Here is a 144,179-nt window from a genome sequence, read left to right as displayed (position 1 = left end):
CCCAGCTTGCTAGGGGTAAAGGGAAAATGACTGGGGAAGGCACTGGCAAACCACCCCTCAAACAAAGTCTGCCTAGTAAACGTCAGAATGTGACGTCACCCCATGGGTCAGGAATGACCTGGTGCTTGCACAGGGGACCTTTACTTTACCTTTTTATTACCTGATAAGGGTAATAATAAGAAGAGTTGGTTCTTATACCCTGCTTTTATCAACCTTTAAGGAGTCTCAAAGCAGCTTACACTGGCCTTCCTTTCCCCTCCCCACTATAGAAACCTTGTGTAGTAGGTGGGGCTGAGAGAGTTCAGAGACAACTGCGACTAGCCAGTTTGATTCTTCCTTAAATGTTAGAGAAAGTCAGCAAGCATATAAAAACCAACTCTTCTTCTTCTTCTTCTTCCTCTTCTTCTTCTTCTGCAAAAACAATTACAACAACAATAAAATTTATACTAAATTTCATCCCCCCACTAATGAACTTTTCACATACATAACTTCTAATTACCCTTACAAGGTGATATGAGCCCAGACAATCCCATCCCTCTGCTACTAAAACCCATTCACTGATCCCTCCCATGATTGGCTAAACCACCCAGTTCCTGGCGGGTTCCATTATCACCTTGTAAAAGATAATTGGAAATTATGTATATGAAAAGTAATTAGTAAAGGGGGAAATTAAATTTACCATAACTGGTATTATTGCTGTAATTATATTGTTATTTCAAGGCTATATCCTTCAAGCGACACCTTATATTGTAGTTACCATTTTGTGCAATCTGTTGGAATTTAATTTCTTTTGCGAGATGAATGAACTGGAAAAATCCAGCACCTTGGTAGTTTGGAGGAGAAATTTGTCTTGGATCAGTACAAAGGTTTGCAAGCCTGCACGGATTGTTTAATTGAACACAGGGGGGCTATCAGTTCCATGTATCTATTCTCTATTATAGGCATGCTTTCAGCTATGTGAAACATATTGTGTTGTTCTATATCAGGGATGGGGAACCTCAGCCCCGGGGCCATATGCGGCCCCCGAGGACATTTTCCTTGGCCCTTGGGAGCTCCGGGGCCAGGTGTGTGTGAGGGGGGGAGGCGTGGAGGCTGGGGCCTGGTTGAGTGGGGCTGGTGTGCGCGGGTGTGTGTGTGTGTAGGGGAAGGCTTTTCTTTCTTCCTCTTTTTCTGTCACTCTCCTTTCTCTCCCTCTCTCCCTCTTTTTCTGTCTCTTTGTCTGTCTCCCTCCGTACTTTTCTTTCTTTCTCCTCCTCCCTCCATTTCTTTCTCCCTTTCTCTCTCTTTCTCCCTCCCTCCCTTTTCCTTTCTCTGTTTTCCTTCCTTCCCTGTGGATCCACTGTGGGCTGTGCCCCCCTGGAGCCTCGTTTGCTCGGGCCCACTGCTGGCTGCCCTCCCGCCTGGGAGGGGGGAGGACGGGGGAGCAGGGGAGCCCTCCAGGCCTTCTCTGCATTGCCTCCCCTGGGGTTGCCAACCTCCAGGTGGTGGCTGGAGACTTGGCAACTCTAGCCTCCCCCCCGCCAGGAGATCTACACCTGGTTATGGCCCCCGAATGATGTTATAAATGTGCAAATGGCCCTTGGCAGGAAAAAGGTTCCCCACCCCTGTTCTATATGGCAGAGGTTTTTGAGATAAATTCCATTTAAATTAATTTGGCTTGCAAGCTTTGTTCTGAATTTAGCCACATACAACTAGGGTTGCCTGTCTCCAGGTGGGGGTTGAAGATCTTCTAGAATTACAACTGATCTCCCCTGGAGAAATGGCTGCTTTGGAAGACGGACTTTATGGCTCAGTTCAGTTTATTTACAGTCATTTGACCAGCAAATATCAGTACAAAATTACAATTTTAAAACCACAACTGAGGATTTCCATATCTTACTGGCTATATAACAGAACTTTGCCACTGAATAAGAGATAAAAGCATCTTTATCTTCTAATAAAAAATTAACAATAAAATAATTCGAATGGCTTACATTCTTAAACTTTCTGGTCAACGCAGGTAAAATCAGCTTATTTCTAACCTCCTGATAAAATGCACAGTGTAATAAAATATGTATAATTGTCTCAAATGAATTAAAATTACAGGGGCATAATCTGGCCTCTACAAGTATATGCTAAAATCTCCCGCTGAGCATAGCTGACGGAAGGGCATTACATCGGGCTCTTGAAATAGCCCATCGAAAACTAGAAAATGTAATAGTTGTTAAATAAGGAACACTAGACAAACCTTCCCAGCTCTTTAATGATGTCTTGGGAGAAGAATCAACTCATTTTGTAATTCAATATCTATGGTTGCTTAACCAGATTTTTTGCTCTGTTTAAACCCATTTCTAGTAGGTTGTCAGGAGCTAAGCCTATAGAGAGAAGTTTATTAATTATCCTTTCACTCCAAGAGAGTTTTGGGTTGGATGGTAGTAAATAGGGTATCAGTCCAATGGGCATTATATTCTGCTGTGGTCCTTTCCCTCCCCAAACCCCACCACCCCAGGATCCATCCCTAAAATCTCCAGGAATTTCCCAACCTGGAGATGGCCACCCTGCAAACAATCCCCACCGGCATAGTTTATAATATAGAAGACCCCCCAATTGTCCTTGGCACCTCTGTTATAAAATATCTCAAGTAGCAGAGCTGGTCAAGCGCTCTACTTGAGAACCATGGTCAGCGCAAGAAAACCTGATGGTCTGAGTAAGCAAAAAAGCACTTTTATATGTGACGTGCTGAGCAGGTTTCTTTCATAGCCACTCTCTATGAATCCAGGGTGCGTAGTGGTAAAAGCAATGGGCCAGCTGTGAAAAGTGGTCTTATATTGACAAGTGCCCAGCTTCTTTATCCCCCACTGGAATATAAATACCAGCTCAGCCCCAATGTATTTATGGATGATAATGAGCAAAACAAGACACGCAACAGATTTTGCCACACCATTCTAATAAGGATGCTTGCCCACAACATGAAGATCTTTGGACTATCATCCCCTTCCAGACTTGTGTATCAGTGTATTAAAATCTGATTCCAATTATGGGCAATGAGGAGATAGGGTCAGGTCTTACACCATAGATTTCCTTGGTGTCACCCCTAATGTCCAAACATCACTTCCAGAGTAAAACTGGAAGTGACATCATCACATCAGAGTGATGCTGTAGGATTCACCATAGTTTTAACCATAGAGTTTGGGGAGAATCCTAGAACGCCGGAAGTGATGTTGTGCATCAGTGTGACAATAAAATCGTCACATTTGTTCTGCCACCAGCCTTTCAACCTGTGAAAGTGGGGGGGAGGTAATGGGAGGTCTGCCACTGCACCCCTCAGTTGTTTCCCACAATTGAATCAGATTTCAATACATAGACACACAAGTCTGGAAGGCAATAATGGTCCATGCAACACAAAAAGCTATCTTGCATTAGGCAATTTTGATAGAGGTTTTTGTGGACTTGGCCAATCAAAAAATATTCCTATGTATAACGTGGACATGTGTAAACATTTGTTGCTACAAGAGCAAAGAGCTTCCAGTATTAGTTCCTCCATGTTGCCTCTTGGAATCCTTGTCTCAGAGCCTCAACATGTTCAGGTTTTGTTTATACAGCATGAAGAAAAATGCCAAGTTTTCTCCTTCCTGTGCCTGTTTTCCGTTCTATCAAACAGGATGTGATTATTTTTTTAAAAAAAAAAATCCTTTTTGTTTCATTTGTTATTGCATACATTCTTTTTTGGGATAGTTTCTCCATTGGCTTCAACACAGGCTGGTGGGAAACTCATACAAATGGGCCACAACTTCTTTGTTCCAAGCTTTCAGGGATTGTTTCCTGCCCTTGCAAGATGTAGTATTCCTACCTACAGAGGAGGAGAAGCAATCTTCTGCAACTCACGTGGACAGTTTGTCTGCAGGGCTTAGCTGCTTCAAAATGCCTGTCAGTGTTTACTCAGGTATGGAGCATATGCTGCTTAGTAGAACCCTGCAATTTCAGAATAGTAACAAATATAGATTGGTAGCATCGGAACTGGAAAGGTCTGTTATATGGTTTGAACTGCTGGCTACAATAGACGAGTGTAGAATGACTAAGGTTGCCAGGTCCCTCTTCACCACTGGCAGGAGATTTTTGGGATGGAGCCTGAGGAGGGCAGGGTTTGGAGAGGGGAGGGACTTCAATGCTATAGAGTCCAGTTGCCAAAGTGGCCATTTTCTCCAGGTGAACAGATCTCCATCAGCTGGAGATCAGTTGTAATAGCAGGAGATCACCAGCTAGTACCTGGAGGTTGCCAGGTCTTTCTTTGCCACTGGTAGGAGGTTTTGGGGGCAGAGCCTGAGGAGGGCAGGGTTTGAGGAGGGACTTCAATGCCATAGAGTCCAATTGCCAAAGTGGCCCTTTTCTCTGGGTGAACTGATCTCTATCAGCTGGAGATCAGTTGTAATAGTGGGAGATCTCCAACTAGTACATGGAGATGGCAACTCTATAATACATGGAGGTTGGCAACTCTAAGAATGACTCCTCATACAGCTAGGGCAAGTAGGGTAGCCAGTTCCAGGTTGGAAAATTCCTGGAGAATTGGGGGTGGAGCCTGGGAGGACAGGGATCTCAGTGAGGTACCATGGCACAGAGTCCATTCTCCAAAGCATCAATTTTCTCCAGGGAAATTGATCTTTGCAGTGTGGAAATGAGCTGTAATTCTGGGATATCCCCATGCCGCACCCGGAGGCTGGCATCCCTAGATGGTTCCTGGTCCCAGCCTGGGCTACAAGCCCATGGCCACAATATGGTTTGTTTATGACATTTCATTTAAAAAAGATTATTTTATTTTGTGACTCACAAGATCACATGGATGGGGTGGGATTGAGGAAAGGGCCCATGGCCCAGGGAAATGATACTTAAGCCCTGCATATAAGGTTGCTGACCGACCTCTTTAATAGAGGTTTAATATGCAAAAATATGTAATTCCAAGGCATGGAGCTTAGGGTTGCCAACCTCCAGGTAACTAATACAGCACACTTGCTCTATTCTTATTCCAAAAATAAACAAATTTTTGATCATAATCTTAGTCTGTTATTTATCAATAAGTTCAAAACACAACAGTGTTCACATTACACTTTCAATGATATATATTTATAAACCAAATAAAGCAAAACAAAATACAAGGAAAAGAACTTTTTTGGTTACTCTGTTATTTTTCTATGAGTTCAAAACACATCAGTGTTAAAGTCACACTACCAATTTCATATACATGTAAGATGAATAAACAAATTACAACCCAAAATAAACTTCTTGTTATTCCAATCTGTCCATTATAATTCTTATGGTTGAAGGTCCCGTCTTGAGATTCCACAATCTCAATTTGTCAGTTTCATTCATTCATGGATTACAAACGGCTCGTGTCAATTTCCTTTGTGGATTGTAAACCAGTGCTAAAAGCACTTTTTGCCCCCAAGCACGGGGATGCAACAAGGTTGCTAACTCTTAACTGATTCCTCCAAAACGTAGAAAAAAATTAACCTTATCCGGAAGGATACCAGGTGCAATAAGGACGTGTCCACCGGATATCAAACACGTTTCATTTTGCTTTCCTCAGCTTATTACTTGGTAGTAGAATTCTATAAACATAGATTATAAACATAAATTATAACAATTATAGGACAGGAGGTCTTAAGGAGAGGTGTATATACACCTTAAAAATAAGGTATGAGCTTAAACAACTATTATATATTTTTGTACTGTATGTATAAATGGCATAATGCAGAAAAAACAATCCTGTCCTATAATTGTTATAATTGATATTAAGGGGACAACTGGATGGACCAGTTTAATAGTTAGGATTGCCAGTTCTGGGTTGGGAAATACCTGAAGATTTTGGGGGGTGGAGCCCGGAAAGGGGAGAGTTTGGGGAGGGGAGGGACCTCAGCAGTGTATAATGCCATAGAGTTAACCCTCCAAAGCAGACATTTTCTCCTGATGAACTGATCTTGGTCATCTGGAGATCAACAGTAATGGTGGGAGATCTCCAGGTGCCACCTGGGAATTGGCAACCCTATTAATAGTTGGCAATACTATGTGCATGAGGGGATAGTATTAGCCTCCCCTTCCCTCCACGAGAACACCTCTGTGCTCAGCATGCAGCTGCCATGGATTCTCCAGGATGTTTGCATTAAGGTCTTCCAGTCACTCACATTAGAGTATTCAACAGCCTAACCTTGCCGAGGTCTCCAGCTGTGCATCTTTCAAGAATATCCCAGTTCAGAGCTCCTCTCACAAGATACAGGGTTATATCTTTTGAGACTTTCTCAGAAGGCCCGGTGGCCCATTCTCAATGCAGCTTCCCTCCTAACTAACGCTTTGTGCTCAGTGGTAAAGACAAAAGCTCAGCAGTGGCCTTTTCGTTGTTTGCCTCTGGAGAAAGCTGTCTGTTCACATTCACTCATGTAACTTCTCTTTCCTAAATAGAATAATAAATGTTATCTACCAGCTAGTTCTTCATCTGCAGAGGTAGGTATTTTGGGAACCACTCAGAAAGAAACTGAAGACGTCTGCTCCTTTGAGTAACACTTCATCCATAATGTAAGGATCAGGTACTTCTTTTATTTAACATGTACCATAAGAAATATATTTTTTTTTAAAGATGGGTACTTTAAGAGTAGGGGTCACTGGGGTAGGGTTGCCAGGTCCCTCTTTGCAACCGGCAGGAGATTTTGGGGGCGGAGCCTGAAGAGGCCGGGGTTTGGGGAGGGGAGGGACTTCAATGCCGTAGAGTTCAATTGCCAACGTGGCCATTTTTCTCCAGGTGATCTGATCTCTATCAGCTGATCTCTATCTTTATCAGCTGGAGATGAGTTGAATTAGCAGGAGATCTCCTGCCGCTACCTGGCAGTTGGCAACCCTACACTGGGGGTATGGGAGGGGAGGTAGTTGTGAATTTCCTGCATTGTGCAGGGGGTTGGACTAGATGACCCTGGTGGTACCTTCCAACTCGATTCTATGATTCTATTATTCTATGAACACACGTTCCCTGATACCTACTTCTGCCTCCAGGCACCTCAACAACATGGCATGATGTAGTGTATGAAAGACTGCAGATAAATACAAAAACAGCAGCAAAGAGGCTTGGCCTTTGTCTACACTCAGACGGAGGTCGTCAACTAAAGCTAGCAAAGCTGTCTCTGTCCCATAGCCTGGCCTGAAGCTAGACCGAAAAGGGTCTAGGGCAGATGAGTTATCCAAGAAGGTTTGGAGTTGGTTCGATCCTGCTCTTTCAGTCACTTTGCCCAGAAAGGGTATATCAGAGACTGGGCGATAATTGGCCACATCATTTTTTCTGTAGGGATGGTTTTTAAAGTAGCGGATGGATAACTGCCTCCTCTGCCGCTTTTGATGCCAAAGAGTTATCTTCCTGTACCCCAGCGCTGCCTTCCTGATTAAATTAGCAGCCCTGTGCAGCTGCTGTGACCTTTCAATAAAGCAGGTACTCTAGCGAGAGATAACTCCTATGCTGATAAAGTTGTTGTAGTTATTCTAAGCTTTGAAAAGAGATTACAACCAATGTTTTTGAATTAATTTCTATTTTATTTCTAATATGAATTTTTTTTTTCATTTTGAATATATTCAAGAACTGGTCCCCCCCTATCCCCCCCCCCCCGCACTCCTGAATTCTCTGTACCCTCCACTTCTTTCACAATCCAAATTGGCATCCCTGGGTACCATTTTGACTTTTCTCTCTTTTTTCTTTTTTTGCTTCAGGTACATCAATATCTAAACCTGGCTGTGCGTGAAAATGTATTCAGATGGAAGGCCACCAAGGAACACCAGGGTCGTGACGCAGAGGCAGGCAATGGCAAACCACCTCTTGCCTTGAAAACTCTACGGGGTTGCCTTAAGGCGGCTGTGACTTGACGGCACTTTCCACCAGCACCCCTTGCACCGAAAATAAAGTCTCAAAACAGTGAACCCCAGACTAATTTTATCTTAAAGGTGATGTTTGCCTTCTTTTCAGCAATCCTCTCGATCAACAATTATATCTCTAGAGAAGGTTCTGTCTCCATTCTCCCCATCTTCCAGCCACATGAACTGTTGCCCATGAGCTTAGCACTTATACGAAGTAAGAGTGGTCCATTTTTTTCCCCTGTTAATGGATGTTTGATGTTCTCCGGGCTTATTTTCTGAGATATTTGTATGCTGTACTTGTGCAATTCACATAATGCATTGTGCCGGAGGCACATTTTAACGCAGCATTTGTCACTGTACTTTGAATCGTTTGTCTCCAATGCCCTTTTCAGTTGTTCCATTTGGGAGTATCCAATCACAGGCACCAGGCATGGGCTACCCACAATCCTCCTGATATGCACAGTCGTGTAGCACATCCTGAAGGCAACAATACCTGTAGTGTCCTAGTCAGAGATAATGGCAACTGAGCATATTGGGAGGATTCCGGGTACTGCATGATCCTGGTAAACACGGTGAGAATGAAACAGGTTAAAGTTGTCATTAAAATCCATCGTCCCAAGCAACAGTATTACATCACAAACATCTAAAACAAGCAAACTAAATATTTTTGGGGACTGTGAGAAGGCATTGTTTAGAGGATAACCCAGGATTAAAGGTAAATCTTTACAAGTTCTTGCCTTAACATGTTAAAGAGGTCCAGGGTTTTTTTGTTTTTGGTTATAATTGCAGAGTAGGGGATGACCACCTGGAAGTTTTTCTACACAAATTCCATTGAGATGGTTGGAGGGGGTCCAGAGATGCTGGACTTCTCTTGCTTTGGAATTGCTCCTACTTTGGGAGACACAGCCAGCTTTTTTGGCTTGTCCTTAGCCAATCACCCACTTTATTAGAAACTCAGTCCCACATCACTTCTACCCATGATCCCCATGATCACTTCTACCCATGATCCCCATGATGAGTATAGGAGACCCCTTCTTCTTTTTTGAACCAGTGGAAAAGCTGGTTGGATCCAACCAACTGTCTACCCATGCCTGCTTTCATTTTAACACATCAATCTCCATCAAACAGTTTGTGAGTGCAGGCAGTAGAGTTTAACTATACATGCCTAATTCCTCCCCCCACTTCATCATAACATCTAGGCAAATACATCTATAGATAACCAAGTGTCAGTGCATTGTCATTCTTCTAAATCCACCTCCTATCTTTGGCATTCAGATTCAGGAGACAAAGCAATGCACAACAAAATGACATCTTATCACCCATCATGATTGCCTAGACCAGGGGTCTCCAATGTGGTGCCCATAGGTGCCATGGCACTCCATTCCTAAAAAGGTGGCATATCGCTAGGTAAGGACAAAGGGGGTGTTCCCAGCCTGAAAGAGCTTAGGAGGCTGCCTTAAGGTGGCTTCTCCCCTGGCCCAGCGCAAGAATTCCCCAGGAATGCCCCTGGGAGGATGGTGCATGGAAGTGCGCTTTCAGGACGCCTGTGTGAGGCTGTGCTGACGTCCCAGGGCCGCACAGCCACAGCAGCACCAGGAGACTGGCATCTGCCCCCCAACACTGGTGTCTGTGCCAGTCGCAGCGGCGGATGTGTCCCGGACGCCGGCGCAAGTGCTGTGGAAGCCAGCGCGGGCCCTTCCTGGCCTCCTAACGAGTTTCGGCCGCTCAGCTCAGGTCTGGGCCGTTAGCATCCTGAGATCAGCTTGTTTATACAAGCAACTTCTTTTGTTCCCTTTAACTGTTCAGGCATGCTTTGATGATCTGCTGTTCACTGAGCATAGAAAGGCATTTACTAAAACTCGCATGGACATTTTACAACTGTCAGTAGTGAAGGGCTGCTATAATAGGACTCCTTTTGATGAACGAGTTTGCTCTTGTGACCATAGAGCTACGGAAGATCTGGCCTGTGTTACTTTTCGGTGCTCAAGGTTTACAGTGGATCAAAAAAGATATCTTGGAAATATCTTATTATGCTTGTCAGGGAGATCAGATTTGAATAATATTTTAACACTATTGATGGATAACATTGCAAATGGAAAAGTTTATTGCCATGGTTGTTAAGACTAGTATAAAGTTAAGATCTCTTGATGTAAGTCCTACTGATTAATAGTTTTGTTATGGTAAGTATTTTTTGGTTATGTTGTAATTTATTGTTATGAATGATATTATGAAATTAATCTTTGTTATTACGGTTTGAATTTTACACTGTAGCTGGCAACATAGCTGTTTGTGCTGTGATTTTATGGTGCCGGCTATAACTTTGAGTCAATGCAATAAAGGTACTTGACTTGACTTAAAACAATCCAGTGCCGAGAGGGACTCCTCAAAGCTGTGAGAGCAGGGTCTTAAACCCCTCATGTGCTGGAAACCTGAAAGGTGGAAAAGTTGCTGGGCAAATTTAACAGCTATCTGAACACTTCATTCGTAGACATTTTTTGCTTGACTCCCCCTCCCCCCCACACACACACCCCATTTCATTCTGCTCAGAATATCTATTACTATGTCATCCCCTGCTTGCTGTCACAAAATTAAAATACCCCTTATGAGTTTTAATGGAGAAGTACCTGCCAGGGCTGAAGAGTTTTACAACTTAATGGCTTATTCTGAATTCCCTTTGAAATCTTCACTTTTTAGCTGTTCTGAACCGCTCATGGTTGCCGCTCTTCAAAACTATATGGATATTCGTTTCACATCCAAAGCACTTGCCTACTTCCTTCTGTACCTCACACCTGTACCTTTTTTATGGTTCCAGAGGCAGAAAAAGGAATCAAATATTCACCTTCACCGCATTTAAATATCGCTCAGCTTCTCTGTGATGGTGGGCACATTGCCTGAGGGTAGGGTTGCCAACTGCCAGGTAGCAGATCTCCTGCTAATTCAAATGATCTCCAGCCGATAGAGATCAGATCACCTGGAGAAAAATGGCCGCTTTGACAATTGAACTCTATGGCATTGAAGTCCCTTCCCCTCCTCAAACCCCGCCCTCCTCAGGCTCCGCCCCCAAAATCTCCCACCGGTGGCGAAGAGGGACCTGGCAACCCTACCTGAGGGCCAACTCCATGTGGTAATTTTGTCTAGCACCAGGACTCTTGTTAGAAATGAAATCACACGTTCTGTTTTTTAAAAGTGTTGATTCTATCCCTGAGGGTTTTGAGGAAACCTTGAAAAAGTAAATGGTTTTGTCCATCAGGAAAGAGGAGGCAGATCAAATAATCCTAATATGTATCTGCTTGGATCCTGTGGAGCATTTCTGTGGGCAGAAGCATTTCTGCCAGCAGAGGATGACTTTCTCGCCTTGCCTTCCCTCTGTGGCCCAAAATGCCTTCCAAAATGCTCTTGGGGGGCTGTCCCCCAGAAGCAGCATTTCAGAAGGGGTTTTGGACTGCAGTTGGAGGTGGAAAATGAGAAATTCTTTCCGTATGTGGAAATTTTTACACCCATGGAAGCATTCGTGTGGAGAGAGTTATTCCACAGCCTAATACAGCTTAGTGACATGTATCGTATCACTTCACCAAGCAAAGCCTGAATGGTTCCTCCAGACTAAGGAGGCTTCCTCTAGTGTTAGTGGCTCTTCTTGCCCATATTCACCCTTGTACAACCCTGGCTAGAATGAGGTCCCTGTTCAGCTATTAGCATTTTAAACATTTAGAGATATTCTAGTGTTTCCTCTGGTTTTACCCTTCGCTAGATTTGCTCCGCCACTGATGCTCAGAAATATTGGCAGAGCTGAAGCAAGCATACCATCCATCGCTGATGTCACTGAACTGTAAGAGGGTCATGATCGGAATAGATCAAGAATCCAGACGGTAAATTGTTACAGCGGCACAATATCCACCAAAATGTGGATGGTCCATTTTAATCTTGCATGCTGCTAATGCGGCGCCAGAGAATGGCCCCATCATGGAACTAACTTGGCTGCCATTAAGAAAGACATGTGTCCTCTCTCTGGGCACCCTGGCCTTGGTTATAACTGAGCCTGTGCGTTGTTACAGGGTTTACAATACAAGGTGAAAGACATCTGTAAAAGATTGCAAACCCCAGCCCCACGAAGTTGCCGGCACGACTTCTGCTCCCTCCCTCTTATTTTTCCATCTCAGTTTGAGACAATGTATGCCACCCACATCGTCCGCTTCTCTCACTGTATTCTGTTTAGCCTAACACTTGCTCAACTCTTCCCCATCACAGTTCTGCTTAAATTCATTATTTACGCATTGAGGAAGGAAAACAGCTTTGACCTGTTCACAAGGAACACGCTCTCCCTTGGCATTACTCTATTATCATTGTTTTAGAAGTTGCCCCAAAGAGGAATTCAGTAAAAGGAGAAAGGGATGATGTAGAAATGGGGGGTGAGGGTGAGGCTGTGGAAATAGTTTCCCAAGAAAGGTTCTCAGTTCAAAACAGAATCTGGCCTCTGAGATGTGTGAATGAAGGAAAATACAGAAAGCGTTTATAGCAGCTTCTTCCAGGCAAATTTTTAAAAAGGCATTTCAAAATGGCATGAAAAACTTAGCTTGCATATTCAGTACTATTATCCATAGGGTTGCCAATCTCCAGGTACTAGCTGGAGATCTCCTGCTATTACGACTGATCTCCAGCTGATAGAGATCAGTTCCCCTGGAGAAAGTGGCCGCTTTGGCAATTGGGCTCTATGGCATTGAAGTCCCTCCCCTCCCCAAACCCCGCTCTCCTCAGGCTCCCCCAAAAAACCTCCCGCCAGTGGCAAAGAGGGACCTGGCAACTGTAATCATCCACCATTATTTTATTACTCAGATTCAGAAGTTTATAAACTGCAGTGGAAAAAAATCCACTCCCTGCCCAAGTCAGTTGCTCTTCCTTATGAGCTGCCTCTCATGCTCATGACCATCACTTTCCATCTCTGCAACATGATCTATCAGACTCTACATTAGTGAAGACAGGAAGCAATGACTGAGACCAAAACACACTTGAAATGGAGCCTCGTGCTCTCTCTGTGCTGAATTGGAAGGGCATCCACTGTTGCTGTGTTCTGCAGATGGGTGGTACTTTTTTTTTTAATTTCATACTGGTTGTTTACAGTAGCCAGTCCCAGCTTTTATCAGTAAACGTGTGTGTGTTTGTTTCTCCAGATCTCTCATGAGCCCTCAGGACACTTGCTAACCATCGGCGATGCCTAAAATTCCATATTTGGCAATGCAATGGGAAGGATACATAATGGGACAACAATTTTTAATCATGGAGGGCCCCATTCCATGCTTGTGTGAAACTTGATCCAACATATACAAATCATTTCAAAGAAGAATGTTTTGGCCATGTTATTTTATGTTTCCCAAGCCTTGCACAGTTCTAGGTTGTAAAATGGCTATTCGACACACAAGAGGCAATGTCAGATGTTCTGTCAGATGTTGGCAAGCACAGAGCAAGGATTTAACTGCACGGGCTACTTGCACGCCAGGTTTATAATATGCATATCATGTGCATGAACATTTTTATTTGATCGACTGCTTGATGGTATGCCAATAAAGGTATTGAAATTGAAATTGAATGTGCATGAACATGCAGAAGCAATATTCAAACCCGCAATATATGATGCAGCCCTCATTTAGAAGGAACATATTGATGTGAATGCATGTGGACTAAATGAGGGCTGCATCATATATGATGGTTTTATTATTTATTTATTTATTTATTTATTTATTCATTCATTCATTCATTTATTTCTTTATTAGATTTTTAACCCGCCCTCTCTCAACCAAGGTTGGGCCCAGTGCGGCTTACACCAGTTAAAATACAGCGTCTCATCATAAATAAATATCATTAAAATCAATATACCTCTTACTAATTAAACAACTAAACTGAAGAGTCCAGTGGCACCTTTAAAATTGATACTGGTGGAAATGCGGAGATTGACTGATGCAAAGAAGGCAGAAGATAGGCAGATAGTGCAGTGGGAGCAGGGAGGCCAGTTGTGGTGGAACTGTCACTGCCCTCAACCATGGGCCTGGTGAAACATCTCTGTCTTACAGGCCCTGTGGAACTGAGCAGGGTCTCTGCTGGTAGAGAGTTCCACCAGGCTGGAGCCACAGACCAAAAAGCCCTGGTCCTAGTTGAGGACAGCTGGATAACTCTTGGGCCGAGGATCTCCAGTAGGTTGTTATTTGATGAGCATAATGCTCTTTGAGGGGTGTATCAGGAGAGGCGGTCCCATAGGTGCAAAGGTCCCAGACCATTTAGGGCTTTGAAAGTCGATACCAGAACCTTGAACCTGGTCCGGTACTCAACCTGAAGCCAGTGCAGCTGGTGGAGCACCAGTTGGATATGAGCTCCCCAAGGGATCCCTGTAAGGACCCTTGCCACTGCATCCTGGACCAGTTGGAGTTTCCAGAGCATTCTCAAGGGTAGCCCTGAGTAGAGTGAGTTGCAGTAATCCAGCCTGGAGGTGACTGTTGCATGGATCACTAGGTTGGGGCGGGACAAGTTGCTTAGCCTAGCAGAGGTGGAAGAATGCAGCTCTGGCTACATTAGTGACCTGTGCCTCCATTGATAAGGAGGCATCCAGCATCACACCCAGACTCCTAACGGTCGGTGCAGGTGTTAGTTGCACCCTGTCAACAGCCGGGAGCAGATGCCCTACCTCCGCCCCTCTCCAGCCCAGCCACAGGATCTCTGTCTTTGATGGAGGGGGCACATGTGAGGGGGCACATGTAGAGGGGGCACATGTAGAGGTTAAATAACATTGGGGAGAGAATTGCCCCCTGAGGGACCCCACACAACAGAGGATGTAGCGGTGAAATTCTCTCCCCTAGCACTGCCCTCTTTCCCCAGTCTTGGAGAAATGAGAACAAACATTGAAGGGCTGTCCCATATATCCAAATATCAGTGAGGTGGTGGGTCAACAGGTCATGGTTGACCATGTCGAATACTGCTGTAAGATCTAGCAATAACAGCAGCACCAACCCGCCTTGATCCAGCTGCCTGCAGAGATTGTCTGTGAGGGCAACCAGAGCTGGCTCCATCCCATGTCCAGGCCAGAAGTTGGACTGAAATGGTCCAGAGCTGATGTGTCCTCCAGGAAACCGTGGAACTGCTCCACTATCACTCTCTCAACTACCTTACCCAGGAATGACAGGTTAGACACTGGGTGATAGCTGGCAGGATCATTAGGATCCAAAAATTGTTTTTTTAAAACAGCGGTCGCACCACCACCTTCTTAAGTCTCCCTGGAAAGACCCTGTACTCAGGCAATTGGTGGGTTTCACAGTACAGAGGACCCTGTCAGCATCAGTCTGGGAAAGCTGGCTGACTTGATCCAACACTGGACCAGAAGATGACCAAGGGGCCTCCAGTTCACTAACTGCATCAACGTAGGCAGGGAGGTCCTGGCAGAGCAACAAGATTTTATCTGTGAAATAGCTCGCAAAAGCCTCACAGCTAATAGCTGAATTAGTAACATTTAGGGATCCCTCTAAAAAGGATAGGAGAGATCTAATTACCCTAAATGAAGTTGGGCATGAGCTGGCTTCTGCATGATCATGCACATGATATGCATATTATGCATCTGCGCTGCTGCCTCGGAAGTCCACATGGGTCTCAGAGGCAGCAGGTGGCGCAGCAGGTGAAAGCTGGGCTTGCCTCGGTTGAGCCCCGAGTTCAACTCTGCACCACCTGCCACCTCCAAGACTCACAAGGACTTTGGCAGCAGCTGGAATTTTTCAGATTTGAATTTAATAGACCCCCCAAAAATTCAAATATTAAAAAAAGCCGGTATGAGGATTCAGCTTTTTTGAAATTTTTGAAACTTTCCAGGTCTATTAAACCCAAAAAAACACCGGAAAAAATGATGCACACCTCTAATAACAACCCTGACCCCATTCATTCCCTTCTCATCTATGCAATCTTAATTGTGTGTGTGTGTAAGTGCTGTCAAGTCGCTGTCGACTTGTGGCCACCCTATGAATTAATGACCTCTAAAATGTCCTATAATTAACAGCCTTGCTCAGATCTTGCAAACTGAGGGCCGTGGCGTCCTTTATTGAGTCAACCATCTCAACGTTTTTTATCAGCTCATTCTCCTATTTTAGGAAGCCACATTTCAGAATTCTGCCTTGGATAATGATTGATGAATTGACAGTCGTTTTGACAGCTCCTTCATTTCTCTTGCAGTTTTTCACCTTCTCCCTGAAAGCTGTTTGGCTGCCCTGCCATGGTCCTGCTAAGATAAATGCAATTTGATTCACTCAATAAGCCTTTAGCCAGGAAACAGGGGACCTGGTGCGTAAAAAAACAGATGTTCATCAAATGCAGCAATAATTGACTTGCTTCCTTTTTTACTTAGGGCTTCTGATAAGATTCATTAGATGCAAAGCTGCTTTGTGTCCCTTCATTTGCTGGTGCTAATCTTTGCGGTGGATTGCCTCTTATCTGCATGGGATGGGAGAAGATGTTATTCTGACCTGCGACCCAGTATGGGCAGAAGAAACATGAGCCTGGCCTTAGGGATGTCTGTATTTGCTAATCCTCTGTGCTCTCTCTATTATTACTGGAGATAAGAAAACAAGCCAGCTGGCCTTATTGACCTTATTTTCTACTAATTCTACATACTGCAAAGCTCTTCTCTCGTAGTTCTCCTGGTCTGGGAGGAGGCAGAGTTTCCAGTAAGGGAAATCAGAAGAACCAGCTTCCAATCATCGACTCCTGATCTCCCCCCCCCTTAAAATTTCCCTGGCAAGAGTTTGTAAACCCACTCTCAGTTGGTCCCTCATCAGCTGGAAGTCAGCTTATGACGGCTGCAAGTAGCCCTTTCCTGGAAATACACACAAACAGGTTGCTAGTAGCTAAATAGCCTATTGATTAATTGACTACCTGATCACCACTGATGAATAGGAAGTGAGCTGAACTGGAAGGTGTTCTAGTGGCGCTAATTTTCATATCTTTAAAAAAAATGTAATTGTTTGTTACCGCTGTGGGTCAAGTTTTTTGCAGGCCCCCTTGAACAATTGTGGTTGGTGGCAAAGGCAGCATATACATATTTTCAACGATAAATAAATACATTGGGGGTTATTTGATGATGACATTGATGATTGAATCCCTGGAGTAAACCATTTTGGGTTTGACAAGGTTGGCCTGGTATAAAGCAGCTCTACGTTTCATACGCGGATTAATCACAAATAGAATCCAGAATGCAGTTAAGCAGGCAGGATGGGCTCTAAATTGTTTCTACTTAATTCTATAGAACAGAGAGATGGGCTGCAGTAGCTATAATACATACCTTATATTTTCATCTCTGAGAATGAGGTGTCACTTTTTACATGCTTCCGCGTGTGTGTGTGTTTAGGTGGGACCTGTGAGGCGGCAGTGGTGGATGGGCAAGCCTCTGTGCCCTGGGATGGTGCTTATCAGGGCTATGCAGAGAGCCTGTTTTTTCCTACAGAGTGGGGTGGCAGGGCGGGGGGTGTGGGGCCCACTCTCTCTGTACAGGGAGGGGGAAGAAGGGCTGAGCGTTTTTTCCCCAGTCGTTGGGGGGGTGTAAAGCCCCTCCGGGTGGTTTTTTCAGCTCGTGCCACCTCCAGCCAGGAGATTCCCAAACAAGTGGTATTTTTGGACTAGGAGGGGGTGGAGACACATTAGCAGCTTCCAACCCCTACAGACCAGGCAGCCTAAAGTCCTGGTTTTTTCTATGCCGAACCCACTAGCCATTTTTCCAGCCCCAAGACAGAGAAAGGGGTCTTGAGAGAGGCAGGCAGGCAGGCAAGCAGGCAGCAGGCAGGCAGGCAGGCTAAGCCTGATAGATTTTAAAACAGCCCCACCGTTTCCCAGCAAAAGAATGGCTGTGAATCCTCCCAACCTGCCCACAGCCAAAAAAGAGCTGCTTATCTCTGCCCAGGCTAGAGAGGAGAGAAGGACAGGTCTTATCTGTTCAGTACACACAAAAAGGTGTGGTCATGTTTCAACAACATCTTACCACACAGCAGAGAAGCGTAGCAAACGTTTAAAGTGGTGCTCTAGAGGTATTTTTTGTTTAGCAGACCAGAGCTGCTGCTTTTTCATTCAAACAGCCGCGGTAAAAGAGTCAGAGAGAGAGGGTGGCAGGAGCCAACAGGAGGGGGGGGGATGTTTTGGAAAAGCCTAGGATCTTTCAAGCCTATCCCGTGTGTCACAGTTAAGAAGGCGAATGACGACCCACGAGGCTCTGTTTGTTTCAGGTTTCTGCCCCGGCATTCCTATGTAGGGGTGTCAGTCAGATGGGACCTCTTACCAAAGCCTGCAGCTAAGCAGAGTGGAGTTTTTGGGGAGACAGTTAGGGGAGCAGCCCCGACAGCCAGATGTCTCATCTTTTTTTTTCCTAACCACCTCTGGAGAAACTTTCTGTTTTCTAGGGGAAAGAGGAGGTCACGCCCAGAGGCTGCAGACCTAGATAACAGGCACAGAGCGCTCGACAGCTCTGAGGCAGCGGGGGGGGGGCAGGGGAAAGAGGGGTGTGAAACCTTAGTGGAGATAGTGGGGTGAAACCTTCTATTTTCTAAGAGGGGCTGAATGACTCCCTCTTGCAAGGGTTGACTTTCTAGATCAGTGGTTCCCAACCTTTTTTTGACCAGGGACCACTAGGACTTTTTTGTTCGGGCCAGGGACCCCAAGGTTCAAAATAAAAATTCCAAGAATTTGAAAATAAACTTTAATCATAACTGTTAGTTAAACATTAAACTTAGAATAATATTTGAATATATATTTTATAATAGAGAACTTTTAATTGAAAATATTAATTTATTATGGGTTTATAACTTTGTTTCGTGGACCTTAATTTAGTTCTCGCGGACCCCTGGGGGTCCACAGACCCCTGGTTGGGAACCAGTGTTCTAGATCAACACGCCCAGTGTTATAAGCTTGACAGGGGTGGAGAAAAAAGCACAAGAGGGGTGGGGGAGCCTTCTATTTTTTTTCTAAGTGGCTGAAACAACACCCTAGACTAGAGCATGGCAGCAGCAGCGGGTGGGGGTGGGGGCTCAGACTCCTGCTGACTGAGCTGGCCCCTGCAGCTTTTTTTTTCTTTAGCCGTAGGCAGGAGGGCTCCTACACGTGAACAAAGCACACAAATACCCCCTCTGTTTCTGCCTCCATGGGTGGTTTTTTTTTAAAAAAAAAATAGAAGGCTTGCCCGTTCTCCAGATCAGAATCCACTGTTCTTAACCACTACACCATGCTGGCCCTTTATTTTATATGTCTTACCTATGTTGTCAGCTGCCTTAAAGAAGAAGCTGCCTAATGAATGTTTTAAATAGATAAATAATCTTGTGACAATCACACTTCCTCAACCTAACCTACTGTAGAAGGTATTTGTAATGATCAAATGGGGAAGGGAGAATCACATATGCCATCCTGAGCTCTTTGGGAGAGGGGGAGGAGCAAAATGTTCCAAGACAGATAAATGCACCTTCCTAGCTTCATGAAAAACATTACATTCCTAGCTTTAACAAAAGCCTGACACTACATATCCATTCAAAATCATTATAGTTAAATATGGTGGCTTGTACATTATGTTTGGCTTCCCATAGTTCTCGTTACAGAGATCTGGAAATGCATCAAGGGTGCCCCACTTTGTTTAGAATTAAGCAGATGGTTATGGCCCCTTGACTTTGGCAATACATCATGCGTTCCTCGTAAATCTAGGTCATCCCTCTTTTCCTTCTCAGTGTCTCTGGTTTTTCGTCTCCAAAAAATCTGGAATGCTTTTAAACAAAAAACAGACATTTCCCCTGTAGTAAGCATATCATTCCCTCCGGCTGCTAGCCACAGCAAGGCATAGAGCATTATCCTCTCACAAGAAGAAGCAGGGGAAAGAGTCCACCTGAAGGGTCCCGACAGGATTCAGAAACAGCCTCTTTGCTTTGGCAGGTTTTCATAGAAACTCTTCACATTCAGGTTATTTCTGCCCACTGTCGTCTCTCCTGGCAACAGTGACGGAGTAAAAAGCACCAGAAGCAATCCAAGAGGGCCTGACTCGATTTCTCCCTGCAGGGCCAGAAACAGCACAAAAAACAAAATAAAATCAAGTTTGCATATCCTGACTTTGAAACTCTTTTCTGTGGCCAATTTTGTATAAGGGTGCAGGAAGGAAGAGAGGACTGCTTCCTCCAGGGCAAGGAAATTCCAAGGGTTTTAGAGTAGACCGGAGAAGGGTTTACTTGATGCAGGTGTATAACTACACTTTTGTTGCCTTTAAAAACAGAGGGTCTTGGCTGCTGCCAGAGAGGATGAGGAGGTGAAAGGAAAGCCCCCCCCCCAGCTGCACTTTCTGAAGGAAACAACAAAAATATACTTTTTTTAATGGGAGAGATGTGTTTACTCCACCACGCTATTTTTGACTTACAATTTTTAAGTCACGCTTTATCTATTATATTTGTATCCTGCTTTTCCTCCAAGGAGTATTGCATAAATCAGTCTCTGTGTCAGGCTTATCCCATCTAGATCACTCTATCTACATGCAGAATCACACACATATCCCAGGATAATTATCTGGGACCATTGCTGGTCTGTTGTATACATGGATCCCTTGTCTACAATAGGAAAAGAAGGACAAGACAGACAGAGAGAGAGAGAGAGAGAGAAGTGCCACCAAGTTGCTTCTGACTTATGCTGTCCCTATGAAATATTGTCCTCCAAAACATCCTCTTGTTAACAGTCTTCTAATAATTTTGTGTACACATTGAACCATCAATGGCACTGCTGAGGACCTTTGAGTAATGCCTGTATGCCACATCAAAAGGTACGGTTTTCGGATCAGTCCGGATATTGAATGTCCTGATAAGGGATACTCAACCTGTACTAATCACAGAACACAACTTTTTGCAGCAATTTTTTTTCAGATTTATTGCATAGGGGCAGAATAGACACAGGTCATGCTATGGGTTAATCTCTCACACAAAATGAGTTTTCACCGGAGGAAGATTGGAAGATGTGTTAGTAATCCTTCAGGATTATTTATTGCCAAGAGTGAGTTAGTGGCCAGCATTTGGCTCTCGTTCTGAGATGCAACTCCTGATGTCACGGACTCTGCTCATGTCCCCAGAAAAACTCTAATAGCTCTATCAATAAGTGACAAACGGCCTGTGTCACCGTCCGCTGTGTGTCCCCACAGTTAATAAGCTGTAACACCTAGCTTTGGGATGCCAGAAGGACTGATATTAATGGGACTGTTGGAAACACAGGTTGAAGGTTTTATGAAGGCAAGCCATAATTTTTTACCTGTAGAATGCAGAAAAAAGACAGGAGCCATGGCCAGAGAAACAGATGGGTTTTCTTTTGAGGGCTGCATAGTTGGCATACCTTCCTGGAAGGAAAATGGCATTGCTACCAAATACAGGAGTTTTTTTACCTGAAGGCTAAATGGGCAGAAGGAGAAAATGAAAGAATGTGCATGTTTAGGGAGAATCATTTGCATTTCTAAAAAATATTAACCTTTTGTACTCAGAAAGAAAGACTAGGGACAATGCATGCATGCAACTGAGCAATATACGTATTGGTTATTGTAACATCAAAGTGAAAGAAAACTTGCAATAAACTAATTAAGAACATTAGAACATAAGAAAAGCCCTGTTGGATCAGACCAAGGCCCATCAAGTCCAGCAGTCTGCTCACACATTGTAACATCAAAGTGAAAGAAAACTTGCAATAAACTAATTAAGAACATAAGAATATAAGAACATAAGAAAAGCCCTGTTGGATCAGACCAAGGCCCATCAAGTTCAGCAGTCTGCTCACACAGTGGCCAACCAGGTGTCTCTAGGAAGCCCCCAAACAAGATGACTGCAGCAGCATTGTCCTGCCTGTGTTCCACAGCACCCAAGATAATAGGCATGCTCCTCTGATCCTGGAGAGAATAGGTATGCATCATGACTAGTATCCATTTTAACTAGTAGCCATAAATACCTCTTTCCTCCATGAACATGTCCACTCCCCTCTTAAAGCCTTCCAAGTTGGCAGCCATCACCACATTTTGGGGCAGGGAGTTCCACAATTTAACTATGCAGTGTGTTAAAAAAATACTTCCTTTTTAATTCCTATTATTTGCTGGAGAGCCAGAGTGGTGTAGTAGTTAGGAGCAGTGGACTCTAATCTGGTGAACCGGGTTGGTTTCCCCTCTCCTACACATAAAGCCTGCAGGGTGACCTTCGGCTAGTCATAGTTCTCTCAGAACTCTTTCAGCCCCACCTACCTCACAGGGTGTCTGTTGTGGGAAGAGGAAGGGAAGGAGATTGTAAACTGGTTTGGTAAACCAGTTTGTGTTTCCAACAGTCCCATTAAAAGGTAGAGAAAGTCAGCATATAAAAACCAACTCTTCTTCTTCTTCTTCTTCTTCTTCTTCTTCACCATAATGGGCTGATATTCTATATTCCAGTAACAAAGGTGCCTCGTCTTGCATAAATACCACAGATATTGTTGTTGCCTCTAGGCTTGCCAGGTCCCTCTTTGCCACTGGCAGGAAGTTTTTGGGACGCAGCCTGAGGAGGGTGGGGCTTGGAGAGGGGCTTCAATGCCATAGAGTCCAATTGCCAAAGCAGCCATTTTCTCCAGGTGAACTGATCTCTATCGGCTGGAGATCAGTTGTTATAGCAGGAGATCTTCAGCTAGTACTGGAGGTTGGCAACCCTAGTTGCCTTCAATATTTTGCATGTAAGATGATGGCCTCAATCTAGCTAGGCGGAAGCCATGTGCAAAAGGCAAAAGGTTTCTTCACACAGCAGCAGTCACATCTGTTCAGGGGGAGTGGTATGGAGATGAATAAGGCAATCCTATGTGGAGCTACTTGACTCCAAGCCTATTGATTTCACTGTTAGTTCTCTTCCTCTGGCTCTCCCCTGAGCAGCTGATCCATACAAATGGTGCCTTCTTGAAAAGACTTTTGTTTACCTGCTGTGCACACATATAGATGGCTCTTTAGGCCTTTTATGCATGGCTATTTCCCTTGTGGTCACTCCTCTGACAACTTTGGGTCTTGGTTTTGATTATGCATGCCTTTTCCGACTGTCAGAGCTCACCACACTCTCCCCCTCCATTACCCCGCATTTTGCCAGTGTTTGCAAATCCGAGATAAAATGGGTCCCTGAAAACACAGGCAAAATGCGTGGAAACGCGGGGGGTGGGGGAGTGAGGCAACCTCTGACAGTCAGAAACGGCATGCATAATCACAACAAAGACTCAAAGTCGTCAAAGGGGTGACAGCTAGGGAAACAGCCATGCATAAAAGGCCTTAGAGTCTTGATCCTACCTAATAATAATGCTTGCATGTTCAGTTCCACAAAACCTTTTGCGCAGCTTAACCAAAAGAAGAGAAGTTGATAATTGCCAGCTATCTTTTTCAATCATAGGTTATTTTTATTCATTTAGATTACACTGTGGCTGCATTATACATGATGATGGAATGTGTAATTTGACTCCAAAAAGCTGCCTTGGGAGATGCAATGTGGATCAGGGTCATGAATCTGAAAAGGAGAAGGTTAGCTTTTCCCCACTGGTGACATTTTTCTTGATTGAAAAAGGGCCACTTGATCTGTATAAAATGCCTGTGAGGTGGAGGGGGGGAGACAGGCACAATACAAATGCCTGTCTTTTTCTCTACTGCAATTTGCAGCAGTCTGGACAGGGACACTTCTGACCAGTAAAACAATGTGAATGAATGGAACGGGTAGCCTTCCTTTCCTCAGTGCAGAGGCACAAATCCAGATATAAGGGTTCCCAGAACTGGTTTGGGGAGCTCAACTACATACTAAAACCACTGCTTGCCAGATGGGGTGGTTGAATTTTTTGCAGAAAAATACCAGGAGACCGTTGGCATCTTAGGGCGAAAACGCATGGTCGCTTTAGCCTCCTTTATTCCCTACTTCAGCCAGGATTCAGCCAGGATCGAATGCACGTGTTTCGCTGAACATGCGTTCGATCCTGGCTGAATCCTGGCTGAAACAGGGGATAAAGGAGGCTAAAGCGACCATGCGTTTTCACCCTTAAAGACTAGCAAATTCTTATTCTAGCAAAAGATTTCAAGGACTAGACTCCACCAACAGATGACCATGCTAACTTATGCTAGAGTGATATCTTCCTAGTCAACTACTTGTCAGCATCCAAAATTATAATCAGTGAGATATGTTTTTAGAAAAACTGACAACCTAATCCTGCGTATCTTTAGTATGAAATAAATCCAGCCGTCTCCAGTGGAGCGTAGTCATATTTAGTCCATTTTTTGTTGAAGGCTTGTTGAAATCAGTGGAGCCAGTCATGACTAAGGCTGAGACAAAAAGTCAAAGACACTTTATTTGAATACTTCTCTACCTTATGTCCCCCCCACACACACACCTTTAGTGATCTTTCAAAGGGCACTGTGAACAGCAATAGAAGGAGGAGGAGGAACTGGTTTTTATATGCCAACTTTCTCTACCACTTAAGAAAGAATCAAACCAGCTTACAATCACCTTCCCTTCCCCACAACAGACACCCTGTGAGGTAGGTGAGGCTGAAAGAGCTCTAAGAGAGCTGTGACCAGCCCAAGGTCATCCAGCTGGCTTCATGTGGAGGAGCGGGGAAACTAACCTGGTTCACCAGATTAGAGTCTGCTGCTCATGTGGAGGCGTGGGGAATCCAACCCGGTTCTTCAGATTAGAGTCCACCGCTCCAAACCACCCCTCTAAACCACTACACCACGAAATGTTCTGCCAGGCCTATGGTGGAGGGCAGCAACGGTATGTGAGACAGCTGCCCTCCCCCCTCTTTCTCACTATGTGGTACCAAATTGATTCTGATTGGGGTATTAATTGCTTCCACAGACTTATCGCAAACCTGCACCCCCAAAATCTCCAAGTATTTCCCAACCTGCACCTGGCAACCCTACCTATTGATTTCAATTGGACACCCCCCATTAGGACTTTTATTTATTTATTTACTTCATTTATATCCTACTTTTCTCTCCAATGGGGACAATAAGTGGCTTATATCATTCATAGAATCATAGACCCATAGAATCATAGAATCATAGAGTTGGAAGGGACCACCAGGGTCATTTAGTCCAACCCCCTGCACAATGCAGGAATTTCATAACTACCTCCCCCCACACACACACACCCAGTGACCCCTACTCCATGCCCAGAAGATAGCCAAGATGCCCTCCCTCCCATAAACTGCCATTCTCCTCTCCTCCATTTTATCCTGTCAACATCCCTGTGAGGTAGGTTAGGCTGAGAGTGTGTGACTGGCCCAAGGTCATCCAGTGAGTTTCCATCACAAAATGGAGACTCAAAGCTGGGTCTTCCAAGTCTTACAGCCCATTCCTGAAAGGAATGGCCGCGCCGGGCGTTGGAAGCAAACTAGCGCCGTTGCCTCCTAAAGAGGTTTCGGCACAGCCAAAACTTCTGCCCGGGGCTAAAAACCCAGGCAACCCTCATAGGGTTGCACGGGAGATACGCCAGCAAAAAGCTGGCGTATCTTTGTAAAAAGAAAAAGGGGTGTTCCCGAGCTTTTTCTTTTTACAAAGCTGGCGTATCTTTGTAAAAAGAAAAAGGGGCGTTCCCCCCAGCCGGCGCCTTCATGCCCCGGTAACTCCTCCTGGGCCGCCAGAATGCCTCCCGGCTCACCGCTGCAGCCTGTGCTGGCGGCCACAGGCCGGCGGAAGGAGGCGGCACCCGGGGAGTGGTGGCGGGCCCTGCACACCAGAACTGGGGCCACTAACGCCGAAGTGCGTCTTCCGGGCGCCGGCGGTGTGGGCCCCTGCACTGGCGGAAACCGTAGTCGGCCTCCTAAGGGCTTTGGGCCCGATTTTCAGGAATGGGCACTTAGTCTGATACTCTAGCCACTACACCATGCTGCTTCTCTTTAGAAAGCCATCAATCACGTTTGTAAGTTCCCACTGAGCAAAAATTATGTAGAAAGTTAAATTCCCCCCCTCAAAAGGAATCCAGTGAAAAAAGCAATGGCCAAGTGTATCCCCTTCAAAGTAACAGAGTGTTTGCATATATAAAAAAACAAGTTTATTCTGTACAGAATGTAAAAAAAAAAAAATCACAGCAAACCCAGTTCACTGGTGCGAATTTACATCAGGCCTCCAAACACTATAAATTTTCCTTCTAGAAATATTAACATCTCAGCCATGATTTCTAACTTATTCCCAGCTGTGAGTCTCACGCCAGTGATTTCATGCCAAAAGCAGCTTCTTAGGGGATGTTTCAAGCGATGGGTGTGGACGTTTGTTGTAGAGTCATCGGCAGTGGGAGGGACTGCTTCAGTACTCTTCAGAAACCACCAGCCAAACATAAACTGGAATCACTCACAAGGAGACCACAGACTGGAAGTTCCCTGAGGACGTTGCTGGCTTGCTTTCTCCACACGCTACTGGGCTGTTTGCTGGAAAGGTATGTGCTACTGCTTCTGTTTGAAACCCTAAACTGACAGCTAACTTCTGAAGTTTGCCACAAGCGTTCCTAAAATCCTGACTTAATTATGAATGAAGTTATGAAGTAGGTTCTCCATTCCTTCTCTCCCCCCCACACTTTCAAAACTTTTGCTTTTTCACAGCTCTGTAAACACAGCTCTGACTGAGGAATACAATAAGTTAGATGGCACAATGCCAATTCATCTTTGCTGCTGACCCAATGGACTTGTGTACATGTGGCTGTTTTTTACGATGGTGCTCTGTATGCTGGCCTCATGGATCTTAAAGGAGCCTTCGATGCTATTCTTAGGGAAAGACTTTGGAGGAAGTTATCTAATTCCAGCATGGATAGAAGATTGTTCTGGCTCATACAGCAATTTCATACGAATCTTACAGCTCAGGTTCGCTGTGGTGACCAAGGGGAATTGACCAAGCCTTTTGACTTGGTCAGGGGGGTTAGACAAGGTTGCCTTCTTGCTATTATTTATTTTATATTTGAATGATTTCGCAGCGAATTTTCAAGAGGTTTGTCACCCACCAAAGCTAGCAAACCACAGTATTCCAATCTTGCTTTAATGCTGACGACGCAGTTCTTTTGTCTAGTACAAGAGTTGGATTGCAAAGATCATGACAATTTTTCTTCTCCTGAGTATTGCTTTAGGGAAGGTGTTCCAGTAAATCACCATAAATCAAAGATTATGATCTTCTCTAAAAAGAGAAAATTGCCCTCTTTCCATCGGATACTTGTTGATCAGGTTAAGGAGATGGTTTATCTTGGTATTCTCTTTTCTTATAATCTGAGCTGAAACTTCCACCAAAAGGCTGTATCTAATGAAATTGAACCTGGTGTTGGGGTAATCGTTAATTATTTTTATACCAAATGTGGAAAATATATCCCTGGAGCTATTCAAGCATTTAATCTAAAAAATATTCCAATTATTCTTTTTGGTGCTGTTTTTTTTGGGTAGCTGCTGATAATGAGTCTATCGATCATCCTTTGCTTCAGTTTTTACAGAGGCTGTTAAATGCCCCTCGGTGTGTCGCTGGTGTTGTCCTTTATTCCGAGTTTGGCCAAAATGTCTCTTGAAGTAAGGGCACGGTTGTTTGCCTTTAAGCTACTATTTAGGCTGTTTCTTTTAGCACTGAGGGATATCTAGTTGTTGTTGTTTTTGAGACATGACTTGTATAGATCCTCATGGCAAAAAAAGTCGATGAGAAATTGTCATTGATGGGCACATTGTAGGATATAATGAAACTCTTGGAAACTCAGTTCCTGGAAACTCAGAGGCCTTCTCTGAAATAAAAAAGTTGCTTGCCTGCTTATACCTATTTCTTGACAACCCCTAGTTTCTTAAGAGCTTTTTTTCTTGCTAGAGTGAATGCTAACCCTTTTATGGTTATGCAAGGTACATGATACATGAACCTACCATATTCGGGAAGGACCTGCCCACGTTCTTCTGGTTCTATTGATTCTCTAACACACATGCTTCTGGAATGTCATTTTAATGAGGATCTAAGATCAAGTTAATAGCTCCATGGCGCAGAGTGGTAAGCTGCAGTACTGCAGTCCAAGCTCTGCTCACAACCTGAGTTTGATCCCAACGGAAGTCGGGTTCAGGTAGCCGGCTCAAGGTCGACTCAGCCTTCCATCCTTCCGAGGTCGGTAAAATGAGTACCCAGCTTGCTGGGGGTAAAGGGAAGATGACTGGGGAAGGCACTGGCAAACCACTCTGTAAACAAAGTCTGCCTAGTAAACATCGGGATGTGACATCACCCCATGGGTCAGGAATGACCTGGTGCTTGCACTGGGGACCTTGACATTTACCTTTTAAAGATCAAGTTATATTATTCCTCTTCTAACAGATCTGACTAGTATCTCTGTGTCTGAGCTAATACCCTATTTATTAAGTGACAGCGATCCTAAAGTTACATTGGCAGTGGCAACATTTATCTCAGTCCTTATATCCCTTAAACAATAGATTTAGAATTATGCTGCTCAAGATTTATGAATCTTCTCAGGGAGAAAGGAAGGAAAGGAAGATAGTGAGAACAGTGATTCAAAAGCAGGTCTCATCAGAGATGAAGGAGTGTTAGAGGCGTTGGTCACCCAACTGCTAATAAATGTTTGGTTGTTGATAGCACTGGAGTATAGGGGAACAAATGTCTGTATGTTGAAGGCTGGCCCCATAGGTTAGCATAATTGTGTGGAAACCACTAGTCCAAATGCTGGATCAGGTGTCATGGGGTCAGGCCTCAAACAAACATGGGTTGTGTTAGCAGCTCCACCATCTTTGAGATGCCTGTGTGGTGTAGTTATTGGGGTGCTGAACTGGGAAGACCAGGCCTCAAATTCCCGCTCTGCCATGAAAGATCACTGGGGGATCTTTCACACATGCTGAATGATGCACTTTCAGTGCACTTTCAATCCACTTTAAGAATTGTTTGCAAGTGGATTCTGCTGTGTGAACCAGCTGCAAAGTGCATTGAAAGTGGATTGAAAGAGCATTATTCGGCATGTGTGAAAGCGCCCTGGGTGTCCTTAATGTAGTTGTTCTCTCTCTCTCAGCCTGACCTACAGTATAGAGCAGTTGTGGAAATAAAATGGAGAAGTGGAGAGCTATTTATGGCTCCTTTGAAAAAAAGGGGGGGACAAAAACAGGTGGACCGTTTTCTTTGTGTATATTTCTGGTTTAGAACATTGTATGCAATGTAATCTTTCACTGCATTGTTCGCTAATTTTGTAACATCAGTATTATACTATATTTTTAGTGCAAGGTTCCCTAATTTTGTTTGTAATTGTTGTTGACAATTAATCACTGCAATGGGGGTCATTGTTGGCTTTTTTGTGTCACTGTGTTCTTCTTGCTTTGTCATTAGTTGTGGTCCTCCTTGGGTCTCCATGAGGACGGTGGACTACAGTTCTGAAAGGTTTGGACTGTTGCTGTGGATAATAATGCAGGCGAAACAGTAGATTGCCACAGTCAAAATACAGCGGCATCAAGGGAGACACAGAATAGGGGATAGACTGAAACTGAACTCTTAGGGTCAAACTAGGTTTGATGGAAGAGACCGGTGAGAAGGATCTCACATGTTTTTGTTAAACTAATTTGCAGACACGCACACACACACACACACCACACCTGCTGTGGGGATCAGGGAAGGACAGGTTTGCCAGGTCGCAATTGCCCACCAATCCAGTGCCCAGCTTGGAAGTAGGGATCGCGTAGCCGCACCAGTGCAATCGTATCACTTCCAGTTTACACCTGGAAGCGCCGCATCACAACGGGCCTTTTACCACTCAAACTCCCTGCCTCAACTCCACCCCAAAAACCTCCCGCCAGAGCCGAGGGTGGACCTGGCAACCCTAGGGAAGGAGGACAGTGGCAGAGGGTATGTAGTATTTCTTCCCATTCCTTTTCAGTGGCCTGGACAAAGGCCTTTTATGCAGGGACATTTCCCCACAGTCGCCCCCGCTGACTGCTTCGGGGCTTCCATTTGATTATGCATGACTTTCCCGACAGTCAGAGGTCACCTCGCTCTCCCCGTGCATTTTTCCCATGTTTTCCAGATGCTGTTTTAGCTAGAATCTGGAAAATGCAGGCAAAATACACGGGGAGAGTGAGGTGACCTCTGACTATCGGAAAAGGCATGCATAATCAAAAGGAGGCCTTGAAGCAGTTGGCGGGGGTGACCACTGGGAAATGCCCCTGCATAAAAGGCTAAAGCTGCACTTAGCTCCATGGGATGGGGTGGGGGGGCATATGTATCCATCTCCCTCCCTCCCATCTCCTATGGAAGTAATTGTAGTTTCAGAGGGGCAATTTGCTGAAGAACCCTGGGAAGGAAGGATTATAAGGCTTGCCACAAAGACTCTTTCCAGATCTTGAAAGTAGGCTTTAAATTCACTGCTCATACCTTGTCTCACTTGGCTCTTATTCAATTGTCACCGGGTCACACAGCGGTCAGTCGGTCTTACAATGCTTGTGTAGCATTGTACTGTGCATACATAGTAGTGGAGGGGCTGTGGCTCAATGGTAGAGCATCTGTTTGACATGCAGAAGGTCCCACGTTCAATCCCCGGCATCTCCAGGTAAAGGGACTAGGCAAGTAGGTGATGTGAAAGACCTCTGCCTGAGACCCTGGAGAGACGCTGCCAGTCTGAGTAGACAATATTGACTTTGAGGGACCAAGGGTCTGATTCAGTAGATGGTTATCATATCACCTCTCAGTCGTCTCTTCTCCATGCTAAACACACCGAACTCCTTCAACCTTTCCTCATAGGATTTGGTCTCCAGACCCCTTACCATCTTCGTTGCCCTCTTCTGGACATGTTCCAGCTTGTCTACATCCTTCTTAAATTGTGGTGCTCAAAACTGAACACAGTACTCTAGGTGAGGTCTAATCAGTACTCTCGGTGAGGTCTGCTTGGACAGAGCAATTTCCTAATAATTAAAACCCTTGAGGAAATATTCTTTTGTCATAGGCTCCCTGCAGCTGTGCCACTTTAAGCCACCCCCCCTCCCCATTAATAGCAGTAAGGGACCAAACTTAAAACATCCCTTTAAAGGAAAAAAAAAAGCCAGGCACACGTTTCCCCCCATTCAAAGTGCTACTAACAGTGTGGGGGAGTGAAAACCATGAATGGGTGGAAGGATTAACCCCCTTGTCCTCTCACCACACAGTCCCAGTTTGAATCACGGCTGTAATTTCCTTTTTAAAAGACTGATAAGAGTCCAGTCATGGTCTAGTTTGACTCTCTGTACCAGGCTGTTTCTTCTGTTCCCTGGATGCCAATGTGAGTGCTGTAAAAGCATCAACTGGAGGAGATCCAAAAATGGTTTCTACCAGAGCCACCCCCAGTTATTTTTCTTGGCTCATGGCCCAGGTCCTCTTGGTTCCATTTTGCCCCTTCCCTTGTGAAAAAAACAACAAAGGATATGCAAATGGGTTTTCCTGTCCCATTGCACAGCTAGCCTCAAAACAACTGAGATTAGGGGAATGAGTTTGTAGGCTAAAATCTAGGGTTGCCAACCTCCAGCTGGCACCTGGAGATCTCCCACTATTACAATTGATCTTCAGTCAACCAAGATCACTTACTCTGGAGAAAATGGCTGCTTTGGAGGGTGGGTTCTATGGCACTATGCTGAGGTCCCTCCCCTTTCCAAACCCCACCCTACCCAGGCTCCACCCCCAAAATCTCCAGATATTTTCCAATCCAGAGCTAGCAACCCTAGTAAAATCTGTTACTTCTAAACAGCATCTTTCATTTCTTAGATTTAGGAAATCTATGCTTTTAGATTGTAGAGCCAGCATGGTGTAGTGGTTAAGAGTGGTGGTTTGGAGCGGTGGACTCTGAGCTGGAGAACCGAGTTTGATTCCCCACTCCTCCACATGAACGGCAGAGGCTAATCTGAGCCAAGATTACGCCTGTGCAAACCAAGGAATACGGTTTCCTATCAGATGTTAATTAAAGTAGAATGTGACCTTGTCCCCATTCATTCTGGCCAAAGGGGGTGTGTCTCTTTCATCTATGAGGCTCAGCCAACGTTTTGGAGAGACTTCACAGCAGAGAAAGTGCCACGTCTGGCATTTTTTGGCTTTAAGTGCACCGTATATGACTCTGGGCAGAAAACAGGACGTGAGTATTGTTGTTTTTCCCCCCTTCGCCGGCATCATTTCCCTAGCAGAAAGATGCCTGCTGCAAAAGGAAAACGTAACGTCCTCATCTCTCTGCGTGTCATCTACCTGGCCACTTTGTTCTATGTCTCCCAGGGGGGACCGGCTCTCTGCGCTTGCTTTTATCTCATGTGATTGCCCATCAAGAAACACTTCCTTAATTGTTTTGGGGGACAACGCTGCCAAGATGGGGGAAAAATGCATTAAGCGCCACTGGGAAAGGACAGGCTCCCCTCCAGTGACAGAGAATGAAACGGCAAATGCAAAAACGCTGGGCAGCCTCCTCTCCCCGTAAAGCTAATGGCAACAGCTTAGCTGGAGATGGTTCATAAGAGCAGCTAAGCAGGAAGCCTGGTTTGCTTTCTTTGTTTTACATTTGATTGCAAGCCGCCTCATGCAAAATTAGAGGCTAGGGATGAGAGATAGAGAAATAGAGAGATAGATGGGAGGGGAGCGGCTGTGGCTCAGTGGTAGAGCATCTGCTTGGCATGCAGAAGGTCTCAGGTTCAATCCCCAGTATCTCCAGTTAAGAACCAGGCAGAAGGTGATGTGAAAGACTTCTGGCTGAAACCCTGGAGAGCAGCTCCAAGTCTAAGTAGGCAATACTGACTTTGATGGATCAAGGGTCTGATTCAGTATAAGACAGCTTCATGTGTTCAGAATCCTACTCAGATCTATTGAGACAGACAGATAATGTGCAATTCAAAGCAGTGCAGAGTAATGGTTAAGAGTGTCAGACTAGTATCTGGGAGACATGGGTTCAAATCCCCATTTGTGCCATGGTAGCTTGCTGAGTAACCTTGGGCCAGTTACACTCTCTCAGCCTAACCTACCTCAAAGGGTTGTTGTGAGGATAAAATGGAGGAGAGGAGAATGATGCAAGTTGCTTTGAATTCCCATTGGGGAGAAAAGTGAGGCATAAACAAATAAATAAGGATAATAAAATGTGCAATTAAATAATACTGGCAACCACTCCCTCATCCACTTTTGTAACATTCAACCTGATGAAGTGTTCTGGAGCAATCGAAAGATGGCACACTTTTTTGTATCATTTTATTTGGTGCCAATTACATAGGTTACAGTAAGCCTGTAAAGCCTTCCTTACTGGGGTGGGGGAAATTCCTTACTTGTAGCAGGGGAGGGTACAACATTTCAAGGTTGGGCCAAATGCAGATATTGGCCACCTCTGCATTTAGTTACCCCATGTTTCTTTTAAGGATCTGGCCCACCTTCCAAAGCAGCCATTTTCTCCAGGGGAATTGATCTCTGTAGTGCGGAGATGAGCTACAAGTCCAGGTGATATCATTCTTCTCTGGCAGTCTTCAAGAAGTGGCTGGACAAACACTTGTCAGGGATGCTCTAGGTTGATCCTGCATTGAGCTAGGGATTGGACTAGATGGCCTGTATGGCCCCTTTCTACTCTAAGATTCTATGATCCCCAGGTCCCACCTGGAGTCTGGCATCCCTAAACTAGGGCTGTCAATTCGGTTCGTCCCGAACCAAAAAACAGCCAAATTTTCCCCAATTCGGCGGTTTCTACTTCCGATAGAACCAAAGTAAAAAAAGGCGAGAAAATGACGAGCCGAACTCGGCGAGTTCAGGCGGACGCCGAATAAATTCGTACAAATTCGGCGCCCCTGAAGGAGCATTCTCCCGCAGCCAATCGGTGGCCAAGCTGGGTCTTCTTCTGGCCAATCAGTCGCGGGTGAGTGCGTGAGCCCGGCCACTGCGTGGCCCAGGGAGAGAAAGAAAGAGTGTCTATGTGTGTGTGAGAGAGATACCCATGGGGGGTGTGCACATTTTTTTTGTTGGCTTGCCTTTCAGTCAGACCCCCGGGCCGGGGTAATGGTACGGCCCAACTGCCGAGGCAACCAGACCCCCGGGCCGGGGTAATGGTTATGGCCCAACTGCCGAGGCAACCACAACAGCCTTCTCCCAACTGCCGAGGCATCCAGACCCCCGGGCCAGGTTAATGGTAAGGTCCAACTGCCAAGACCCTTCTTGCAAATTTTGTAAAGATTGGGTCAGAGGGTCCCGAGATATGGGGCCCGGAAGGGGTCCCCCCAAAAAATCGCCCACCGGAATAAAGCCACTTAAAGCACATTGGCGGCATTCTGCAGCTCTGGGGGGGGGGGGCATTTTTGGAGGTAGAGGTCCCAAACTTTCAGAGTAGCTTGAGTGGATCCTTTTTGCAAGAACCCCCAAGCTTTGTAAAGATTGGGTCAGGGGGTCCCTGGGGTCTGGTTGCCTCGGCAGTTGGGCCGTACCATTACCCCGGCCCAGGGGTCTGACTGAAAGGCAAACTGACAAAAAAAAATGTGCACATCCCCCCCCCAAGGGGATCTGTCTCTCACACACCAGACGCTCTTTCTTTCTCTCCCTGGGCCACGCAGCAGCCGGGCTCACGCCCGGGACCCTCTGACCCAATCTTTACAAAGTTTGGGGGTTCTTGCAAGAAGGGTCCCCTCAAGCTACCCTGAAAGTTTGGGAGCTCTACCCCCAAAAATGCCCCCTGGAGCCGCAGAAAGCCACGAATGTGCTTTAAATGGCTTTATTCGGCCAAATTTATTCCCGAACTCCAAATCCCACGCCAAATTGCACAGATCCAAATCGGGGGAGTTCAGACTTTGGCATTTCCCGAATTAAAACGCGCCAAATTTAGCTGAATCCGAATTTTAATGATTTTTTTTTACACAGCCCTACCCTAAGCTACAATCCAGGTAGACCTGGAGCATGGGGGGGGTTATAACCACAATCCCACTCTCCCCACCACCACCACCATGTTTTCGACATTTCTTGAATGTAGGCATGTGTACAGGGTTGTAGACAGCAGCCAAAAAAAGGACAGAAAATTAATAATTGTTGAACAGAAACTCTACTGAGCAAAGTTGAGCCTTCCCCCAGCCTAAGGAAACGTCTTCCAACTTAAGAGGGTCTTCCTCAAATGAAAGAGCCACTTAAATTGGCAGGAAGACTCTTTAAGCTGGGGAAACTTCTTCCAACCTAAGATGGGATGTATGCTGAGAAACTAGTGGCAATAATCAACTGAGAATCAGAAGTAATTAAGAACTTTGTAGATAGTTTACAGTGCAGCCTTATGAATACTTTCCTGGGAGTAAGCCTAACTGAATAGATCTGAGTAGGATTCTGAATAAAACGGCTTAAGAGTACTCTGATAAACAGCCAGATATAATACCAAATAAGGAGAAAGATATTAAAATAGATTTGACACATTGTAATAGGACCATATAAAAGAAATTCATGGCACATTTTAGAAGGATCACCAGGAAAGAGACCTGGATGATCTCCATTAAGATATGAGGATAATATAAAATGGTTAGTGGAAAAGAATATGCTGGAAAGAGAACAGAAGAAGTGTGTAGCTATAGCAGCAAAGGGGACAAATCTGGTATTGATTTATTTACTTTACTTATACCCACGGCTCTCCCCAATGGGGACCTGAAGTGGTTTACAACATTCTCTCCAAGCTGGTAATCTAGGGTTAGGCTGAGAGTGTGTAACGGTCCCAAGGCCACTCAGCGAACCTCCATGGCAGACTAGGGATTTGAACCTGGGTCTCCCAGTTCCTAGTCCAACATTCTAGCTACTACACCATGCTGGCTCTCATTATAGTGGTTACTGTGTCAGAGAACTGGGGGGAAATCAGTTTCAGACCCCCTTCCCCTTAATCGAGAAGCTCACTGTGTAACCCTGAGCCAGTCATACTTTCTAAGTCTATGGCTGCATCCACACAACACTGGGTACTGTGGCGTGACATCACTTCCAGGAAAACCTGGATGTGACATCACGCTTCTCTGGTAATTGCCCCAAACGCCATGGTAAACTATAGAGTTTCTGGCAATTCCTAGAGTGGACTGTCACCACTTCCAGGGGACACTGGCTGGCAACTGGCCAATGGTCATTAAAAAAAAATTCTCTCCCACTGGGGGGAGGGAGTGTCCGGCAATACTAATTTGGGCTCTTTTTGGCTTCCCATAGATAATTTAAAATGTGTATCCGCATGCCTTACATCTGCAGCAGAGGAACCATATTATGCTCACGCAATGGCCAGTTGCCAGCCAGAACCATGCACCCTGTGTATAGAAACCTGTTTATGCGAGTTTGAAGCAGGGTACATGTCTTGACCTGTTCCCTTATTGATCTGAAGTCCTTATGTGTCAGTTTGTACTTCACACGTCTTTGCTTTACTTAAGTAATACACTGCATTTCCGCTTTGCAAATATGCATGAAATCCTGCTGCCGATGAGTGAATGGCAGAATAATTGCTTTAGTTCTCTTTCATGCATCCCAATGAACCGACTGCCAAAATTCTTTCATCAGCCTCACACGCTGACAAAATCTAGCCAAGGAGAGAAGCTCTTTCACCACGTGCCTGCCTGGCTGAAACGAGGCAGATATCCAGGTTTATCTCAGCACCTGCAAGAGGCCTGTGAATTTGTTGTGCCTCCAGGAATTTCCCACCCTCCTGATTCCACACCTCTCCTTCCTCAAATACATATCGGTGGTGGAAAACACCATCAAGTCACAGTCGACTTAGGGCAACCCGGTAGGGTTTGCAAGGCAAGAGCCAAGCCGAGAAGGTTTGCCATTGCCTGCCTCTGCTTAGCATAGCAATCCTATATAGGACCAAGGCAGCTCTGGTTGCCTTGCTTGATGATCTTCATTTACATCCAGACAAAGCATGCCAGTGCTGGTGATCCTTTTGGATCTATCAGCTGCCTTCGATACAGTTGACCATTTGGTCCCGATCGAGCGCTTTGCCTCCCTGGGGGCGAGGGGCACTGCCCTTGGACAGTTTTCCTTCTTCCCCCAGAGATGCTGTCAGAGGGTTGCTATCAGGAAGGAGAGGTCTTCCTGATGAGATCTGAATTGTGGGGTCCCATAGGGCTTGATCCTCTCTCCAATGTTATTTAATATATATAAGCACCCTCCTTCCGAGATCGTCAGGAGGTTTGGAGTTGAGTGCCATCCAATATAATGATGACATTCAGCTATTCCTCCTGCTGGATAAGAAGAAGAGTTGGTTTTTATATGCTGACTTTCTCCGTCACTTAAAGGAGAGTCAAACTGGTTTACAAACACCTTCCCTTTCCCTCTCCACAACAGACACCCTGTGTGGTAGGTGGGGCTGAGAGAGTGTGACTCGCCTAAGGCCACCCAACTGGCTTCGTGTGTAGGAATGGGGAAACCAACCCGGTTCATCAGATTAGTGTCTGTCGCTCATGTGGAGGAGGGGGGAATCAACCCCGGTTCTCCAGATCAGAGTCCACTGCTCTTAACCACTACCACTGGTAGCAAGGCTCTTGGCACTACCCCAGTGCCTAGATGCAGTTGTTGAATGGTTAAGGGGAAGCTGGCTAAAGGTGAGTCCATCCAAGACAGAGGTCATGTGGCTGGGAAAGACTGAGATGCTAGCCGGAGGGGCACTTCCAAGACTTGATCGTGTCCAGCTGACAGCTGTAGACTCAGTAGACAGTCTTGGGGTTTGGTTGGACTCTGTGCTATTGTTCGATAAACAAGTGTCCGTGGTAGCGCGGTTGTCATTTTTTCACCTATGCCAGGCTTGCCAACTGGCTCTCTATTTGTCTGGGTCAGACCTGGCCACATCGATCCATGCAATGGTCACCTCGAGAGTGGACCACAGCACTTTGCTTTACGTAGGGCTACCCTTGAAAACACTTCGGAGACTGCAAGTGGTTCAGAATGCGGCTGCCAGGCTGCTGACCAGAACATCAGGGGCAGTTCATATTACCGCAGTTTTATGGCAGCTGCACTGGATACCAATTAGTCTCCAGACCCATTGTTGTTTAGGACCCTCATGTCTATAGGACCACCTCTCCCATTAATACCCAGCGTGGTCTAGTGGTTAAGAGCGGTGGACTCTAATCTGGAGAACCTGGTTTGATTCCCCACTCCTCCACATGGAGCCTGCTGGGTGACCTTGGGCCAGTCACAGTTCTCTCAGAACTATCTCAGCCCCACCTACCTCACAAGGTTTTTGTTGTGGGGAGGGGAAGGGAAGATGATTGTAAGCTGCTTTGAGCCTCCTTAAAGGTAGAGAAAAGCGGGGTATAAAAACCAATCTTTCTTCTCATTCTTCTACCCCCTGTGCCTCTTTCGGTCATCCTCTCTTGCAAGTACCCAGCCCCAGGATGGTTTGGTTAGCAGCTACCAAGGGAAAGACATTCTCAGTTATGACCCCTACCCTGTGGAAAATATTCTCTGATGACACCCATATCCTGTGGGACTTGCTTAGTTTACAAAGGGCTTGCAAGGCCAAATTCTTCAGGCTGGCCTTTGGAGGTTAACCAGATGTTTTGAACTAGTTGATAGGGGTATGGTGCTGAGTCATATATTTTAATATATTTTACGTATTATACCCCCAGCATGGTGTAGTGGTTAGGAGCGGTGGTTTGGAGCGGTGGACTCTAATCTGGAGAACCAGGATTGATTCCCCATTCCTCCACATGAGCGGCGGACTCCAATCTGGTGAACTGGGTTGGTTTCCCCACTCCTGCACATGAAGCCAGCTGGGTGACCTTGGGCGAGTCACAGCTCTCTTAGAGCTCTTTCAACCCCACCTACCTCACAAGGTGTCTGTTGCGGGGTGGGGAAGGGAAGGTGATTGTAAGCCGATTTGATTCTTCCTTAAGTGTTAGAGAAAGTCAGCATATAAAAAACAACTATTTTTCTTCTTGTGTTGCTTTTAACATATTTATTATGATATTAAGTGTTGTAAGATGCTGCGAGATCCTTTGGGAGACTAAAAAGTCTAACAAATATATAAATAAACCCTGGACTTGGTGGTCTCCTTTGGGAGACTAAAAAGTCTAACAAATAAATAAATAAACCCTGTACTTGGTGGTCTCCCATCCAAGTACTCACCACGATCGATCCCGCTTAGTTTCCAAGAACTGACAAGATCAGGCTAGGCTGGGCCATCCAGGTCAGGGCCAAATGCATATTAGAAAACATTATTTTTAAAAAACTTCTGAAGTAATAATGCAGCAAAGAATTCAGGTAATAAAAAGGAAAACAAGACGGCAGGCACACAAACCGGAATGCTACGAGGAGCGAGGGGAACTGTCCGACTCGATAAAGCTCTCCAGAGCAGGCAAGCATTTTTCTGGCATGTTGTCAGAAAGGTGAGCCGCGTGGCCATTTGTGGGGCCATCTAATTGTATTGTACAAGGAACCCTGAGCCATAGTCATCGCTGGAGCACTTGCAAAACAGCCTCGTAAGACGACGCCAGTGGCATCTCTGCAGTTTATGGCTTGTTTCCTGTCTTGGACAAAACTGTTCTGCTTGTTAAAAAGAGGTCAGGAATTATTTGTATCAAATGAAACTGATGTTGCTTTCTATTAGGATCAAGGCAGTGAGTGCACCCCCCCCCTTACCTAGTTTGGGGCACAGGCTTTCTTTTTGTTTTTTTCTTGGAGGTTTCCGAGATGCCTTTTGTAAAGTAGTGAAGGGTGTGAGGTTCTGACTTAACAGGCTTTTAATAACCAGGTAGGAACATCTCAGCCTGATCTCATCAGATCTCAGAAGCTGAGCAGGGTCAGCCCTGGTTAGTATTTGGATGGGAGACCACCAAGGAATACCAGGGTTGCTGTGCAGAGGAAGGCACTGGCAAAACACCTCTGTTAATCTCTTGCCATGAAAACCCCAAAAGGGGTCGCCATAAATCGGCTGTGACTTGACGGCACTTTACACACACACACAAAGCCAATACAACATGTAGCTCACTACTGCCATGTAGTGCTGCCAACCTCCAGGTACTAGCTGGAGATCTCCTGCTATTACAACTAATCTCCTTTAGTTCGCCAAATTATTCATAAACACTGGCATTTGGTTGAGCACCTTCCAGGATGCTCTCTCCCACCTCGAATGGCTTATAAATGAACCAGATCCATCAGAGATATGTTAGTGCATACGTCTAAACAGGATAAGGTGCGCTCAAATTTACCAGCTGGCAATTACAAATGTGGATCTTGCCTGAGTTGCAAATATATGTTAACTGTTAAAGAAATCACTAACCCCAGTACAGGGAAAACCTTTTCTATACGCAGTTTTAACAACTGTGACTCTCACAATCTTATTTATTGCGTGATCTGTACGTGCCAACGCTGGTACATCGGTAAAACATCTAGACCTGTCAAATATCGTATCAGCGAGCACAGATCTAGATTGAGGAATCAGGTAATTGAGGCTCCTCTGACGTCACATTTTATGGAACATAATCACTCTGATGAAGATCTTTCCTTTTTTATCCTATGGCGTTTTGTCAGCACACACAATTATGATAAAATTGATTTGGATTTAGTCCTTAGACGACAGGAATCTAAATACATCCAGTTCTTTGATACACTATCTCCAAAAGGTCTAAATACTGCGCTTGATTTATCCTGCTATTTATAATACTCTATAGCTTGTCTCGTTGCTGTTATGATATTGGGACGCTGTAACTTTAAGCGGCTAGCTCTGTGTCAGTTTACCCATGTGATGTGGGAATATTTAAATGAGATGTTAACATGGCGTTTTTTGCCAACGCGGAAGCAATGTAATTTACAGCTAGCGTGTAAATATCTGATTTCTTTTTAAATGTAATAATTTAATGCGATGATTATTTTATATGCCGATATATTGCATAGTGTCTGTTTTGTTTATATAGTGGCCCCCTGAGGAAGGCTGTTTGTACAAGCCGAAACAGAAATAAAACATAAAAGGAAACCGGGCTTCTGTTGACTGTTCCATCACTCCTTACCTCTTGGAAAAGAAAAGGAAAGAAAGTTATGCTCCTAGTTACATTCTAGGACTCTTCCTTATAGTGTGGCCAATTGTTTTATTGTTGACATTATTCATGTCTGTACCAAAGTTTGGTTGTACTCTTATATGCTTATGGTAGCATAAAGAAGTAATTTTTGTTCTTTTGCAATTGTATGCTGTTCTTTGGTTTGCTCACCTAGCTGGAGATCTCCTGCTATTACAACTAATCTCCATCTGATAGAGATCAGTTCACCTGGAGAAAATGGCCACTTTGGCAATTGGACTCTATGGCATTGAAGTCCCTCCCATACCCAAACACCACGCTTCCCAGGCTTTACCCCAAAATCTCCAGGTATTTCCCAACCCGGAGCTCGCAACCCTACTACCATGTATCTCAGAAATTGCAGACTCATTCATTAAACTTCCCTAATCCTCTAAGTGCTGAGAGATGAGATCAGTCTCCGAAGTATGGTATTTGGTGTGTATTTTCTTGGAAGAACAGAGGATACTTTCTGCAGAGGAGGCTCGGGGTCTCTGTTTACAAGGGCTCCTGTTGTAGGTGCTCAGAAAAGTGACAGAGAACGTTCCACTCAAAGCCTGTTGATGGGCCATTGGTCTGATTCAGCTCGGCAGTGCCTGCGAGCTGATGCACACTTTGGAGGGCAGGCGCCCTTGCTGCGTGTCTGTCAACTAGCGCGCTGCACGATGCGGAAAGGGGAAATGCATGTTTGCAAAACAGACATGTGTGTCTCCCTCACACTTTATGGTGTGCCCCATATGGCTGTTGTGCCAACTGCGGCTCAGCCCTCACATTTCTTCTGCATTCATTAGCCTTCTTTCAGGTTGCACAGCCTGGTGCCCTGAATGTAGTTACGTTTGTTGGCTGGCCTTAGAGACAGATTCACAGTAATGTGCAGTGACTGTGCCAGCTGTCCTAATGAGAGCGCAGCATGCGCCATCCGAGCTGGGAATAGAGGAGTGCGAGGAGCCGGCCGAATTCATGACTCAAAGTGTCCCTGAGCCATCCTTTTGCCTTGCTGCAAGGGGGAAACCACCGGCAACCCTCTGAACCGGAAAGCAAAAGCACTCGCCGCAACCACACTGCCATGCTTTATTGCATCAAGATTATACTTATGTTGCCGTTCTCATCAGGAATTTCATCATCTAGCTGACTCAGGTCTGAGGCTAGCCAGGATGTGGAGAGGAAGCAGCCCCAGATTCTCAGGAATGTGGTTAGTAGTAGATGCAGCAATTGCACAACTCTCTGAGTTCGGGAAAGTGGTAGACAAAGGGCCCAGCCTCGTGTATTTTGATATTTCGACCCTACTTTCCCCAATGGGTACTCAAAGTGAATTACAACATCATTTTCCCCTCTTCCATTTTATCCTCACAACAACAATCTTGTGATGTAGGACAGGCTGAGAGGGTGCTACTGGCCCAAGGTCATCCAGCAAGCTTCCATGGCAGAGAGATGATTTGAACTGGGGTCTCCCAGATCTAGTCCAACACCCTAACCACTACGCTAAGCTTTCTATCTGACTGGACTAGGTGGGGCAATGTTGCTGGTGCTAGGGATAGGGCTCCCAAACTCCCAGTGAGTACAGGAGACCCATGCCATGAATTGCCAGCATGATGATGTCACTTCCATGGAAAACCCAGAAGTGGTGGTGGGTAGCTCTAGGAATCACTGCAAACTCTTTGGTTTTACATAGAATTTCTGGCAATTCCTACAGCTACCCACTGCTATTTTCGAGATTTCCCTGGAAGTTACATTGTCACACCAGCCACACTGCCCCCCCATATCCCCACCCCCAACCTCTTGCCAGGTGCCAGGCTTGGTCTGGCAATCCTAATTACAGATATTGGCCCATTCTCAAATCACCCAGCATTAAACTCACTCCTTGTTTTTATGCTCCCAGATCACTGTTAACATGCATGAGGTGTTTTTTGTAGCATTGCATGGTGTAGTCATAGATACTCACCCAATAACTTGCCCCACATTTCCTTCTGAGAGCCAGCATGGTGTAGTGATTAAAAGTGGTGGTTTGGAGCGGTGGACTCTGATCTGGAGAACCGGGTTTGATTCCCCACTCCTCCACATGAGCGGCAGATGCTAATCTGGTGAACTGGATTTGTTTTCCCACTCCTGCACATGAAGCCAGCTGCTTGACCTTGAGCACTCTCTCAGTGACCTTGACACTCTCTCAGCCCCACCTACCTCACAGGGTGTCTGTTGTGGGGAGGGAAGGGAAGGTGATTGTAAGATGGTTTGATTCTTCCTTAAGTGGTAGAGAAAGTCAGCATATAAGAACCAACTCTTCTTCTTCTGTACATTGCTTCCTCAAATCATCAACCAGAAGGGTTCCCAGATTGCCTGCTATGGTGGGAGACCTCTGGGCAACAAACCCCATTGCCCACCAGTGCCTCAAATGCCGATGGGAGAAAAATGGGGGTAAATGGGGTGCTCACGCCAGCATCAAATTTCTGTTTTAAGTCAGAAAATTACATTGTGCCATCGCTGGAGTGTTTCAGCTTCCACCTTCCCTCTTGGAAGTGAAAAAGTCTGCAGAGATGGAAGCTGAGTGACCACCATGATCGGCACAGTGATGTGTTCTTTGTTCCCTGTACAGCCTGAGGGAAAGTTCTGTGTAACTTAAAAGCATGCACCCCTGTATTTTGACCATGAGTTGTTTCAAATTTGAACTCTTTTGCTGAGGTGCTTCTTATGTGGGACCAATGCGGTTGGACTCTACAGAAGAAATCGAGTGAGTTCACAAATGCTCTTTTTTGCTGTCTTTCCAATGTAGCTCCCTGTCCTCTCCCCCACCCCAGCCCTTTCTGACAGTCAGGAAAGTGATGAGAATGACATGGAACAGAACATGAATGGACATGTATGTCCATGGAGGAGAGGGCTATCCATGGCTACTAGTCAAAATGGATACTAGTCATGATACATACCTATTCTCTCCAGGATCAGAGGAGCATGCCTATTAGGTGCTGTGGAACACAGGCAGGATGCTGCTGCAGTTGTCTTGTTTGTGGGCTTCCTAGAGGTACCTAGTTGGCCACTGTGTGAACTGTCTGCTGGACTTGATGGGCCTTGGTCTGATCCAGCATGGTTTTTCTTATGTTCTTAACACAGGATGTAGTTAAAGCTTGATGGGGGAACTGGCAAAAATGCTTCCCACATCTCTTATGTAAGCTCTTCTGCAATTTCCTCCAGGGAGTGCAGTTTTGCAGGTTTCTCCTTCTGACTGAAGCCTCCTACACTGCAACCCACACCATCCTGAGACTTTCAGAAACCTCTTTTTAGGATACTGCTTATGTGAAGGGAAGGCTGCAAAAACCCAAGCTGAAAACTCACTCTGCCCAGGATTCTTTAGGATCCATTCCTAAGACTGTGAGCCATTTTGTCATTGTTTCCTTTTGGGAAGGTCAAAGGACTTCAAAGGCAAGATAGGAAGCTGAAGCATAGGAAGCTGTTGCCTAGAAATGCAGCATATTTATAGTTGAGTTGAGCCACCAGAGACATCCACATGTACCTATGCTTCCTCCACTACAGAGATTTCAGAAACATTGTGAAGATGAATGGAACTTCCATATGGCTTGGCAACGCTTCTAAATAAGAAAAAGGTTCCCCTTAATTAGCCAGGCGACAGAGATCAGTTCACCTGGAGAAAGTGGCTGTTTTGGAAGGTGGTCTCTATGGCATTATACCACATTGAAGTCCTTCCCTTCCCCAAACCCTGCCCTCCTCTGGCTCCACCCCGAAAATCTCCAGGTATTTCCCAACCCAGAGCTGGCAGCCCTACGTCTGGGTAACATTCAGTCAAATCTCTATCCAACCCTTCCTTCAAGGATCTCAGGGAGATAAAGTTTCCCACTCCTGAATGGAAAATTCCTGGAGATTTGGGGATGCAGCCTGGAGAAGACAGAATTTGGGAAGAGAGCTTAGTAGAGATATGATGCCATAGACCCCACCCTCCAAAGCAGCCCTTTTCTCTCTGTAGTATGGAAATGGTTGTAATTCTGGGAGATCTCCAGGCTCCACCAGGAGGCTGGCAACCCGCCAACAAGGGCAGTGTACAATAGCTCTTTCCTCCTCCACTCTACTCTTACAGTAACTCTGTGAGGTAAGTTTAGGCTGGCCCAATGTCACCCAAAGAGCTTCAGCCCCGAGCAGAAATTTGAACTCAGGTGTCCCAGTTAACACCCTGTACCACATTGGCTCAGCCCATCCTCTGACTCCTCCCCATGGCAGTGAGCTCCTTCATGGAGGAATATATTGGTATAAAGAAGAGCTACTGGGAGGGGGGGCTCCTATCAGATGGCATGGGGTTTGAGGGGGGGTTATTCAAGAACTTATTCAAGCAGAAAAGAAACAGGCCTGCAGTAGCAGTGTCAAAGTCACAAATGGTCCCTTGGAACCGCTTCGAATGTATATCCAGACATTGGTATTTTGCTGGTCCCTTCTTCCTGTATACATACCTCTCCTTTCCTGCTGCAGCCTGCAATGGTCCTCCAAATCAGGCTCATAGGCTGGTTGGTGAAACCTTGGGAAGAGCATAGGGGGAGGGGCTTCAGTGTGTGTGTGTGTGTGTGTGTGTGTGTGTGTGTGTGTGTGTGTGTTAAGTGCCATCAAGTCGCTTCCGACTCATGGCAACCCTATGAATGAAAGTCCTCCAAAATGTCCTATCTTTGACAGCCTTGCTCAGATCTTGCAAATTGAGGGCTGTGGCTTCCTTTATTGAGTCAGTCCATCTCTTGTTGGGTCTTCCTCTTTTCCTGCTGCCCTCAACTTTTCCTAGCATGAATGTCTTTTCCAGTGACTCTTGTCTTCTCATAATGTGGCCAAAATATGACAGCCTCAGTTTAGTCATTTTAGCTTCTAGGGTCAGTTCAGGCTTGATTTGATCTATAACCCATTGATTTGTTTTTTTGGCAGTCCACAGTATCCGTAACACTCTCCTCCAACACCACATTTCAAAGGAATCTATTCTCTTCCTACCAGCTTTCTTCACTGTCCAGCTTTCACACCCATACATAGTAATAGGAAATACGATGGCATGAATTCATCTAGTCTTGGTGGCCAGTGACACATCCTTACACTTCAAAACCTTTTCTAGCTCCTTCATGGCTGCCGAGTCTCAATCTCCTTCTGATTTCTTGGCTGCAGTCTCCCTTTTGGTTGATGGTGGAGCCAAGGAATAGAAAGTCTTCAACAATTTCAATTTCCTCATTGTCAGCCTTAAAGTTGTGTAATTCTCCTGTAGTCATTACTTTTGTTTTCTTGATGTTCAGCTGTAGTCCTGCTTTGGCAATTTCTCTCTCTCTTCAGTAGGAGGAGAAAATTGGAAGGGTGGCCCATGGAAGCCCAAGTGCCATTGCTATGAGCAGAATAAGAAGTAGGCCGGAGTCTATACAATTGGCTTTTGGGGTAGGGTTGCCAGGTCCCTCTTTGCCACCGGCAAGAGGTTTTTGGGGCAGAGCCTGAGGAGGGCAGGGTTTGGGGAGGAAAGGGACTTCAATGCCATAAAGTCCAATTGCCAAAGCAGCCATTTTCTCCAGGTGAACTGATCTCTATCGGCTGGAGATCACTTGTAATAGCAGGAGATCTTCTGCTATTGCCTGGAGGTTGGCAACCCTATTTTAGGGTAATGCAGTCGGTACAATGATTTCTGAAAGAAACTTGCCTTTTAGCAAGATGTTGTGATCCATTTCACATCCTTAACTTTATTTCTTTCATGCATGGTGGCCTTGTGTCATTGTTTGGTTTATTTGGCTGCACTGCATGGAAATATTACTCCCATTTCCTTAGTAACCCTTTTTGTTGCCCGCAACAGGTGAGAAAGGACAGCTTCCTGCACTAACATTAAAGACATGATGTGCCACTTAATGCGCATTACAGCTGTCCTTGAACCATTTTTACTGATTCAACAGCTTCTCCTTCAATAGGTGTTTCCTAGTTTCGATCAGGATCATGTCTGCATCCATCAGGGCTTCATGTTAAAAACTAGTATATCTGAGAAAAAGGCTCTATCCTAGCCTGTTCAATGTGTTAGTTTTAATTTTTTTTTTAACATGCAGAACCAGCGTGGTGTAGTGGTTAAGATCAGTGGCTTGGAGTGGCATACGCTAATCTGGTGAACCACGTTGGTTTTCCCAATCCTACACATGAAACCAGCGGGTGATCTTGAGCTAGTCATGGCTCTCTTAGAGCTCTCCCAGCCCTACCTACCTCACAGGGTGTCTGTTGTGGGGAGGGGGAGGGAAGGTGATTGTAAACTGGTTTGATTCAGGGGGAATTAATAATGGCATCCCTCGCATGCAACATGAACCTGTAAAGTACATTATAATATGATTCTATCACCTCATTCTTCTGCTCAAGTAGACCAGAGACCTCAAACAGTCCTCTTCAATGAAGGGTAGGGTTTCCAGGTATCTCCTGGCCACTGTTAGGGGATAGGGGGGTAGGATTGCCAGATACAGGTTGGTAAATGCCAATAGATTTGCGTATGGAGCCTGAGGAAAACAGGGACTTCAGTGGAGTACAATGCCATAGAGCTCACCCTCCAAAGCATCAGTTTTCTCCAAGGGAACTGATCTCTGTAGTCTGGGGATGACCTGTAATTCTGTGGGATTCCTAGGTCCCAGCTAGAGGCTGGCATCCCTAATGGAAGCAGTTTGCACCTGTAAGTGCTGACCTGCCAACTGATGCAATATTGAGCTGTGTGAATCAGGGCCAAAAAAAATTATTACGACTGTACTTTGCCAGTAATGTATACAGTAGAATCGCCACATCTATAGCTTACCCCAATACCCCAGAGGGCAGGAAGTAGAAACAGGAAAACCAGGGATAAAAGTTTTCTTTGAGTTTTTTAACACACATCCCATGGCTCTGATCCATGGGGACCCCTCTGGCTAAGGCTTTTCTTCACTCGTCAGCAGGAATTGACTGATGGAACCTGGGATTTTTTTACCTACCAGTTTCCTGCAATCCGACCTCACCATGGTAGGGGGCTACTACCATTACTCCGGGATTTTATGAGGCAACAGCTTTCACATAGACAGTAAAAATCAGCTGCCTTCATTCATACACACACATGCACATGTTCCGTTTTGTTTTTCTTTCATCATACAACGGATCGTGATCCCAGCCATTCATTCTTCTTCATGCAGTTTAACCTCCTTGAGCAAACGTTCGGGTGCGCTTTTTCTGGAGTCCTTTGCCCCCCAGGGAAGCAAGCTGGGGTCCCTCCAGCCAAAAGGGCTGGGTGCACACTAGAGACATCAGGCTTCCCCTGGGGCAATTTTCTCCATGCCCACCTACCGAAGGCTAGAGGATTCTAAAAGCTAATCCCCTCCCAATTATGTTGGGGTGTTAAAAAAATAGGGAGGCAGCCTTGCATCTTCGCCCCACAAGTCTGGGTGCCATATGAAGTGCCTGGTTGTCTTATAGAGTCTAATAAAGACAACTAGGAGGAGGTTAAAAGCAACAGTTCTTTATTTAGCTAAACAGAGACCCTGGGGTGAAATAACCCACAAATAAGATGTGCAGAGTTACTCACCCGAGAAACAAAGGAAAGTCAGTATCATTTATGCATTCGCATGGGGCAGGCCCATGGCTGCTGACAAGCAGATTGATACACAAAAGCACCAATGCACATTAGGTGTCTACTTCACTCTAATTAGCATAACCTATAGATATTGGCCGAAGGCTGTCTCTAAGCAAGTTCTAGGTCTTGTGATCTTAGTAACTAGAAACCACATACCTAAAGATGAAGGTAATTCAGAGCTCTACTGGTGAAAGGCCATACCAAGCACAGAGAACATGATTTGTTGTTCATGGCTCCCGGATGCCAACTTCCCCAAAGCTTCCATGTGTGTGCATATAAATACATAGTATTTTATGCCACCCCTTATATCTGGGCATTACAGAATCAAACCACGTTCTCCAGATTAGAGTCCACCGCTCCAAACCGCCACTCTTTAACGACTACACTGTGCTGGCGCTCCACCACGCTTTAGTGGCCTGCCTTTTAAACTACAGCAACAGACATGTCAATCCCCACATTAAAAAACAGAAATAAAACATATAAAAACATATTTACACAACAAAAGCCTCATCTTAGTTTTGGTGGCATCTTTAACTTTCCCGTATTGTGCTGCATAGAGGTCTAATTTGTCCCTTTTCTTTTCCAGCACTGAAGCAGCAGCCACTATGGCGGAAGAGAGTACAGCCCTTGACAGTATTACGGCTCTCTGTGAGCTTGGGATAAATCAGTCTGTTGGGCTCAATGCAACAGGCAACAGTTCCACCTGCCCCTGGCCAAAGGAGTGGGAATGGCTCTTTACTATCCAGCCATATTTCCTCTGGTTTCTTGCTGCCTTGGGAGTGGTCGAAAATGTGTTTGTCCTCTTCATTTTCTGTCTGCACAAGAGCCGCTGCACGGTGGCGGAAATCTATTTGGCGAACTTAGCCATGGCTGACCTTTTGCTGCTCTGTGCATTGCCTTTTTGGGCGATTAACATGGCCAATAACTTTAAATGGCCATTTGGGACCTTCCTTTGCAAAGTCGTCAATAGCCTCGGCCATATGAACTTGTACTCTAGCATTTATTTCTTGGTGATGGTGAGCATCGACCGCTACCTGGCCTTGGTGAAAACTATGACTCTGGGTCGGATGCGCCGGCCGCTGTGTGCCAAATGGAACTGCCTCGTCATTTGGATTTCTGCGCTGCTCCTGTGTTCTCCTGCCCTGATATTCAGGTCGATCCAATGCGTGGTTGAGTTCAAGGTCATGGGTTGCATTTTGTCTTACCCACCTGGTAGTCACTGGCAAGTGATTACCAACATTCTACTGAACACGGTCGGCTTTTTGATGCCTCTCGGTGTCATTACCTTCTGCACAGGTCAAATAATCCAAGCCTTGCAAAACAATGACATTCGAAAGCTCAAGGCAGTTCAGACAGAGAAAAGAGCCACCACCTTGATCCTTGCCGTTCTTCTCCTGTTTATTATCTGCTGGCTTCCTTTCCAGATCACCACATTCCTCGACACGTTAATTGAAGTCAAAGTCATTTCTGATTGTGCCACCATAACAGACATACATGTGGCTACCCAAATTGCCACGTACTGTAGTTTCAGCAACAGTTGCCTTAACCCTATAGCATATGTCATTGTGGGAAAACATTTCCAAAAGAAATCCAAGGAGGTCTACCGTAACTTGTTCCTTAGGAGGCCTAGCCAAGCACCATCAGTCCAGATGGTGAGTTCCATGGATACTCTCAGAACTTCTATCTCAGTGGAGTGGCTACGAAAAAAATCTGTTTTTTCTATACCACGATAGCATAATTTGCTTGTTTCCATAGGAGAGGCAAATCCTTAAATGAAGTAAGTGGGCCATTTCACCTCCATCTATATGGTGCTCCAAATTTGAACAGAATGGAGTCATTTACAACTTAACCTTGGCATAGCTAGCATTGTACTAAAGTTTGTATAGGCCACTTATCTGTGCCAAGTAATGCTATGCTGGTAGGGATGCCAGCCTCCAGGTGGAGCCTGGGATCCCACAGAATTACAGCTCATGAGGAAAATTGATGCTTTAGAGGGTGGACTCTATGGTTCTAGTCCTCCCCAATCCCCACTCCAGAATCTCTAGGAGTATTCCAACCTGGAGCTGGCAACCCTATTCCTTCCCTTTGCTGGTGGCCAAGGAGAACCTGGCAGCCCTACATGTTGGTTGGAATAATTTTTTAATTATGAAGGAATCTTCTTGGGCATTTTTTCATTTGAGTATTACTGAAACTCAGGCACTCCAAACAGTTCTCATGAGCTCGTCCTTGGTGCTTACACTGCTTTTCTTGGTACCTTAACTACACAAGACTGTAGAACACCATAATATGTCTATATACATAACCTGCAGCACAAAGCCCCTGTTCAGATTTTAGTGAAGGGACAAATGCATATCATTTATTTCAATGGAGTATGAGAACATGTCCTTAAAGCAACCATGTTTCTTGTTGGAAGCAATAAATCCAGCTGTGGGTCATCATATAAAAACATTCAAATGATGGGAATGAATGTGTGTGTGTAAAGTGCCATCAAATCAGAGCCGACTTATGGCTACCCAGTAGGGTTTTCAAGGCTAGGGTCTACTGCCGTTTATGCGTGGGAGTTTTACCAGAGGTTCCTTGCTCATTGGACCCACACTTTCCTGTTGGGAGTCTATGCACCAGCAGTCTCCAAGCTAAAATCAGGAAGTGTTTGAATCCCTGCCCCTTGAAATGCTGCTTTGTAATTGGCTGTAGTGAGAGAAAAATCCCCCCTCCATATTACCACATAAAAAAGCATTTTAAGAGCATTTTAAGAACAAAAACAAAAAAACTGAGCTATTTAAAAGGAAGGGGGGAGAGAAACCCAATCCTTGTTTTTAAAAAGCCTTCTGCTCAGAAAGAACTCTGAGGAAACAGAGTTCCCCACCCCTTGGCATGCTGTTTTGTAATTGGTTGTCTGCTTGCTGTGAGAGAAACCAAGCTTCTGTGTCCCGCACTTTGCCTTATGCATGGGAATTTCACCTGGGCTGAGTTCAGGGGAGACGAAAGAATCGGGTTAATAGAGGGACTGGAAGCCCCAGGATTTGTGAGGCTGGCAGCGAAGTCATCTCTAATGGAGGAAAAACTCATGCATAACTCCAGGAACAACCAAGATATGAGTGAAAGTACCCATGCATTATCGATCTAACAGAGGTGGTTTGCCATTGTCTTTCGCGGCTTAATGACCCTGGTATTCCTTGATGGGCTCCCATCTAAGTACTAACCAGGGCCAACCCTGCTTAGCTTCTGAGATCTGACAAAATCCGGCTAGCCTGGGCCATCTAGGTCAGGGCCCATAGTTCACGTAAGGTTCCTTAAAAAACAAGTAATTTCTATCGGTGGTTTTGTGATCTCACTGTAGTAATGATGTAAATCTCTGTACTCACATGAATTGCAGAATGTAACACAACTTCTTTATTACAACTAAAACCAGACAAACACAGAAACTGAAAGCAAGAAAAGAGAACAGTTCAGGGGGTGGAGTTTTCCTCCAGCCCATAATCGTTAGACTTCTCAGGCCCCGCAGGTCCACTGTCAGGAGCTCTGCGAGGCCGCGGCAGATGTGTGGCAGACGTGCACCCCGCGCGATGTGCCTACTTCACTTCCAGGTCTACCCAGAAGTGACACAGATGCTCTAACGATCCCGGCCGAAACTATGGTAAACCCGGATGTGAGGCGGGCAGAACTGAGGCTCTTGTACTTTGGTCAAACTCGAATGGATTGTCACTGGAGAAGACAGCAGGGAATGAGGAAGAGCCAACATGACATGGATTGACTCAATAAAGGAAGCCACGGCCCTCAGTCTGCAAGGCTTTTACTGATAGGACATTCTGGAGGTCATTAATTCATAGGGTCGCCATAAATCCAAAGTGACTTGACAGCACTTAACACACACACACACACACACACACAATTAAGATTGCATAGATGAGAAGGGGATGAATGGGGTCAGGGAAGGAACCTCTTATTATAAATGTGTATATGGGCCCTGCAGAATAACATTGGGACCTGGGATTATGTATAATTCTGCCAGTCGATATTTTCCTTAAGACTAAGTCTCAAACTCTTGCACCATCGTAGGACTGAGCAACTGAAAGCATCATCTTGATATGTATCTTAGTTGATCTTGGTTGCCAAAAATAATAGTGTAGTACCATATCAAGTGTAGCACACAGAAATGCACACACGCCTTTATTCTACTCTGTTCAGAACTGGACACTTCAGAATTTCCATTAAATTCTTAAAAACATAGAAGAGACACAGTCACCCAAATTTGTTACTTCAGAGTACTACCATTTAAGGGTGCTTAAACAAAATCCAGTTTAGTTGGGTGACCTCTGAGGCTGCTTTTAAATCAAATCTCATTGCCAGTGAGGTACCTCTTCACACATTACGAAGTGCACAGGTTGGGTCCAGAGTCCACTTCCTGTATCCTGTGTAACAGTCACATGTGACTTTCAGGTTCTTCTCAGTTCCTGTGCACATGGTGCCCGATGTGGATTCTGAGTGTGGTGGTTTGTGAAGGGTCTTCTCCCATACCATTTTCCTGACCAGCAGTGGTCCTGTGGTTGTACTACCCCTCCAGGGTCATTTCAGGTCACAAATATGGTGGTGGGGGGAGGCCAAAGATGTTGCACTCACAATCCAAGCTGGGCACCTGGGCAGAGTTGCCAGCACTGGGTTGGTAAATACCTGGAGATTTTGGGAGGCAGAGCCTGGGGAGGATGGGGTTTGGGGAGGGGAGGGACCTCAGCTTGGTATAATGCTATAGAGGCCACCCTCCAAAGCAGCCATTTTCTCCAGGGGAACTGATCTCAGGGAAGTATACATGGTTCTCCTGTAAGCAGTCGGACCCTTCCACCCGCTAAGGGATGCCACGAAGGCACAGGAGCCAAAGACTGGCATAAGAGCAAGACACTGCTCCCCACAACATGGATGCCTCTCAGAGAGTTTTAAGATCCATCTTGTGGGTCAAGCCTGGGCAGGAAGGGGGTCTCCTGGCCCTAAGGTGTGCCTAGGTGGACAATGGGGCTAGCTAATCTCCATTGCATCACCCTAAGGTGATTTAATCAGCACTCTGAGCAGACCATTACTTTCCCAATCTGTACCCATCCCAGCAATGAATCAGTATTCAAGAGAATAGTCCAGGCATTCTCTTGGATCCTGATGACTCGTCAAGCATCTCCTATCGTTTTGTTGGGACTCTTGAAAAGCAATTAATTATTTGTCTCTGGCTTTCCTGCCAGCTTATCTCATACCACCTTAGGACCCATTTTGGGGTATAAATATTGGTCCTTTAGTCATTCATAGTGTGTGTGTGTGTGTGTGTGTGTGTGTGTGTGTGTGTGTGTGTGTGTGTGTGTGTGTCTTGGATCCATACACGCACCCTCACTGGCATGTGAGCTCTTTCCTTTGTTCCTGGAAACGCTGGGCGTTTTCCTCTTCAGCGCTGCTATCCCTGGATATCCCTTCAAGACTGGTAACTGTCCCCATCCCTGAAACCCTGTCCAACTTCCTCTCCTTTCTCTTCGTTAGCTCTTGTATGCTTTGTGTGCGTATGTTCATTGCTTAACATATAGTTCTTGTTTTACTATTTTTATTCCTTAATAAAACCAATTTAATTATACAACCGCCTGCTCATTTGAGAGTTTTCACATAGGTCTATGCTGGTATACATAGGTTATCAATCTTAGTTACCCTGTCTTGCTGTCTTTCTCCAGCTAATCCACCCAAACTAAAGTGGAGTCTGCCTGCTTAGGGTAACACTCCCTTGCTCCAATTTGCCCTCACAACAACACTAGCCCAGATAACCTAGCCAGCTTTGTGGCTGAGTGGGGATTTGAACCCTCGTCTCCCAAACGTAGCTCAACACTCTGAGTGCTGTACTACACATGCTGTAAAATGGATGACACTCCTGACCGAGCATTATACACGAGAGCATTGCTTGTAGCTACTGGGGCATCTCAGGTCTACTTTAAGTCTGGAAATGGAGACTTAAATCAGTTCAGAACATTAATTTCTCCAGAGAAGACACTTGTACAAAAATATATAATATATAAAAACATATATAATTGTATTATTGTCTCGTAAACTATGTTTTTTTATACAAAATAAAAATCTGTTATTTTAATCAGCATTCCAATGTGCTTTTTTTCTGTCTACAGTGGATTGCCGAGAACTAACCATTAGTTCAGTAGAAGCATAGACGTTTGCACTCATAAGGGCCCAGGGGCCATGACTGATTTGGTTAATTGAATAATCAAATCCAGAGGTTCTCAAACTTTCTGAGTCACGGAGCACTTTTCAGGAAAGAAATTCATCATGGAACCCTAATTTTCATTTAGCACCTATATACTAAACCGAATAACAGTAGTATTTTTCTTTCCAATCTCTTCATGGAGCACTAGAAGATGCTTCACGGAGCACCAAGTGCTCCACAGAGAACAGTTTGGGAACCTCTGGTCTAATCCATATGAAGGTGCTTCATACTGAATCAGATTAATGGTCCCTCAAGGTCAGCTCTGTCTGATCTGACCAGCAGCAGCTCTCCAGCATCTCAGGCGGAGTTCTGTCACATCACCTACTGCCTGATCCTTTCAAATGGAAATGTCAAGGATTAAACATGGGACATTCTGCATACAATGCAGATGCTCTACCGCTGAGCCACAGCCTGTAACATTCTATGGGGTAGGGTTGCCAGATCCCTCTTCGCCACCAGTGGGAGGTTTTTGGGGTGGAGCCTGAGGAGGGCAGGGTTTGGGAAGGGGAGGGAGGGACTTCAATGTCACAGAGTCCAATTGCCAAAGCGGCAATTTTCTCCAGGGGACTGATCAGCTGGAGATCAGTTGTAATAGCAGGAGATCTCCAGCTAGTACCTGGAGGTTGACAACCCTACTATGGGGTGAGATCCTACTTTGCGATTTGTGTGTGAATTCCTCCTAAATCCTCCCTAGTCTTGGAAGACAGAAGAAGATAGGAATATCTGATCCACCATTGGTGATGCAAGTTATATAATCAAATGCATTTCCCCCCATATTTCCTGTCCCCCATTTCAATAAAAAATTTAGCACAGCTGCCATTAATACAAATGGCAGCTGTTCCCAGAACATTCTCAGCTAGGAATGCCTTTTTTTCCGGGAGAGGCTGCAAATATTTTAAATTTAGACAAGTTGTTTTTATATAAATGTCTTCCAACCTGAAAAGTGACTCAGTGATGGAATTTAACTACGTCAAGCAAGGGAAAAGCACAGAGAATCTTATGACGGAGGTCTTCTGGTGGGCTAGGCTTACCTTATAGTGAGTCATGCTGTGGGATAAAAGGATAGACGGATGCCAAGATGCCAAGAAAACAGCCAGAATTATGCCACCATCTTTAAACTCTTCAGTGCAAGAATCATTCTGGAAATTGGCTTTGACCTCAGACAGATCCCTCAATTTTTGTTTTTGTTTTTGCGGTAACCATGTAGTAGAGCTTAAGCTTTGGATTCTGGAATGAGTTCTAGTATTTCACTGAGAAAGTAAACTTGAGACCTTTGGTTCTTGGGGAAAGCCCTAACCTCAAACATATGAATTTCATCTACATGCACAAAATGCATGTCTTAAACACAGCATTTGTTTTGAAATTTGTAGCTTCATAAAAGGTATATAAATAGGCTACCCGTTTGCCCAGCCATGGTGGACAATTGCCCATGCCCACCAATTAACCAGGTGGTTGGCTGGCAGAAGCAGGCTGGCTGAAGGGGGGGAAGCAATCCATGTGTGCGGCGTGATGACATCACTTCTGGGTTTACCCCAGAAGTGCCGTCATCTCAATGGGGATGCTCTAGTATTGTCCCCCAAAACTCTATAGTTTCCATATAGGGTTGCCAACCTCTAGGTACCAGCTGGCGATCTCCTGCTATTACAACTGATCTCCAGCTGACAGAGATCAGTTCCCCTGGAGAAAATGGTCACTTTGGCAATTGGACTCTATAACATTGAAGTTCCTCCCCTCCCCAAACCCCGCTCTCCTCAGGCTCCACCTCAAAAATCTTCAGGTATTTCCCAACCCGGAGCTGGCAACCCTATTTTTGCAGGGTTTTTGGAGGACAATGCTAGAGCCTCCAGAAGTGACGTCATTGTGCCACCTGCACACATGGATCGCCACTCCCCAGCCCCGCCTCCATGAAGCTCCCTCTGGTGGTGAAGGGAGACATGGCAATCCTACATATAAACCACACAATCCCTGCATAAAGATATGCTGATAGGGTCTGAACTGGCTGAATAAGAGGAAAGGAGTTCTTGGGGTTGTAGTGGCAGAGAAGGAAGGGAGGAGACACTACCACCTCCACTTGTGATGATTAGGGCTGCCAGGTCCCTCTTCGCCACCGGTGGGAGGTTTCTGGGTTGGAGCCTGAGGAGGGCGGGGTTGGGGGAGGGGAGGGGACGGACTTCAATGCCATAGAGTCCAATCGCCAAAGTGGCCATTTTCTCCAGGGGAACCGATCTCTATCAGCTGGAGATCAGTTGTAACAGCAGGAGATCTCCAGCTAGTACCTGGAGGTTGGCAACCCTAGTGATGATGCATGCCAAGAAAGGGAGGAGGCACGGACACTACCAAGAGAAAGAGGGAAGGATGCCATTTTTTTGCATGACAGGGAGGCCTCCCAAGGCACTGGAATGTTGGCAGCTGTCCAGTAATACCCACCCTAACCCTGGAATTTCTGTTCAGCCTTGACCATGTCTGTGTGCATTAGAGTTGCCAACTGTACAATGGGAAATCCCTGTTGATGTGGGGGTGGAGCCTGGGGAGGGCAGGGTTTGGGGTGGGGAGGGAACTCAGCAGGGCATAATGCCACAGGGTCCACTCCCCAGAGCAGCCGTTTTCTCTAAGGGAACTGATCTCTATCATCTGGAGACCTGTTGTAATTCCAGGACATCCCCAGGCCCCGCCTGGAGGTTGGCAACCCTAGCATGCATGCTAGCCTCTGTGTGTGTGTGTGTGTGTGTGTGTGTGTGTGTGTGTGTGTTAGTAAAGTGCTGTCAAGTTTGGGGTTTTCATGGCAAGAGACTGAAAGAGGTGGTTTGCCAGTGCCTTCCTCTGCACAGCAACCCTGGTATTCCTTGGTGGTCTCCCATCCAAATACTAACCAGGGCTGACCCTGCTTAGCGTCTGAGATCTGACGAGATCAGGCTAGCCTGGGCCATCCAGGTCAGGGCTACCACCAGTAAAATCTGGTGAAAGACGTTTGGCCTCGAGTTCATGGTCAACAGGCTTCTATTGCCCTCTGCAGGGATTATCTTTAATGGTGGCATCATTCACTCTCTCAAAGTTCAAGTAAAGCTGAATGCACAGAAGTCCTGTCAGTGCACACATACCAACTCCACTTTATATTCTTGATTTACTCCTGGCTTGGCTCCCTTCCATATGCTCTCATGCTTGAATTCCTTGCTCGGTGTGAAAACAGTCCAGTGATTTGGTATTCTGGTCAGTTTGGCTGCCTCGTTTTCTGTTTGCTCAGCTTTTGCAAGCTGCGATCTCAATCTGGGGTGACTGCTGATATTCAGACTAAAGGATAAGAGTGTAGTACAGTTCTGGGTGGTGCTGCCAACCTCCAGGTGGGGCCTGGAGATCTTCCAGCATTACAACTGATCTCCAGACTACAGAGATCAGTTCCCCTGGAGGAAATGGCTGCTTTGGATAATGGATAAGGTTGCCAACCTCCAGGTGGTGGCTGGAGATCTCCCACCATGATACCTGATCTCCAGCCAATAGAGATCAGTTCACCTGGAAAAAATGGCTGCTTTGGAAGGTTGACTGTATGGCATTATACCCTGCTGAGGTCCCTCCCCTTCCAGAAAGTTCACCCTCCCATGCTCCACTCTCAAATCTTCAGGTATTTCCAATACCCAAAGTTGGCAACCCTAGCTGGTGCTTCCTAGTTTTAGCAGTGGGGCTGCAGCAGCTGACCTGGTGCTTGCTGCAGGAGGTCAGGAAGTATGGGGAAATGAACGGTCAAAAATATCCTCTTTACCCAGAAGATAGTTTCAAAGAGGGTATCCGTCTGCTGTAGAACAGCTAGGTATGTATCTGTTAGCACCTTAGAGACCAACATGATTTTCAGGGTATGAGCTTTCGAGAGCTTTGAAGGGAGCTTTTTGACTCTTACAAGCTCATACCCTGAAAATCTTGTTGGTCTCTAAGGTTCTATGGGACCTCTTTACCTAGTAGCATCTTAGAGAGCAACAAGATTTTCTGGAAATAAGTTTTCGAGAGTCAGAGAGCTCCCTTCATCAGATCTGCCTTTGTTAGACAACGGGAGTTTTGACTATTGAAAGCACATACCTTGAAAATCTTGTCGGTTTCTATGGTGCTCCTGGACTTGAATCCAGCTCTTCTACTGCAGACCGACATGGCTACATTCTGAAACTATCTTCTTTACCCAGCTTCTCTCTCCTCCCTCTCCCCCTAATCTAGAGCAGTTGGAGGGAGACGTTGAACTCCTGCGCTGTGAAAATCCCCCATGATCTCTATTAACCTGCCTGTCATAGTAATGGTATGGTGTAGTGATTAGAGTGTCCGTCTAGGATCTAGGCCAGTGGTTCTCAACCTTTTTCGAGTCGCAACCCCCTTTTACAATTGCCAAGTAACCTGCGACCCTCATCACATTTGCATAAATTTGCATAAATGACATTTTCAATAGGATAAAGAAAACACATTTGTTTTTTTTGTTTTTTTGGCAGTCCAGAGTATCCATATATATAATTACTTTAAATTTTAAAGTTTAAAACAAACAAACAAACGGTACTACCACCTGTTGCGCAGCGGCTGTGACTGTGTGGCGCAGCAACCTTTCCTGGCACGGAGGAAAGAGTGCCTCTAAGCATGCACTGCGTTCCTTGTCCTCCCCTCTCTCCCCAAAAACTCTTCCAAGCAGGCCGGGGCTCTCGCGAGGAAACCCCCTCTCTTGTGACTGGGACACTGCTTGTGCACAGAACTGCAGTTATCCCTCAAAGCGGAGTTACGTTTAATCACCTCACGAGAGTGAAGGGCCAGGAAAGAGCCGAGGGCCGCTTATCCCGCTCGGACTTTTCGTGCCTTTTTCTCCCCTCCGCCAGTCACCGCTCCTTCTGCGCCTCACCGAACCTGTGTGCTCGAGGGGGAAATCCCGAACTGCGCATGTACCTCGACTCTCTCCCCCTTGGCCTTGCCAGAGCGGAACTGATGACTCAGGGCAGAAAAGCAAAGCCACACTACAGACGTGCGCACTTGGATTCCAGGCTGAAGCTCCCGCCCCACCCGAGCGCGGCTAAAAGTAAAAACAACGTGGCTGTAGCAGCCTCAAGGGGGACCGCCCTCTTCTCCTCCGAGACCTGAACTGGCCGAGCCAGGGGAGCTTCCTTGGCCTCCCACACATCCTGCCGCATCATCCGCCCAGCGCAGCTGCGACCGCGCCCAGGGCTGGCCCGCCCGCCTCTCAGCTGGGCAGCGGGGCTACAGCTGGTGTGCGGTGGCCCGCCGCCGCATCTCTGCAGCCCGGCTCCTTCTGGCTGTCGGTCGGCCAGTTCCTCACCTCTCTGCTTGGGGTCTTCCCTGCCCTCGCAGACGGATCAGGGTTACAGGGCGTCTGGGTTAGTCCTGGACAGCCCGGGATGGGGGCTGTCCCAGGACAGTGGTGGCGACCCCCCAGAAAACACTTCGCGACCCCCTTGGGGGTCCCGACCCCCAGGTTGAGAACCACTGATCTAGGCGGTCTGGGTTCCAAAACGTGTTGGGTGACCTCGCACTGGTCACTCTCCATCTGGCTAACTTACTTCACAGGGTTGTTATGAGAATAAAATGGGGGGAGGAGAACTATGTGTGCCGCCTTGGACTCTTTGAAGGAAGGGGGGATGAAGAGATATCAACTGGGGTCCCGTTCCCAGGATGGTGATGGAAAGTGCCGTCAAGTTGCAACTGCCTTCTGGCAACCCTAGGGTTTTCAAGGCAGGCGATGAACAGAGGTGGTTTCCCATTGCCTGCCTCCTGGTATAACGCCTGCCAAAATCTACCCTGAAAAGTGGTAGTTTTGCTATGTCTTTTCTTTCTGAATGTTGAGTCACAGCAATGGAAATAGACTCCTGGTAGGCAGGCCATTCTAAAACAAGAGGGTTCACTGAGCTTGGGAGGAAATGAAAAACAGACAACGGACGTTTAAGTAGCTACAATGTCTTTTGCAGCTTGCTCATGGAAAATCTGGTTGGAAGGAGGTGACAAATGGAAGCAGAAAACTCTTCTGACGTGATACTCCAGTGAGTCACCTGTGAGCAACAATCTGTTGTTCTCTGTGAAAGTGAAAAATAAAACCATATACTCATTCACTTTCTTAAGAAACGTAAAGGGATTGCAAAACACAAACAAGGTATGTTTTAATGAGGTGGATAATGTGTGATTCTCTAGCTCCTCACATTCATCTATATTTGGATCTGAAAATCAGCTCTCCTGCCAGACTTCTAAATATCCTTTCTCCGTAAGGAATGGGTGAATACCTCAAACTATATTCAGAGCTATGTATAAATATTTCCCTTTTAATCCAGATTAATTCAGAATAAATATAAAACAATTGTAGGGGATGTGTTCAGAGCAGGCTACTCCAGATGGACAGAAGCAGAAAACTATTTTAGGGCTGCCAACTCTTGGATGGGAAATTCCTGGAGATTTGTGGGTGGACCCAAGTGAGGGCAGGGTTTGGGGAGAAGAGGAACCTCAGCAGTGTATAATGCCGGATGCCATTTATGCATGGGAGGTTTTGCTTTGGATTTGCCACTCTTTAGATCAGAGGTTGGGAACGTCAGGCCCAGGGGCCATTTAAGGCCCGCGAAGTCATTTGGTCTGGCCCTTTGTGGGTCCTGGCAGATCTCTAGCTCAGAAGGATCTAAGACTGGTGATCCACCCCCTCCCGCGGACAGGAATTGCCTCTATTCAAGGCGGATGTGAGTTTGTTTAGCTGAGAAAAATAACCTTCCCCCCCCCCCTTGCAGAAGAGTCGTTAGCTATGGAGCTGCTAGTGGCGACAATGGAGGGGTTAAAGGGGGCAGGGGCAGAATGCACGGCAGCGGGGGGGGGAGTTCTTCACCAGTGTGTCCTCATTTCACCCTTGCCAGCGGGGGTAGCAAGAGCCGGCTGTAGAATCTGGCCCCTACCATGCAGAGCAGGAGCAACTCTGGCATGTGGCTGGATGGCTATGTCCGGCTGGTGCAACAGACCATCCTGTGCCACCAGGTGGGCGAGTGCACCACCGGTTGGATGCCTGCGTGCTTCTGGGGCAGCTGCCTGCTTGGGGCTTGGTCGGCTAATTTTTAAGTTGATAATTTTGTATGGCTCACGAATGATGTTATAAATATCCAAATGGCCCTTGGCTGAAAAAAGGTTCCCCACCCCTGCTTTAGATGCACATTTTCCCCATCCAAATTCTCAAAACTCAACAATAAGCCCCCATGCAGAGTTCTGAGAATTTGGATGGGGAAAATGTGCATCTAGAGAGCGGCAAATCCAAGGCAAAACCTTCCATGCATAAATGACCATAGAGTCCACCCTCCAAAGCAGCTATTTTCTCCAGCAGAACTGATCTCTGTTGTCTGGAAATCAGTTGTAATTCCAGATCTCCACCCCCACCTGAGGTTGGCAACTCTACTCTTGAAATGCTAACCTGACCTAATTGTGTACAAAGCAGTGAGGGGTTGTTTGTGATCTAAAAACCAAAAGGAGCCTAAAAGCATAAGTTGCTGAACCCTTCTTGTCCTCAGCACTTACCGTCCTCAAACAGACCCAGGATACGATTTCTCATTTTCATTTTTAATGTTTATCGTTGCTGTAATTACTGCTGATAAATGAACAAGCCTGCATTGACGTTTGATTAACTTAAGTCGACCCGTTCCATCTCTCTTTAAAATGCAAATCTGCTCCTTTCAACTTTCAGTCTGTTTGCTGTTTGTTTGTTCCATTTCCTTTGTCACTTCTGTCACTTCACAGCAGAAGCCTCAAATCTTCCCCCCACTGCCCCTGCCAGTACACTCCACAGAGGGAATGAACAAGTTTATATTTTTCCTTACCCAAACAAATGGCTCTAGATTTAACAGTATTTGGTTCAGAGTTGCCTAAATAGCCACCAAAAAAAAAAGGGTTTCGTTTTTATGTATCAATTTCATCTAAAATAGTTATGAGCCCGCCTTTCTCTTGAGCATTTCAGGAAGACTCCATGATTGGCTTGTTGATCAGGTCGGTCTTTTTTACCCTTCCACACTGCGGAAACTTTAACTCAAGGGGATAGGGTTGCCAGGTCACCCCTGGCCACCAGCGGGGATGGTAGGTTGGAAAACTCCTAGCGATTTGGGGATGGAGCCTGGGGAGGGCAGGGACCTCAGTGGGGTACAAGGCCAGAGCCCACCCCTCTAAAGCATCTCTTTTCTCCAGGGGAACTGAACTCTGTAGTCTGGAGATGAGCTGTAACTCCAGGGGATCCCCAGGTCCACCTGGAGCCTGGCACCCCTACAAGGAGAGGAGCCAATGAAATCCAAGGCCGGAGGTGGTTCCAGGGGGAGTTCTTTCTGTGGCGCAGGATTCAGCTGATATGTAATGATCATCAGATAAACTTTTTGTGTGTCTTGAATCCAGCGTATGGTGGACTCCATTTTGAAATGATTTAAACCAAGGGACTCTCTTGAAGCTGAGTTCTATACTATTGGCCATAAAATCTACAGCATTGATCCTCCACTGTGACACCCATGGGCCCTGTGATGCTCACCAGTGGGTTTCCTGGTGCTCAATTGCGTTTTCCTTAAATCATCTCTTCTCCAAAGCAAAGAGCCTACTATGGCTTTCCTCTACTTCATTGGAATAGTAGGTGGTTTAGAAGTAGGGCTGCTAAGCCTCTGGTGAGGGTGGGGGATCTCCCACAACCATATCCCACTTTAAAAAATGCAGCCTTGTTTATGTACTTCTTACTGGATGTGACAAAGGGTGGCTCTAGGAATTGCTGGAAAGTCATCACAGCCATTTTATGATTAATTAGAACCCTATTGAAGTCAATTTGTTGTGGCACCTATTGTGTGTAAAGTGCCGTCAAGTCGCAGCCGACTTATGGGGACCCCTTATGGGGTTTTCAAGGCAAGAGACTAACAGAGGTGGTTTGCCAGGGCCTTCCTCTGCCCTAGCAACCCTGGTATTCCTTGGTGGTCTCCCATCCAAATACTAACCAGGGCTGACCCTGCTTAGCTTCTGAGATCAGGCTAGCCTGGGCCATCCAGGTCAGGGCTGTGGCACCTATTACCGGTTCTTAAAATTTCAAAAGTGGCCACAGGGCTATTTCCCACATAGATGTTGTGCTTTGCCTTGGCTTCCTACCTGCAATGCTTAGGAACCGTTGATCTAAATCTGTATAGTATAGGAAGCCTGCATTGTGATACTCTGCTTATAATGCCATGCAAATTCTTGTTTCCTTACAGAAATTCCTTTTTAATTATAATTCTGTGCCTGGGATCTTTTGCACTTTGTTCTCCCACATTCCACATGGGTTATTACATTGGGTTTATATATCAATATATCTAATGCTTAATGAGGCAAAATCCATGGATAGTTAAATCCAGAGACTGGAGGCATGGACAGATCTTTCTGCAGCCTGAGAAAAGCCCCAGGCTTGCAAATAAATCTGAAATCTTAAAAAAGACAAATAATAGAAGCAGCACCTGTAGCTTTAAGAGACAAATGCCCTCTGTGACTGTTGTTAGGCAACCACAACATGATTTGCCAGCTGAAGCCTTGGTTTCTGTCAGTAAAAGGCAGTGGGAGGGGGCTGAGCCTTTTCAATGATACTAGATTTGTGTACACCAGCAGAGTCTCTGCCATGGAGCAGAGACAGTGTATTTTATGCTCCAGTCCATTTTTATTATAATACAACTTGGAGAGCAATCATGAAACCCAGTATGGCAAGAATGAAAAACCGCCTCAAAAGATTTCTTTATTGTTTAGGTTTGCTATTATGGCTAGATAAAATTGGCTGCTTGAAAAAATGCCGTTGATGCAGAGAAAAAACAGTCAGGAAGTGATAGGCATCAGCCGTTGTGAGGAATTTTGTATCTTTTTTCCGGTGGGGAAGACAAAAAAAATGTATGCTAAATTGGCAAAATAATTGACCTTTGAATACAGAAGCAGAGATCTTTCTTTGTAGGATTTGAAAAGCCAAGGGTAGCAGAGCATTAAATGAAGATTACTTAAATCAAAGGCGAGAAACTCCAAAAGATCAGAGGTCAGGCTGTCAAAATGTCACTGACCCTGAGAAGAACCACCAGCCCTGTAACTGAAGACCAAGTGCAATCTTGCAAATTCTAAACATTCATGTAGCTGCCTTATACCTAGTCAGACCACTGGTCTATCAAAGTCAGTACTGATTGGATTTGGTGGCACTTCTCCGGAGTGTCAGGCAGAGATCTTTCATATCACCTACTGCCTGACCTAACTAGAAATGCCAGGAATCTAATTCATGGTTTTTTTTAATGATGGGTACAGATGGAAAGCATCAAAGGAGCCAAAGGGGCAAATCTTTGTGCACTCAGGAAGGGTAGAATAGAAATGTGCCGGAACAAACTTTGTTAGTAGCTAATGTGCTACGTGACTTTTGTTTTATTTTGCCTCAACAGACTAACCTGTCTCCCAGGCTTAGCCTGGCTATTTAACTTACAGGGGAATTGCCCAATGGGGCAATGCTTAGGGTTGCCAACTTCCAGGTACTTGCTGGAGATCTCCTGCTATTACAACTGATCTCTAGCCAATAGAGATCGGTTCTCCTGAAGAAAATGGCCGCTTTGGCAATTGGGCTCTATGGCATTGAAGTCCCTCCCTTCCCCAAACCCCGCCCTCCTCAGGCTCTGCCCCAAAAACCTCCGGCTGGTGGTGAAGAGGGACCTGGCAATGCTCTAGAGGGCAATTGGTGGTAGGGTAAGGTTGCCAGGTGGGTGGTTTCAGTGGGCAATTGCCCGCCAATCCACCGGGCTTCTGTGGAGCAGGGATTGCACATGTACAAGTGCAATCGCCCCAGCCCCCCCCCCAACACCTCCCACCAATGGAGAGGGGGGACCTGGCAATCCTAGCTGGTGGCCAGGAGCAAGAGGAGCCAAGCCCCAGCAACTCTGTCAGTTCCTCTGGAGCCATCTGGTTTAGACCTTCCATCAGCAATTGATGTCAATTGTCTCTTGCACTGTGCTGCTGGTTTAAGGAAGTTGGCCATGAGTGTGCTAATGCCCATTGCTTGCCCTACTGAACTGAGTGGCCTGTCACCCCTCGCTTGTAGCGCCAGAGGGGTCACTCAGCTTGGCTTGCTCCAGGGCACTTTTCCCAGTCCGCTCCTGGTGGATCCTCCTCTGATATAGTTAGGCGGACATACTTTACTGACAGTGTAATTTCAATGGAAATACCAATAGTTATAGCCGTACTTGAGCAGTTATTATATGACCCACTTCTCCATGTTAGTATTCAGGATGTCTGGGAAGTTTAATTCTCAATAGCCTCTTATAAACAGGAACTGGTCATAGATCATTAGACACTGTGTTGACAATAGATACAAAGGGGAAAAGACACCCCCCCCCGCTTAGTCTGATTAAAGAGCCCCTGGCTTTGTCTTCTCACAGCAGCGTTGGCAGTTTATTTGAAGTAAACAAGTATGAGAATCACAATACAAACTAGCATTATGTGTGACCTGGTTGTTTCGGGTAGGAAAAGGTTACAGTCTTTAAAAGGAAGCCATCGCTGTGATGGCATTTCCAGATAAGACTGCAACCTGGGCAAAGAATGCTTATAACTGGAATTGAGCGCCAAGTACACATTGTTGCTCACAAACTTTTTCAGCAGTGCTAACAACTATCCGAATCTTCAGCACTTTTTATGTGATCGCTTTGACGAGTTCGCCTATTTGGGTGTTGCCCTCGCTCTAAACGGGCTCTGCTCTCAGTGATGTCACCAAATAGTCAACTCTGATTGGCTGCCTAGCAGCAGGAGGTTGTTCCATTCACTAGGTGATCCCTAAATGACTGGAAACCCCTGTGCAAGTGATACAGGACGGTCAGCTCTTGCTCTTAATTTAATTTAATTCACCTTCACGGATATTTCCACACATCCAGTACTGCTTAGTTGTGTGGTGTCGTGGCATTATCCTAGTAAATACATGATTCTTAGTTGGCTGGGACTGCCCATGTGAATAACCTTGGAGGAAGAAAAAGCAGTAAGGACAAAATCGGGTTTTTCCCCCAAAGGCTAATCTTGCCCCCCTCCCCAATCAGCCCCAACCAGAAAGCAAAATGGGAGAACATTCAGCACAGCCTTAGTTTTATTTACTTATTTATTTACATTATTTATAGTCTGTCTTTCTCTCAGGGACTCAAGGCGGATTACACATAGTAAATCACCACAATCAACAAAATGAGACATTCACTAAGCAACGCATTAGATTGTAGAAGTCTGGAACCGGCCAGAAAGAACTGAAGCATAGGATAAATGGTAACATGACACATTAAAGGACCCAAAGATTATATAATAGGATCCTATAACAGTAAGCTATATACAGCACTGTAGACCACAGTCCCTAATCATTTATCGAGAAAGTTTGTAAACCACTTTGTACACTGCAACCCCTATTGCCTGACAATTCATTTAATTTGGCCAAGGTTTCTCGACAGCAGCAACACATGCCTCCATTAATTCTAGGGGAGTCGGGAATGTCCAATATTCCCTTAGTGTAAGGTCTGAGATCAGGGACAAGTAGGGGCTAAACTTGAATGAAGAAGAAGGTTGGTTCTTATATCCCACTTTTTCTCTACCATAAGGAGTCTTGAAGCAGCTTACAATCACCTTCCCTTCCCTCCCCACACACACATGTGCCTTATGAGGTAGGTGGGTAGGGTTGCTAGGTCCCTTTTCACCACCAGCAAGAGGTTTTTGGGGCAGAGCCTGAGGAGGGCGGGGTTTGGGGAGGGGAGGGACTTCAATGCCATAGAGCCCCATTGCCAAAGCGGCCGTTTTCTCCAGGGGAACTGATCTCTATCGGCTGGAGATCAGTTGTAATAGCAGGAGATCTCCAGCTAGTACCTGGAGGTTGGCAACCCTATAGGTGGGGCTGAGAGAGTTCAGAGAGAACTGTGGCTGGCCCAAGGTCACCCAGGCTTCATGGGGAGGAGTGGGGAATCAAACCTGGTTCTCCAGGTCAGAGTCTACCGCTCATGTGGAGGAGCAGGGAATCAAACCTAGTTTTCCAGAGCCGCTCTTAACAACTACACCATGCTGGCTCTCTAAACTTGAATGGGACATAAATCTCCATATGCAAGAGAGAAGGGAGAAATGGCTGAAGGATATCACCGCAGGCCTTGACTGGCTGTAGGTCAGCAAGTGCTACCTATTCCTGTAAGGTGCTGATGTGCTTCACAGACACCGTCATTAAGTCACCAGCTCCCAGGTATCCCATCGGTATCCCTTTCCGCAAGAAGTCTGAGTTCCAAGAAGTGGGTGTATAGATCTCCCGAGTCTATTATTCCCCCCTTCCATTATGACATGGATACCTCTTCAATTTTCTTCAGTCAGACAGGAGAATTACAGGAAGCCGATAATGGATTTTACAGAAGAGAAAAGTTTATTCCTTAGAGATGTTTTTGTTTTTAAAAGTAAACAAACAACTTGCCTAGGAGGAAAAAAAATCTTTTTGTTGCTTTTCTGCAGAAGTACAAAAGGAAAAAAAACTGCATTCCTATTTTTATTTTTGACACACGAAAGGCTAGTTGTGAAGGGATTTCTTGCTTGCTTTGTTTTCGTGCCTTGGAAGAGTGTTAGATCTGAAAGGGTTTCTATTTTTTATGTGGCAATTGCACTCTTGTGCATCTGGAAAAGAAGAAGAAACAAAACCCTTCAAAACAAATCTCCTGTCGGTGTGTCAAAAAACTTTTCATTTCTGTCCCCCAGAATGCAAGTGGTTACATGTTCTTTTTAATTTTATGTTTTGGATCTGCCCCCCCCAGCACTAGGGTTGCCAGCCTCCAGGTGGGGCCTCAAATTCTTTCAGAAATACGACTGCTTTCCAGACTGCAGAGATCCGTTCCTCTGGAGAAAACAGCATCTCTGGGGAGTGGAGTTTATGGCATCACATCCCCGCTGAGCTCACTCCCACCCCCAAACTCCACCCTCCCCAGTACGGTTGCCCAGTTGCTTGGATCCATCGGCTGGCTCAGAGATGGGATTGCACATGGCTGCACACGATGTGATCATGTCACTTTCCAGTTTGTAGGGCTGCCAACCTCCAGGTTCTAGCTGGAGATCTCCTATTATTACAACTGCTGCTATCTGTAGGTCGGCGTGCTCTTAAAATGCAGGCTCCTGCCTTGACCTATATAGCATCATACAAAATAACTAAAATGGCTGTGCTACAAATCCACAAAGGCAATACTCACCAAGACAGTGAAGAGAAAATCTCCTCCCTCTTTTTGTTTGTAAAGAAGATTGCCTAAACAGAATGGCTCCCAACAGTGTTTTTGGATTAGGGTTTTCCCTGGAAGGGATGTCAGTTCTCTCTAGGAACTTCCGTGCCATGAAAAGCTTCACCCACTTGTTTTCACACATGAAACCTCTATTAAAGGGGCAGAGCATGTTTATCCAGGCCTACAGGCAACCCCAATTCCATCCCTCCATCCCCATTGCCAACAGAAATGGACCCCTCCTGTGCTGCTATAAGCCCTCCAAAGGACGAAAAAGAAAAAGAAAAGAGGACAGAAGACCAGGGCTGTATTACCTTTCTTCCCTCTTTAACATACACCATTCTTATAAAAAAAATTTTAAGATAGCTTCTTCCCATTTATTTTTCATTCTTAAATGGCTTTATTGTATTGCAGGAAAGCAGGACTGCAGCTGAACATCAAGAAAACAAAAGTAATGACTACAGGAGAATTACACAACTTTAAGGTTGACAATGAGGAAATTGAAATTGTTGAAGACTTTCTATTCCTTGGCTCCACCATCAACCAAAACGGAGACTGCAGCCAAGAAATTAGAAGGAGATTGAGACTGGGAAGGGCAGCCATGAAGGAGCTAGAAAAGATTTTGAAGTGTAAGGATGTGTCACTGCCACCAAGACTAGATGAATTCATGCCATCATATTCCCTATTACTATGTATGGGTGTGAAAGCTGGACAATGAAGAAAGCTGATAGGAAGAAAATAGATTCCTTTGAAATGTGGTGTTGGAGGAGAGTGTTGCGGATTCCGTGGACTGCCAAAAAAACAAATCAGTGGGTTATAGATCAAATCAAGCTTGAACTGACCCTAGAAGCTAAAATGACTAAACTGAGGCTGTCGTATTTTGGTCACATCATGAGACGACAAGAGTCACCAGAAAAGACAGTCATGCTAGGAAAAGTTGAGGGCAGCAAGAAAAGAGGAAGACCCAACAAGAGATGCATTGACTCAATAAAGGAAGCCACAGCCTTCAATTTGCAAGATCTGAGCAAGGCTGTCAAAGATAGGACATTTTGGAGGACTTTCATTCATAGGTCGCCATGAGTCGGAAGCGACTTGACGGCACTTAACACACACACAAAAGTGGTTGGTAAGCCTTTAAAGTCTTCAATTTCTTAAAATTGCTTAGATAAACATTGTTGTTAACAGTGTTGTTTCATAACATTGCATGAAATGTCTGTTTCCTAAGAAAGGCATGGTCCTTTTAAATCCTCAGGGTCGGCAAACTGAAGAAGATTCGAAACGCGTCTTTGCGACGGACCCACCTTGGACCGCATTTTTGTTTTGTTACTATTGTGTTTGTAATACCACCATTGTTGTGTATTGCTTACAATCACCACTATTGTTGTGTACTGCTTATAACCATATCTTTTTTGGTTTATATTCAGCCCGGGAGGCTTTATTTTTGTTTAGCTGTTCAGCTTTCCTATATTTTCAGCCTATTGGCACTGCCTTAAGCCCTGCGAGGCTAGCCCTGCGAGGCTATTGTGTGTGTGTTTTTGACACACTTTTCATTTGTTTTGGTAGTCTGTTTCCAATACATTTGACAGTAAGATAAACACAATTGTTGTTGTTTTTTGATATTGATGTTTATTATTTTGAGCCACGTGCTGCCTCTTTGTACAACCTCCAGGTAGCGGCTGGAGATCTCCTGCTATTACAACTGATCTCCAGCCAATAGAGATCAGTTCACCTGGAGAAAATGGCCGCTGTGGCAATTGGACTCTATGGCATTGAAGTTCCTCCCCTCCCCAAACCCCGCCCCCATTAGGCTCCGCCCCCCAAAATCTCCAGGTATTTCCCAACCCAGAGCTGGCAACACTCTGGAACAGTGACCTTAGGACTATTTTAGTTTAGCAGCTGAGTTTATTTAGCACTTTTATGTGAGGAACTTGTAGCTAAATTTTGTTTTGGCTTTAAGCTGCTTTGAACAGATTGTGGGGGAAGGCTGTGTGTGTATCAGATCGGATGCCAGTCTGGCTAGCAGAATTTCAGACAGGCTGCAGCAAGGCATAACCTTGGAACCTTTCTCAATGCCAAAGCAAGAATGGCTACAGCAGCCGCCAAATAGTCCTTTAAAAGAAAAGTTAATTTCCCTCCCTGCTGACTACTTGGAATTTGCACTTTTGTGAGAAGAGGATCACAGCATACCTTTCAGGTTTGCTTCAGGTCTGGCAAGCCTCAAATTATACACAGTGCAAACTGAGAAGTTTTTTCTGAGATTTAAGCAATGTGGAATTTGCCTCTGGGAGGGTCTTTGCTAGATGGAGAGACTTGAGTCCAATAGATGGGAACTGAGCACCCTCTACAGGCATCACAGAAAACATACATTCAAGGGCTGCTTCAAAGGTTATTTGTTAATACTAGCCCCTGCCTTTCAGCATTTGATGGGGCATTTTATGTTTTAATGGCTGTCAGCCACTTTGAACAATTGTGGAGACATTTTCATTCATTAAACAGACAAGTGAGAAGTCACTTGGCGAAGTATTAACGACTGAGGCTGTTGCCCTAGGAAATAATTTATTTATCTTCTCCACAATAACATTAGAAACCATTTTTCCAAGCAAAGTAAATTGAACATAATCAAATCATGGGGACAGGTTATGGTCATTATTTGGATGAACTACCCAGTACCAACGGTTGTGTCCAACAGATCAAAGCAAAGCTTTTGGAACCACGGCAGACCCCATAAATTATATTCTTGGGGGTTTGAGGACTCTCATGAACAGCATAAGGGGAAAGTATAGTTGTGCAGTGGGAGGGAGAAACTGGCAAAAATATTCCCATCTGTCTTGGAAAACCATTGTCATGCTTTAAAAAACAGGAAGGAAAGAAAAAGAAGCGAGAGCTTAGCATGCAGTGAATTCCATGTGTGTGTTAAGTGCCGTCAAGTCGCTTCCGACTCATGGCGACCCTATGAATGAAAGTCCTCCAAAATGTCCTATCTTTGACAGCCTTGCTCAGATCTTGCAAATTGAAGGCTGTGGCTTCCTTTATTGAGTCAATCCATCTCTTGTTGGGTCTTCCTTTTTTCCTGCTGCCCTCAACTTTTCCTAGCATGACTGTCTTTTCCAGTGACTCTTGTCGTCTCATGACATGACCAAAATACGACAGCCTCAGTTTAGTCATTTTAGCTTCTAGGGTCAGTTCAGGCTTGATTTGATCTATAACCCACTGATTTGTTTTTTTTGGCAGTCCACGGAATCCGTAACACTCTCCTCCAACACCACATTTCAAAGGAATCTATTTTTTTCCTATCAGCTTTCTTCACTGTCCAGCTTTCACACCCATACAGGACTAATTTCCACATTTGCACAGCTGAAATCATGGAATGCACACAATGCCTTGGGTTTAAGATGGGTAGGGTTGACAACCCCCTGGTGGGGTCTCGAGAGCTCCCAGAATTACAGGTGATCTCCAGACTACAAGGAGCAGTTCCTCTGGAGGAAACGGCTGCTTTGGAGAGGCACTCTAAAGCATTCTATCCTGTTGAGGTCCCTCCCCAGCCCCTCCCCAGCCCCTCCCCCCAAATTCCAGGTACTTCCCAGGTACTTCCCAACCCAGAGCTAGCAACCCTCATTAGGTGAGGTCTTACCTGTTGTTTCTTTTCTGTGACACTTTTCCTCCCAGCGAGCAGCACAGCAATCAATCTTCAATATGGTTAGCAATGTGGACTGATAGGGATCAGTGCTTGGGCCCTGTGACTCAGCTGCCCCAAGGAAGGTCACACATGAACACATGAAGCTGCCTTATACTGAATCAGACCCTTCGGCCATCAAAGTCAGTATTTTCTACTCAGAACGACAGTGGCTCTCCAGGGTCTCAGGCTGAGGCCTTTCACAACACTTGCCTAGTCCCTTTAACTGGAGATGCCGGGGATTGAACCTGGGACCTTCTGCATGCCAAGCAGGTGCTCTACCACTGAGCTATTGCCCTTCCCTAGCTCAGTCAATAGCAAGAGCACTTGCTTTGCATGCATACAGTCCCAAGTGCAGTTCTAAGGACCACAGAAAGATGGGCTGGGAAAGACCTGGAGAAAGAGTCTAAAGAGGTGCTGTTGGATGGGGTAGACAGCACTAGGCTAGCACTAGATAAATGGGTATGACTCAGTATAAAATTGGTTCATCAAATGATAGATCTTCATTGGAGACATGCTCGAAGTATGTATAGCACAATATGTATCTGTTTTGGAGCCTGCTTTCTGCCTTCATCCTGTGACCTCTGGATTAGGGCTCTGGCTTCCTTAACATCTGGAGAGCAGAGACTAATAAGGAGTATCTGGCTCTGATGCCATCGTGTTTCAGCAAAGAACAAATGGACATAAACTGCGGCAGTCTTCAGAAACCTGTGGGGAAATGTTTAAATCTAGGATTCTCGGTTGTTTAACTAAAAGTCACCGTTCTCTAGAAACGGAAACCCCCAGTATGAAATTGTTGAATTAGAATTCCTCAAGAAATGTGATTGCATGCCCCCAAGGCTTGAACAAGGGGTTGGGATTCCTCAGTAATTATGGGTGTTAATTAACTTGAAACACAATTCTCACCGATTACTGCTACTGTGAACTGTTTCTGCACTTGATTGCTTTTACATTTTACATCATTACAATTCCTTGTTCTTCCAGCGTTTCATAGTTCTTTTACCCCCTGTTCTCTTTATATCATATGTGTAAGTCTGCCTGCTGGGTGAAAGCCCACTTCATGCACTTGACAAAGTGGGCCCTAATGTGTGTGTAAAGTGCCGTCAAGTCGCAGCCGACTTATGGCGACCCCTTTTGGGGTTTTCATGGCAAGAGACTAACAGAGGTGGTTTGCCAGTGCCTTCCTCTGCATAGCAACCCTGGTATTCCTTGGTGGTCTCCCATCCAAACACTAACCAGGGCTGACCCTGCTTAGCTTCTGAGATCTGACGAGATCAGGCTAGCCTGGGCCATCCAGGTCAGGGAGGGCCCTGATAGGGGGGTGCAAAAAAAAAAATGGTAAAATTCAGATTTGGGTCTAATGAACGTCAATTTTTTTTTGGTAAACCCAGATATTCCTGAACCCCTTATACTGGGAATATCCCAATACCCGAATCTGAATTTTACCGCCCCCCTCAATTTCCCCTTTTCCCCTACTTACCTTCTCCAGGATTGCAGAGCTGCCTCCAAACCCCATGGGGAGGGGCTGTGGCTCAGTTTGTAGAGCATCTGCTTGGCATGCAGAAGGTCCCAGGTTCAGTCCCGGCATCTCCACTTAAAGGGACTAGGCAAGTAGGTGGCGCTCCGAGGCAGCGGCGGCTTGCCCAAAGCTGTGAGTCCCAGGTGAAGCTCACAGGTGGCGGCTTGCACAGAGCTGTGGGATGGGCTTGGCTGGGCTGAGCCCGAAGTGCAGCTCTGCTCCACCAGGAGCCCAGAGGCGGTGGCGGGCGAGTTCTGCGCCGGCGATCAGGGAAAGGGGAGAGGGGAGGGAGTCTTTTTTTTAAAAAAAACCTGTGGCGGCCCAAAGCGGCCTGAATCATGCTGAATATTTTCAGGGATCCGCTTTTCAGTATTTAGCCCTGGCCCTTGTTGAGGACAGCTGCACATTCTCATTACAGACACCTCTCCTCTGCTTTCTCTTCCTTGTGATCAGTCATCAGACATTAAGGGAAAGGGTGGGGGAGGCAAGATGAGCTCAAAACCAATATCTTACACCTAAAAACGCATTAAACTCCATTTATCGGCTACCGTTCAACAAAGATGGAGTTACAGGAATACAGATTTGAAGTGGAACTGACCGGAAGGCAGCCAGGGGTGCATCCTTCTACACAACCGCTATGAACATATAATTATATGTATCTGTAACCATCACAGAACCCTGCTATCGTTCGTAGTCACAATCCAAACTTTTGAAATTTCCTTTGAAAGGTGTTCTTTACAATTTCTCTCTCTCTCTCCCCCCACCCACAATTCCCCCAGGATCTGTTTCTTTTACTCACACAAAAACAGGTTCTAATTTTAATTTTTGTCTTTTGTTCAGGGTGGTGGTGGGGACGGGCTGGTTTTCATCCAGAAGTTCAGAGTGGAGAGGGAGTAAGAAAGGGGAAGCGCTGTTGTTCTTCAGTCATTGAACTTTTCTTGCCCGTCATTGCTCAAATGTGTTTTAAGAGCTATTCTTAGGCCTTTACGCTCCACAGGAAGCCGCATCGGATCACAGAGCCAGAGTTCAAGACAGCTACCTAGCAGGTTCTGAAGCAAATGGCATCTGAAAACCCACTCTCTGGGTGTCAGGATGGATCGTCACATTAAATGGTACATGAGGCCTGAGGGCACGCCGGGTTGGCTGAAGCAGTAAGCACAGAGGGACATGATCCACCTTAATTGGCTCCTGTCATCCACGCAGTGCACCGTGAAGCTTATGCTGGACAGGGCCCTGCTCAAGCATCCAAACTGATGGCGCTCCTCGAATTCAGACGCTATTTTTAAATAAAAGCTGTCAATTGGCATTGTGTCGCTTAAGACTGATTGCTTAGTCTTCGGATCATTGTTTGAGCATTTTATAGTTGTTGTCTGCTGTGGTTAAGATGAAGAATTTTTTTCTCCCCCCCCCCCCATGAGGCTGCTTATGGAGAAAGGCACTCTGTTTTGGAGCTACATCACACTATTGAGAGTTTGAGAGCTATAAAAAACCCCACACTCATTTCAAGGAGTTTCTCTGTTGGTAAAGGACAGGAAACAACAGAATGGTTAATTGATCTCAAGCACCCCATCCCACTGATGGCTCTCACAAGCACTCAGTACATAAGGCTTGGTTATGCAAAAGCTTCTGGCCAGCACAGAACAATCAAAAGGCCATCTCACTCCCTGGGTCGAAAGTGACACCAATGAGGTGACATGAAACTTGGGGATGCCAAATGCTAAATAGTATCTCTTCCTGGGAAGAACAGGAAGAGAAGGACTGACCAATGGGTAGGCTTCGCATTTGCCTGGTTACGGAGGGCATTCTGCCCATTGCCCTTCAGCTGGTCAGCAGGTGGAAGCAGCCCAACTGAGGGGGGGAGCGATCTGCATGTGGCACAGGCCCATTACAAGCATTCATGGGAAACTGAGTTTTCCCACGATTCTTGGGTATGGATGCAGCTATTACAGACTGTGAAAAATAATCAGTTTTTAAATTCTCCCAGGGGGCATTTTTCAAGGTAGATTCACGAAAGTCACAGCGTAGCTTCATGAGACTTTCCTTGCATGAACTCCAAAGTTTGGTAAAGTTTGGGACAGGGGATACAATTTTATGAGGTCCAGAAGAGGTCGCCTCCTCCATCTAGTCCAACATGGCTTGGATCAGTTTGATGTGAATATATGAACCCATGAAACTGTCTTATACTGAATCAGACCCTTGGTCCATCAAAGTCAGTATTGCCTACTCAGACCGGCAGCGGCTCTCCGGGGTCTCAGGAAGAGGTCTTTCACATCACCTACTTGCCTAGTCCCTTTAACTGGAGATGCTGGGGATTGATCCTGGGACCTTCTGATACGTGGGGCGGTTCTTGCTTGTGTTCGAGGGCTGGACTAGATGGCTTTTTTCTTCCCTACCTGATGATTTGGACCATAAGGAAGAAGTAACCAGGTTATCCATCCTAACATTTCCACAGTTTGTCTTAACACAAGAAGGCTCACACAAATGGTAGTTCAGAATGTTTATTTCGATAATGATGCCAGCTGACAGGTCATCAGGTAATTGTATTGAACAGAATGTCTTCTTTGTCTAAGGCCTTGGCCATTCAGTATACATCAAGATTGGTATCAAACTATGGAAGCTACATTGCTTTAAGCAAAAGAAAGAAAAATTATGGCAATTCTAGAGGGACTTCTCAGTTTCAAATTGATTATAGAAGGTTTATTGTACATTAGCAGACTATATACAAAATACCACAAAAAGCAAACTTTTGACAAATTTGTAAAAAATATACATGTACACAGTTCTCTTTGTCCTAAGCTACACTTAGCTTGGGTTTCCCCCCTTTCATAGAAATCCAGTATAAGTGCATGATTAGTTCTGATGAGCCAACTTGATTTTCAAAATGTAAACATGATTCAGCAGCAGTAGTAAGTCGAACCTGCTGTCAGAAACAGAAGCTGGAGAAGGCTGGTGATGGATGAGGCAAGATAATGAATCAAGAGCGCTACTACCCGTGTGTCTTCACTGCTGAAAAAAGTTATTTAATATTGCTTTGTGACCTGGGATGCTTCTATGCAAATATACATTTACATTAAATTGAGGTGTGATACTATTTTACAGAGTAGTACCGGGGGGAAGACAACCTTAGGTTATCCCATTTTCAATCAACCCCTACGTCAACCAGGCTTCTTTAGATCAGCTCCTGCCACCATCGAGTAATGTATCGAGTATGGACCTCCAAGAACCTCCCTTATGTTTCAAAGTTTAAACTGACAAATGTAAGGTATCTATAATGCTAAATTTAGCACACTATTGACGAATGAGGTTTTTGAACATGCGGGACACTCCCATTCCTATGATACAGCTATTTTAAAGTGTTCATGAGGCTCCACGTATGGAGACACCTCTGTTTGTGAGAAGTACTTTCATAGAAAAAGTACAGGAAGCCTCTGCCCACATGGGGCTTTGGAATCTAACTCATGGTAATGATGTAGTTTCTCTGATAATACTGCTCTACTCTGATTAGGCAAACATTGTGAATCCCACCCCCCCACATGAAAACATTTCAAGTGATTAGAAGCTTGTTCCGCTGCCTTCCTTATAGTAAGAAATGTGTATTGCAGCTGTTGGTTTTTTTAGGAAGAGAAAAAAGACCCATCTACATAACTATAGAGCCCAATGGCGCAGGGTGGTAAGCTGCAGTACTGCTGTCAAAAGCTCTGCTCACGACCTGAGTTCGATTCCAACGGAAGTCGGATTCAGGTAGCCGGCTCAGGGTTGACCCATCCTTCCAAGGTTGGTAAAATGAGTACCCAGATTGCTGGGGGTAAAGTGTAGATGACTGGGGAAGGCAATGGCAAACCACCCTGTAAACATAGTCTGTCTATTAAACGTTGGGATGTGACGTCACCCCATGGGTCAGTACCTTTACGTAAGTATGCCCACAACTATGGATGAAACCATCAAGAGGACTTTTGAGGCCTTGTCTCCATAAATTGACTCAGAATTCTGTCCTTGTGAACCAAACTCCTCCCATGACCAGCTGGTTTCTGGAAATTCTGGTTCCTAAATTCTCTTTTATATTTGTACATAATATCATCTCCTGTGATGTTAGCTACTAAGCAGTAGTATTTAGGTTTTTTGAAAATTCAAGTGAGTTGCATGTTCCTTAATCCTCCTGCTGTTAGGGGAGCTGTTGGCACATATGCAGCCAGAACCACAATATTGCACACACACAGCTGTGGCTGCATGAATTACAGTTATTCTGAACAAGCTGCCTGCCACACCGGGATGCAAATGCATGGATCTACATGCAGTCCCTGTATGGGAACCTATTTCCACATGCATAGCACTGTGGATGGATTGAGATTACTGCTCAACTATAGACTTGCACATTGAACATCTCATTGGCTGTCTAGTATAGATCGATGACAGTTGTGATGCCTTTTCCTTCCCTCTTAAAGGCATCTGACCAAGAGAGAAAATTTAGGCCAGCTAGCTCAAGGTAGGGGCAAAGGAAAGACTCCTACAGCAGACAATCCTGGATTGAAAGAGCGCCGCTAACATAGAACTGAGTAGGATAGCACTCACTCTACCTCTAAGGGCATGCACACTCAACTCAGGATGCCCCTGAAGGAGGAAGAGGGCAAGTGCCCATTCTTGCCAAACTTCTAGCTTTGCAGAATTTTAGCTCTACCCTGGTGCGGGTCTCAGGCAGGGGGCACATGGACTATCTGTTTTAGCTATGACATTTAAAAAGTATATCTGTGTCGTTTCAGTTGCTGGCCCGGTTCACTAGAACCCAGGAGACTGCATGAAGTGCTATTTGCTTTCTTTATATCAGTTTCATTGAGCACACAGAAACATCCCCCCCGCACCCTGAGAAATTAGCTAAGGGCAAACAGAATTCACAAGGTGGCTTTGTAAAAGAAACCTGACAAGAAGTGCACACAAGACTACTACTTTATGTGGTAGAGAACGTTGGAGGGAGAGTACACTTCAAGTTACATCATCAGGCAGCTACTGAGACGCGTGTTTAGTCCCTTGTGACAATACCTGCTGCTTAACAGAAACACCGTACAAAAAGGACAGGGCAACGCCACCCCTTTTCTTGTATATCTTTAAATTACAACACCTCAACTACTATTATTTAATGTGTTAAGTACTGCCAGCTGTACCCTGAATACACACACATAACAATGTACATGCCCAAGCAATAGCAAAATGTGCAGTCCCATTTTTGACCCATTGTTGGAAGTTTAAAACACTCGCTGCAGAAGTGCATTATGAAGAATGACGGCTTCATATCGAATGATGTTAGATATGTCTGTCCTAACGCCTTAGGCAACAAGGATCAACCCAGGTCCCACCTAGATTAACAATGTACAGTCTGAAGGCCATATATTCCCCCTCTCTCCCCACACATACAACAGACCAACCCATGGGCAAGTTTTCAAACAGCAGCTAGGTGGGGGTAAGAGGGCTGGTGGGGGGGGGACTTTGCAGACATAGATGGAGTCCACAGCTCTCCCACTGCCTGCTGTTATCTAAGGCAAAGTAACATGGGGAAGGCAGTGACTGCGCTGCAAAAAGGTCCAAATGTCTCTGGACAAGGAGGTTACCAAACACGACAATGCTGGGCACAAAACTTTTTCTTATGTTTTAGAAACACGGAGTTGATTGTATCACCGTTTCGATTAACTACTTTAGGCACCGAGATGGCGCTTGTTCTTTGTTCTACTCCTACCTGCTTCTACCAGCCATGCAGACTATAAGATCACACACACATGTGCAAATTGGCTGCCTCCAGAATATTCAGTTTCCCAAATGTATAGCCTACTTCTTCACTATGTTCTCACGGGCATTGTGTGACGACAGCAGCTGACGGACTTGCTGCATGGCTACATCGCAATCTGTAAATGTGTGAAGTTCGCTTTTGTGTCAGGGAAGAACCTTTTCCCTTCATAACAAGAATTTACAACGGCACTCACGTAAGTGATTTCTTGGCTACGAATGGGCTACGCCTTATCACGAGAAGTGCACACAAAACGGAAGTGGAAACCAAAAGAGTTTACATCACAGGCAAGCAGTACTTTTCAAATGGCGCCTGAACAAATTTAAAAGCGAATTCACTTGTAATGTAACTACAGAGAACAGGATTATTACAATCCAACTTGCATAGCATTAGAACACAAATCACATTAATGTATGCCACTTCCAGTATACCCTTCACAAGCGCCCCACCCCTTTTACCCCAAAGAACAGAACTGTTTTCAGTACGAGCGCAAGAGTTTCTTTAGACATCAGAAACTTGCTAGACACCTTTTGCTACCTTGCAGGTTCAACAACTGTGAGCACGGCAATCTGCTTTTGTTGCCTCCGACCATCTTGTAGTGTTTTGTCCCTTTAAATAATTTGCATAAGTTTTTAAACCACATAAGGATAAAATGCCCATTACATTTTATTAACAGCTATTTTTAAAAAAAGCAAATGTACAGCCTAAATTCTTTAAAGTGCAACACAACAGAACATGTCTGCAACATTCAGATTTCTCAAAACCCCACAAAAGGAGGAATTCGACACATAGGTGAAATAGTGAATGTCCACAGTTGCAAGAACACAATCTTCTAACCAGTCATCTAGATAGATTGTCCTTGTTGTTAAGTAACATAAAGGAGGCAAAAGCTCAGTCAGCAAAATAATTAAAATCCCATTTGAGTTTAATATTTTGTAGCGCCTGCGTCTCACTGCAGACATCTACCCTGTTACAGAAGGGTGTTGATATAGCCCTTTGCTATTTTTTTTAAAAAAAATCTTTGACCAAGTCTAGGAAATTCTTTTAAAACAAACAAGTACACAAAGTGGGCTGCGTTTAAACAAACAAACAAAAATTAAGATACCAAGGAAAATATGGTACCGTCTAAAGCCAGCATGATTGGATTTGGCAACACAGGTGCCACCCCATTTGGCACTGACCAGCAAGTGTGTAGATAGCATGCACTATGCCAACAATTCCAGTACCAAGCCTGCTTTCTACTTGGAACATTTCGTGTTTTGATGTTAAATTGCTTTACAATCTCTTGTGTTCCTGAGATGAGCATATTAAAAGGGATATGTTCCACCTGAAGCTGCCACGAGGATCAACTTGTCTCCAGCTTCCCGAGCTCTGTGCCTCGAACGCGGCGAGAAGCTATCAGTCGTCTCCGAGGCGCCACTTCTGAGACTCTTCCTGACGCACATCAGGCCTGATTTGGTTTCTCATCCCACCCAAAACATTCGAGGTTGCCTCCGTTGCAACTATGAGAGGCTTCACCACTGTTGGTGGGATCTGGCGGAGAACTCCTCCAACTGCTCCGGTCACCCCTCTGTTCTCATGTTCACGAGCAGCGGTTTCATAGATGGTGTGCGCTGTATCTGTAATCCCCTTGGGAAAGTCAGAAACATGTAAGACAATTAATGAAGGGTTGCACTGTCTCCAATGAAGTCATCCCCACTGTAAACTATTTCTGGTGTAGGTGATAAATCTTCTAGCAGCCTGAATAGCCCAGACTAGCCTGAGCTCAGAGCTTGGAAGTTAAACAGAGTTGGCCACGGTCAATACTTGGATGGGAGACCACCAAGGAAGCCCAGGGTTGCTATGCAGAGGCAGGCAATTGCAACCACCTCTGCTTGTCTCTCGCCTTGAAAACACCTTGAGGGGTCGCCGTGAGTCAGTTGTGATTTGACAACACTTAATAAATCTTCTAGGTCCTGGAATCCCCTGTAGCCCCTTTTCTGAACTTCATCCCAGGTGGCCCCACTGAGACAAAGCAGGGGAGATGCTGAACTTGTGCACAGGGGTAGCACAACTATTAGCTTCTGACAGATGTGCACTAGGCAATTAGTATGAAGGCAGCCTGCTGAATCCCAGCTACTCACAAGGCAGTCAAAAGGAATGAAATGCAATAAGTGGCCTACTGGGCCATATGCTGTGCAAGAGAACAATATATCGAAGTACATCTAATTGTTAACCAACTCCTACACATTGCAACTGGACTTCTGAAGGAACACATGCTGGTGCCCTGATCTTAGGTTTACTCTAAATAAACTTTGTTTGAATAAGATGTAAGATTTCATTAAATGCTGGAAAGCAATTAAAAACAGATGCAACAAGACCAGGATCCAAAGAGCTATTTTAAGCATGCCCATTAGGGCTCAGTTTTTTTCATTACCCCCTCTGCGGCCAGTGTGATATCCCAAAGCATTTAAAAACAAACAAAACATAAACTGCTGTTGTGTGGAACTAGATGCACAGGATTTGGATCTGGCACGAACACTGTATTTTGTTTGCTTTGACAGCAAGAAGCAAATAGAACAGTAATGGAATCTCAAAGCATGTTACTGAGCCTTAAATGCTAAGGACTGCTTAATCTAGCTATGTAATACAATACCAGGGATGGAGAAGGGGGTGGGAGAGAAAGAGTGAAGACATTAATCATAAAATCAGCTGGTTCAGAATACAGAGGCCCAGATGCTAACTGGAGATTTGCCAACCTAAACACATTTCAGAGAGCCAGCGTGGTGTAGTTGTTAAGAGCGGCAGACTCTAATCTGGAGAACCGGGTTCGATTCCCCACTCCCTCCACATGAAGCCTGCTAGGTGACCTTGGGCCAGTCACAGTTCTCTCAGCTCAGCCCACGTGGACACAGGCAATGGCAAACCACCTCCAAATGTCTCGCCTTGAAAACCTGATGGGGTCGTCATAAATCAGCTGTGACTTGACGACACTTTCCACCACCAATCACATCTTCACCAGTTTTAAAAGATCTTAATTGGTTTCTTGCTTGTTTCCAGGAATGCTTAAAAGAAATGGTCTTGACAGATAAAGCATAGAACTGCATAGATCAAGGGATCCAGAGGACTTCCTTCTCCCATTATGAGCCCACCCATTCCTTGAGGTCATTTGCTGTGGCCCTGCTCTAAGTGCCTTGGCCATCTGAGGCTAGATGGGCAATGACATTTTCTGTAGCGTTGCCTCAGTTGTGAAATATCCTTCCTGGACACTGCCCTGGGTACCAACTTTATTTTCCTTTTGGAACCTGGCAAAGTTCTAGAAAGCATAAAGTATACAGTGAGATACCACCAGCTTTTCTGCTGGTCGAAGAGGAGCCAGATTTTTATTTTCCACTGCAATTGGCAAGTGTTTCTTCAATGCTCCTTGTATCTTTAAATGTCCTTTTATTTCATTTTAGTGTGGTTTTTATACTGTTTGTGTTATCTGTTCTTGTGACTGACTTTTTCCTCTTTTGTAAACTACCTGGAAGGCTTTTCAAAATGCAGAATAAAAATTACATGAATAAAAAAGAATATTTCAACGTAACGAATGCAATATTTCATAAGAGTTCTTAATCATTGTCCACATTTAAGCATTTTGGAAAAAATGTCACAGGACTGGCAAGCAGGCAGGAAATGGCATTTTCCTTACCTCTTTTACAACACTGTATGCTTTGGCCACACCTTCACGAAGGTCTACAGGCTGATGAGCTAGACGGTAGCGAGAAAGTCGCTTAATTTTTTTCGTCTCAGTTAAACTAGGCCCAGGCGAAACCATGTCGTAAGCTGTTTCCGCAGCTGCCTGCGTGGCAGTTCAGAGAAAAGCAACAATACATTATTAATACGGCAAGTGTTAAATCAGATAAGACCTAGCCGTTACCGCAATAGCAAAGTACCTACTACTTTGCATTATAATACACATACTACCCGTGTAAAGTCAACCTACTTCTAGGGATTATGAATGCCTTTCCAGTCTTGCAGGGTTTGCTGTAATCTACCAACCTGTTTCTCAGCGCTAGCTCTCATTGTGTCACACTCAAAAGAATGCCAAGAAACAGGATGCAGGATGAGCATATGCTAGGAGAAGGCACAAAGGAGTAGGCCTGAACCCAAACTGCTAGGATTAGAAGGTTACAAAGGGCAGGGAGCAGGTTTAGCTCCTATCCTAAAGCTGCCTTGGAACATACACCTTCATTTTCTCCCTCTAAATGGACACCAGAAGTTACCAGAATATAAAACAGATATTATTGAACTCTACAGTCATGGGACAATAATTTTTTTTTCAAAACATAATTAGGAAAGGGGAAGATGTTGCCTATAATGTTGGTTACATTTTTATTAAGAAGCAAAACATTATTCTTGTTATACTATGTATAACAAAAAAAGCATTCCATTACTTTTTATCTCTACCTTCCAGTATGCTGTGTGTCTCAAATAAAATTAGGCCCCCTTTGTCTGTCACTAAAGGTAAGGCATGTACCTGTATGGTCTGAACCATCCGGTTGGTCAGTTCTAACGCCGCCATGGCAGTGGAAGTTCCAAAAGAAGCTGCCCCTCTCTGAAAGCCTCTTACAATCCGGCCATCTTTTCGGTACTGTTCTATTGGTAACCATACCAAGTCCTTTAAACCTTGCACTGTAATTACAGAAGTTACCCAAAAGAAAAATAATAGATAATGACTTCTTTTGGTTGAATACAGAACTTGAAAGCAGTCAGCAAAACGTATGTTAAATATAGAGGGCTGGATTCTACTGATGGAAGAAAGAAGATCTCTGTGATTCTCATCCTCATGGCAGTACCCCAACCCACAGGGTTTTTTTGTTTGTGAGAGTTTCCCACCCCCCCCCCACAACCCACAGTAACGCCTTATCAGGGGTCACAGGAAAATACTAGGTGAAAGGTAAAGGGGAAAAAAAGATTGCTTCCCACCAGTAGAACATTGGGAGGATCCAACCCACAATTTTAAAATAACCAACTTACCTAATTGAACTAACGAATGCATAGGCCCAACTCCTCCCAGAATACCTGGCAGTTGGTTTTTCTTGATATCATTAAGCCATTCCGAGATGGCATAAGAGAACAACTTATCCACGCCAAGCAACCTGTAGAAAGTGTCCTTATTAGTATGTATGAAAGTTCAATTTTTGAGAAAAAGTCATTCTTCTGAATGGAAACAAGGGAAGTATAAACAGAATCATCTGGCCACTAGTTCTAAGATTTAAAAACCTTCCATCTAAAAGAACAAATTCATGCATACACCAAAAAGCATGAAAACAATAAATTAAATCACCAGCCTGAACCCCTCTACAACCGGAGAATTCCATCCCCAATCCTCTTTCTCTCAAGAATAGAATTTATATTAAAGGTGGCCTCTCTCATATAATTTCATTCACAATGGATACTGCTCCCTTCCTCCATCCATTAGCTTCCCCTGCTGCAGCCTGCTCAATCAGGCAACAACTACAGGTAGAGTGGGCATTAGCCACCAGGCATCAATCAGGCAGTCTACCATACATTGCAAAACCTTCCCCTGACATCACTAGTTGTTCAAAATGGGTCCTTAGAAATATCATAATTTTCAACACACATAATGAATTTCAGCAGACTAGCGAAAGGAAGACCCTTGCAACATATAAGATTTTTTGACACTGTCTAATCCTTCCAAAGGGAAAACGAAAGGTGCATTTTAGTAGGAAAAAGTATGACTCTTGTACATCAGCGTAGTATTTAAAAACTATTATTTGTTGGCCATTCAAGCAATGGTTCTGGTTTGGCCAGATACTATGTATCGTCAAGAAGATTTTGTATGCCAAATTTCATAGATAGGCCAAATCATTTTGATTTTATGGTGCACAAAATACTTACCCATGTCGGTAGCAAAGTCTCTTCAACTTCAACTCTGAGCAGTTTAACTGAGCGAGACCAATCAAAATTCCAGCCAATGTACCCTACAAATTAAACAAACAAACACCAACTTAATCTTTAATTTTACAACAACAAATTTTAAAAGCAAGCATCTCTGATTAACTCCTATGTTTTCACGCTTGCCTTACTAAAGAATTCCATTGGAAAACTGATGAAATGTTGGATTCTGGTTATTTATACCAGTCTCCGATTAAGATTACATCATTGGAAGCAAAAGATGGAGAAATTCGATTCTCTCTGCTAAAATAAGACCTGGAGCTGATTGTGGTACAGACTATGAAAATTCGAAGAAAATACAATAAAGCTGAAGAAAAAAAACCCAAAACATGCATCGTGGCAAAATACAGACTATGAAAATTCGAAGAAAATACAATAAAGCTGAAGGAAAAAAACCCAAAACATGCATCGTGGCAAAATACAATCTAAACATTCCTGAAGAAATTCCTGAAGAAACCATGTAAAGAACAGATTTGTATTACTAAGTTCAAGTGAACGGGAACCAGAAGACCTATGGGTTGACACCAGAGAAATTATCAAGGAGGAGTGTGCGGAGACTATTCCTGTAGCCAAAAAGAAATGAAAAGCCTTGACCGATGACTGATAAAAACTCTTAAAATTGCTAAAGATAGACAAGAAGCAAAAGTAAGAGGTAACTGAAATAGAATCAGAAGTCTAAATGCAGCACTCCAGCGACTTGCACGTAGAAAGCATTCCCCCCAAAAGAACAGAGAGCTCTAATTAGCAAGTTCATGGCATATGATTTCCAACTGAGCCCAGATTAGTTGGTCTCTCTCTCTCGTAAGACAAGCTCTTAGTAAAGCTCAGTCTAAGCCAGCCCTGCCATCTCCTAGAAGACAACAGGGAGGGGAGCATGCTTTCATGAGCAGCTGTCCACCATGGTCAGATATTGACTGTAAAGAACCTACAGATGACAGGATTCCAGCAGACAGGTTGCAGTGCCCATGCTATGCATATCTTCAGACCTCAGTTTCATTTTGATGTAATAGACAAACACGGCTATCCCTCTGGAATATGTCTTTGAACCCAACACAGCCCTATCAGTAGCCCTATTTACGGCACAGCCACCTTGTTCAAAGTGTTGGTTTCCATCAGGCAAGTCATAAGCAGGCTGGATCTTGCTTGCTTCAAGAAGTTCTTTCTTTCAGAAAGAACCAACTCCAATGGGCTAATTTAATCCTAGAGCTTAATTAAGGTCAACAAACCTGATCCATAGAAACATGTTTGCCATGGTAATCAAGGCGCACTGGAACTTCTGATGTAAAGCGAAATTCTCTAAAAGGGGAGAAAAATGATATAAATCACATGGGCAGATTTGAATAGCAGAAGCAGGGAATTTCAAATAATTTCCCTAGAGCGCCCCATACATTTGGGAAAATACCAGGAAATCAACTGGCTGCTCTATCAACAAGCTATAAGGAGAACGTGCCATACTATCTCTCTATGTACTATGCCAGAATCCTCTTCCATCCCCAGAGCCTTTGTTCACAGACTTAATTGCACTGCAGGCACACTAAGTAAAAAATTCAGAAAAATATAAATCTATTAAAAGAGAATTTCATTTTTCAATGATGTAATAAGAAAAAAGATTTCAGAGACAAGGAACTATATCCAGTGGGTATATACTAGGAATTAGTATACTTTACCTCAATGAACCTCCAAAACGAAAACTGTTTTGGCCTCCACATATGAAACTAACACCCATGTTGTTTAAAAAATATTATTTCTCAAAACAACAATGATCTCTGATGTCTGTAGAGGAATCTGCTTTGCAAAGATTTTGATGGAGAGTTCAACATATGCCTCTTGTGGCAATTGTAAACAAAATTTCCACATCTTTGTAACTTGGTGTTTACTTTTATGTTGTTGTTTTCCAGTCTGCTTCCAATCTTGACTCTTGCCTGCTCTAGCAACTGCTGTCGCCTCTCTAGGGGAGCCTATCCCGCACTTTGAGACCACAGGTTTATAAACCAGTACTAAAAACACGTTTCCACAATCTGAAAGGGGGGCAGGGGCGGCCATGCCATCCTAATAAAGAAAAACTCTTAAAAAAGAGAACACAGTGGCTCCTTCAGAGATCTCAGGGACCTAAGATGTCTGCAGGTACCTGAAAAAGATTGGCTGATCACTGAATGATGCCTCTTCATGTGTGAAATTATGGTCATCCCCATTGAGTACATCCTCAGAATCCACACTTCCATTCTGGCTTGACTGTTTGTGTAACGAGAATGAAATGACTGGGCTTGGCTCCTTGAAACCACTGTAATGCCTGGGTAAGGTACATGTTACTTCAGCACCAGGAGGCTTTTTAACTGCAAATAAAACAATCCATGCTGAAATCCAAGGCAGTTGCTAGAAGAATTATTTGCCAGCAACAATTCTTAAAAGAAAAATTATTGTAAGAAAGCACAAAACACAACAAGCGTATATGCTAACAAAAGAGTATATCTTATTTGGTACATTAATAATCTGGCTTTCCAGTTATCTGCTGGAGGTGACCAACAGTGCCATCCTTAACTAGAGTTACAATCTAAGGCCACTGACTTCAATGAATTAAAGGTATTAATCAGCTTAGGATGGCAGTGTATACCTGCTTGTAGCAATTCAGAACACCTTAGGAGTTGGAGTATTTACCTTCAGGATCTGGAGTCATTAGGACTTCTACTTCTGTGGAAAGGCTAGTGAAGAAATCCTTTAGGAAAAACAGGGCATCCTACAAATATAAGAAGTTGAATACATTGGTTTAAGCGAAGAAACATTTATGAGTATGAAACCCTCTAAAAATATTACCCATCTTGTCCTTCTAAGCAAATATAAAATATATACTTGGACTGCTATAGCAGAAATTCTTTTACAGAAATATCTTAATAATAAAACTTTCTAACAGAGAGGGCTGAGACAGGCAGGGCTATGTAACTTGCATGCTCTGAAAGGGAGCAATCACATATCAAAGCAGGCAGAATGTGAGATGGTAGTTTCTTTGCAGCCTCTCAAGGACAACAGCTTTGCACTAAACCCCCCAGGTGGAATAGAAGAATAGTAAAACTTGAACTCCAACCTCTGTATTGGTTCCCTAACAGTTCCTAACCAGAAAATCAAAAGACACTTTATGCACAAGTTCCCCAGCCTAATATACAGGCCTTCCCATCATGATGGTGGACATTTCTCTAGCAACTGATAACTGTAAGACTAACACAGGAATATAGCACAACTTTATGCACCTTCTTATATATTCATTTATTGATTTGAGCCTTTTAAGGCTGCTTTTCTCCTCAGAGGGACCAAAAGAGGCATACAAAAATTCAGTTTGTAGCAAGTCTAGCAAAAGTGCTGCCTTTAAGTCAGAAAATTCTCTCCCCAGGTAAATTAGACTAAGATACATGCACAACTGTAGATGTTACATATTACATTAACTTAAATTACAGAGTTTATCATAGGCTATGGAAATGAACAATTAAGCAGAGGCAAAGTTATTTTCTGCAGACAGGTGTTTATAGATTGTTTAAAAAAAGGTAAAGGTCCCCTGTGCAAGCACCGGGTCATTCCTGACCCATGGGGTGACGTCACATCTTGACATTTACTAGGCAGACTGTGTTTACGGGGTGTTTTGCCAGTGCCTTCCTCAGTCATCTTCCCTTTACCCCCAAGCAAGCTGGGTACTCATTTTACCGACCTCGGAAGGATGGAAGGCTGAGTCAACCTTGAGCCGGCTACCTGAAACCAACTTCTGTCGGGATCTAACTCAGGTCGTGAGCAGAGCTTGGACTGAAGTACTGCAGCTTACCACTCTGCGCCACCGGGCTCCTTTACAGATTGTTACAGTATGTTAATTATCTGCTTTGTTCTACAAAGTACTCCTTGGTAAGCCAACCTGGTCAATATTGAGGCGAAGCGGCATTAATGACACTCGTAAGCAGCACTCCTGTGGCGATCTGCCTGATTCTGGACGAACGTGCAATGCTTTGACCGTGAGCTGAAGAATAAGAAGAAGCCAAACAGAAAAAGAAGGCTCAGTAAACATTTTAATGAAAATGCACATGCCTATTAGACTTTTTCATCATATGGGTGAATTTTCAATCGGTGCCCCAAATTGGTATTACTGAAATCCCAATTTTATTAGTAATGTTTTACGGCTTAAACAGCTACTTAAGCCACGTTGGTCAACTCTACAGCTAACAGAATTACATATCCCATGAAAGACAGACTTTTTCAAAACAAACCTCAACAATTCTGTCCACATCTATTTCAACAGAGTTTAACACTGCCATAGAGGTCAATGGGGGACCTCAGTTTCACAGTCACTCTCCACAGCACTGTTTGTATTTCTTGCTAGGTCCAAATCAGACTGGAGTTTACAATATAAATTCTACAATATAAATTCCACTAAGAGAGGAAACATTTAAATAAGAATGTTAGCTTTCTTTCGGCAGGTAAAGTCAAATTAGGTAAATTCTTAACCTGATTTTTTAATTTGGATTATGACACGTATTTGTGGTTTAATCCTCTCCCCCAACATGGGTTTACAAATCAATAAACCATACATAGACTCATAGAGTTGGAAGGGACTGCCAGGGTCATCACACAATTCCTAGGGATAATTACCTGAAGAACATTAATATTAGCTATGACTTTGAAACAGCGAAGCTTGCTGTTCACGCATCCATTGATATTAATTTTATAAAACCATGTATCTTTACAAATAGAAATTTTCCTACAGAAGAAACTTTTTTCCTACACTGGAAAAAAATCAATTTCAGAATATTTTCCACAGAAAATCCCCCCCGCAACATTTCTGTCCAACTCTGTTTAGTAGTCTGTAATATTACTCTGTAATAGCAAGAAACCCAAGTCCTGAGCTGACAAAGGGTTTTCTAATTTACAGCTGGGCATACCCTTCTAGACAGTTGCAATTCAGTATTAACACAGAGCCAAGTACAGTTTAGCTGTAATGGTTGTGGCTGCAAGCCTAACAAACACATATCTAGGAGTAAGTCCCATTGACTAAAAAGAACTTACTTCTGAGTGACCTGCTTACCTCTGGATTTTACTTCTGGATTTACTTCTGGACTTCTTTTCAACTTCCAGCGGAGGACAGAGCTATCTTTGATGGAAAACATGCTTTCACCCTGCGTCTTGATTTTTAAAGCTATTCTAATACCTTATCGTTTCCACATTTATAAACACCAGCAAGCTTTCATACCAGCTTACCATGTTAGAATGTGCTTTTCTAGGCATCTCCTTGCTACAGTAGAGGTAGAGAAACTTATTCATCTGTGATGTAGCTAAGCGATCTCTGATCTCAAGGTCCTGAACCACAAACACTTGACGGGACACTGGCTGCTCCAACAGGCTGGCTTCCCCCTCTGGTTCGCCTGGTGGATATACTTCATGCTGGAATTTTACCTTGTAACAGAAAAGACAAGAGGTAAGTGTTACACAGCATCCTTCGCAGAATAACATGGGGCAAAGAAAAAAGCAAACAAACCCAAACACAGAGGAATCATTAGAAAACATGGATCTCTCTGTGTTTCAAGATAAAAATACTACCTGAATTAACACACTCCTTTGTTCTTAGTTTTACCCTTCACTTTTAGAAACTCTGGCACTTCACTTTTAGAAACTCAATAAAACGTGACCACAAGAGTGCTTGCAAAAACATACCTTTCCCCTCTTCTTTATTTGCCAGCAGCACCTTGTGATTCCTAGAAGTGGATACTAGGGGTTAGGGGGCATAGTGGACACAATGTTATGGGACACAGAGTGATGCTCTGAGGAGGAAAATCACTGCCCCCACAACTCTCCCTGTTCTGCTAGAGAAGCTCTCTGTGGTGAACACTAGGTTTGTAGACAAACTGGAACACATCCAGATGAGGACAACAAAGATGGCCGGGGGTCTGGAAAACAAGCCATATGGGAAAAGGTTAAAGAAACTGGGTATGTTTAGCCTGGTAAAGAGGAGGTTGCGAAGAGACACACTCTATGGGGAGTGCCACAGGAGTTTTCTCCAAAAATACTTTTTCCTTTATTTTCCGCCTTGCTGTGCTGGCAGCAAGTGGCTCTGGAGGTGGCACCACCTCTGCCTGCTGCCTATCTGCCCCCCCCCCCCTTTCAGCAATGGGCTGCCTGGCGCCAAAAGCTAATGGTATCAGAGATTAACCTTGATGGTGACCCAACAAGGGCATGACATTCCTCTTAGATTGAGCAGGAGGGGGCCATAATTCTCGTGTGTCATATGTACTCCCCATTCCACATTCTCTTTGAATGCCTGGATAATGTACATCTTTGACTGACATTTGCTATCTCTTCTATGGACTGCAAAAGGTACATAACCTGGCTGTTTTCTTTGTTCGCGGCTTCATGCCAACCTCATGAGTGCTTTGCTGATGACTGGTATGAAGATGGAATATATTCCTTATTATATTTGAGTTGTTCTATTTGCTATGCTTGTTTCTTTCTAGATGGCTTTAAGGTATAATACATGGATTTTAAGGTTATAGTGTTACATGCCTCTCTTTCCTTAAGAATCTTGCTAATAGCTGCTCATTCCACCAAGGAATGGACCCTAGATGAAGGAACAGAGGCTGCTTTTGCAGCCCTATTTCCTAGATTTCCCTAAAACCAGTCAAGATTGTAAGGCTAGTAAAAAGGATCATGTCTCCCCAGCTCTCTTACTGCTTATTACACCCTACAAGCCAAATGAATATTCATTAATGACTTGGGTAAATCTGGTTCCCATCTGCTGCTGAGGTCTAAGAAATAAATAGCCATAATTGATTAAATTATTTTACTTTGCTTAGCTGTATTTCCATCAAGAAATCTGGGTTCCTTCCTCTTCCACCACATGCTGCATTCCGACTGTGCCTTGTTGGTGTGTGAGATGGAGAGCTCTGAGGGCTGCTATCACGGGGGGAAAAACAACAGGATTATTATTCTTTGGCTTAAACTGAAAGTTTAGTTCAGAATAATTCTGTCAGCACAGAGTCACACAGTTTGCTGTGAAAAGAACTTGCTATCTCTGTTACAGAATCATTTTCCTTTTACCATTAAATAAATCTCTCTCCAAATTTATGCAGGAAATAACTTAGTGACATATATTCCCTCTAGCAAAAAAAGAAAGCCTCCAGAACAAATTCATTTACAGACAATATCTTACCTGACGCAGCCACAGGTACTGAATTTTAACCACATGCCTGAAGGAAATCCTAGCCGAACACAATCCTAGAAACCACACTCACTGATTTATGCAGGATGTGTGCCACAGAGAAATCCTTTCGCTTTCCAGATTTAAATGCGCTCATCACATAAGGGGGTCCATTCACATGTTGTTACACAGCGACTGTGCTAATATTTCATGTGAATTGGCCAGCACATGTGTCAAGTGCATTAAAACATGTCTTGGCAAGCTTTCAGAGGTCAGGGCTTTCCCCATGGCCCAGTATTCTACCAATCAGGTGTCAGACTTTATTTTTCCTGGCAAGTTGCAGCTGACTTATGGCAACCCAACCCCATAGGGTTTTCAAGGCAAGAGACTAACAGAGATGGCTTGCCATTGCCTTCCTCTGTGCAGTGACCCTGAACTTCCTTAGAGGTCTCCCATCCAAATACTAACCAGGGCTAACCTTGCTTAGCTTCCAAAATTGGGCTAGCCTGGGCCATCCAGGTCAAGGCACCGTCAGACACTGCTCAGCTCTAAACGACTCTCAGATGTACTTACATGTAACTTTTAGCTGGAGATGTAGGGGGTGCAGCCCCAAAGTCCTTACCCCCGTAAAGGTGCCAAATGAGTGAGATTTCCTTCACAACGTAGCGCACCAAAGGAACAGGAAAACGCAGTGGAGCTTTGTTTGTGTCTGCCTTTTTTACAGGCAGGCTGAAATGGTTTTCTTTTATCACGATGGCATCATCAACCATTATTTTCACTACAGGCTCCTCTTCTTTATCCTAAAAGATTATAGGAAAGTAAACACATCTTCTAAAAATACAAGTGTGTTTTTCTTACAGAAAACCTAGACGTTTGGGGAGAGGGGGTAGGGAAAAGGGCTACATTCTTAGCTTTGTAGTATGTTTGCAAATAGTCATTTCCTTCACCACTAGCAGCAAGAAAGAATAACATCCAAGCGGCCAGAGTATGTATCGCTGCAAAGACTGTAAATTAGAGGGAAGCTGGGATTAATATTGGTAAAATTATGGGGGAAATAGTTTCTGTGGATTTGTTTGCTAGGCTGGAATAAAGCAGAGGCCAGGAATGGCTAAGATAAAGACAAATCAAATCAAAACAAAGAATACTTACCATCATTTAACTTCTCTAATTTTCAATATAACCAAATGCTAAGTCAACAATGCTAGAATTATTGAAGATAGGATGTAATTACATGCGATAAATGTTCTCTCTTCGTTGCATTTTAAAAATAATAATAATTAATTAATAACACTAATTTCCCAACATTAAATTCCGCTGCAAACAACTTAAAAGCATCATCGCTTGCACCATTTGAGCAACAAAACTACTTAATTTGGACATAAGGTTGGAACCAATGAAGTGTGTCCATGTTGTGCTCAACATTTCCCTCCCCTAAGCACCCTACAAAACCAGTGCTGGGAATTGGGGGCACTACTGTAAAGAGAGGGAAAACTGGGCAGGGATTGTCCCTTTTCCACCAATGGAAAGCTTATTCCACCATGCTTCCTCCGCCAGAGAAAGTAAGGTTAGTGGGGATGATCTCACCCAATACTGTCCTTACTGGAGCCCCCTGTGTCTCAAACAGAATGGTGTAAGACTCCTGAGTCCCAGCACAGACTTTTTAGAAAGCTCAAGGGGCTTCTATGGGAAAGCAGGGGAAAACCTGTACTGTGCACGCACATGGTACTCACAGTATCCAACCAATTTTAAATGATTTGGCAGGAAATTTTAAATGGTTTGTCATTTCTGAAAGCACACTTTGCTGAACAGCTTTCCAAATCTGAGATTAATTTATGTTAACAGCTGATCAGCCAATCAATCTCTGGCTTTCACCTATGCACATCCTGTAGCCTGAATCTGATTTCTTATCAATATTAAGAGCTTCTTACAGAGACAACAGCTTTGGGTGCAAAAAGAATGCAGAAGTCATCGTTTTCAGAAGGCGCTTCTCCCATAGCTTCATTAATCATATGGTGAGTGAATGATGTGTAAGTGGGGCTCGGTTCTTGGAAAAGATTCCCACTTTCGTCGGGAAACAGGAAGAGGTCTGAGCAAGATGGTACTTGCACTTGGATCTTCTCATCCAGGATTCCTGAGAGAAGGCAGAGAAATATTTTCACAAAACTTGCAAATTGCTGAAAGCCTGTATGAAATATGAGCTACAGACACAAGTAGGATCAGCATTAAAAGTACCTTTGACCACACCATGAGTACAACATGAAGTTCCATTATTGTAAATTTCACTGACCAGCAGTAAAATCAAATTAGTGGTGATGCCCTTCTAGCTTCTGGCAATACAAGTAGAAGGCTGCTGCATTAAACTTTTAAAACCTATTCTAACTTCGAAGTATCCCAGCCAAGCCAGTGCTTAATTTCTCCACCTCACTTCTTGTATTAGCTAGCTTTGAATCCCTCCAAATACGTATTTCTGCAAGGTCAACCTGGAAATAAACATGGGATGCTATTCCATGTGGAATATCCCAGCGGCGAATGCCTTATACTAGAACAAGGGAGCATTCCATGAATATGCTGGGCAATAAATTCCGGGTGGAGACAAGGGAGAACTTTTTCATCACAGTGAAAGCACGTGCTCTATCAAGTCCTCTCCCATGGAAAATACAAGCAACATCTCCAGAGTTAGCAGCTAACCCAGGTAAGTACACACTATATACAAGTTCCATGTGGATTCAAGCCAAGTGACATCTATATGTAAAGAGATAGAAGAAAACTAGAATGGCCTACCATTAGCTTGTGGTGTAGTGGGATAAGTAGTCTGCTGGGTCTCGATCTCTTCCATAGCATCACTCATTAAATCTCGTAGAATCTGCTGATCTGCTTCAGCAAGGACTGGCCCTTGGGAAGTCGGCCGGCTGGAAACTTCTGCCTTTAAGATAACAATGACAAGAAGTCTAACTTAAAGAAAATACAGCACTGTTCATGATAAACAGAGTTGCACTTACCTGTAACTGTTGTTCATCGAGTGTCTTCAGTGCAGGTACACATTGGCCTACGCATGCGCAGTCCCATGTGAGACTGCACAGAAGACACGGTGATTAACAATGCGGATGCCGGAATATTTGTATCACCACTGTTTGCCAATACACCACGATGTCTGAAACAGCCCAGTCTGAGAAAAGGATGGGGAAAATATCAGGCTGGAATTGTCACTATATCAAGGAATAAAATGGATGGTTCCTGTGTCAATCACAAAGGTACAAAGCCAGGCCTTGATATACTCGGGGGACTCCACAGGCATGCAGAAAAAATATGGCTTTGGCCTGCAGAGAACAACTGGGCAAAAGAAGGAACAAGAGAAAAGAGGGGAAATGAGCCTGATCAAGCCCCTCACAGCATATCGTCCCCTGGAGGGAGAGATTTTGGGGACTGGTATGGGATCTTTACATTCCGCGAATGTGCAACTGCAGGTTAAAGGTAAAGGTAGTCCCCTGTGCAAGCACCGGGTCATTTCTGACTCATGGGTGACGTCACATCCCAACGTTTACTAGGCAGACTGTGTTTGCCATTGCCTTCCCCAGTAGTCTACAATTTACCCCCAGCAAGCTGGGTATTCATTTTACCAACCTTGGAAGGATGGAAGGCTGAGTCAACCTTGAGCCTGCTAACTGAAACTGACTCCTGTCGGGATCAAACTCAGGTCATGAGCGGAGCTTTTGACTGCAGTACAATAGCTTACCACTCTGTGCCACGGAGTCTTTGCAACTGCAGGTTACTAGCTCGAAAAGATTTTCAACACTGGCCTAAGTGCGTTTATGATTTATTGAAATGATTTATACTCAAATAAGCAAGTATCATAAGATAGTAAGGAACGGGCTAAGACGAAACCAACAATTTTACCACAAAATGCCAAAGTCCCCTTTCCTTTCCCCGACCCAAATAAAATGATGACAGAGTCTGCCGGGAACTGAACAGCATACCACAGGGCTTCAGAAGCCTGCATCAGCACCCATCACCACCACTGCAGACAAAGCAAAACTGTACAGGATGAGGAGAGGTGCGTTCCCATACCTTTGCATTCTGTTTGGCCATTCCAGAGACAGGCTCTGTTTTAGCAGGAGGATTCAAATCCCCGTAACTTGCAATATACTGGATAAGATTCATCAGAGCAGCACAAGAGTCTGAGCACGTTCGAATATGGATCACATCACTGGAACAATGTAGTTCAAAGCGAGGCTTACTCTAAGCAACAGAAAAGGGGGTCAAAACTTTTTTTGGTACAGTTTATGAACTATGTATGATGAAGTATGTTTGAAAGCCCATGCCAATATTAAGCCTACTGGAATGTAATGTTATCCCTGATCCCACATCTGCTTATTTGGAAATAAATCACATTAATTTCAACAGAACTTAATTCAAAAACAGTATTTCTGGGATCAAAGCCTTGCTGGTATTTTATTTTTGACATCAAGTCACAGCTGACTTATGGCAACCTCGTAGGGTTTTCAAGGCAAGAGATGTTCAGAGGTGATTTGCCATTGCCTGCCTCCGTGTCACGTCCCTGGCATTCCTTGGAGGTCTCCCACCCAAGTACTTGCCAGGGTTGAGGCTGAGAGTGTGCGACTGGCCCAAGGTCCCCCAGCAAGTTTCCATGGCAGAGTGGGGATTCGAACCTGGGTTTCCGGCCCTAATCTGACACTTCAACCACTACACCATGCTGGCTCTCTGCTGGTATATAATCAAACACTAAGCACACACAAGTCAGATTTCACAATTTAACTTAAATCCTTACCCTCTCTCCATCAGATCCGGGTTTTACTGCCCTTATGGTCAGTTCCAAGAGCCCCATATCCATAACTCTAACATAATCTGAAAAAGCCAAAATAAATATCTGTTGAACTGCTGAAAAGCTGTTTATCTTAAACAAACTATTGATTTTTAAAACATAATCATACTTCAGTTTAAACAGGGAGTTTGGTTTACTTGCCAGTACATCACTTTATCCAAGGCTTACTCTCTCCTATCCCTAAATCTCTCACAGCAGGTTTATATCGTGCTCCATTTTGTCCTCCCAACAACCCTGTGAGGTAGGTTAGGCTGAGGGGTAAGGCTGAGTGCTGATTTGAACACTGGTTGCTGCAGTCATAGTCAGACATACTATATTTACTATGCAGCTGGCTTTAAAGCAATCTCTCCATCTTCCTACCCACCTGAAGTTGGACTAATTTTCACCCGACATGCACAAAAACATTAAGTCAGTTTACTTAACTGTCCCTTTAAAAAGTACCTTTCTAATTACTCTTGTTTGTATTCTAACTGGAGAAAAGGTTGGAATAAGTATTCAGGCAAATAAGTTTGACTAGCATATTGAACACATGAAGCTGCCTTCTACTGAATCAGACCCTTGGACCATCAAAGTCAGTATTGTCTACTCAGACCAACAGTGGCTCTCTATGGTCTCAGGCAGAGGTCTTTCACATCACCGACTTGCCTAGTCCCTTTAGCTGGAGATGCTGGGGACTGAACTTGGGACCTTCTGCCTGCCAAGGAGATGCTCTACCACTGAGCCACGGCCCCTCCCCAAATTCTACAATGGTCTATGTCAGAGAAATTTATGATAGCCAACCGTCTTGCTATATTTTAAAGTTCAACATTTACTGGCATTCCAATGTATACTTGAACAGAAGAGAACATTTTCTGCTTCATGTTCAACCAAGCACTGTAGTTTATAAAAGTTGCAAATTTCCTATCTCACATACAAAAAAAGAGAGAGAGCCTGACTTGCTATCAACGACTGCACATCAACAACTGATCAATGCAGTGGCATCTTTTAATAGCCTTTCTTTGAATTCTGTATGTTCATTTCAAAGAATTAAACACACTTACCTCTTTGGAGGTTCACGGTAACAGCATTACACTTGTCAGACAAATGCAAAGCGGCCTCGTCCAAGATTATTCTACAGCAAAAGCAGATTAACAAAGCAAATGTGCATTTCACAAATAGGCAAAGGGATGCTGTTTTTATGCAGCCTCTTTTCACTATAGATGGGGTTCCTCCCCACAGTAATACTTGGTCCACTCCTCAATCATAATTATAACTTGGCAAGATCACGAAATCCAGATTTAATGGATAGGAACAGGTACAGTGGAATCCTTAGGTTAAAATGTCCTAAAATGTTTATGGTAAAGAAGACAGAATAGACCGGGCACCCACAGACCTTTGTGACTGGAGGGAGGAGGTTCATTTGCTCTTGTGGGAGAGTGTTCCCAGACAAAGAAATTACGACTAGGATTTTTTTGGGGGGGGGGGGGGTCACCAAAACCAGTGATTTTGGGATTACCCAGATTATATAAAAATTCTTCCCCCAGAAAAAAACCTTTCCTCCCAAACCAGTGGCCTATGGAAAAGTTACGACACATCAGCAGTGTGAGCTGGAAAATGTAGTTGCCCGCTGATAACAACCCACAGACTTTATATAGTTTACACTAAACAGATCAAACACAGCCAAAAACTAAAATCCTGCTCTACATCCAGTTCTGCAGTTCTTGCATAAGTGTTTTTTTTAAAAAAAAAACTTTACCTGAGAGTAGATGAAGATGTATCCAGCGCAACACTACTTGAAATGCTAAATGTTTCAACTGTAAGAAGAGATCTGGTTGGCAAAAACAGAGGCCTACCAACAAAGAAAAAAGAGAAGGTGAAGAACAAGATTTCCAATATATTTGGTAAGAAAATTGTTGAAGACTTCAAAATTCTTTTATGGGAATCTAATGTCTTGTACCATACATTCAGCAAATGGTTCAAGTTATCAAATTGACATAATATTCTGATTCAAGTACTTCACTAATTTAATTTAACTTACCTATAATTCAGAGCACAACTCCAGAGATGGACGTGAAATGTTGTAACAGAGGTTGGAGGATTATATCCCAACACAGGCTCATCAGTAATGTTCAAAAAATACAAAATCTAAAATTATATAAATGTAAAGGTAAGGCCCACTGTATTCTAAACAAGTGATGAAACAAGACATGCTTCACAAAATACATAAGATGAGAACAGAAAGACGAATGTGCTGTAAAGGCCCATTTGGTTTGGTAACTATTAGGCAGGAAAGGTAAAGAGAAGTGAGCCACTATAGGTAACACTTGCAACTGTGGATAAACCAAACTGTTTTTCAGCTAACGAGGCCCCAAACACAGAGCAACATGGTGCCTCTGCAAGTAGGCTCAGAACCTAAATACAGAAGGACTCTTGCCATAGAGCACTGTTTCCCTTCTTTCACTCCCCACTCCTCATTCCCAGGAGGGCCTGGCTTATACTGAACATTTATGTTCACTCACAAATGGAGAGGAAAACAGGGAGGGGAAGAGTTCAGGAATATCTTTACCAGCTGTACCATCTTGCTGAGGATTTGCCCCCCCCCCCCCATTCAGGTACCTATAAAGCTTGGGTGTGCCCAGAAGCGTGTCCCAAAGGCAAGAGCAAAAAAAGGGCTCTTAGCACTTTGAGACTCAGCCTACTGCTCATGGTCCAGGCCTTTGGAGGAGCCAGGATAGGAATCTAGAACTAGCCCAAGTTGCAGTTTTGATGGCTGTTGATATAGTATCAAGTGCTTTCTTTGGTTCTGAGCCGCTTTGGGTCCCTTTGAGGCCAAAAGTGATGTACAAACACTTAAATAAAAACAACTGTTATGCCTTAGAGAGATCCAAGCATCAGCAATGCAGAAGGAAGGATCCCGGCCAGTATCTTAATATTAGGTATTATTAGAACGCAAGATTCTAGCAGCGAAAACTGCTGACTCCTAGTATACTGTCATAAGTGGCGAAATAGTCCTTATAACACAAGAGCAATAAAAGTAACACTGAATGTGGATTTCAGCAAGTTAACATACCTGTTCATGCCAGCTTAAACCTAAAGGAAGTACTCGGTGTTGAAGAGTGGCTCCTCGCAGCCCGACAGCAACCAAGAACTCCTGAAAAAAATAAGCAAGTGCTCAAAGCCTGTTTACGCCTTCAGATTTCAGAGTGCAGCTTTAAAGTGAAGACTTGTCATTTCAATGACATCAGGATGTCAGCTACCAGTAACTGAAGGACAATATTTAAAATGATACAGAGTGAAGGTTCAAAGGATACGTTTTAAACAACAGTAATTCGTATAGAATATTCTTAAACTTCATTTTACATCTGACAAAACGGGCTTTGGTTCCCAAAGTTGACATCACAATAAATATGTTTGGCTTTAAAGGTGACCAAGTTCTTTGCTGGTTTGGTTCTCACCAGCACAACCACTTCACTGCAATTTTAAAGTTTTGCCGCAATAGTGACCACCACCACCATTGCTTGCTACCTACAATGAACAAATATTGCCAAAGAGCTCAATGTCTAACAAACTCATCTAGAGAGCACATTGGGACAGATGTACACACGCACACACAAATATGACATGGGTTGTTTCCTAATAGCCATTAATACACGGAAAACTCCCCCCGCCCCAGGCAATACAGCTGCCACTGCCAAATTCCAGTTTGAGGAGAAGGCTAGAGAGAAACGAGTGGCCGCACTCCACTCCTCTGTCTGATCCAGTTGAAGATGTGCCACTCACTAGCCTCTGCTGGCCAGAGTAGCTCATCCAAGAGATTGGGGGGAGGGGATTATATTGGTCAAGCAGTTCTTTGAGCACCAGTTGCTTTGCCACACCACACACAAAACACATGCAGCTGGGCTCCTGAGGCACTGTGCAGGAATGGTGGTGTCTGTGCACAAACGACAGCTACTGCCACCATATTCTAGCCACAAGGCGCTGAGGTTCTCCCCTTCACAAGCCAGAGCTATGGGCCTTTGCCTCCAGGTCTTGCCCTAGCAGCAGCACCTCTGCCCTCCACACTGCAGCCCCACATTTTTCCCCTCACAAAGACTACCCAGAGCCAACTTTCTAAAGGACTCAAGATGCTGCTGGGCAAATGGAGACAGTGGGAAAGATGTATCCACAAGTGCCATTTCACTGGCAATTCATAGGGTACAACCCGGAGACTTATTTTTACATCAGGTAGGTAAGGAACCTTCTTAAATCACAACATAAAGTGAGCACAGAAACTAGTAAAGAAACAGTATCTAGAATGATACATTGCTTTATCCAAGCAAGATGTTTTGCTGCTGAAAAACAGTCTTTTAAAAAGATACCTTAAGATAGCTTTATGATCCTGAGCTAATGGCGATATCAAAGAAAGTAAAGGTCTAAAATAACAATTCCCTTTGGAAATGTGCATACAAATCTAGCTGAAGGGAGGAAATTATGAATTCATGCAAATGAAATACATTTAGAGTTTACTTTCTAATTACAAACCTTTGTACTGGTCTCAGGTTTATTCGACTGTATCTTAACTGCAACAGACAGCATACTAAAGCAATCCACTCCCACACCATCTGAAGAAGTCCTACTGAGGCCACCTTCTTCAGAAACATAAATGGTAGGTTCTAACCAATGAGGATGTGTTGTAGTTGGCAGTCTGATCTCAGATGGAGAGACAACACCATCTACCATACCTGCAGAAAGGTTTATTTTAGAGTTAGATGGTCCTCTGAAATAACATACACCAGAGGAAAACATTATTATTTTACTCTACAGCTGGAATAATTTGGCTTATTTTTTTAAAAAAAACACTTTCATATATAAGCATAAGGGAGATATTGCAAAGTTCATTTACTTATATGGAAGCATTTCATTTTGCTATGTAGTTAACAGATGAAGTCACAGGCATGCGTTGTGACTAGCTCCTAATTCTGACTTTCCCACAACTGGTTTCATTTGTTTGGCATGTCATATACTCTGATTTTTTTAAAAAATGAAGCCGCAATATTCTTCAAAAACATATATAGAAAAACAGATGTTTTTCTAAATGGTATCATTACGAGTTCTGCACCCAGAACAGAGGTGTATTGAATGGGTTTGTGTGAAACTTTTCTTAGACTTACATCTGTAACAAAATTCAACTGGATTCACATCCTGGAACTGGGAGGCACAACTTAAAAGGAGGGTTCTCTAGAGCATTAAAATCTGAATTCATTCAAGATCCCCCAAGACTGAATATAAAAGTAATGGAACTGGATCTGAGAAAAGGGGTAAGCCAGATTCATGGAAGAAAAATCTACCAGCAGTTGTTAGGTTTGCTAACCAGGTGAAATATTCATGCCCAGAGAGTATACATTTACATTCCAGTTGCTGAGGAATAAAGAAACTAATGGACTGGTTGGCATTGTTCCATTCTGCCGTAAACTTCCCAGAAACACACTACTGGAAAAACAACACTGGAGAAGATGAACCTTTGACACAATCTAGCAGAGATGGAACTGTGGCGTTCTTTCAGTTTTAGGAAACAATCTGATATATGGAATAGCTTCTAACAGCCATTCAGCTTGCAGGGCCCACAACCCCTTTCCTGATGTGTGCCATACCCTTTATTAAGTAGTAGCCTACATAACAGAAAAAAACATGTTCTTCCCAACCTTTCACAGATCTGAGCTCAAAAGTTTACATAAAATGAATATTTCAGGGGGTTTTTTACCTTGATGGTATAAGCTGAGGCTACCAGAGTGGAGACATATGTAATGCTTGTCTTCAAAGCCCTCGTATTTGGTAACACAGAACAAAGAACCGCTACTGAATTCAAACCAAAATTCTCCATGTTTGCCTTCTAGTATATTCCCGTTGTTCTGCTGGAAGGAAAGATAAGAAAGATATTTGAAATCCAAATGCATTTTGTGGTTTGGAACTTCTTGCAACGAATAAGTGTTACTGCTGAGAAAAATCCCCCGTTTAAGCCAGGGGTCCCCAACCTGTTTGAGTTAGCGGGCACATTTGGAATTTTGAGGCAGCATGGTGGGCGAAGCAACAAAATGGCTGCTGCAGGAGGTGGAGCCAGACACAAAACGATTGCCACAGCTTAACTTCAGAAACACATTGTAGATCCTTGTGCTGTGAGGGCAACTGCTGCCAAAGCAACTTTTCCAATAGTCAATCAGAAGCCTTGCTGGACAAAAGCCCTTTCTGGCCCTGCCCACTTCTAAAAAACACCTGGCGGGCATCAGAAAAAGTGTCAGCGGGTGCCATGACATGCACGGGCACCACACTGGTGATCCCTGGTTAAAGCCAAAGCATATCTAGGAGGCTTGGAGTTCTCCTTCTCCCCTTTCCATGTTAACACAAGACTGATAACCAACACAAGGGTTCACAGTGGGTAGCCGTATTAGTCTGTTTGCAGTAGTCAAAAAGGGCAAGAGTCCAGTAGCACCTTAAAGACTAACAAAAATATTTTCTGGTAGGGTATGAGCTTTCGTGAGCCACAGCTCACTTCTTCAGATATCTGAAGAAGTGAGCTGTGGCTCACGAAAGCTCATACCCTACCAGAAAATATTTTTGTTGGACTCTTGCCCTTTTTGACTACAACACAAGGGTTTGCATACTATAAGCACCAAAACAAAGCTTGTTCAAGCTCTGCTAGTTTCTCACCTTCACATCTGTGAATACTGACACTAATCCATGATTAACATTCAAAAGAACTGAAAGGAAACTCTGAGTGTTCCTGTTTTGGGATTCAACTTTTTTCTTCCTCCTTGAACAATAGCTGGGATCGACTGTAGAGTAATACTGTAATGTTTCCTCTTCTGATCCACTCTCATCATCTACAAGAAAACCATGTATGTATTTAAACCATGCATCTGGACTGCATACCCAGGACAGTTTGACATATTTTTTCAACTTTAAGGAAATTTATATTATCTGTAAGACAGGTTTAAAAAATGGCCTCTTTGGGGAATAAACAGTTGCCCCTTTATCAGTTTAGCAGCTCTAGCTGCTTGAGATACACTAAACACGTACAGGCTCACATCTTTAGCACTGCAATTGTAGAGGATTTATACAGTATATTACCATAATGAATAGTAGATTTGAACTGACTAAAACTGTCTTTACTGAAAGTGTTGATCAGCTGGCTGGCCACTGAAAGCCCAACACCATAAGAGAGATTTTCAAATGTTTCTACAGGAGATGGAGCTGTGGGTTCCCACAATAATAAATCGTTACTGATCCTAGAAAGGAAAGAAAAGTAATAAATGGTTGTATTAATTATCTGCTTATGAAAGTGCATAGACAAAATTCAAAAGAGCAAAACCAAGATTATGGAAAGGAAAAATGTGTAATTTTGTAATACTATATATCTGAAAAGGCTGAGTTTAAATTAGCAAGCTTGACACTATAAAGCCCATCCTTTGCTTGCATGGTAAAAAGTTTGAATACATGAAGCTGCCTTATATTGTATCAGAGCACTGTTCTATCAAGAATCAGTACCATTTACTTAGACTGAAAGAGGCTATTCAGGGTCTCAGGCAGAGGTTTTTCACATCACCTACTGCCTGGCCGCCCTGACCTGGATGGCCCAGGCTAGCCTGATCTCATCAGATCTCAGAAGCTAAGCAGGGTCAGCCCTGGTTAGTATTTGGATGAGAGACCACCAAGAATACCAGGGTTGCTGTGCAGAGGAAGGCACTGGCAAAACACCTCTGCTAGTCTTACCATGAAACCCCCCCAAAAAGGGGTCGCCATAAGTAGGCTGCGACTTGAAGGCACTTTACACACACTGCCTGGCCCTTTTAACTGCAGATGCTGGGATTTCACGTTCTGCAAGCAAAGCCAATGCTCTTCCACCGAGCCACAGCCCCGCCCCAATTTTGCAGGAAGAAGAAACAAATAAGGCTACATCAATAAGTTACTGGCATTCCTATTATCTTGTAAGTGCCAATGTTTGAAATATTTGTTTTGAAGCTACATGCACACAATACAATTGAATTTTTTTTTAATAGTATCTATACAGCTCTTTAAGGATGATAATGTACAACTATTGACTACAAGCCAGAGAACCACTCAAAGATTGTCTATGCCCTTAACACATGACTCAGTGGGACTTACAAGCTTTTTTCCCCCTTTGAATTTCAAGACCTACCATAATCAATCTTGAGGAGCATCCATTTCAAAAGTGACTTGCCAAGTAGCAGGAGGGCCTTTGTTCAGGGAACGTGGAAGAGAATTGAAAACCACATTGGGTATAAGGAGTTATCAGTGTGGTTCCCTGAATTATTGCCATCGTGAAGTAGTCTGACTCTTGTTCTCACAAACAATTAAACAGATAGACTTCTTAGTAATTATTACCTGTATTTTTGGTCTAACGCTTAATACTTGCCTATTGTACAGCTTCTCATAAAAACTCTTGCTTGGTAAAGTTAAGCACACGTTTGGTAGCATGAGTTCCAGCACATAATGAGAATTGCTGATGGCTTTATCCTGAAACTCAACCATCTCCACTGCATCTCCTGGCATCACCATCTAGACATGAAATAAAACATAGTGAGGAACACCCTCAACTAAAGCAGGGCCACAAATGCAACTACTATTTCTCCATCCTACTGTAGCACAGCATGCTTCAACAATTACTGAGGGTATACTTTCTGATTCCCGCTCAAGCACAGTTGATTTCCGCCTTTAGTAATTCTAATGGCTCCCAAATTATTCTACATCTGAAGATCTCAAGCCCTGCTTTTAAATAGTAGTTGGGCTAAAGTAAAAGGTAAGCCAATTACACTTGGTAACTGATCAGAGACTCAATGCACCTGAGGCACTTTTTAAATGTGGATTAATCAAAAGCCTACGGAGGGTCATTGTATGTGTTCAAGTAATAGACTAAACAAGCTGTGACCTACCTAGACCACCAGCCATGCATGGCAATTTTCCAGGTGCTTGGTAACCCCTGCTTCTGCACAGGCAAAACTAGGGACAATTATGGAGGCTTCGAGGAGTGCCATACATGATTCATAAGCCCCGTTTACCATAGTGGTTCACAAGCTGTATACTCCTGCCTTACGGAACTGGTTTGCAAGCAACTGGACATAGCCTCGACAAATAATTAATCACCATAAAATGTATTTTTTTGGAGATTATTCATCATAAACCTATTGGATACAGATAGTTTCCCAAAGGCATGTTCTCTTGAATAAGGAACCATATACACACAGCAATAATCTTGTGGCCCGTAACTGAAAGCGCATGAAGTATCTGGACACTTCCAAGCTTACTGCAGGATACTGCTGTGTTCACTGTACAACCTGATACTGAAATTCTCCTGTTCATTCACATGCCTGGCAAATGAAGCTTGCACAGCAGAACCCACCCCCTCCCCATATGGACCACAAGAACTGGACACACTTCAGCCATTTGTCAGATTCTTCACTCTAAGTACCATTGTGATGAGCCTAACTATGACCCTTCACGCTTACTTCTTCATTCTCAAACATGACCCTGCGAGAGGAAAACGGAGATGGCTCTGGTCTTCTAAGATCACACACATCCTTCAGGGAATGAGAGCCACCTTCTTCTTCCTCTTGAAAGTGGCCATCGACTTCCTCCTCATCCTCAGCAGCTACCCTTTCCAGAATGGAGTGCACAGCAAGTGGATTTATTTTTAGTACAATCCTAAAATTCAAACAAGTAGAAGAAGCATGACCTGTGATTAAATAGGTATATGAATTTTACAGCAATGACAAGATATTTGTAAAGTGTACTGTTAAGTCATTTTTGTCCCCTAAAGTTATGTATTTGGCCTTTAACCTCTGTATTTATAGATACCTACTTAGCCCAGATGTCATTCAGCTGTTGCTGGCTTGCTGGCAGCCAGCCAGCAACAACTGAGTTACAACTGGCCTAAATTTGTTCTGCCCTTCCAGGTCTCCCCCACAGTGCTTTAAAACACACTGAGGATTTGAACTTGGATCTTCCAAACCCTATCCAACTCTCTAACCAGTGCACCACGCTTTCTAACCTTTTGCTGTTGTAAACCTTGCATGGAGTGCACAAATGTGACTTCAGAATTATTCAAGAAATAAACAGGATTTATCCTATCTAGGGTAAGGGGAAGCAAACGTTCCTATCTCTGCCCTCCTGCTTCAGCCCACTGAAGTCATGCCCTTGAAGATAAATGAATCCCTAAGAACAGTATGGGCGGCTGAAGTGGGGGTCTTCATTAGCAAGTACAAATCATCTGAAATTGCCTCCCTCTTCTGCAATGGCAGAAAGTCTTGTTAGCAAAATATGTAGTTAGAATAAACCCTTAAATCATACATCTAGAAGAAGAGTTGGTTTTTATATGCCGACTTTCTCTACCACTTAAGGCTCAAACCGGCTTACAATCACCTTCCCTTCCCCTCCCCACAACAGACACCCTGTGAGGTAGGCAGGGCTGAGAGAGCTTTTAAGAGAACTGTGACTAGCCCAAAGTCACCCAGCTGGCTTCAGGTGGAGGAGTGGGGAAACCAACCGAGTTCACCAGATTAGAGTCCGCTGCTCATGTGGAGGAGTGGGGAATCGAACCTCATTCTCCAGATCAGAGTCCACTGCTCCAAACCACCACTCTTAACCACTACACCATGCTGACTCTCATCTACCTTTATTACTGTTCTGTTAGCTATTGTCAAAAATGGTCAGTTGTCTTTAAATGTGTCAGACTTTTTAGCAATGGTAACAACTGCCTGGGGTCTATGGCGGAGCATCTCCATAGCAAAAAGGACATTACCATATATTGAAAACGAGCCCATCTCTTTCAGAGACCATGTACAACATCAAAAGCACGTAATTATTCCTGGATTATAACAACCCATTTTAACAAACCCTGGGGTTGGATCCAGTGCAAAGACTTCGTGAGGTCTGCATATGGATCTCTCATCTTCCCGGATCTCTCCCTCCGCCCTCTTCCGTGTGTGGCAATCCAACGACAGCAGAAGGAGGAGGGAGAAATTTCAGCCCCTTTTCCCTCCTTGCTGCAGCCTCCTGGCCCATGTAGCTATTATTCTACATGGGTCCCAGAAGAGGTTGGGGGCGACGGGGAGAGCAGAAGGCCTGTGGCCATCAGAGCATCCCACTGATGGATCGTGGGACCCGATCTCTGCTGTCTCAGTAGTGGAAAACTATAAGCATCCCGGAAACAGAGAAGATAAACCAGGTGGCATCTGATCATATGCTGAAGCTCTTATGAACAAGGGGAGGTGTTACTGAATATTATCCCACCAAGTATCCTGCTTTACCGTGGCCAGTCAAAGTTGTCTGATGAGGTCATCTCTCCAACCACACCACTGGAAACTTGAAAAAAGTTTACCACTGATTCCCCTTTACCTTCTTCAAATGACCCTGTTGGGAAACAAATGAACAACAGATTAGATTGAATGGCCCTGCAATTAATTATGCTGGCATAATAATTATGAACACCATATGGGCTCTTTTAAAAATCCGAATATTACCAGTCTTTTCTGAACACAATGACATGAGAAGAGACTTTATTTGAAACCTTCTTTTTGTACAATGAGCTGCTACTTTATAGTGCAAGATCTTGCCTATGGAAGTTCATGACAAAATTGTTTATCTTTGTAATACCAAAATGCTTTCTGCAAGATAGTTACCATCCTGGAATCTGATGTGAAATTTTAAATTGTTGGCAAAAGCGTACTACTTACAGAAACTCTTACAGCCGATTACAAACAAGATTATTCAGAACATGGAGGTGTGAGAGTTTTCACCTTGGCTACCAATATGTTAATACCACCAGACAGGTTATTAAGTAACCTCCTGTTCATAGCTTTATGGGATCACGGCATGTAACTTTTCCTTTACCTACTCCTGGTTTTTAAGTCAGGGAAAGTAGAACCAAATTCTTCTCAAAGGCTTCAGTGGTGTCCAAATGAGCAATTTCTGTTCAGTAAAGGTGTGCCAAACGCTTCAGTTTTCCCAATTTGGCAAGCCTGTTCTGAGATGTCATTTCCACCTTATGCTGCCCATAAAATCCTCAAGGAGGACTAAAAAGCATGGTCAATGCAATAGTACTAGAAGTATTCAATAAAAAGGCAGCATCAAAACGGGCAAGGGGTTTATCTAAGCTCATGCCCTAATACATGGAAGCTTCCACATTATACAGAACTCTTTCATTACACAGAAGAGAAAAGTAGCTAATCATGATAGCGACCAGCCCTCTGCATTCAAATTGGGTTACAAACAACTGCAATAAGTCAAGAACAAGGATCTGTAATCACCCAGCAACAGATGCATGTTTGAAGTATACACTATCAGGCTTTATCTGAAGTTGCAAACATATCACCACTACATGTGCTATAATGTATTCAAACAGATTTACTTTCTTTGAGGAAAGTCTGCATATTCCAAACACAACAGAAATTGAACAAAATAAAGATCTCTCTTATTTGTCAGGGATCAACACAACTACAGCAATGTATGTGTAAGCACTTGCTGACAATTTGTTCATCTTACCAGTTAGTTCTTTAAAAGTGAGCTCTAGTTTAACTTGCTCTGGAGTTGGCCCTCCAGTAAACTCCGTCTGAAGTTCCATATCTACAAATTCTAAGTGAAGGATTTCTTTCTGAAGTGACTTTTTAAACCAAGGGCCTCGTTCTGGGTCTGATCGCAGGTCAGGTATTGGGAAGCGAACAGAAAGCTTCAAAGATGGTGCAGTTACTTGTACTGAGACCTTGCAATTTGCAGGAGTACGTGAATCATCTAGAAAAACTTCAGCAAATGCTTTGTGCTAAAGTGGCAAGAAAGAAAGGAAATAAACACCAGGCAGTCAAATAATTAGCTGCACCCAACTTCCAGCAATGCTCATGAGAAAAAAGTTGCAATTAGTAGTAGCAGAAAAATATTTCTCCCTGGAAGAAATCTGAATAGCAATTTTAAGAAATGTGGTTTAGAAATCAATCAGTCATCTCTCACCTCAACAGTATTTTCTTTCCGTTATTTACAAAACGAGATTGTGGCAGAAAACATTCCCACCCACAAGTTGGGGGAGGGCTGAATTTCTTCCAAAGGGTGTAACAGATTGATAGTAAAAAAAAACCCCTCTGACCCTCAGAAGTTTTTTTGAAGAGCAAAGAACAGCAGTTGTGCAAAGAGACTGAAAGTCCCTTGTGAGTATGGTGTGTATAATCTGAGACTACAAGAGAAATCTACATTGATTTTAATGCTTTATTATGCATATATCTAGGTTTGTGCCCATTATTAAAGTATCAAAACAAAGCATCCAAAGGGGTTCTACTCAGAGGTATGCAGGTTTGCTCGTTCTGCAGAAAAAAATATGTCTTTGTAACTTAAAACATACCATCCTCGCAATGGCACAATGATTTTTACTGACTGTGCTGAGAGGCAATGAATGCTGAGAATAGTTCAGAAACAGTTAACAGGAAAACAAGGGGAAGAGGAAATTAGCACCCTCAAGTCTCTAGACAGCTTAGAGAATTCCAGAGGTAGAAATCTTTTTGGAGTGGAGGGGCAGTTTCCCAAAAAAAAATTACCACTGCCACCCCAATTTCTTGCAGACCCCTAAGATGGTTTGGTATAGGCTTTAACATATAAAAAAAAATTATAAGCACAGACTTTAATGCATGAAGGTTTAAAGCCAAATGGCTGTTCTGTCTCACATGTTGTTCCCCACCAGTTCGCAGCTAAATAGAAGGGAATGCATGGCTTTTTCCATTGGTCTGCCTGGTCTGGCCACTGACCAGCCCCACCCCCCAGCTCCAGCAGTGGCCAACCACAATGTAGGAGAAGAAAGGAGGGACAGTGAGGCTGAACACTGTTGCGGCATTTTCTTCCCAGCACTGACAAAAAGGTAGGCAGCCTGCAAACAAAGGATTATTATGCTTACCAGGCTAATGTGTTTGTTGTACGAGGTGTACATGTGTGAAGCCATCATCTCCACTGTACTTAGCTTTTGTGGCTGGAACAAGGAATTTAGTCTGTCTACAATGCTGATATCCAATTCACAAAACGCTGGATTCAACTTTATTTGTAATTCAGCTTTCTGTGGGACAGAGCTCAGTCTTCCTTGGCTACCCTAAAAAAAAAAAAGGACATCAAAATCTTTAGTGGCATTTTACTACTATTCGTATATACACAAACACCTCTTTATACATTTCTCTTCAGAGGCTAGAGGAAAGAATCTCTCCAACTTTACCTGAGGTCCTCTATTATCCGAGTGTTTGTAATGGAGCTGAAGGCAGGAGTGAGGGTGCGACTTGTTTCCTTGTTTTTCAGAATTAAACATTAGCAGCTTTAAAAAATAAAACAGCAGGAAAAAGGTTAATAAACTGAAAGCGAACACTTTAATTTCAGAACAATGTATATATCTACTAAATAAGGACTCATAGTTCCACACACACACTTCAGATCTCAGACAGGTTCAGAAGGTGAAATGTGTAAAGGCCACACACAAGTGTTGTAGAAATTTTTGAAGCCAAATTAATTGGCGGCTGGGCATACCCTCGCCATTTTAATATTGGTTCCACAGAACCCTGATTCTTGCCATAATGAAATATTGGTTACAACAAACTCTAGGTCTCTGGAAAGCTCCCGGCCAAAGTCCACTTCCAATACTGGTCATGTAGTATGACCTCCTCACCTCAGTGTAGCAACCTTAAAGGGATTAGCTTCTGTTAATCCACTCATTCTAAGGTACCGGACAGCCAAATGTTTGCTCAAAGGATGCTGGCTTCAAGATGGAATGTGTCATTGTCTTTCTTTCTTTTTGATATCATTAATCATTGATCTTGGTATGCCTTGTTTTAGTTCCATTGTGTAATCACTGACTGACCTTTGCTATCCATTGTAATATTGCTTAATAAAAACCTTGGATGCTCTGAGGGATGAAAGAGTATTCTCCAAGGATTCAAGATACAGAATTGTCTGTCTCTTCCCTTCATCATGTAGACCCCTGTTCCCCGGGTAACAAAATCTCTCCCCCCCCCCCCACCCGAGTAACACACTTTGACTCATCCAATCTCTGCCTGATCTGTTCACAGGGTGGATTCTGCACCCAGCAACAAAAAAAAGGGGGAGATAGTAACAAAATATGGTGGGTGGGGCTGATCCTTAATGGTGGTATACAGGACAGCACTGCCATTGCATTACTGATCCTATGTCTTATCAGTGCTGCCTCTTTCATTTCTTGCATCACTGCTACTAAAACAAATTTTAAATGTGCAAGATGAAATTATATGGTTGGATCCAGACTAAACTTTCCAATGATAGAATGAAGTTCTCCTGCCTCCCACTGATCTCCACACAATGCCTCTCCTGAGAGATAGGTGACCCCAAGGAATGATATGAAGGGGGGGGGGTCTGCAGTGCAAAAAGGGGAAAACAGGTGGAAATTGCCAATTTAGTCTGGATCCAACCCACTGATCTCCAAGCATCTCACTGAAGCTTGGGGGTCAGAGTGTTATCTAACTCTCAAACAGGAATATGGCCAATATAAGACAGCTATGAAGCTAAATACGTGAGAGATCATAAGGCATACTCTGCAAGTTCTGGAATAAACAACAATGTTTATTCCAGACGATTAATAAGAGTAGCGGTTTTTCTCTGCTATTGCAGAGGAGCATTCTCAGTATCAGGCTGCAGTTTGATGAACACTTGACTGGGTTTAGGTTCTACCAGACAGAATCCACTTGAGAATAAACATGCACAGGGCTGTTGCAAGATTAGGAGTTTTGCTCTTTTTAACCAGGTATAAAAATGGTTTACCTCTGTATAGTGAGGTATTTCAGAACGAGAGTCAGTAGAAAAAAGGCATTCCAGAAGTTCCATTTGCCCAACAGACAGATCTGTACTCAAGCAACGAGAGGATGATCTTTGTCTTTGCTCGTACGAAACCTTAATGCCTGTACCTATAAATCTATTATGAAAAACAAAGACATAAAACGTGAATGAGCTGGACAGGTGCATTTGTTTTAAAGTCTTGTGGAAACATGTCATTAAATTGCAACATTTCCCTGGAACAAACCAAAGATAACAGCAGCCACCCAATTCTACCATGTCAATGCTTAGTCCCTTCTCTAGAACACTAGAAACTAACTACATACACCATAAAGTGATCAGAACCAAGGAAATGATTTTCTGACTCCCCTAGCATCATATTAAATATTTCTTTATCCAATAACTAAGTGGGTAGCTTGTGCCAATCATTAAAGTGGGAAAACCAGGTTACACACAGACAAGACAGAGGTTTCTACAGATACAGGAAGAATTCCTTAAGTATGCAAAAAACATAACCTGGGTAAATTAATTCAAAGGAAAAAACATCCTTCCCCCCTCAAATGTCTTGATGAGACTTCCGCATCATCCAAGAATCAGAGAAAAGAGGAAAATGGACAAACTGTCCTATTCAAGCCCATAAGAGTTTATTGTATCGTGGGGAGGGGGGAAATATTTATTTGGTATATTTTTATTCCACCCTTCCTCCAAGGAGCTCAGGGTGATGTACATCATTCCCAGCTCCTCCATTTCATCCTCACAACAGCCTTGTAAGCTAGGTTAGGCCAAAAAAGCATGACTGGCCCAAGGTTACTCAGGAGGGTTCATGGCAGTGCTAGTCCAACTTAACAATACGTCACCTTGGGTTGGGGGTGGGGGATTTTTCCTGGTGCTTATACTCCCCTTCCATGACTCCTCACAGACCCTTGGTACATATTTTCCATTCTAAACAAAATACCTGTTCTCTTCGGCCAAAGATCACTTCTATTGCACAGTTCAAAAAGTTCATTGTCCTAATTCAGTTTTACTTCATGAGAACTGGAACTCTGATAGATACAGAGCTCGCTCATTCATCTAACTAATGGAAACCAATGAAAGGATACTGACTCCTTGACTGACATCAAAGGGAATCTTCACATACATATGAGTTCTGGGTCTACATAGGATGCATATGAGACTAGAGATTGCGAATTATGCAGAGAATTAAGCTTGTATTCAAGCACCTCTGCATTCCAACTTAAGACAAAATTAAGAAGCCATAAGGTAAATTACAGTGTCTTCCCCCATTTAAGTCCTCAACAAAACCAAAACAGTGGCTATGTAGTATACTGCAAGCACGCCCACAGGTTTTCTACCATATTGCTGGGTGGTGCAATATATTGGGTTGGATCCCACTATTTGACAGTAGAAAAGAAACTTTACTTAATACAGTCCTGTTTGTGAAAGGCATTGCACAAGAGCTACTGGAACATCAAACTACGATTTGCATTTCAAACCAGAGTTGCTGTGTACAAAAAATCAAAAAGTTTCCTGGTGTGATCATTACAGCCCAATCTTGAAGCGCAATTTCACATATTGCAGAACAAGCTTAAAATGGTCAAAGATTTCAATAGAGAATGCCTGACGGTGTTTGTTACATTAACTAATTAATAAGCAAAATTGTACCTAAGATGATCATGTGAACAAGCCTTTGCAAATACTTCTCGTAGTGACCGAAAATCTTCTGTTGGAAACTTAGCTGGGTCAACTTTTTCTATTCGGGCAAAAAAATCCTGTGCCATGGGTGTCAGTGGACTAACATTCAACGACGTTTCGGGTGGTGGCAAAGGATCAATATGAAGCACCGACATTGAGAAAGCACCCACTACTAGCCTAAAAAGAAGTTCGGGTCTAGATTCATCCACTGAGACGGATCTAGATGGAAGAGCTGAAATGCAATACAGTTAATCTTCTTAGTACATCTGTAAATATACGTCATATAGTAAATTCAATTTTTATTTTTTTAAAACAATGAGCGATAAAAGTGCCACCAAGATAGCTGTGTACAAATTATGGCAATCAAGTTTGTCTCACAAATAAAATGATCCCATTTCAGAAACCCACTGGTGAAAATTCCTTTCTTTACTGAATATATTTCTTTCCAGTATAAGGGAATGTCCAAGACTGCAAAGACCACTTCACAGATTAAAAAAGGAAATATATCCAGATTGTCACTTTTGCTAGCAATAGTAATCCATACATGGTATGCGGAGTTTTCCTGTGTTCCCCTCTGTTCCTGCAGCCCCTTCCTACCCCTGGAAAGATTTCTGGGTTGGGGTGACCCAAGCAGAGGAATACCTGCTTGGATCAGAGGGCTGGAGGGCAGCAGAGTCACTCCTCTTCCCTCTTTTGCAAGTACAGCTCTGCTGAAGGGAAGAAGCCATTATGCCTCCTTGTCCCTTCTCACTTCAGTTCTCCCAACCTGCACAGGTCTACCTCTGCGTGGTCCTATGATTCCAGAAAAGATCCTTCTGTGGGTCGGAAGGGAATGGAGACAAATGCTGTGGGAAACTCTGTATGCCTTCTGTGCATGGATGGCTGGATGCAAGCCATCAGCTACAACTGTTCAAAATAATGATTCAGACCTTAGCATTCACAAGATTGCAATCAAGACCTTTGAGAATCTTAACCCTGACTTCAAAATGGTCCTTAAGCTAGAACACACTGCCCACAAACTCCCGTCTTGGTTTTTAAACCAAAAGGGATACATATTCCTTAAATAACAGATGAAAAATGCATCGTTCTCTTATGCTACCCACAAACTGGAAACAAATGAGAAGAGAACATGAGGCAATGATAATTTCTGTTTTCACCAAACTTCAAGAAAATGAGTATGCAAAACCCCCCACATTTACTTACAAGTCCTATGTAACGGAGCTGGGTGAACTATGCTGGGTGTAAAAGATGGAACTCTTATTTGCTGTGGTTCCTGCTTGTTCTGGTCAGGAAAATCTCCCCATGCTGGCTGCTGCTAAAACAAACCAACAAATAAATAAAAAGTTTGCTGTCACACCTATCTCACATTAACTAGTAAAATTTGACGTAAATTAGATTTTTTAGACATTGTGATAGCTTATATACAAGATTATTCTAGGTCAACGTAAGTAGTAAGATGAAGTAGTAACAGAGACAAGTTTTACTACAGTTGTTGGCATTTCAGAATTTGATCATTCTGGGTAATGCTCAACATCAGCCAATTTGATCAAGCATATTAACTGGCTGTCAACAGATCTACAGCATTTGTATACTTATATTTAACAGGCCGGTAACATCTGGTGATAAGGTCTACGTGACGCCAAACTGAGATGTAACATGGTAGGCAGCACATAGTGTGGGGCTACATTTGGAACATCAAGAAAATCCCCCTTGACGCCTACACAGGAGCCACAAAAGACCAGGACTTTCATTTCCTCATAAAGAAATGTTGCCTCTCATCTCTACAGTGCACAGTACAGCTGGGGAGGGGTGGAGTTCTTGCTGAAATAGCTCTGCCAGGTGTAGGCCATGTCGATACCCACAATTTTTCTCAGCTGAAGTGAAACTTTGATTTTTTCTACCATCATTTCTTGGGCAGAAATTCTCAAACACACGAGCAGATAAATATCACAGAAAATTACAGCAAGGCCATAGCAGATTATGTCTAGACCACACTAGGCCCAGTGTGTGAAGATTCAGAGCACTGATAGTGCTTTTCTGAGTAATAATATCTTCCAAACACTGCACAGGCATCTATTGGAAACCATTCTGGTGGAATGGAATTGGTAGTTAGTCACATACAACAGACACTGATATCTATATTAAAAAAATTCCACAAACTCATTTATTCAACAAAGATTAAATAATTAAGAGTAACATACCACTACTGTACTAAGTGGAGATCCTGCAGGAGTAGTAGTATATGTACTAGTTAAAGAAAGGTCTAAATCCATAGTTGGTGGATCTCCGAGAGGTGGCAGAGAAGACAGACTGTGAGACATCTCCATGTCAGCCATTGAGAAGAAAACCTCTTCCTCTGAAGGAAAAAGAAAGAAGCTCTGATATGGATTGTTTGAAATGACAAAAATTAATAGAGCATTCAAAAGCCAATACCTATACAATCTCATACCTATACAATCTCATGTACTGTAGATTATTGTCAAGAGACACAATGGTCCTTGACCTCCTTCACACCTCTTAATTCCAGGTATGTAGGCTTTAAATGTCAAATAACGACAAAGAGAAAACGAGAGGAGCACCGTTGGTGCAACCCATCTAAGGACAGGGTTCACGAAGACAATCCACTTATAGCTGCTGACCCAGCAGCAGAAGGCCAGTTGTTTGGGGCATAATAGCAAGCAGACTGAAGGCCATTAAAAAAGTGTCTGGACCTCTCTCAAAGCTGCATATTTCACCATGGTACATTTCCACTGATCTGATGATATGCCTGCATCCTAGGATGCTCATTGTTGCTCACCACGACTTGAAGGAGTTCTGGCTGCCTCGGTCTCATAAAAACTCGGATCAGACTGTGCTCCTGCTGGCAAAGTGTCTTTTCTTAAGTAGCGCTTAAGCTCCATTTGGATCCGATACTCGTCTTCTTGTTGCATTGGTCGATTTTTCCTGTCCTTATTAGACAATTCCATCCTACTGGGATTTTCTGTTGCCAAAGAACAGGATATGGAGACTTGAATTCCAATTGAATTCCCAGAGAAAACCAACATCCCTCCACCATACAACTGTGTGGCAACTTCTGAACTAATGAACTCTCTCTTGCTTTGGCTTCAGTAATTATCTGACTATCGCAGCTAACCTCTGGAATTAAGCTGCTTGCAGAACCGGATATTACCAGCATTTCCAATACTAAACAGTAGCGTTTTAAGCTTTTAGTATGTTTTTTTTTAACCTATGGGCTGACAGATTCTTTCCTAGTATAGTCCTTTATCTAGATTTTAACTGAAATGCTAGTAAAAGGCTTACAATCTCAGGTACAACCCAGCCAAAATCAAGTACTTAGTTTCACTGACTTTAACAGGAGAGATTTAGACAAAAAAATTAATCCCCCTCCACATCTGAATAAATAGAACAATTAAAAGTGACTAAATTGAAACCCTCATGTCAAAAACAGTTTAGACAACTATGCAAGGCTTATAAGACAACAGTCTTTTCCTATGACCAAAGCAGACAATGCAGTTTCTACTTGCCTGGTCCAGCAATAGCTGCTAGCAGGTCCAACAGAAGATGTACCTGCCTGGGCGACAGGAACAGGTGTATGGAATCTATCTGTCCATCTACATCCAACTTGAAAAAACAAAGTGTATGAAATAAAAGATTTTTTTTTTCAGTTATCAGATTTTGCACAGGTTATTCAATGAACCACAACAGATATTTCTTCTCTCGTTTAAATTCCTTGTTCTACGGGGCCCGGTACAAATGTCAGAGTCAGCCAAACTATACACTCATCACAAGATGTCATCTTTGGTCTCATCACTGCACATAGGCTTGGATGTGTCTGCAATGCCTGATTTGGAATCCCTGCAATGGACATCTTCCGCTCAAACTGCAGAACAGTGTGGACTTCTGGGCCTGGGCAATCAGACTTTTCTGTTAAACATACTATTGAAATTTCATCATTAAATTCAATTCCTGAGTGACACCACCTTCCCTGACCCACATTTACAATGTTAGTAATACCACAAGCTGATTCACACAACAGATTTCTCACCCAGGCAAGCAATCCCATCATTCCCAGAATATGCACTCATGCGGACAGAAATAATGTATGAAATAAGCAAACGCAAGTAGGACTATCAGCTTCCATTATTGCAATGGCTGAAGGAGGTTGCCTCTAATTACAGAAGCTGTTGCTGACTACATCTATGGCTAAGTCACATCTTGAAATTTTCTATGTAAAGAGTGGGCTGTAGCGGCTCATCCATGTGTGAACATCCATTACACAATGTCTCACGGCAAGCAGTTCCTCAAGTTGTGCAAACATTATAACACAAAATATCCAGTCTATAGTCAAACAGTGGACACCACGGATTACGGGTTGGACCCAAACAACTTTTGCACTGAAGACTCCTCCTTAGCCACCAAAAAATATACACTGGATACCATGAAATATGCATGGACAATGCCCTTGTGGGGTATAGGGTGTAATAAGGAAGAAAAATTGAGAGAATGAGAGAAAAGGCTGGCGGGGTTCATCCCTAGTTGATTATTCTTGACAATTCTTGAAAGCCAACTAACCACCACTTTCAGTACTTAAAAAAAAAAAAAATCCCGCTGGGATCTTTAACAGCAAGTATAGCAGCCTGAATAGCCCAGACTAGCCTGAGCTTGTCACAGCTTGGAAGCTAAGCGGTGTTGACCACAGTTAGTAATTGGATGGGAGACCACCAAGGAAACCCAGAATCACTACGCATAGGCAGGCAATGGCAAACCACCTCTGCTTGTCTCTTGCCTTGAAAATCCCAAGGGGTTGCCACAAGTCAGTTGTGACCTGACGGCACTTAATTATTAAGAATACACCGTATGAAGATGCAAAGGCAAAAACATTTTCTTCTTCCTATTCCTCCTATGCTTTAAAACTGTTCTAACTTTCTCTTCATTTGGGGAGAAATGGCCATATAACAGGCTACCAATATAAGAACTGTATACAGATGTATTCTCGACAGTAGAAGTTCTGCACCTGACTTTCTCCTCTGGCCCTGTACTTTCCCCCTCTCTTTATGGGTTATTCATGACTTCTCCTAGAATGGATGCTACTGTCAACAAATCCTGTTTTTAAAAAGCCTGCCCAGAAGGAGGAGAAAAGCAGCTCTATAAGTAGCCGCCAAATTTCTTTCCGAATTGATTCCCGTTATAAACATCGTGATGATGCCTGCTCCCTAAAGGTGCTACGTATCTTAGAGACACCACTTAGTTCTGCAAGATCAACAATTCCAAAGAGAACTGTTTACATTATCTTTAGATGCTTCTTGCTTTCCGGTCAATGTGCTTGGTGTACCTGTGTTTTGGTTTTCCAGTTTTCATAGGAACACAAAGAGTCAGGATAACTTCATACTGTCCAGTTCAAAACACAAGCAAAGCTTTTTGCTTCATATATTGACACATCAGTAGGTCAAAGGAGAATAAGAACCGCAGCTGAATAAGATGCTCACTTAATTGGTGGAAACAAATTGCTACAGGTCTTGCTGCTACTGAGACTGTCAGATATCAGATTCCCACACTCCTGCTGCCACTGCCTCTTATCTGTCTTGGAAGGAAAGTAGAAGGACGCTCAGGAAATATCCCTAAAGAGTTTTACAAAGTTGCAGTGCTGCCACAAGAAGGCTTCTGCTGAGGGCAGAGGCACCTGGGATGCAAGAGGAGAGATAATTTTGACTGCTCCCTCCTTCTCACTGCAGCCACTTGTTTTGCATGGCTTTTAGTTAGGGGTTTTTAGCTCTGGGTTGGGAAATACCTGGAGATTTGGGGGGGGGCTGCCTAGGGAAGGTGGGGTTTGGGGAGGGGAAGGACCTCAATGGGGTACAATGCCATAGAGTCCACCCTCCAAAGCAGCCATTTTCTCTAGGAGAACTTATTTTGATCTTCTTTACTTTGTTTTAATGATATTGTTCATATGGCCAATTCGGCCCTGAACAATGTCGCACTAAGATCAAAATTTGAAAGGAACTACTTGACTGACTGAGATAGAAACTTGGCAACTGCCAGTGTAATATTAAAATCCACCCCTGCTAAAAGAACCCTCAAATTATCCAATCCACAAACAGATTCCCAGATAAAAGGCTTTATCCATGTGTCTCTAGCTTCGTTGAGCAGGTCGCAATTTTGATCAATTATAATAGCGGGATATCTCCAGGTGCCACCTGGTGGTTGGCCACCCTACTTTTAGTCCGTGTGGGTGCCTCAATCCCCAGAGTCGCCTTTTCCGAACTCACAGGCAGCTGCCGGGGGGAAAGAGGAGGGTGGGCAAGATCCACAGCCACCAGCACATTCTACTGATGCTGGACAAGATTCAACCAGATGTGTTTATTGATTCTCCTCTTCCAGACACAGTAGAACAGCCAGGCTATAATTCAGAAAAGTGCTAGAAGCATCCAGGAAAAGGGGAAGGGGGAGTAAAGTACATTGTGCCTGCAGCAGGCACAATTAGAGTAATTCACAGTAAAGGAAAGAACATAGGTTGTGCCGGGTAGATTTATTCAGGAGGGCTTTTGACACTGCCACATAATTTTTAATTGAGCATGTTAGTTGTTTTATGGATTAAATGTATATTGAGTTAATTTTTTAATGTATTCTTATATGCATGTTGCGTTTATTACTACTATAACCTGCCTTGGCTCCAGTTTGAGAGAAAGGTGTATTAGTCAATGCTCTAAACCAGGGGTGGGGAACCTTTTTTCTGCCAAGGGCTATTTGCATATTTATCACATCATTTGGGGGGGGGGCATACCGGTTGTAGATCCCCCGGCGAAGGGTGGGGGGGTGGGAGGGGAGAGGCTAGGGAGGTTTTTGGGGTGGAAGAAAGGCCATTTATGCATGGGAGGTTTTGCCTTGGATTTGCTGCTCTCTAGATGCACATTTTCCCCATTTGAATTCTCAAAATTCTGCATGGGGGCTTACTGTTGAGTTTTGAGAATTCAGATCGGGAAAATGTGCATCTAGTCTAGATGGCCGGAGGGAGGGAGAGAGAGAGAGAAAAATGGAGGGGGGAGAAAGAAAAGGACAGAGAAAAAGAAAAGGACGGAGGGAGACAGACAAAGAAAGAGACAGAAAAAGAGGGTGAAAGAGAGGGAGAGAAAGGTGTGTGACAGAAAAAAAGAAAAGAGAGAAAAGCCTCCCCCACACACACACACACACGGCGGCCCGCGCAACCCCGCGCAACCGGGCTTCAACCTTCCCGCCTCCCCACCCCCAGATTTGCCTAATCGGCTCCGAGCATCCGCATGGGAGCCGATTAGGGTGGGGTGGGGAGGTGGGAAGGTTGAAGCCCGGTTGTGCGGGGTTGCACACGTCGCTGCAGCGTGCAGGAACGCCGCAGCACACTTAAACCCCTCTTGCCGCTCAGCAGCAGACAGGCAGTGAGAGGGGTTTTTTAAGTGCAGGGGCAGCCTTGGGGGAAGTGTCTTTCTCTCCCCCCCACCCTCCACTTGCTGATTAATATTTTCAGTGGCCCTTGGGAGCTCCAGGGCCCTCCCTGAAACTGTTCCTGAAGCCGCCCTGCTGAGCCATGTTTCTATGGAAGGGCCCTGGAGCTCCCGAGGACCACTAAAAATGTCCTTGCGGGTCGCTTCCGGCCCCTGGGCCGGACGTTCCCAACCCTGCTCTAAAGCAACAGAAAGTTGATTGCTTTGAAAAGTGGAATTGGAGGAGAGTTTCACGGATACTGTGGACAGGCAAAAAGATAAATAAGTGGGTTTTAGATCAGATAAAGCCTGAACTCTCTCTAGAAGCTAAAATGACTGAAGCTAAAATGGCTATCCAACTTTGGTCACATGAGAAGCCGCTCTGAGCCTGGCCTTTGGCTGGGGAGGGCAGGGTATAAATTAAATAAATAAATTCAGACAAGAGTCTCTGGGAAAGACAGTCATTCTAGGAAAAGTTGAAGGCAGCAGGAAAAGAGGAAGACCCAACATGAGATAGATTGGCTCAATCAAGGAAGCCACAGCCCTCAGCTTACAAGACCTGAGCAAGGTTGTTAACGATAGGACATTGTGGAGGTCATTAATTCATAGGGTCTCCATGAGTAGGAAGTGACTTGATGGCATTACACACACACACACAAATTAAAAAATGACTGCAGTTTTTGTCAACAACTACACAATATGAAAGTGTAGGAAACTACAACTAACCTTTGCTCCAGGAAGCACCTCATTCTGCTTTAACGTAAGGCTGAGCTCCATTCTTCCAATCAGCTTACATATTTGTACAGGGTCTGAGGGAGAAACCTCTGGCAAGTTTCTTGCTAATTGCGGGTGTGGCTCATACACAATTTTTGGGTTCCAGCTAGGTGAAAGCTTTGGTTCTGTTGTCTTTAAAATAAATTAGAGGAAAGGGATTAAAAGATATTGTTGGCAAGAACACAAACAGTGCAATCCTAAAAAGAGTTACACCAGTCTAAGCCCATTCATTTCAGTGGGCTTAGACTCTGTAGGTTTGCACTGTGAATATACAACTGTTGTGTATACAAATATAGTATTATACAACAATAATTAAATAGTACTTTCAGCTGCAGAAAACCATGACAATATTTAACATCTAACATAAAGTTATGGAAAATTGGAATGAAGCAATGCAACCTTTTCTAGTACCAAAGGCTTTTTATTTTATTTTTTGCTTTCTAAGTGGACAATAGTTTGACAAAAGGCCACATGGAAGATAAACAAGCTAGAAAATCATCACCAATTTACACACTGTAATATCTTAGTATCTCGTTTTCATGAGCATATTTCACATCATGCTGCACTTGGGAAACTTATCCAGTTATTTACCTGCAATACTTGCAACCTGCCCTCCTTCCAGAAACGGACAGTACCAGGTGACCCTCCCAACAACTCCCTAAGGTAAGCTGAAAGACAGTTATATTGCTAATCTTCATAAATGAATTTAACTCTTCAAAGCCAAAAGCCAATATATGTTGTACACATCACCCAATTTGGCTCTCATTCCATCTACCACAGCAGACATGGAAGAAAACTTGAATAAAAAAAATAAGTAGCTATAGGATCAGGGGCCAATGAAGCAGGAAAATGTTGCTATACCATGCATAAATGCATGGCGATAGCCTACTCCACAGCAAAATATGGTGTAGACCCAATAAACTATACACATGTGTATATTAAGATTTAACATATTTTTACCAACTGTGTAGTTGAACACACTGGAGAGGATTTTGAGGATGCAGGAAATTCATCCCAGAAGAGAGAAACACCTGAGAGCTGAAGTAATTTGTGAGCAAAAGCTGTGGGTTGATGCACATTGATTCCAGAGCATTCATCAGCAGTTTCATCACAGTACATTGTTCTGGAAGAGCAGGAAAAAGTTATGAAATAAGGACAGGCCACAGAAAAGACCACTGAGAATTCATGCAAAAAAATAAAAATAAAGAGCTGCCTCAGTGTGTCATTATAGGGATGAGCAAACAACCTAAACTTTAAAAATTAGGTTTAAATTTCAAAATCTCTGCAGGGCAATTCAAGGCATGCCCTCCCCCCCCATAAGCACGCTTTGCTGTCTGCTTAAATGCCCCAATCAGAACTGTCAGCCAGCAAGAAGCACCTTCGGGTAGACACAAGTGCTAGAAGTGGATGCCTCTCATTTTGCCGAGCTAAAGACTGATTCTGTATTGTTATTTCTTCATATGGGGTGCCCTTTCTGGATCAAGAAAAGAGATCTATGACAACTGCTGAATATTTATCAACTTTTTCTCATTTGTGAGATGAATTTGAAATTCTAGGTCTTGAACTTCTAACCACTGATGCCTCTTCAGAGATCTTATGATGAATAACGATCCAAATAATTGAACAGAACAGCTTTAAATGGAAAGTTAATTTGAAACAGCAAATAAAAGGCCGAGACCACAAACACTTGGCATTCAAAGCTCTGCTAAGTGATTGCTGAGGTAGAAAAATGTGTGTATGCACTGAGTAATTAGGGATGGACAGAATCAAGGGCTTGTACTCAGGGGAAACCGATCAGTTTCTGACTTCTGTCCAGATTTTACCATCATTACAGGCTGAACAAAGGCCTCAGGTGCCAGTTGAAGCAGGAAAGCTCTACTATGCTAAGCAGGCACAGGAGAATTCTGTGCATATGGAGTCTGTCCTACAATATCAGTAAAGATTCAGGTTCTGTAGAGCAACTCCCATCCTTTTCCTCCTGAAAAATCCTAAAGCCTGGAGTATTCAATACAGGCAGATCTCATTCAAGTTGCTTTGGAAACCATCCATTTCCGTAGTGTAAATCCTTGCGTATTAATGCAAGAAAAAAAAAAGACCTTTGCTTTAAATTTTAAAAAATGCTACTTACTTCTCAATATGAATTTCAAGTGCTGTTCCACTTTTAGAATTATCTGGCACGTGTTCAATTCTCAGAACAGTTTCTAAGAAGGTTACTTTCACTCTTCTTAAAACTATAGGGAAAGAAACCAGAGTTAGAGTCTCATACAAAAAATAATAGAATACATGATATTGCAAAATATTGTCGAAGGCTTTCACGGTCAGAGTTCATTGGTTCTTGTAGGTTATCCGGGCTGTGTAACCGTGGTCTTGGAATTTTCTTTCCTGACGTTTCGCCAGCAACTGTGGCAGGCATCTTCAGAGTAGTAACAACAGAGTAGTAACAGAGTAGTGTTACTACTCTGAAGATGCCTGCCACAGTTGCTGGCGAAACGTCAGGAAAGAAAATTCCAAGACCACGGTTACACAGCCCGGATAACCTACAAGAACATGATATTGCATTCAGTTATTCAAATATTTATATCCACCAAATTCAGTAAAATGTCTATTTGGTTTAAGAAGAAATAACATTTTTAAAGAACTAAAATTGCGATAATACTAGGATTTCAACACTAAGAATACAGACCTTGGATGCTACAAAGTCCAAAAAGGAGACTGTTACACAGTCCAATAAGCCTCTCACCCTATCTAGGGGCCTACACATAGATCGCTCAACAGCAGATATGTAGAAGAGAATGCTGGTATCTGCGCCCACTGTAACAATCCAGCCCTACCACACCTCTACAGAGCAGAAACTATTTGAGGAGCAGGGCAATTAGGAGGAGTTGTTCTATGAGGCATGCATACATGCCTCTCTCTGTACCTAGGGAGGAAAAGGGGACTCATTGGGCCTTATATCAAGTCCCTTCAAAATCAGCAGTACTCATACCAAACTGGATTGTGCCCCAATTTTTACCAAGAAAGGTAATTTTTTAAAAACCAACAACTATTAATTCCTTGTAACTTGAATGAGTTTTGTATAATGACATTAAATAATTTCTTGATGTGTTGACCAGCTTAAATGATAGTCCTTATAGTAACCCAACTGCAAAGCTACTTTAACTTAGCAAAACATAACCCAATAGACTGCTGCTTAAATACCTGTTTCAATTGTTTCAGCAAACTTCTCAAGTCCTTCAAACGGCTGGGACCCTTCTCCTTGCTCATCTGTCAGCTTCTGGCTGAGACATTCTTTTGCAAGTTGCATACTGCTGGTCATAAAGCTCGACCAGTACATCGGCTCTGAACCAGAAGCTGTAAAACAGGAGAAATATAATGCTCAGCCATTAACAGGCTTCAGCTGGTGAATGATCAAATCCAAGGTGCATCCACGCAGGCTTTCAATACAATAATAAGACTCTAAAAGGATAGTTCCTAATTTACAAACATGATCATAAATATATGTAAATGACCAATAGACAGCCAAATGCGTTTCGGCCTATAGGGCCTTCTTCCATGGTCATACATACATTTCCATATTTTAGAAACACATAAGAACATAAGAAAGGCCCTGCTGGATCAGACCAAGGCCCATCAAGTCCAGCAGTCTGTTCACACATTGGCTGAAATACATATAAACACATCCTGAAATACATATAAAGGTATGCTGAAAAGTAATTGTCTTATATATTGTGCAGCGTTTGGTTGTCTATTGGTCATCTACATATATTTATGATCATTAACCATGTTTGTAAATTAGCAACTATCTTTTTAGAGTCTTAATTGATCAGCCTAATTTTGGGCCCTAGTGTTTTTAATTGTGTGTACACTATATAATAAACAATATCAGTATTATGCATAAATTTTCAGCTCAACTTGTTAAGGTTCAGTTTTTCCCCTTTGTTAATTCCATTTCCATACAATAAATCAGAAGTACAACTTCTACGTATGAGCATGACAGACTTTCTGGTATTCTGAGTACAGAGTAGCAGATGGGAGACCCCTCCCCAAATGGGTTTCCTTCCACATCAGTTTCAGCAGCAGAATTTCACACAGCCAGATGATCAAGTGCTGGTTTCATGCCTGCCATTGATTTCATCAGTTTCTGCCACATACACTTTCTAGACAATATCCCAAGATGTGGCATCCAAAGTTTAGGAACCAACCATTGTGGGGTGAGACGGAGTGATGTGGAAGACTGTGGGTACAGACCTGGCTTGAGCTTGCAGTATGTGGTCACAGCACATGCTGCAAACCTATTCAAAAGCACTGAAACACATGTGTGGATTGTGTGAATGAGCCACCCTGATGTAATTTTAATAGGAGTACATGTAGTAAACATAAAGCAGTTGATTTCAATTATATTGGAAACCTCTAAGTAAAGGTGGGCTTTCCTCACTGGTACAAATGTACCTTGAGCAGGCTCATTCATGCCTGTGAATGAAAAGCAGGATTTGGCTTCAGGTATGTTCACATGGTGCATCAAGTCAACATGATTATACAGTGTTATACCAAATGTACTCTTTCTGTATTTCCTGGGTGCTGGTTGTGGATCCAGGCATGCAGTTCAAGCTAGAGAAGCAAAGCACCAACACAAGCAGCGGCATTCTTGGGGACAGATCTGTCTTTTCAAAAACACATAAAATTCCCATCCACAGCACACCCATAAAGTTGGGATGTGGATGTGTGTTCCCACAAGCTCAAGAGACATTGTCTTCATGATGAGACCCAAGTATATTCCTGCAGCTTTGAAAATAAGAGGTGGTAGTGGCTGCATCTGAGTCAAACGATTGCATACCATATCCAAGCAGTGAAATGCATCCACACAAGGACTATCATCTTCCCTCTCCTGAGGATGTCATTGACAAGTAAGATCTTACAAGTAAGTTTTTTTAAATCCAGAAATGTATGGCTGACCCTGCAGAATACATTCACAGCAGAATGCCCCAAGTATCCTATCCATCAAAAACCAAGCAGACACTTGGCAACATTTGATTATCGACAAAAATTAATACTTCCATGGCTAAAATTTCTGAAACAATAATTGGTCATGGTAAATTATTATTTTTATTTGCTAGACTTACCTAGACGGGGTCTTGGCTTGAAGACCATCTCTAATCCCTTCACTTCAAGCGCACAGTTTTCTTGAAGCAGAGAGCCCCAGGGAACAGATAGCGAAATTGACTGAATAAACCCCTCAGTAACTTCCAGAGGGGCATCTGCTGACTCCATGATCTCATTAAGACTCTATAAAGTTTTTAAAAAGAAGAAAAAAGAAGAAGCCAACATTAATTTTGTATCCGCATAAGCCATCCATTTTTTTGTAAATGGTTTCTTCCATGTTAAATACCACCAAGACCTGCAATATGAACATCCACTCTAAGTTATCAACAGTATTCCCAGCACCTAAAAATAATATAGTGCTTTTAAAAAAAACAGAAACCTTAAGCTAAAGGAAGATATGGCGGCTGTGGGAAGAGACAGAGAGAAGGAGGGAAGACTCTGAGCAACTACCTTCTAAAGAATGTCTAATCCCCCACTAGGGATGCCAGCTTCTTATCCAGAGCCCCAAAATCTCTGCCTAAAGAAAAATGTGGGTTTTTTCATCCCATAAGCTGAGGCTGGCTCACCCCACCCATCCAGCGGAGCTCCATTGGCTGACAGTAACTTGTATTTGCATGACTCCAAAATCACAAGGATTGGTTCTGAACCCTGAAGGAGAGGCAGGACTCTTGAGGATGATTGTCGCAGAAGGCTTCGGACTTTGCTGAGTGAAGGATACAAGCCTCTGAGTTCCTAACATGCTAAATGTTTCTCCTCTAGCATCTTCCTACTCTACAACACTTCTGTTTGTTCCTGGTACATATGTACATACAAAACTTTATTTAACCTGTTTATAGTCATTATTCAAGACTCAGAACAGGCCTATATTAGTTAACTAGAAATAAGAGTTTAACTTCCTTGGGCATCAATTATTTTTGCAATATGCCAGGAATTTATGAGCGTGCCTGACTGTCAAATGTTCTTCATTATTTCTAAGGATCTATAATGAGTGCTTTTTTCACACAAACCTTTTGTTTGGAGAAATAATTCCTTAGTTTGTTTTATATTAACCAAACCAGTTGTTTCCTACAGTTACCTTGTTTTTAATATATTTGTTTTGAAGTACTTGGACTAACAAGGGGCTTTTGACTACAATAGAAAAGCGAGTTCTGATTCACTAAGGCTTAAGCTGTAATAAACGTTATTAGCCATTAAGGGGCCTTTGCCCTTCTGTTTTATTTTACTTAAGGAAATATCACCATTAACAGACCAGTGGAGAAATGCATAACCATTTTTGAAAGAGTGTTCATAGCGAGAATTATTTTTAAGCAAGTTACCTTACTAGCCAGCCCAAGGTGCCAATGCAAGTAGGAAGCAATTTTGTCCAGCTACTTATTTCCCCCTCATTCTTTTGTGTGTTTTGTTCACAATGGTCCCCTGACATTAGACTGGACTTTTAGGACAAACAGCAGGTTGCTGGAGAAAGAAACTTCTTTCACAAGATCCAATTTGCAGCTACAAGCTATGTTGTTTCCTACAAACCATAGCTTAATACTGGTTTGGAATCCTGATCTGCGAGGAAGCGTACAAGCCACAGTTTTGGATTAGATGGAATGACAGGCTATAGTTTGCTGTGAAAATCTTTCATTAGCTGACCATGTTCAAGCAGAGGAAGAGGCAGTGGTTTGCAAACCAAAAGATGATCCAGGCTGATTCATGTATGGTTTGTCAGTACATCTGAATCATGCCAGTGAAATGGGAGAATGGACAAACCTTAACAACACTTCCCATTCTACCCAGCTTCATACCTGTGTCATAGTGAAGAAAGTACTGCATTTTAATCCAGCATTCTTTTTTAAAAAACCTTCCCTATCTCAGAAACAGCACTGCGTCATTATTCTGAAAGGGTATCATTCTCAGTACATTTTGATATTTTAGAATACTAATACATTAAATAGGAGAAGCAGCAACAGTGGCCTACTCATGAAACGAATATTAAGGACCAGGAATTAGGGTACTGATTAGGCAGGTACTACTGTTTATTAAGCAAAGTGCTGGCATAAACAACACTTCTTGGTTACGGACTAGAATGTTTCAGGTAATGGCAGAAAACCCATTGGTGGCTACTTTGACTGATGATCCCTGCCTAGGTCAAACAATGTGATCACAATGCACTATACACTAATGTCAATATGTATAGGTAGTACATGGGAAAGGGGCAGAGAGAGAAAAGCAAAAAGGACACAAGCCAAGAGGTGCTTTCCTATGTCACAATGAGAACCACCCAGCTAAACCATCACAGCAGACACAGCACAAAGCAGATGTGCAGAGGAAGACCAAAATGCAACAGATGATGTGGAAAACAACCTGTGAGTAGTTTATCCCCTCTGGACCCATATGATGCTATTGAATCCCCCCCCAATCAGGAGTAGCTTCTGGTTCTCTTTCACAACAAGAGATGCACTTCATGAGAATTGTTTCCACCATGCAGAAAACAAGAGGCTTATAAAAAAAGCTAGGCCAAAGTGAGCAATGTGCTTTTTCAAAAAGAGTTATTCATTTTCTGTGTGGATTGGCACAGAAAAGTCAGAATCACTAAAATATCTGGCTCTAGAATAGACTGCTGTGGCTTCTGCTGGAGGCCAATTAAGTAAAAATATTCAATTTTTCTTTGTCTGCTATAAAAGTTGAATTGTTGCCACAGGGCTGCAAGAGGAAAAGGAGGAGGTTTACACTTACAAATTCCTTTTGCATCTGAATAACTGCCCCAAAAATGTTTCCACAAAAGTCCTAATGCTGAGAACTGAGAGTAGTTTCAAGATTCATAGCCAACACACTTAGAACATATGTAAAATAGAACATCAACTATACATAATTAAATTTAAAAAATAAAATAAAAAGAATAGTTTCCTGACATCCTACCATCAGCTCAAGAAAAAAAGATGTGCAATATAAAAATGCAACCAATATAATGGACAATGGTTTGTAAACACCTCCTTTTTTCCTTATATCCTATCTACCTAAATACTGACAGAAACACACCTGACCACTCCAATTCCCAATGGCTTTGACATTAATGCTAGGTTCTCACAGTGTTGAACAGCAGAAACGAACATAAAGGGCTTCCATTCGAAGCAAATTAGAGTGACAGCCACCAACAGTAGGTACCAGCCAGTACAATAATCCCCACTAGCATGCCCTCTGGTGAATGGACGATTTATTTCAAATGAAATATGACAACTTTAAAAAGTCTCAGTAGGTTCAATAGTAGGTTATATGTCAATTTCTCTGATCAGGCTTCTCTTTAGAAACATTGTTTCACATAGAAGTAAAACTTGTCAAGTAAGTTTTGCAATCCACATCTACACATTTATACTCAGAATTAAGGCCCAGGTTCCATGGAGCTCAGTCCCACAGTACTGCAGCATGAGACTGCTGAATCATTAGCAAGTGGGATAGCCATTTTCCTTCTGCCTAAAATTTCTTTTAAAAAACCTGATCTGCATGATATATACAGCAGGTCAACCACCAACTAACTTCAATGGTGATTTTGTCAGAGTCAGTTGGAAAGGATTACATTGCAACTACTTGGATGCAGAGTTTAAAATTTATGACTGAAATTGTTTATAGTTGTTAGTTTTCGGGATACCTGAAACTATACACCCATTGCAGCCCCTGCATTTCATGTTTGGGTGACTCACAGATAAGACTGCTGGAATATAGTCTTCAAGGGCAGGCCCACACAGCATGTTGAGAAACATCAACATTCAAAGCATTACTGCCTGTCTTTCTGCTGGGTGTGGACTGAGACCCTGAGAGGGCAGGGGATGTGGCTCAGTGGTAGAGCATCTGCTTGGCATGCAGAAGGTCCCAGGTTCAGTCCCCGGCATTTCCAGCTAAAGGGACCAGGCAAGTAGGTCATGTGAAAAACCTCTACCTGAGACCCTGGAGAGTCACTGCCGGTCTGAACAGACAATACTGACTTTGATGGACCAAGGGTCTGATTCAGTATAAAGCAGCTTCATGTGTGTTCATGTGAGACTGCATGTAAAATTGCACTCTAGTAATAAAATAACCCATTTAAAGGAATATCTCCTTTTTATATATGCCTATCCTTTAATATCTGCCAGGAAGACCCTGATTGGAGTCCATCACTACTGCATGCAGCATTAGCATGTACCAGGAGCCAAGACTTTGGACGAATAGACCCAAAGGTACAGAATCTTTCAGCAGACTCTATCTGTTCTCTACTTGCTTCAAGAGGCGAGTAAAGACCTTCTTGTTCCACTAGACTTTGGGAGATACAGTTGTCAAGAGAGATAATGGGCCACTGCTTTGGGAACGACTGACCTTCACAGCTTTTATTGCGCTGTGCCTTTAATGGCCAAGCCATTTTTTTAAAAAAAATTCCAACACCACGGTTACACAGACCGGATAACCTACAAGAACCAATGAACTCTGACCGTGAAAGCCTTCGACAATACATTTTTTAAAAGTTTAATAAGTAATCAAACAGACTCTGGCAACTGAAAGGAAGAGCAGTCGCAACGCACGGTGCCTACGCCTGCACCAAAATCAAAACACGGTTCTCTCTCTATTTAAAGACTGAAACTTCGTAGGAGAGAGAGGAGAGAGCCTGAAGGGGAGAGGAGGGAAGCCGCACAAACCTGCCACTTACCCATTTATCCAGGGGCACCTGTGCCAGGGAGCCGGTGCCTTGGTAGAGGTCCAGGGTGAGCTGCTCCAAGCTCAGCTTCTCCTGGAGGAAGTGGCCCAGGTACCTCTGCAGCAGGTACCTGCAGGCCCTTTTCTTGATGGACTCGGAGAAGGGCCAAGGCATGATGGCAAGCGGTGGGTGGGCGCGTGCAGGGCGCACCTGTTACGAAGGGACTGGAACGGGGGGGGGGAAGGAGGCAGGTAGGTAGGAAGGGAAACCGCGGCCCCTCCCACGGGATTTAAAGGGGAAGGCGGCGGGAGGCGAGCAAACAACAGCGGGGCGTCCCTGAGGTGGAGCTGTCAAGAGAGGCAGATGTTGCCCACGGGAAGGGTATGGATTCCGGGGAGGAGGGGCTGGCGGGGCGGGGCCTCCCCTCAGTCAGGGGGGTCCTCCCGGCTCTCAGTCCCCTAATACCGGACGGCAACCGACTCCAGGCCCTCGGGAAACCTTCCCCGCAGGCGGCGCCTCCATTCCCGTCCCCTCTCGTCCTCCTCACGCAACCGCCGCCATCTTCCCTCCGCCCACGCGCGAGCCCCCCCCTCAGCCTCCCCACCAGGGGGCGGGGCTTGGAGGAGGCACGTCAGCCTATCCCGCCCCGCCTCTCTTTCGCCTCAGGATTCGAAGGGCCGTCGCGTGGCCTCCCTTTCCCCCGCCTCCTCCTCACAGCGTAGAAGGGCCGGCGCCGTTGTTGTGCTTGCTTTGGCCCCGCCCTCTTTCGTGACACGCTCGGCAGGACGTCACGCCCACAGGCAAGCGTCGTCATCGTTCTTTTCTGGAACCTAGACGGGGGAGGTGTCGGAAGTCACGTGAGGCGGCCATAGAGATTAGGTGGGAGGGGGGGAAATAGACAAGTGTATCTACAGCTGCGGGTCTTATTGGGATGCAGCCGAAGGAGGGACAGAGCATCGGTGGAGATAGAAAAATAGCGATTATGAGCAGGTCTTTTAGTGAGGCGTCAGCGGGTTTGCGTGTCTGACACAAGTGTTTTTGTTTTAATCCTTTTACCCAGTTTGTTTTCTAGGCTTTCCTGGGGAAAGTGGGTTATAGTTGCTGTAAACAAACAAACAAACGATACCAACACTTGTAAAGAAAACACGCACAACAGTGCAAGGCTGACTTTTTAACCCTTTAACATCTTTTTTAAAAATATTTTTTTTCTTCATTTAATATATCCATAAAAATAATATAATAATAATTATAAAGAGAAAAACAAATAGTATTTCTAATTTAACAATCAAATGACTTACCCCTCTTCCATCTAAAATTAAATTGTATACTCTTTTGCTAATGGAACTAATCCCAATATTATTTTAATTAATCTGTTCTTGTCGTATCCAACATTATTAAATCAATACCCAATATAAAAATTAATACAAAGTATGAATAAGGGATTAGATCACCCCCCTTTAACATCTTAATAGTGCCACATTTTATTGATGGGGGGGAGGGGTTGAAGGTAGGCAATGTGAAAGACCTCTGCCTGAGACCCGCTGCCGGTCCGAGTAGACAATACTGACTTTGATGGACCAAGAGTCTGATTCAGTGTAAGCAGGGCCGTTGCTATCATTAAGGCGAACTAGGCGGTCGCCTAGGGCGCAGACCTCAGCGGGACGCAGAACTGGCCTGAGGGGCACAGTTTTAAACAGATTAGTTTCTTGGAAGAAATGCAACTCACACGTTTTATAGAGTGGCAAGCTGCAGTACTGCAGTCCAAGCTCTGCTCACGACCTGAGTTCGATCCCGACGGGAGTCGGTTTCAGGTAGCCCGGTCAAGGTTGACTCAGCCTTCCATCCTTCTGAGGCAGGTAAAATGAGGACCCAGCTTGCTGGGGGTAAAGGGAAGATGACTGGGGAAGGCACTGGCAAACCACCCCGTAAACAAAGTCTGCCTTGGAAACCTCGGGATGTGACGTCACCCCATGGGTCAGGAATGACCCGGTGCTTGCACAGGGGACCTTTACCTTACCACAACAGTGCTATGGAAAAATAATTGTGCGTGTGTTAAGTGCCGTCAAGTCGCTTCCGACTCATGACGACCCTATGAATGAAAGTCCTCCAAAATGTCCTATCTTTGACAGCCCTGCTCAGATCCTGCAAATTGAAGGCTGTGGCTTCCTTTATTGAGTCAATCCATCTCTTGTTGGGTCTTCCTCTTTTCCTGCTGCCCTCAACTTGTCCTAGCATGACTGTCTTTTCCAGTGACTCTTGTCATCTATGACGTGACCAAAATACGACAGCCTCAGTTTAGTCATTTTAGCTTCTAGGGTCAGTTCAGGCCTGATTTGATCTATAACCCACTGATTTGTTTTTTTTTGGCAGTCCACGGAATCCGTAACCCTCTCCTCCAACACCCCATTTCAAAGGAATCTATTCTCTTCCTATCAGCTTTCTTCACCGTCCAGCTTTCACACCCGTGCATAATAACAGGGCATGAATTAATCTAGTCTGGGTGGCCAGTGACACATCCTTACACTTCCAAAAAAACAAATCAGTGGGTTATACATCAAATCAAGCCTGAACTGACCCTAGAAGCTAAAATGACTAAACTGAGGCTGTCGTATTTTGGTCACGTCATGAGACGACAAGAGTCACTGGAAAAGACAGTCATGCTAGGAAAAGTTGAGGGCAGCAGGAAAAGAGGAAGACCCAACAAGAGATGGATTGACTCAATAAAGGAAGCCACAGCCTTCAATTGGCAAGATCTGAGCAAGGCTGTCAAAGACAGGACATTTTGGAGGACTTTCATTCATAGGGTGGCCATGAGTCGGAAGCGACTTGACGGCACTTAACACACACACACATCAGGCTTTTATTTATTCTACAAGACATCTGTTTTTGAAAACTGGTTAGCAATGGGGGGGGAGAGGCACAAGTAGTGATCCTTCGCCCAGGGCGCAAAAAGGACTGGCACCGGCCCTGAGCGTCATGCAGCTTCACGTGTCGCCCTGTGGCTCGCGCCACGAGGAACCGGAAGGGGCTGCTTGCGAACTTGGTGCGTTCGGACCTGTTCGCGCCTGGCGCCGTCACGTGACGAGGGAGGGAGGGGGCGGAACGTTGGGAGCGAACGCGGGAGCGGCGCCGCCGTCGCTGGCGGAGGGAGGAGGCGAGGTGGGCTGCGAGCCGCCTCTTTGTGCCGCCCGCCTTCCTTCCCCCTGGGCGCGTCGCCGCCTCTCCGACCTGCCTCCGAGGGCCGGGCGGGAACTCTGGGGGCGTCGGGGGGCGACGGAGGCCAGGAATGGACTTTAGGGTAGGTGAGCTCGGGGAGGCGGCGGCAGTGAGGCCTGCTCGGCCTCCCCTTGAAGACCGGGAAAGGGGCCCGGAGGTGGCCTGATGGGCCAAGGGAACGGCTGGGGGAAGGGAAGGGGCCGCAGGGCCGTCTTCAGGCATGGGCGCGCTGGGCAGTGGCCCCGGGGCCCCACCCGCATAGGGGCCCCATGCTAAACCTGTGCATGTTGCGACTTGCTGCCGATGAATAAACAAATACTATAAATATAATAAATATAAATAAATATAAATACTATAAATATAATTCCCGGTGGGTAGCCGTGTTAGTCTGTCTGCAGTAGTAGAAAAGGGCAAGGGTCTAGAGCAGTGGTGCCCAACCTTTTTTGACCAGGGACCACTAGGACTTTTTTGTTCGGTGCAGGGACCCCAAGGTTCAAAATTGAAATTCCGAGAATTTGAAAATAAACTTTAATCATAGCTGTTAGTTAAACGTTAAACTTAGAATAATATTTGAATATGTGTTTTTATAATAGGGAACTTTTAATTGAAAATATTAATTTATTATGGGTTTATAACTTTGTTTCGCGGACCTTAATTTAGTTCTCGTGGACCCCTGGGGGTCCACAGACCCCAGGTTGGGAACCAGTGGTCTAGAAGCACCTTAAAGACTAACCAAAATATTTTCTGGCAGGGTATGAGCTTTCTGAAGAAGTGAGCTGTGGCTCACGAAAGCTCATACCCGGCCAGAAAATATTTTGGTTAGTCTTTAAGGTGCTACTGGACTCTTGCCCTTTTCTACTATCTGTAGAAGATATCTGAAGAAGTGAGCCGTGGCTCCCGAAAGCTCATACCCTACCAGAAAATATTCTTGTTAGTCTTTAAGGTGCTACTGGACCCTTGCCCTTTTCTACTACTGCAGACAGACTAACACGGCTACCCACTGTGAATTATCCTTCTCCTAATACAAAAGGGCAAGAGTCCAGTAGCACCTTAAAGACTAACAAAAAATATTTTCTGGTAGGGTATGAGCGAAAACTCATACCCTACCAGAAAATATTTTTGTTAGTCTTTAAGGTGCTACTGGACTCTTGCCCTTTTCTACTACTATAAATATATGTTATTGGAAAAGGCATATTTAGCATTTGTTTTACTTAACACTTATTTTGCCGGAAGCACCAATAAATATATCTTTAATTTGATCAACCATTGACATTTTTTTACTCCTGTGGGCGGTTGTGTTGGTAGGGTGTACCGCTTTGCCCCAGGGGGCCTATAAGGCTATTAAGACAGCCCTGCACCCAATGGTAGGACTGGAGTCGGGTAGCATTTGGGTGTTTGGTGGGAGATCCAGGTTCGATTTTCCGTTTTGCAGGGAAAGATTGCTCGGTGACCTTGGGCCCCTCGCACTCCCTGGCCCCCGGCCCACCTTCCAGAGTTGCGGTGAGGATAAAACGGAGAAGCGGTGGGGAGAGGCGACGGATGCTGCCTTGAGCTCCTTAGAGGAGAGGTGGGATATAGAGATGGAATAATAGTAGTAGATGGGGCAGGTCAGCTGTCACCCCCCACCGCGTTAGTGGGCAGCCAGACTCTTCCAGTCCTGGTAGGGAGAGATGAATGTGTATTGGCGAAGGTGTCTGGTTACCAACTCATGGGGTGGGGAACACCCTAAGCCAGCTTTTCCATGGTGCGCACGAAACCAGCCGGTGAAGCTGTTAATGGTACCGAGATAAACACTTAGCCACGTGTACGTTTCTGGCGGCTGGTAAAAGGCCCAACTTAGTGACAGGGTTGAAAAACCGGTAGCTGGTGGGAAGGATCATGCAGAAGGTCCCAGGTTCAATCCCCAGCATCTCCAGTTAAAGGGACTAGGCAAGTACATGATGTGAAAGACCTCTCTGCCTGAGACCCTGGAGAGCCGCTGCCTGTCTGAGTCGACAATACTGACTTCGATGGACCAAGGGTCTGATTCAGTATAAGGCAGCTTCACGTGTTCATCAGCTGGATCCTAGTCCTGCTTTGTTCAGCGAGGCTGTCTTTCACTGCCAGGGTGCAATAATAATATCTGAAGAAGGGAGCTGTGGTTTACGAAAGCCCACACCTTGCCATAAATTGTGTTAGTCTTTAAGGCGCTATTGGACTCTTGCTCTTTTCCACTGCCAGGGTGCAATAAGACTCCTTTTTATGGATACAAGGGAGGGTGGCTGGAACAGGATGTCAGTTTTGGGTGCGAGCAAGTGGGCCCTTGGTGGTATTTCTTGCCTTAGAGATGGTGCTGGTAGTTGTCAGGCCATTAATAAGCACAGCCAGAGAAGGCTTGCCTGGTTGGGAGGGGAATGCCTCCTGTCATTTCCTGTTCAAGGAAATGGCTTCAGAAGGGTGGAAACCACTTTCTGTCACATCTGTTTGAGAAGAGGTGGTGGAGGTGTGGAAAAGGGTGTCAGAGCAAAGTTCTGTGGGAGGGTGGGAATGGCTTCTCGCTTTTAAGTCCCATTGCGTGGGAGGAGAAAGGTGGAGTTATAAAATGTCTCAAGTAGGGAGGCCGCTTTGACTGAGGAAGCCGGTGATTCAATTATGAACTGGCGGGTGGTGATGAGTGGGTCCGGCATCACAGCTGGAAGGTTATCGTGTGGAAAATAAGATCCTAGGCTGACATGCAAGTGGGGAAAATAGACAGGTGGTAGAAGGTGTCTGAGCAGAAGGAAGAGGGGGTGACTTGATGTGCACAAAAGAGAGTTGCTACATCAACTTTCTCTGTCAGCGAGTATACCAAAAGCTGTTTGCCTTTTTGGAATAAATCATTTATGCTTTGCAAAGTAATGATGGGCTGAAATTAGAATACGCCTGGCAATTTGGGCTGAAGAGCTGGAGGAGGAGGAAGGGAAGGAAACGGGTCCTGTCAGTCAAAAGCGTAGAATGATATAAGGCAGAAAAACAGTTTGCTTTGAGGTAGCGTGTTGCTGAGGGCAGTTCATGAAATAAATCAGTGGTTCCCAAAGTGGGCAGTACCACCCCCTGGGGGGCGGTGGGATTACCTAGGGGGGCACTAAGAGGCAGGGGGCACGAGAGGTGGGCCCCTTCAACTCTGTTGTTGGATAGAGTAGGGGGTGCTGGGGTTGAGTTTGTGGAACCAAGGGGACAGTGGCCTGAAAAGTTTGGGAACCACTGTATTAGATTAATAACAGAACCATCATGTTTGAAGTCACAGCTTGTCTTTTTATTGTAAGTATGCCCCCATTTGGGGAAAAAATCAGTTAGTCTTTGGGGGCCTTTTTGCCTAATAATGAGAAATATCCGCCCTCCCTGTGAACATTATTTAACATACTTAATCCCTGTTACTTGTTTGGCTGCTTGTTTTTACATGTGATTCACCTTGTGCCTCTGCTCATTTTGTTTGGACCGGTGCTTTTTTTGCTGCATAAACTGTTCCCAGTTTATTACAATCAGGCTTTGAGTGGCATCCTAGACAGCTATCCTGAAATTTTTACAAACCCTTTTTATATGCGTATTGAATTACTTTATGCTGTGAACTAAATGGTACTGTTTATACAGTTCTTACACGGTAAGTGTTAATTCGTATCTTGATATAAATATTCATAGTTGGGATTTCTAGTCTTTACACTTCTGGGTCCCAGACACCTTGTGGAATACCTTCCCCATATATCCCCATTGGAGTGTTGGATCATATGGGGAAATCCATATTGAAGCATCGTTGTTGCTGTCTGCTATGAGATCTTTTCAGCTGCCGGGAATAGAGCCTTTTCTGTGGTTGCAGTTGTACTTTGGACTGCCCTCCTCTCCACTTGAGATCCAAGAGAGCCACTCAATTGATTTTTTTTTTAATGGTGAATGAGAACGCTGTCTTCCACCAAGTATTCTGTGGTTTTGGAGTTTGCTGATTTTAGCATTTTGTTGCTGTCTATAATATTAATTTCTGAGACTTGTATTATTTAATTTTAAGGCAATTTTAATTGTGATATATCTTGTCGAATGTCATTTTGAAGAAATCATTGCAAAAAGCTAAGGGATAAGTATAGATACTAATCAAAATACAAATCAGTCGGATGCAACAATAGCATTGCCCTTTCAAAACTGGGAGTTCATAGAGCTGATAAATATTTGTCAAGTGGGTCATGTTTTAAAATGATAGAAGTACTGTTGCTTTCGGTGCATTTTTGGCCTCCAGAATCCCATCATCTTCACATCTTTCATCCCTGTATTAGTCTTTTTAATTTAAATTGTCCAATAAATTACTTCTTAATAGCACATTGTATTTTAATCCTTTGTGCATTGCCTTGCTAAAATTAATGTTAAAATTGAACATTTTTAACAATTGGTGAGTCCACACATTATTACCTGTAGCTGTGAACAATCCTTGTATGTTTTGAATATATATATTTGGGAGGTTATTAACGTGTGCATTTTTTATTTTTAAATTATGCTGTGTTGTGTACAGAATGGAGACTGAGGACAAGCCTATGGAACTCGCCAATAACACAGAGGCGGAAGACGATTCTGAAGGAACAGATGTGAAAGACATGAGACTAGAAGCAGAAGCTGTGGTTAATGATGTGTTGTTTGCTGTAAGGAACATGTTTGTCTCTAAAAGCCTTCCATGTGCCGAGGACATGGTATATATTAATGTGGAAACCAGGGAAAGGAACACGTACTGCCTGGAGCTCACAGAAGCAGGACTTCGGGTAATTGTTCCTTTTGTGATGTATCTTCATAAAGAAAATGTTAGCTGTAGAATCGTTACATCCCATTCCTGAGCCCTGCAGCAGCCGGAAACGGCGTGACCCGAGGCGCCACCACAGCGCCTCCAAAGAGGTTTCACGACTGCTGGGAGGCAAAAAGATCCCTTTTAAAAATTAAAAATGCAAAAATGGGGGAAATTGCCCCGTTGAAAACAGCAGTGCTGTGCTAACAAAATGCTGGTGCAGCACCGCTATTGTGGAAGGGGGCGTTCTCTGCCTGGAAGGGGTTAGGAAGCTGCCTACCGACAGTGCCACCCCCCAGAACGCCCCGGGAACTCCCAGGATGCCGGCGTGAGGACTTGCGCTGGCAGGACACCAGCAGGAAGCCTAGCCGGCATCCTAGGGCTGCTCTGCCACGGCAGTCCTGGGGGGCCGACGCAAGTGGCACTACGCTGGTGACCGTGCCAGTTTGGATGGTGCAAGTGGCACAGACGCCAGCGTAGGGGGTCTGAGCTCCTCCTAAGCCCATTCGGCCCCCAGGCTCAGGAATGGGCTGTTAGTAATGTAAATTGTTACAGAAGTACTGTTCAAGATTTTGAGAACAGTTTCTTATTTTACCTATGTTTATGAGATGCTTAAGAAAAGATGTTTGCATTTATTACAGTAGATGAATTGGCCAGCTCTGCACTAAGTCAACTTGACATTCTTCTCTATTGTGCTTTTGCTGGTGCAAGGTATATTTCAACAACCATTCTCCATTATTGTGGCTTCCTCTGTTTTAAATGAATACTGTTTTGAAGAATTCAGTCTTTGATAAATCCCTCTGAACTTTAAGTAGGGAGAGCCTTTTAGTGTCAGGGGCTTCTGTGTTTCTAAGAGTTAGGAAGCTGTTGAAGCTAATTTGTCATGATGCAGTACACCAAGGGGGTTGGAAAAGCTGCATCTGCCAAAATTACCATATCTGCACAACTACTGAAAGATTGGCACCCATGATTTAAGAAAACCAAGGTGCCGTGCATCCTTGGTGATCCACAACTTTATAACTATTAAATGACATACCTTTTAATATCACATACACATCCTAGTACCCTAAAGCAGGGCTTCTTGAACTTTTTCCACCCGTAACCCCTTTTCGCTCGAGAAATTTTCACGCGACCCTGGGTATATAGGTATATAAAATAGGTACCTGATAATAAATCATAAATAAATTTATTTTAAAACAATTCTTTGGTATACATATACGTTTTTCGTGACCCCCACATTCAGTTACGCGACCCTATGTGGGGTCGCGACCCACAGTTTGAGAAGCTTTGCCCTAAAGCACAGTATAAAGATCATGCTTTTAAAAAAAAAAAAAAAGGGATATTGATGGTCAACTGCTACATAATGGATAATACATTAGACCTTTAGTTGGCATATATAATTGATACATTGTTATTGCTAAATATATTGTCCAATGTTTGCTGGCAGTATCCTTACTGCATGCTTAGCGTGACAATTATCACCAGAATGCTCCATCAGCCATCTTTGTACAGCTACTGTAACTTGGACATCTGAAAAATAAGGCTCCGAAGAATGGCTTCTGGGTCTAGAACTTCTAGATTATACACTGTTTCTCCTTTTAGGCGTGTAGGCAGATGGCTCATTAGACAGGCTAATTTTGCTGCAGCTGGCATACCTTCTGGATACCTTCTTCAGTTCTGAAATGTTACTTACTTTTTTTTTTTTTGCAGGTGGTTGGTTATGCTTTTGACCAGGTGGATGACAGTGTACAAAATTCCTACCATGAGACTGTCTACTCTTTGTTGGACTCTGTTAGCCCAGCGTATAGGGAAGCTTTTGGAAATGCTCTGCTTCAAAGACTGGAAGCCTTGAACAAGGACGGGTAGTCATGATTGAATCTGCAATCAAAAATGGGTTTTAGCAAAGAGTTACTGCTGCTCTGAATTCTAAATAAGTTGTAGTCCTGGTGGCAAAGAAAGTAATTTCCATTGCTCGTATTCTTTGCTTTCAAAATTCCTTGGTTGCTTCAAGACTTGGCAGTGGCATCAATTCGTAAACTATATGATTATTCCTATTGTTCTGAGTAAATTTCCCAGTTGTTTAACATAAAGTGGTAATATATACAGTTTCTGGCCTGGTTTAACTTTTCTTCAGATTATCTGGAAAGTGACTGAATGTTCTATAATTTTTGGTCTCTGCAATGTGGTATTAACCCAAAGCTTACTTTTAACAATAACGTAAGTGGGAATCGGTTCTTCCAGCAATTTTAAGATTTGCACAATAACGTGTGGCTGCATTTAGAAACTCTAGCTTTCCTTTATCAAAAATAACAGTTATTGTAGCTAAACCTCATAAAATGAAACATTTGTTCAGCTCAATTTCTTGTGCTGTGTAGGGGCCTAGAAATTGTCTAGTTACTCATTAGAAAAAGATTACTGTACATTTAAATAAGTAATTTAAGATTTACTTATAATTCCACATACATGTTAAGTCTAATACTTTTTGGTGACTGAATGGCTAGATGCATTATTTGGTGTATCCTGTAGCATTTAGCAAGCTTCAGATACTTAACAAAGGATGAACTGTTGGCATAATGAATGTATTCATCAACTAAAATGCAAATTAGATAAGCACAGAGATGAGGAATTAAAAGGCTGCATTCTTCATAAAGATTATCCTGCATTGCTTTGGTAAAGTATTCATGTAGTATAAAATATGTTATTTATAATTGCTGTATTTACTTGATGCACAATATCTCTAAAAGTATTTTTGATTCCCTATTTGTTATACTGCAGTATTTCTGTAATGCCTGCTTTTCCTCCAGCCACACTAACTGTACTGTATCTTCTTGTCAACGTACAATTTTCTATTAGTGCATTATACTGGTTGAGTACCAAAGGCTGAAATTGGTATTTGAATTGGAAGGAAAACAGGTGTCTTAAGTACAAACCTCTTTAACTTGTAGTGCTGTTTTAACTTTTCAATGTGCTGTGCTTGGGGGAGGGACTT

General features: G+C 44.0%; 3 protein-coding genes across 3 annotated transcripts; 2 read left to right on the top strand and 1 right to left on the bottom strand.

Annotated features, from left to right (window-relative positions):
- The first annotated feature begins 48,993 nt into the window (after positions 1 to 48,993).
- LOC130479424 (B2 bradykinin receptor-like) lies at positions 48,994 to 50,121 on the top strand. The gene has a single exon (XM_056851827.1). It carries the CDS (start codon positions 48,994 to 48,996, stop codon positions 50,119 to 50,121), a length of 1,128 nt encoding a protein of 375 aa, XP_056707805.1.
- A 31,074-nt stretch (positions 50,122 to 81,195) lies between these two features.
- ATG2B (autophagy related 2B) lies at positions 81,196 to 133,371 on the bottom strand. Its single transcript, XM_056851110.1, has 42 exons — positions 133,210 to 133,371; positions 128,573 to 128,735; positions 126,651 to 126,803; positions 125,581 to 125,683; positions 124,413 to 124,575; positions 123,405 to 123,584; positions 118,749 to 118,845; positions 118,022 to 118,204; positions 117,426 to 117,580; positions 116,428 to 116,539; positions 115,195 to 115,456; positions 113,521 to 113,671; positions 111,953 to 112,048; positions 111,644 to 111,832; positions 110,254 to 110,527; positions 109,020 to 109,122; positions 107,220 to 107,415; positions 106,130 to 106,272; positions 104,824 to 104,981; positions 104,404 to 104,576; positions 103,460 to 103,610; positions 102,241 to 102,440; positions 100,790 to 100,870; positions 99,758 to 99,864; positions 99,476 to 99,568; positions 98,781 to 98,851; positions 97,687 to 97,763; positions 96,966 to 97,136; positions 95,682 to 95,823; positions 94,829 to 95,031; positions 93,474 to 93,700; positions 92,548 to 92,656; positions 90,968 to 91,162; positions 89,631 to 89,732; positions 88,394 to 88,472; positions 87,867 to 88,071; positions 86,965 to 87,034; positions 85,682 to 85,764; positions 84,797 to 84,918; positions 84,297 to 84,451; positions 83,469 to 83,618; positions 81,196 to 81,427 (listed from the first exon to the last, which is right to left on the bottom strand). Exons 1-42 carry the CDS (start codon positions 133,369 to 133,371, stop codon positions 81,197 to 81,199), a joined length of 6,240 nt encoding a protein of 2,079 aa, XP_056707088.1. The 3' UTR covers position 81,196.
- Positions 133,372 to 140,926: 7,555 nt separating this feature from the next.
- On the top strand, positions 140,927 to 143,104 carry GSKIP (GSK3B interacting protein). The gene is made up of 2 exons (XM_056851109.1): positions 140,927 to 141,170; positions 142,901 to 143,104. Exons 1-2 carry the CDS (start codon positions 140,928 to 140,930, stop codon positions 143,054 to 143,056), a joined length of 399 nt encoding a protein of 132 aa, XP_056707087.1. The 5' UTR covers position 140,927; the 3' UTR covers positions 143,057 to 143,104.
- The last annotated feature ends 1,075 nt before the right edge of the window (positions 143,105 to 144,179 follow it).

Source organism: Euleptes europaea, chromosome 6, assembly GCF_029931775.1.
Source record: "Euleptes europaea isolate rEulEur1 chromosome 6, rEulEur1.hap1, whole genome shotgun sequence".
Taxonomy (NCBI): domain Eukaryota; kingdom Metazoa; phylum Chordata; class Lepidosauria; order Squamata; family Sphaerodactylidae; genus Euleptes; species Euleptes europaea.
The sequence above is the reverse complement of the archived record's forward strand: the minus strand, read 5'-3'. Positions and strand labels throughout refer to the sequence as shown.

What these genes read in the sequence shown, in the direction of transcription:
- ATG2B (XM_056851110.1), bottom strand. Translation starts at nt 133,371, where the DNA reads ATGCCTTGGCCCTTCTCCGAGTCCATCAAGAAAAGGGCCTGCAGGTAC. An exon ending in AGCAGCTATTGCTGGACCAG is followed by an intron (nt 118,205 to 118,748) that starts GCAAGTAGAAAC and finishes CTTTGGCAACAG; the next exon opens with AAAATCCCAGTAGGATGGAA. An exon ending in AGCTCCGTTACATAGGACTT is followed by an intron (nt 115,457 to 116,427) that starts GTAAGTAAATGT and finishes ATTGCATTTCAG; the next exon opens with CTCTTCCATCTAGATCCGTC.
- LOC130479424 (XM_056851827.1), top strand. Translation starts at nt 48,994, where the DNA reads ATGGCGGAAGAGAGTACAGCCCTTGACAGTATTACGGCTCTCTGTGAG.
- GSKIP (XM_056851109.1), top strand. Translation starts at nt 140,928, where the DNA reads ATGGAGACTGAGGACAAGCCTATGGAACTCGCCAATAACACAGAGGCG. An exon ending in TCACAGAAGCAGGACTTCGG is followed by an intron (nt 141,171 to 142,900) that starts GTAATTGTTCCT and finishes TTTTTTTTGCAG; the next exon opens with GTGGTTGGTTATGCTTTTGA.